General features: G+C 46.7%; 1 protein-coding gene across 3 annotated transcripts; it reads right to left on the bottom strand.

The window, feature by feature from the left end:
• Positions 1-44,780: 44,780 nt before the first annotated feature.
• FAM163A (family with sequence similarity 163 member A) lies at positions 44,781-142,975 on the bottom strand. Of its 3 annotated transcripts, none has more exons than XM_030303087.1 (5): positions 142,781-142,975; positions 53,156-53,247; positions 49,506-49,527; positions 48,447-48,561; positions 44,781-47,873 (listed from the first exon to the last, which is right to left on the bottom strand). In XM_030303087.1, the coding sequence occupies exons 4-5, from the start codon at positions 48,537-48,539 to the stop codon at positions 47,466-47,468; spliced, it is 501 nt and encodes a 166-aa protein (XP_030158947.1). In that variant the 5' UTR covers positions 48,540-48,561; positions 49,506-49,527; positions 53,156-53,247; positions 142,781-142,975; the 3' UTR covers positions 44,781-47,465. The 3 variants fall into 3 exon arrangements, with proteins under 3 accessions (XP_030158947.1, XP_032447708.1, XP_032447709.1); XM_032591817.1 differs by lacking the exon at positions 142,781-142,975 and adding an exon at positions 142,693-142,767; XM_032591818.1 differs by lacking the exon at positions 49,506-49,527.
• Between the last annotated feature and the right edge of the window lie 1,204 nt (positions 142,976-144,179).

The following is a 144,179-nucleotide window of genomic DNA, read 5'->3' as shown; positions in this document are numbered from 1 at the left end:
ATAGTAAATATATGCGCATTCAAAGACTTAAATTCAAATGTTCATAAATAGCTCAATCATAATTGCCAAAACCTGGAAACACTCCAAAAATCCATCAATATTGGAATGGATAAACACATTTTATATCCATATAATGCTACACAACTCTATTATGAAAACAAATGAGCTACTGATGCAAGAAACCACACAGAAGAATGTCACAGACATTATGCTAAAATAAAGCAGCCAGATAGGAGAATCCATTTCTATAAAGCCATTGATATGCAACTGTGGAAAGGAAACACTATAGTAACAAAAAGAATATTGGTTGCCTGGTGTGGTGTTGCTGGGGGAAGCTGAATGGCAAGAGAAGAACAGAACTGGCTCAGAAGATGAAAACTGTCTCTAGCTTGACTTGGTTTGTGATTACATAGATGTTCACATTTGTCAAAGCACTGGCCTACTCACTAAGATGTATGAATTTTATTGTATATAATTCACACCTATATGGAGATGATTTTTTAAATAGACACTTTGCCAAAGAAGACATCCAGATGGCAAAAACACACGTGAAAAATGCTCAATACCGCTCAGCATCAGGGAATTACAAATCAAAACCACACTGAGATACCAACTCACGCCCACCAGAATGGCTAAAATTAACAACTCAGGAAACAACATGTTGGTGAGGATGTGGAGAAAGGGGAACCCTATTGCAATGTTGGTGGGAATGCCACTCTAGAAAACAGTTTGGAGGTTCCTCAAAAAATTAAAAATAGAACTGATCTACGACCCAGCAAGTACACTACTAGGAATTTATCCAAAGGATACAAAAATGCTGATTCGAAGGGGCACATGCACCCCAATGTTTATAGGAGCACTATCAACAATAGCCAAATTATGGAAAGAGCCCAAATGTCCATCAACTGATGAATGGATTAAGAAGATGTGGTATATATATATATATACATACAATGGAATACTACTCAGCGATGCAAAAGAATGAAGTTTTGCCATTTGCAACAATGTGTATGGAACTGGAGGGTATTATGATAGGTGAAATAAGTCAGTCAAAGACAAATATCTATGATTTCACTCATATGTGGAATTTGAGAAAGTTAACAGATGAACATAGGAGAAGGGAAGGAAAAATAAGATAAAAACAGAGAGGGAGGCAAACCATAAGAGATTCCTAAACAGAGAACAAACCATAAGAGACTCTTAAATACAGAGAACAAGCTGAGGGTTGATGGTGGGGATGGGGGGGGGGTGTTATATGAGTGATGGACATTAAGGAGGGCACTTGTTGGGATGAGCACTGGGTATTATATGGAAGGGGTGAGTCATTGGGTCCTACCCCTGAAGCCAAGATTACACTGCATGTTAACTAATTTGAGAATATAATAATAATAATAATAATAATAATAATAAATAAATGAGCACTTGGAAACTAAACATACAGTCGTCAAAAAATTTTCAAGTGATTAAGTTACTAGGAAAAAAAACAATCTGCCTAAATAAAAAATAAAAAGTGAAAATAAATGGAATTACGAGAAAAATACTATGTTTCAAAGAAAATCAAGCTGAATAATAAGAAACTCCAGACAGAAAGAACAGAAAATACTAAGAAATAAAAACAAAACTAGTGAGACAGGGAAACTGAAGAACTGCATAAAAATCTGCTCTTTTTTCCTTTTCCTGTTTCTATTCTTGGCAGGACCTGCACCCCCACTCCGCTTTACACATACCTTGTAATGCAAACAGTATATGTCCTCCTTGTAAGAGACAAGGAATTAATGATTTCTCTAGAATAGATAACATCTAAGGAAAGACCAGGTGAGAATGACCTGATGAAGCTATCATATGCATATTCAAGACCACTGGTGCCAGATATCTCCAAGGCCCTCTGGCTGCAAGGAATAATGCCTTCCTCCCCACCCCACCCCCATCTTCCCCCATCTTTGTACTAGCCAGTTCCTGGATGCATGAGGGGACACTTCACCAGACCACCATCCTCAATAAAAAACCCTAGACCCCAAAGACGAGATTCATGCTCCTTTCCTTTCTGACTCTCCCAGATGCTGTCTGTATCTGCTCTCTCTGTATCTTCAGTAAACTCTGCTTTCACCTCCTGCTGGCTTGTGTTTGATTTCCATCCTACACAAAGCCAAAGATCTTGACTGGTCCTGCAGGACCCCCTCTGGGTCAACGGACCTGGCCTGCCAGCATCAATAGCACAAGGAATGAGTGACATCAGCAAGATGGTGGATAAAATATTTCTCACAATATCCTCCCCTAACCACTAGCTGGCATCTAGTTACAGACAAAAGTGCCTTTGGGGGAGATGTGGGATCCAGGCAGGACATTGTGAAACCCCAGAGAAGTCCAAGAACAAGAGGGCTGTTTTGAGAAAACAGGTCTGCACCCAGGGGCTGACTTGCCAATTGTGGTCCTGGCTAGAAACACAGAAACAGCTGCACAATCCTAAGGACTGGGCTACAGCCCCATCTGGCTTTGACTCTGTAACCAGCACCACCTGCCAAGGGACCTGGAAGGAGTCTCACCCACCCATGTGCATAGTAACAGGCACACAGACCTCAGCCCTGGCTCTGGACCCTGAAGCAGCCTGTGAACCAGCACCAGCCCCTCTCAGTCACAGTCTAGAAGCCACTGGAGAACGCCAATTTAAACAATCACGCATAGATAAGAGAGCCTTTGCAGAAGTCCAGCAGTCCAGCAGAGAATTTCCAGTACATCGATGCAGCAAAAGATCCAAGACTAGTCGCTTTGAAGAGGGTCAGTTTGGCTTTACAACTGATACCTCTCCCTCAGGGGTCTAGAGAGAGCTTCTTGGTGCATGATTCTTCTCCCCCCCCCCCCCCGCCTCCCCGCAGGTTAAAGTGAGGGTATGTGAATGAGTCCAAGGCTTCCCAGCTGTGTGAGAGACTGCCAAGGAGGCCCATTTCTCTCTTGCTGCATCCAGAGTACTGATCCATGAGCTTTGCGGTTTGGAGCAGTGAGCAGCTGAGAGGACAGCAGCCAGTGCTTGGAATGAAATATGTCAAAGGCACCTAGTGATTTTTTTTCTATTGTTTTACTTTGAGCCAAACTATCTTTTCACGTTTGAAGTCAATTTCCTGTAGATGGCATATAGCCGGATGTTGTTTACGTGTCCACCCTGCCATTGTCAGTCTTTTAATTAAAGTATTTACACCATTGACATTTAAAGTCATTATTTTTATATTAAATGGCTACATCAGCCATTTTCTTATTTGGTGTGTGTGTGTGTGTGTGTGTCCTGTTTCTCATTCCTATTTCCTTTTTTGTCTTCCCTGTGGATTTCTTCAACATTTTAAAATAATTTTGGTATATCTATATTGTTGACTATATCTCTTCGTATGTTTTAGCAGTAGTAATCTAAGCATTAATATATACATATAAAGCTTATCACTCCCTGGTACTAGTTCACGTAAAACGTGGAAATCTTACTTCCTTTTGGCTTTCCCCACATCTTCAACTTTGCATACAACAAATATGTCTTTTTTCTATATGACTTATTGCATTAGTCATATTCAGTCAGGGAACAGAAACCAATCCATCTATTTCTACAAGTGAAAATTAAATACAGATAATTAGTTGCAAAGGTGTAGAAAGGTCTACAAGACCAAATGGGAAAACGAAGAAGCCGGGGGACATGAACAGCAATAAGTATAATATCAAAAAGCAAAAGATACCATTGCTTTCAAGATGGCATCTAAAGCTTGCACCTGTTGCTTTGTTGTTGGAAAGAGTTTTATGGTTACTTCTGGCTCTAGTGAAGAAGGAACAAATTAGCAGGACTTCCGAAAACGGCATTCCCTCTGGATCACCCAATTGCTACTTGAATTATATTGTACAAATACCTTGTCTCTAACTACTGTTGGGAACTGCCAGTCTGGGAGAGCCAGAATGTTCTTCCTTGTTTCTGATGTCCCACTACTACTTCTATGGGCAAAACTCATTGAAAACCGACAAACAAAGAAGAGTGGGAAATGTACTTTATGCTCTAAGTCTTAAGAATACGCAGCTTTGTATAGAAATTTGGGTGTGGTGCTAAATGACATCAATTAAATAACCAACACAGTCCACCACAATAACGATAATGATAGTTCCACATGACAAGATTACCTTTGCTTTCCTATAACGAAGATGACTTCGTTCTCTTCTATAAATGGGAATCAAAACTTCCAAGAGTCATCCTATTGATACTTGGTGATGTTGTTACCTTACTTTAGTCACAATCCCACAGAGGTATTCTGTATCTTAAAAGCTAAATCATTTCCTTTCACAAAGGCATAAGGTCAAGGAAGAGAAAACAGTTAAAAAATATACAAATTCACCTAGAAGAATCAAAACAGAAAGTATAGTGCTGCAGTCCTCATTTAAGTTATTGATCATTAGGCTGTGGTTGATATTATAAATGTTTTTCTACACCCCATGTTTCCTTCCTCTGCAGCCAGCATCTAAACTAGTCCAGATCCTCTACCTGATGGGGCTAACCAAAACTTCATTTCCAAATTGTCAGAGACCATAGCAACCTCACATTTAGTAGGTTGCGGATGTCTTCCATTAACCTTTATTGATGCACAGAGAAGTGTAAAGAAGAAGCCTCAGTGTTTTCCGCATTCAAATATAATTTCCCTGTTCTCATCACGTAGTGGTCAACAATAACCCTGTCACAATTCAACTCAATATCCCCGGCCTGTGTACATAATCCACTTCTATGCCTGTTAGTTCAGTGACTTGAGAGGCCCAAGATAACGGATTTACCATCAACTTCCAGTAAAAGGAAATATTGATCTGTCCCTAGTGAAAGCATTGTCTCTTACAACCTGCCTTCTAAACCAGCAGAGTACCAAGTTGTAAGCTTGGAGAATGTTATTAGTGATTAAACATCTTAACAGATGCAGATAAAGTGATAATCGAATACAATTCAACACAAACTCTTGGTCAAAAAAGAAAATACAATAAAATTCTTGCAACACAAATAGAAGGAAATGTCCTTAAGCAAACAAAACAGAGCTGTTGAGATACCGTGCTGCCAATATGCTACAATCCCAATTTACTCACAACAGTGTTAACAGTTGTGATATTGTGAAATACATATTTAGTCTTTTTTTCCCATTTCTGGTACAGAGCTCCTAAAATGCTTGGAATTTCCTAAGTGATGAGTGTGATAAAAAGTGTCTTTAGTTATGCTAATGAGGTGACTTTTAGAAAACACCAAGATAGGGGCTGGTTGCCAGAGGAACCAGCCCTGATTTTAGAGAGTTGGACTGTTCAGTCCCCTGACCTCCAGAGGTTGGATCTATTGCCAACGGCCAATGACTTAAGCCTTACAAGAAATGATGAAAGGAGTTCCTCAACTTAAAACAAAGTGTCGTTCACGTTAACATGAAAACATAAAAATAAAACACACTACTAGGTAAGTATACTCAGATTCAAAATACTCTAAACTGTAATATGGTGGTGTGTTAACCACTTAATTCTAATGTAAAGCTGAAGGACCAAAGAAATAAAAATAGGTATACCTGCAATACTTAATGATACAGAATATAAAAAGAAATTTTGACATGAAAAACATATAATATTGGGATGAGTAAAGGGTAGAATTTTTATACACAATAGAAGCTAAATTGTCATTAGTATAAAATACAGTGTTATATCTATAAGATATTTGAAGCAGGCCTCATGGTAACCACAAAGCAAAAACCTACAGTAGATATACAAAAGATAGAGAGAAGGGATTCAAAAGATACCAAGATGAAAATTATTAATCCACAGAGGAAGACAGTAAGAGAGGAAGAAAGGAATAAGGGAACTGCAAACCACCCCAAAACAATTAATAAGATGACATTAGTAAATCCTTACCTATAAATAATTATTTTAACTATAAATGGATTAATTTTCCAATGAAAAGGCATAGAGTGGCCTATATGTATATGCTATAGAAAAGGCAGTGGAATATACTGCCTACAGGACACCCACTTCAACTTTATCAATACACATAGAATCAAGGTGTAGGAATGGAAGAAGATATTCTATGCAAGTAAAATCCAAAAACAAGCAAGGGTATCTATACTTATATCAGATAATACAGACTTTAACTTAAAAATAGTACAAGAGGGGTGCCTGACTTCAGCTTAGGTCATGATTTCATAGTTCGTGAGTTCAAGCCCTGCATCAGGCTTTCTGCTGTCAGCACAGACCCTGCCTTGGATCCTCTGTCCCCCTCTTTCTCTGCCCCTCCCCTGCTCATTCTCTCTCTCTCTCTCCCTCTTTCTCTCTGTCTCTCTCAAAATAAATAAACTTTAAAAAAAAAAAGTATAAGAAACAAAGCAGGTGATCATGTAATAAGAATGATTAAGAATGAGTTTTATCATCAATGATAAGAATGAGTCTTCAACTCATCAAGAAGATATATAATAGTAAATATATATGCACCCAACATTGTAGCACCTAAATACACTAAGCATTACAAATAAATCTGAAGGGAGATATAATCCACACACTAATAGCAGGGAACATCAGTATTGCATTATCAACAATGGATAGATAATCTAGACTGAAAGCCAATAAGGAAACATTGGACTTAAACTACATTTTAGACCAGATGGAATTTATAAACAAACAGGGAGCATTTTATCCAACAGAAACAGAATACACATCCTTCTCAGCTCACATGCACATTCTACAGGATAGATCACAGGATAGAATGTAAGCTATTATTTATCATAAGTATAGAAAACTGCTCATGGGCTTTCATCTGAATCTTTTTTCCTTATTTGTCTCTTGGGAAGGGGGTAAGTCTTTGATCTTCCATATACCTTTTAAATCAACTTATCAAGTTCCTTTTAATAGCCTTATTTATTTTCATTTAGAATTACCTTTAAACTTCATAATTTATAAAAAAATTCATAGCTTTATAATGTTGTGCCTTTTCCTGAATGTGGTATATTCCTAAATGTAATAGGTCTTTTTCAATGCTCACTATTTGTCTTCTATTGTATATGTTAGGGAAGTTTTTAGTTTTTGTGAGCTGTTTTTTGTAGATAACATGGTTATTTGAGTTCTAAGAATGTTCTTTTTACCTTTGGTGATTTGAAACGTCACAAAACTATATTAGCTTAAAATTTAGAATTAACTTTATTGATGATCTTTGACTTCCTTTGTGCTATTTTTTAAATAATTTAATGTTAAGATTTCTTTTTTGAGCTCTATTGAGATATAATAGATATATAACATTGTGTAAGTGTTTTTCTGAGAAATACCTTTTATATCAACAACTAATTTTTTTTTTTTGGCTTTAGAAGTGCATTGCTTTGTAGATGATATACAGACAAACAACTCCTGTAATGCTGCATTAAAATGCAGGTGATACTTCGGAATGTAACAAATATCACTTGTAAAAACTGATGCTCCAAAGTGTGCATACTGGATGAACCCACCTTGATAAAATTAAAAAGAATTAAAATAAAATACACTTTCTAGGAATATATGCAGAGGCAAGCATGGTGTATAGAGAGAAAGCAAGGAAATAATGACTAGGAAATACCGGGTGGTGTTTACTCCAAGTGAAGGGGGGAGAAGGTGATTCATGAGTCACCATATAATTAACAATAGGGGAATTTTTGTAGGGGTTCTAGCTTTCACTTTGGCTAATTTGTTTAAGGGAGTTTACACATTATTAATAGTTATTAACTTCATATTTTTGAAAATTGAAAATCAGCCACACAAATGACACAAACATGATGAGAATGAGTCACGAAGCACAAATGACTAATCTCTATGAAATTTTAATTTAAAGCTCTGTGAATTTTAATTTTTTAAAAGAGGTATGGTTTTCTATATCTATCAGATGGAAGACTAGGCTGTCCTAAGAAATCTGCAATTGTGAAGCACCTACCAGCCAGGAAGAATAGTACTCGCATTATCTCAAATGTATAGTTGTTCTCATAAGAAAGTTAAATCTCTAGACACCAAATAAAAAAAGGAAGGTGAAAACTCTTACCTCACATAGATTTACTCCTTATTAAATGTTTTTCTTTTTTAAGTAAAGTGCTGTGGGGCATGGTTGTGGATTTCTTTCCCTTTCCAACCTCTTTACTGGAACACCTATGCAAACATAGGTGCAGCATAAATGTGTAGGACATTTAGCTCAAAGACCCCTTTTAGAAAGAATTCACTAGCTCCTAAAACAAGATTAGTTTTCAACTGGAATGTGGGGTAAAGGTTTGTTCAAGTTTTACATTTAACTTTCATGTCTGCATATTCCCTTTCCTCTGCTATTTCTCTTGTCTAGAAATATCCTCTTTTAAGAAATGTTTATTTATTTATTTTGAGAGAGAGAGAGAGTGCACGCACATGAGCTGGCAAGTGAGGAAAGGACAGACGAAGAGAGAGAATCCCAAGCAGGCTCTTCACTGTCAGTGCAGACCCCAACATGGGGTTCGATCCCACAACCCTGGGATTGTGACCCGAGCCGAATCAAGAGTCAGACGCTCAACCGACTGAGCCACTCAGGCAACCCTAGAAATATCCTTTTAATGCCAATTCTAATATGATCTAGGGGATCAGAGCATTTAACATACAGTTGGGAGTCAGGAGGAAAAGACCATCAAATGACACATCTTCCCAGCTGGTCAGCAAGCACATTGATGATAGAGCCCTCCCTACTGGTGAACTGGGGTACTTTTCATTGAAACACTTAGGACTGGACAGGAAGCTTTATTGTGTTGTTTTTCATTGTTGTTGATAATGAAGGAAATTTCCCAAATATAGATTTAACTAACATACAAAACCCAGCATGCAACAAATTATGAAATGAAGAATGCTCAGTGATGCATAGTCTGCTTGTACCTGGTATTTAATGAGGTACCATAAGCTCATTAGAGGTTTCATTTACAGTAGCTTGGAAATAGAAGACTGGATAACAAAAGAAAATGACAGACTTTTAAAAAAAACACATGAAGAATTTATCATTTTAGTAATAGAAATGATTTTAAATTTTCTTTTATTTTCAACAGTTGCCAATGGTCTCAGAAAACGAATTAAAATGTGTGGGCATTACACTGGGAATTAAGAATACACTCTACATTTTATTAAAAGAGATACGCCTACTACACATAGCTAACTTTACTAAAATATTAAACTGATGGTAATATTCTTGAGTTTTAGCAGATGAATTGAGGTATAATTGAAATAGAATAATATTTTCAATTACTGTATGTATTTAAAATGCACGACTTGATGAGGTTTGACATATAAAACCATCATCACATATGAGATTATGAGGGTATCTGTCGCTCCCCAAAGTTTCCTTGTATTATATATAAGAATCCCAGATACATTTTGAATTTAGAATCCAGCTTTTTTTTTTTTTTTTTTTTTTTTTTTTTTTTTTTTTTTTTTTTTTTTTTTATTTTTTTTTTATTTTTTTTATTTTTAAATTTTTTTTTTTTTCAACGTTTATTTATTTTGGGACAGAGAGAGACAGAGCATGAACGGGGGAGGGACAGAGAGAGAGGGAGACACAGAATCTGAAACAGGCTCCAGGCTCCGAGCCATCAGCCCAGAGCCTGACGTGGGGCTCGAACTCACGGACCGCGAGATCGTGACCTGGCTGAAGTCGGACGCTTAACCGACTGCGCCACCCAGGCGCCCCTTTGTGTCTTATTTTCTAGTTAAGTTTCCATGAACATATCTACAGATCTCCATAATCAATGTTAACTGGCCTTTCACACTGTAGAACTCAGAAAACAGAAAACATATTTTTTACGTTACCCTTAGGTGAATATGTAACAATTTTTACACAAACGTATTCTTTAGTACTAACTAACAATACAGACTATTCTTGCCTGTCAATCCAATCAAAAATATACCCACATGAAAGCAGACAGTTATATTTAAGAAGGAAGCTGAATGTCGAAAACTGTTTCAACTTACCTCATCCATGAGAGCAAGAAACCCACAAGATGAGAATGACATTGACCAGTAATCACATATTACATATTCTCAATGCTAAGTTAATACAGTTTTCCAGTTGAGTTGTTTGGGGTTGTAAATCTGCTTCATTAGCAGTTAGCAGGTGAGACCCTGAATGTAAGTGCATTACAGTGAAACTAGTTCATTGTTGCCATCCAGTTAAATAACAAAGTTCAAAGAGTTATACACAATCCCTAAATAATTCCCCTCCGTAGTTTCACAATACTTCATTGCATTCACTACTCAGTATCTAGTAAAAGGGTTAAAGCAAATTCTTAGTATTTATATATTCTATAACTAATGTGCCTCGAGCCACCCTTACTTATGGCCCGATTTACTCCGAAACGTATAATGATTTCCCCTCTTAGGAAAAATACCACATAAATTTCTGCCTGGTTATATTTGTCATTTTTTAGGATATGATCCTATGCTATAAAAAAATTGTTTTCAAACACATAATTATAATCTAAAATATGATATTACTAGAAAAGAGAAAACTAATGAGGAAACAAGGCATCTGCTCAATTCTAAGCACTAACCTACCCAATATCCTCCATTTCTCCTGACAACAGATCTAGAAGGAACTCAACTGACTTGCCAGGGCTGGGTAAGGTGGGCTGGTCAGAATGTTGACCAGTAAGAAACCACTGGAAGGCCTGGCTGCTGGAGAAGCCTAGATCTACATCAGGCAGCAAGTCCAAATGGGGACAGACTGTCATCATTTTGTAGCTGCCACCTCAAGGTGATTTTCAGGGGATGGGCCCCTCCACTCTGGAGATCATGAGGTGGTTGGGCCTAGAAAGCCCCACTGCCTAAGGCAGGATTTAAGGTTGCACACTGTGCATGCATGTGCCCAGTAGTTCAGGGTAGCTCAGGACCGGGAACAGGGCGCTGCTCAGCACAGGCTGGTCTTGCTAGCATGGGGCCACAAGGACTGGCCAGGGTGTCATCTAAAAAGAGACACCAGGGAGAGCCAGTTACTGGAAAAGCTGGAGACTCTATTAGGCTGCAAGTTCAAATGGGCACTGACTATAGCAAATTAGCAGAAGCAGTCTCAGGGTGATTTTTAAGGGATGGGGACCAGCTACAATGGCAAATACACAGGTGGTTGTGGGTCACCCCAGGCCTAAAGTGCTAGAGGCCCCAATCCCTAAGGCAAGCTGAAGGGGTACATACTGCCATGGGTGTTCAGAGCAGATCAGTAATCACTTGGGATGTGGAACAGACAATAGATCAGAAAGATCAGTCACAGGAGCGGAATCATGGAGACTCAAGGCATTTGTCTTGCTCAAAACCCTAACCTGCAAAATGGGCATATGCCTATGAAGGCAGGGCTCAAGGTTACAGGATTGCCTTTGCAGGACTGTGTTGGGAGGGCTGACTAGGGTATCATATAATCAGGGATACCTGTGTGACCTAGTTTTGGGAGAAGACCAGCACTGACTTTTTAGCTCCCATTTGAGAGACAGCTAGTCCTCAAGGACAGGGTATCAGTCCATTAGGAGACACCTAGGAGTCCTTATTCCCTGTTGAGTCCATGAGCCCATCAGGCTACAGGTCCACAAGAGTCTCATTTTTGGAGCTGGCCTCTCAAAGTGATTTGGGGAAGCAGGTCTTCCCTCCATGCCTTCAGATCTGCAGGTGGTTGGGACTGGCCAGGGTTCCACAGGTTTGAAGGGATGGGTCTGCCCCTGGCCAGCTTTCCAGTGTGTTCCCTGTTACTGTGCCCATGCCATGGCACAGATCAAGGGAGCCAAGGACCTGACCAGGAAGGGCACCAAGAGCCTGGGTCACGGGAGCAGGGTCTTGGTCTTACTCGCATCTACTTGATCCTAAGACTTAACCTATACAAAGGGGCATATTCCTACTGAGGCCCTTCAGTAGTCATCTGGGCTGCTTCCCCTGAGCTGGTTTGAGCAAGCTGGCCATGGAAACCTCCAGCCGATAAAGGGACACCTGGGAGCCTTGCTCACCTGGCCACTGATGCCCAGGAATGCAGCTGATGATGATAAGTGTATGTGAGCACTGACCACGGCCAGTTAAAGGTCAGACCTCTAGAAGGACTTTCTAGAAATAGGATTATTTGTTCTAGCTCTGTGAAGAATGCTCGTGTTACTTTGATAGGGATTGCATTGAATATGTAGATTGCTTTGGGTAGTATCGACATTTTAACAATATTTGTTCTTCCTATCCAAGAGCATGGGATCTTTTTCCATTTTCTTGTGTTTTCTTCAATTTCTTTCATAAGCTTTCTATAGTTCTCAGTGTATAGATTTTTCACCTCTTTGGTTAGATTTATTCCTAGGTATTTTATGGTTTTTGGTGCAATTGTAAATGGAATCAACTCCTTGATTTCTCTTTCTGTTGCTTCATTGTTGGTGTATATGAATGCAACCGATTTCTGTGCGTTGATTCTATACCCTGCAACTTTGCTGAATTCATGAATCAGTTCTAGCAGGTTTTTAGTGGAATCTTTTAGGTTTTCCATATAGAGTATCATGTTATCTGCAAAGAGTGAAATTTGACCTCCTCCTGGCCAATTTGGATGCCTTTTACTTCCTTGTGTTGTCTGACTGCAGAGGCTAAGATTTCCAATACTATGTTGAATAACAGTGGTGAGAGTGGACATCCCTGTCTTGTTCCTGACCTTAGGGGGAAAGCTCTCAGTTTTTCTCCATTGAGGATGATATTAGCATTGGGTCATTCATATACGGCTTTTATGATCCCAACGTATGCTCCTGCTATCCCTACTTTCTTGAGAGTTTTTATCAAGAAAGGATGCTGTATTTTGTCAAATTCTTTCTCTGCATCTATTGAGAGGATCATATGGTTCTTGCCCTTTCTTTTATCGATGTGGTGAATCACATTGATTGTTTTCCAGGTATTGAACAAGCCTGGCATCCCAGGTATAAATCCCACTTGGTCATGGTGAATAATTGTTGTAATGTATTGTTGGATCCGGTTGGCTAATATCTTGTTGAGGATTTTTGCATCCATGTTCATCAGGGAAATTGGTCTATAGTTCTCCTTTTTAGTGGGGTCTCTGTCTGGTTTTGGAATCGAGGTAATGCTGGCTTCATAGAAAGAGTCTGGAAGTTTTCCTTCCATTTCTATTTTTTGGAACAGCTTCAAGAGAATAAGTGTTAACTCTTCCTTAAATGTTTGGTAGAATTCCCCCTGGAAAGCCATCTGGCCCTGGACTCTTGTTTGTTGGGAGATTTTTTATTACTAATTCGATTTCTTTACTGGTTATGGGTCTGTTCAAATTTTTTGTTTCTTCCTGTTTCAGTTTTGGTGGTGTATGTTTCTAGGAATTTGTCCATTTCTTCCAGATTGCCCATTTTATTGGCATATAATTGCTCATAATATTCTCTTATTATTGCTGCTGTGTTGGTTGTGATCTCTCTTCTTTCATTCTTGATTTTATTTATTTGGGTCCTTTCCTTTTTCTTTTTGATCAAACTGGCTAGTGGTTTATCAATTTTGTTAATTCTTTCAAAGAACCAGCTCCTGGTTTCATTGATCTGTTCTACTGTTTGGGGTTTTTTTTGTTTCGATAGCATTAATTTCTGCTCTAATCTTTATTATTTCCTGTCTTCTGCTGGTTTTGAGTTTTATTTGCTGTTCTTTTTCCAGCTCTTTAAGACGTAAGGTTAGGTTGTGTATCTGAGATCTTACTTCCTTTTTTAGGAAGGCCTGGATTGCTATATACTTTCCTCTTACGACCACTTTTCCTGCATCCCAGAGGTTTTGGGTTGTGGTGTTATCATTTTCATTGGCTTCCATGAACTTTTTAATTTCCTCTTTAACTTCTTCGTTAGCCCATTCATTCTTTAGTAGGATGTTCTTTAGTCTCCAAGTATTTGTTATCTTTCCAAATTTTTTCTTGTGGATGATTTCGAGTTTCATAGCATTGTGGTCTGAAAATATGCACGGTATGATCTCGATCTTTTTGTACTTGTTGAGGGCTGATTTGTGTCCCAGTATGTGGTCTATTCTGGAGGACAGTCCATGTGCACTGGAGAAGAATGTATATTCCACTGCTTTAGGATGAAATGCTCTGAATATACCTGTTAAGTCCATCTGATCTGGTGTGTCATTCAAAGCCATTGTTTCCTTGTTGATTTTTTGATTAGATGATCTGTCCATTGTTGTGAGTGGGGTGTTGAAGTTCCTACCATTGTGGTATTACTATCAATGAGTTTCTTTATGTTTGTGATTAGTTGATTTATATATTTGGGTGTTTCACATTTGGTGCATAAATGTTTACAATTGTTAGGCCTTCTTGGTGGATAGACCCCTTGATTATGATATAATTCCCTTCTTCATCTCTTGATACAGTCTTTATTTAAAGTCTAGATTGTCTGATATAAGTATGGCTACTCTGGCTTTCTTTTGTTGACCATTAGCATGATAGATGGTTCTCTATCCCCTATTTTCAATCTGAAGGTGTCTTTGGGTCTATAGTGGGTCTCTTGTAAACAGCACACAGATGGATTTGTTTTTTTATCCATTCTGTTACCCTATGTCTTTTGATTGGAGCATTGAGTCCATTGATGTTTAGAGTGAGTAGTGAAAGATATGAATTTACTGCCATTATGTTTCTTGTAGAGTTGGAGTTTCTGGTGGTGGACCAGTTTCTCTGGTCCTTTCTAGTCTTTGTTGCTTTTGGTCTTTGTTTGTTTGTTTGTTTTTCATCTTTTTTCCTCTCAGAGAGTCCCCCTTAATATTTCTTGCAGGGCTGGTTTAGTGGTCACAAACTCCTTTAATTTTTGTTTGTCTGGAAAACTTTTTCTCTCTCCTATTTTGAATGACAGCCTTGCTGGATAAAGAATTCTTGGCTCCATATTTTTCTGATTCAGCACACTGAATATATCCTGCCACTCCTTTCTGGCCTGCCAAGTTTCTGTGGATAGGTCTGCTCCAAACCTGATCTGTCTTCCCTTGTAGGTTAGGGACTTTTTTTCCCTTGCCGCTCTCATGATTCTCTCCTTGCCTGAGTATTTTGTGAATTTGACTCTGATAGCCTTGTTGATGGTCGGTTTTTGTTGAATCTAGTGGGAGTCCTCTGTGCTTCCTGAATTTTGATGTCTGTGTCTTTCCCCCGGTTAGGAAAGTTTTCTGCTATGATTTGCTCACATAACCCTTCTACCCCTATTTCTCTCTGTTCCTCTTCTGGGACCCCTATGATTCTCATGTTGTTCCTTTTTAATTAGTCACTGATTTCTCTAATTCTTAAATCGTGCTCTTTTGCCTTAGCCTCCCTCTTTTTTTCTGCTTCATTATTCTCCGTAAGTTTGTCCTCTATATCACTGATTCTCCTCTGCCTCATCCATCCTTGCCGCCATAGACTTCATTCAAGATTGGAGCTCAGTTATGGCATTTTTATTCCATCCTGAGTAGCTTTTACTTCTTTTATCTCCACAGAAAGGGATTCTAACCTATTTTTGACTCCAGCTGGTATTCTTATTATTGTGATTCTAAATTCTAGTTCAGACATCTTGCCTGTATCTGTTGGTTAAGTCCCTGGCTGTCGTTTCTTCCTGCTCTTTCTTTTGGGGCGAATTCCTTCGTTTAGTCATTTTGAAGGGAGAAAGGAATTAATGAGGTAGAAAAAATTAAAATTTAAAAAATATTAAAATTAAAAAATTAAAAAATTAAAAAATTAAAAACAAACCCACTTACCAAAAAAAAATCAAATAAATGATGTTAGATGCTAGGTGTGTTTTGGTCTGGGTGTTGAAAGTGGCTTCATGGATTAGAGAAAAAATGGGGAGAAAAAAAGGAAATCATTTGAAAATTTGAAAAAATGAATACACTGAAGTAGACTAAAATGAAATGATGGAAGTAAAATAGAATTCGAAAAAATTACACAAAAGAAAAAAATATAGTAGAAAAAATTTAAAGAAAAATATTTTTAATAAAAATTGAAAATAAAAATGATTTTTTCCTTTCTGTATTCAAGAAAAAGAAACGAAAAAGAGAAGAAAGAGAAAGAAAATTGAATAGATGAACCAGCTAACAGACTGAAATACGACTGAAATTACTTCATTTTCCACTAGAAGTCAAATGATGAAGCGCTTTATAGTCCATAAACTAAGCAAGTGGTGAGACTTGTGTTCTTGAACATTGAGGTTGGCCCAGTTGGGCGGGGCTTAGTGTAACGGCTCCCTTTTCCACTAGATGGTGCTGCTTAGCTTACTGGGGTGGATTGTTGTGGCACTTGTAGGCGTGTGCGCGCGCATGTGCGGGAGCAGTGAAAATGGCATCACCCAGCTACCCAATCTCTAGTATAAGAACTCTGTTCTCCCCAATCAGCAATCACACACCCATCCTTTGTCTACAGCTTCCATCCATGCCCCGCTTTTACACAGTCCGTGACCAAGTCCCAGGCAGCACCTCCCTCCCTAATTTTGTCTCAGATGTGGCTGTTTCTCCCGGCCCCTTATTTCTGAGGGACTGTGGCTTTGACCCATTCTGCCCCTCTGCAGACAGTCTCACCGAGCAATGGCCGAATGCCGGCTGCACCCAGGAAAGGTCACAGCACCGTGATGCTGCCAATGCCCGGAGACTGTGGCTGGGTGCCAGCCTGCCCCAGAAAAAGTTCGCGAGATGGTGTAGCAGCAGCATTTCAGGGATTCTGGCAAATCACAACACACATCACCAGGCTTCACCCTTAACAACCTTGTTCCAGCACCAGCAGCTGTTGTTCTCTGGGGTCTGCTGGGGCCAGGTGGCCTCACAGCCTCTACCAAATGTCCTTCCAGCAGTGGAACCCCTTCTCCCCATGTGGCCCGAGAACCTCCCAGACCCCACTCTGCTCCTGGGGATTCACCCTTCGCACCAGAGCACCTCCAGGTATCGAGCTGCAGAGTTTCAGACTCTGCGCTCCCCCTGTTTATTGTCTTAATGGAATTTAAACCCTCTCCTTTCTCCTTTCTCCCTTTTTAATTCAGTCCCTGCGGCTGTTTCCAATTTTCCAGTTTCTCTCCAGCTGCTTTTGGCAGGGGGGTGATTTTCCCATATTCTGCCCCCCACCCCACCCACGCGTCCATCCTCTCTCCACATTTAAAAGCAGCTCCCTGCCGTCCACAGCTTCTCTCTCCCCAAGTTCACCTCTCCACACTGCGTGCCTGCTGAATTCTGTGGTTCAGGTTGTGCATATTGTTGTGTTAATCCTCAGATCAGTTCTAGGTGTACAGGATGGTTTAGTGTTGGTCTGGCTGTATTTCATGGACGCAAGACACAAAAAACTTCCATGCTGTTCTGCCATCTTGGCTCCTCCCCCCTAGCTGTTTGTACTTTAAAAGGCCTCTCTCTTTTTGTGTTCTTCAGTCTCAGATTATTGTGTGCTGTGTTTACATTTCAAAGGTATGATAACATTTATAACCTTAAGGGATAGAGAATGGAAGTTTTTTTAGTTTTGGAGTAATTATTATTTACCTTTTTAAATTTCAGAGCAACTTGTTCTAATATTCTGGTGTTTTGTTAGTGTCTACAAACATTTTGACAGGAATAGGCAAGGTTTTAGGATTGGTAAAGATAGGTGGGTTTTGACTTGTTTCTAGAGTTACATTTCTGGTTTTGTAGAGATCTACAAGACAAAAACAGTTGTTTCTAATCCCCAAAGAACTGGATTACAGCCTGAATATTAAGAGACTGACCTACCTTTTTAACTAAACTTGCATCTTTATATCTGGAAGATTTTTAACTAAAATGAGAATCAAAAGATTTATATCTTTATAAAGTCTGTATAAAGCATTTTGACAAAGGCCTTATTTCTGAGTATACAATTCAACTTTCACTTTTACCAGTCCATGAACATCGTCCTTCCACTGATCATGTGTAGGAAGGCCTAGGAGAAATTTTGGTCATCTGTTTTCTCTGTGAGGAAGTGCCATGAATGGCCACTAATCTTTCTAATTCTTCTCTAAATTTGACAGGCTTTTCTGAAACAGAGGTAAAAGGACTTTATAACTTAAAAGATCTCTGCTTTTTAATGGACAGGAATTTCTTTCTGGAGGAGAAGGGGAAAAGAGACAGACAGGGGTAGGGGGATCCTTGGGTGGCTCAGTAGGTTAAGCGTCTGACTTCAGCTCAGGTCATGATCTCATGGTTCGTGGGTTCGAGCCCCGTGTTGGGCTCTGTGCTGATAGTTCTGTGTTGGAGCCTGCTTCAGATTGTCTCCCTCTCTCTCTGCCCCTCCCCTGCTCAAGCTCGCTCTCTTTCTCTCTCTCTCTCTCTCTCAAAAATAAATAAACGTTGAAAAAATATTTTTAAATAGGCAGACAGGGCCAAATTTTGAGAAGGGGAACTTACAGATGTGGATATTAATTTTCATCTTAAGTCTAATTTCTGTTTTTTTCATCTTGCCAAGGGAGTCCTTAAGGCCAGCTGTTACACTAATAAGGACAATTGAAAACATTCTATAAAGAATTTTTTCTTCTTTCAAATACACCCAATTTAAAGGAGCCATCATCTGGCTCTGATGAGTAGGATCATATTAATCTCAATAGTGACTCAAACCAGGGGCGCCTGGGTGGCGCAGTCGGTTAAGCGTCCGACTTCAGCCAGGTCACGATCTCGCGGTCCGTGAGTTCGAGCCCCGCGTCGGGCTCTGGGCTGATGGCTCAGAGCCTGGAGCCTGTTTCCGGTTCTGTGTCTCCCTCTCTCTCTGCCCCTCCCCCGTTCATGCTCTGTCTCTCTCTGTCCCAAAAATAAATAAACGTTGAAAAAAAAAAATTTTAATAGTGACTCAAACCAAAAAGTCTTTTTATGAAACGACCCAGAGGTAACTTTCCAGGCTTTGTCCTTGGGCGCAAGAGGCATCCCTGGATACCACAGAGATGATGCAGTCCCCATGATCCACAAGTTTGTGCCCCAAAATAGCACAATAAAACAAAGGCCTTTGTTGCACTAGTAATAACAATGGTGTAGTGAAAATGAGGTCTCTGGTCTCCCACAAGTGTGAGATGCCTCCAGTCGGTCATGCTAATCTGTGACACTAGGCCGACACTTCTGCAATGGGACTTTTCCATCACTACAAAGCAATAAAGGCTAAGATGACAAAGGTCCCTTATGGGCAGGGACCTCTTATGACAAACTCCCCAGAGGGTTGGCACAGCCAAAGAGACAGCTGCTTGTAACTGCGTGTCTCTGAACCCAGTCTATTCAACTGGCTATCAAGTTGTACCCAGGTAAGCCACCCTCCAGATGGCGGAGACCAGACAGAATATTCTCACTGGTCACACAGTAAAGGTTTCAAGACATAAAACAAGACAGAAGGAAAAAGCTGGTCTGGTTTTCATATATGGGCCCACAGCAAAGTTTGTCTAGCCACTGGTCTGATGAGAACTGTGAACTCACCAGGCTGTGAGGCTAGGTCAAACAGCAGGCTGATAAGACCAATGCCTGTGTCCCTTCTGTAACATAATTCCTTTTGTGACAAATGACACAGAAGACAAAGACAAACAGTGATCATCTCTCAGAGGAAATGGGCCAAGCAAAGAGTACTTTACCAAATTTACCAGAGATGCTAAGCCCAAGCAACTAGTTCCACAAATATTTTCTCCTGCTAATCTACCTTCAGAAAGAGATTAAAAGGAGTCTCTTCATTCTTATTCCATTAGACCCTACAGTTAGATAACCAGGTAAGGATTCTTACCTTACATCTGCTGTTTACCACCTGTCCCAGGATCTCTCAACGGTAGCAGTTTCCAGCCAGGGAAGTTCATCCTTCTGCGTATGCCAGCTGTTGGTGAGGAAAAATACTCTTCTATCATTCAAGGTTCTTCTAGCTGGTCTAAGAATTAAATTGACATGAGAGAGATTAACAGGAGAAAAAAATGTTTAATTAACTGTGCATGAAGGTCCAATATTAAAATTGAGACCCAAAGGAATGACCAAGGCAGCCAACTTTTATGCTTTTTGGGCAAAGAAACAACAAACCTGTGAATAATAGTAAAAAGAAAATTTATGTTTGATGGCTTCAGTTAGTAAGGAAGTGTAAAAAGAATTTGTTCTGAGGTAGTAAATTATTAAAAGAAACAAGATTTGTTTATATAGCCTTCTTTGCTCTGAATTCCCTAAATCTGATGATAAAAATGTCTCTTCATATCCTGGTACAGGGAAATGTATCCCCAGCCTCTCACATGGGCAATTTATCTCCTGTTTTGAGGAAATAAAGTGGGGGTCTGGGTGTTCTCTTTGCACTAGCTGTTTCTTACATAACTTTAATTCAAAATAATGAATATACCAAAGGAGCATGTTAGGGCAGACTTTCATTGACCCCCACATGCACATTTGTGTAGGTTAGGGCTTAGGATAAGGCAGATACTTTGGATTCTCCAAGAGACCACTTGTGAGAACTAGATTCTCCAAATGTGGCTCCGTTCAGGTCACTGAGTTTCCAGATCTACAGTGGCCCATGAGTGTCCAGTATATACCCTGACAGCCATCTGTGGGCTACCTGAGTACTCCAGGGTTGGGCAACTCAGATGGGTCCCCAAACAAATGCATAATCTCCAGTGTAGAGGGAGCCCAACCCCCAAAATCCATTGTGAGGTGGCAGCTTCAAACTGGCCACACTCCGTCCCCATTTGGACTGGTTGCCTGATGAGGTATAGGGCTCACCAGTAATCAAGGTTCCTAGGTGTCTGTTAGGAAAGGCAATGCCAGCCAACCCACCCACTCCAACTCTGGCAAGGAAGTCCAGATTCCTCCAGCTCTTCTTTCAGAGCCGAGCTATCCAACCAGCCTGATGGCGGGGCCCGGGCGGTGGACGGATCGGGACTGCAGGGCGGCGGCCCACCGACAGTGAAGCTTCTTGTATTCCCGCTTTTATGTAATTTGGCCTTAATAAAAGTACCTGAGGAATTGCCCTCGACAGGCCCCCTGGGAAAAGAACCACTGGGAAAGAAATAAGGCTCCGCAAGGACATTGTGCGGCCCTACATTTAGCCCTTGCCGCGGCCTATAAAGACTCCTCCACCTAAAGGAAGGCTAGCCTCATACATTTCCCAACCAAGGAGGGACAAATGGATTTAAAAGCCCCACTCCAGCGACAAAGGAGTGTATCTATGGGCACAGGTTACTCCAACCCCTGGGCCTACTTGACCCCCAGGAGGCATTCCAGATGATGATTGAACCTAGTCGGTTAGAGTACAGAATGGCTCATTAGTTCCTAGGTGCATTGTCTCTCTGAGAATGTATAAGGCGTGCGTTCCTAAGGCCCTCTTGGCCCCCTCCTGGCACCTCGGACCGAGGCGAACACTTTTGTTCCTCAAACCACAAATGGTTCGGGGAAACAACTAAGAGGTCACGTCCCTGTAACTGTTCCACTTGAAGTGTTGAGAGATAGATGACCTTTCACGAAAACAGCAGAGCAAATGCTTTATAGATAAACGTAGATACATAATGAAAATAATGTAAGAAATTAATCAAGAAGCAAAAGGCAGGAGGGAACGTTATGAGAAAATAACCATGTTATTCCTTAAAGGGTGATTACGCATAGGAACATTTTTGGAATTAGGTAATGCTAGAAAACATAGATGACGCACGCTACAAGGAAATTGCTAACAAATATAATGCCACGTTTGCCACAATAAAGCGGCCAGTCCAACACACTGCTGTTGTCTGTGTCCACTTTTATTTTTGTTTTATTTTATTTTCATTTTTTCGCCGACGCCGTTCATCCTTCGGGAACACCAGGACCTGCTGGAGCTGGACTCCGGCAGAGCACGGGCATTTGTGGAGACTAATGCTTGGAATGGACAGATGCCAGGTATTCCCAAGAGCCCTACCTTCTGGGACCCAGCCTCGCCCAGCATCGCCCTGCTGTATGCCCCTGGCTACCCAGACTTGCATGGCTCACATGTGCCAGGTACAGACCCATAGGCCAGCCTTGGGAAGACTCAGCCCTGTAAGCCTGGGGAACCCTAGCTCCCTTCAAACTCACGCATAATCTCTGGCATGGAGCCCACCTCCTGAAAACTGCTCTGACGTGGCAGCTGCAGACGGGCAACGGTCCTCACGTGCATTTGATGCTTGTTGGGGTTCCAGGCTTCTCTAGGAACCAGCACTCCCACGTGTCTTCCAATGGAGGATACCCTGTCCTCCTGCCCAATCCCTCCCTGGCGGGGAAGCTGACAAATCTCCAGCAATGCCTGCAGGGGGAATGTTCCCCAGTGGGTCAGTAGGCCTTGAGATCAGGCCAATGTTTTATTCTCCTAAGAGCCTGCTCTTGTGAACCAACCTCTCCAGACACTTGCCCTATCCTAGGTCCCTAGCTACTCTGAACCCTGCAGTCTGTTCATGCATAGTCCACACTTCACCACCCGCCCTTGGTCAGCCAGGGCCCTTCAGGCCTGTGGAGCTGGGACCCATCCCCAAGCTAATGCCTTGCCTCAGTGTGGAGGAGGCCAACACCCCAAAAATCACTCTGAGACATAGCCGACATGGCCAAGAGTCAGTCCTTTGTGGAATGGCTACCTGATGGGCTCCCAGGCATCTCCTACTGGAGCCCACTGAAACCAGTTCACCCAAACCAGCCCTGGCAAGGCAGTCTAGATTCACTCAGTTCTGCCTTCAGGGGGAATATTCACATATGTGGAGATCAGTGCTTCTAATTAGGGCGATGTCAGGTACTCTCAAAAGTCCCCTCCAGTGACCCGGCCTTGCCTGGCATTGCTTCACACCAGGTTCCTGGCTACCCTGCTCTGTGAGGCCCACACGTGCACAGTTTGCCCTCTGCCAGAAGGCCTTGGCCTGCAGGGGTCACTTCTGCCCTGTGGAGCTCTGGCCTGACCCCAATCACCTAAATGGCCTCAGAGTGGAAAGAGCCCTTCCTCTGATATACTTTTAAGGCAGCAGCTTTAAACTGGCCACATCAATCCCCAAACTAGAACGGCTGTCTGATGGGGTCCTGGGCTTCTCCAACAGTTGAGGCTTTCAGGTGTTTGCTGTTGAAGGGTACCCTGGCCGTCCCACGCTGCCCCACAAAGGCAAGACAGTCCAGGTTCCTCCAGCTCTGCCTTTAAGGGGAATATACACATTTGTGCACGTAAAGGTTACGAATGAGGCAGATGCCAAGTTATCACCACTAGGCTGCTCCTGTGACTGGGTTACTTCTGACTCAGTTCCAGGTTCCTGGCTATTCTGACCTGCCTCCCCAGCAAACGGGCAGTCCCACCTCGTCAGCCTTTTACTGCCGGGGCTGCCAAGCCCGTGGAGCTCAGGCTGGTCCCCAAACACCTGCATAGCCTTGTGAAAGAAGATTCCAAAGTGAGGTAAGCATTGCTAAGAGAGTGATTCAAAATAGAGGCAGGAGGCTATTGAGGAAGCAGAGCCTAGGCACTCTCCTGTTTCAACTCTTGGAACACCGTGAACTTGTGACTTTTGTCAGTTACAACTGCATGCCCTCCCCAAACACATCCTTCTACTTTGGACTGAGATAGAGGTAATGAACACTTGTTAGCTAAATTGAAGATTATTCACACACACAAAATTCATTGTCCCCTGTACTAGTCTCTGTAACACCCCCCTTTTCCCTGTTCACAAGCCATATGGAAGGGGATGGAGATTTGTTCTGGATCTTAGGGAAAGTAATAATATTTTATTTTCTAAATAAGATATCAAAACATTAATTACTGAACAGAGATTTGCCCACATTGGGCTTTTTATTATAGAGAAACTAAAGATATTCAGGTCTATTAGTAAACATGTTTTATGTCACATTGAGAAAATACATGTTTTCTCATGTGTTTATGAACATGTTTATAAACACGTTTATTAAATGTATTTATAAATCTGCCAGTCCATAATTGGTTACCTCTTTGTTTTTGCTGGAAATTAAGGATTCTAAGGTCTGAGAATTCTAATTAATGTATGTGAACTTAAAACTGCTAAAAGCAATAAGGATGAGAGAAAACAACTGTATATGAAAAGTATGCAAAAAGGAAATAGAATGTGTGCTTTTTGTTCTGTAGAAAAGAACAATTTGAGAAGTGGAAAGAACAAGGGACAAACAAATGGGATGCAGAACGTTGTAGAAAGTTTGTAGAAAAGGAGTTTTATGTTGTATGGTCAAAGCTGGCTAAGACTGAATGTTATTTATAGATCTTTTAAAATGAGCTCAATAGTGTAGTGATATCAAACTAGAGTTTGGTTTTCTCTCTGTTAAAACAACAAAATTTTCGGGGCGCCTGGGTGGCTCAGTCGGTTAAGCGGCCGACTTCGGCTCAGGTCATGATCTCGCGGTCCGTGAGTTCGAGCCCCGTGTCGGGCTCTGTGCTGACAGCTGACAGCTCGGAGCCTGGAGCCTGTTTCAGATTCTGTGTCTCCTTCTCTCTCTGACCCTCCCCCGTTCATGCTCTGTCTCTCTGTCTCAAAAATAAATAAACGTTAAAAAAAAATTAAAAAAAAAAAATTTCTTATTTCTTATTTTGTTTACTTTCAGATACTAGCCTGTTCTTAGTAAGAAATTATAAACAAAGTTTCTTTACCATTAATGTAATCTGCCTGGGAAACAATGATTCTGGGTTTTTGTCTTTATCATTATCTTCTTTTACTTAGCAAAACTGAGTCTTCTCTATTCAAAAAGAGCTAAGACTTTTGCAGATATGTAATCTTCTATATTTATACTTGAAATATTTTTTGCCACTTTGGTTCAGTAGATAATTAGGTACTTTCATAATTTTCTGTGATCCTATTTAGCTAAGTGTCCAAACCTGTTATTTTTAACAAACTTCCCCAGATCAAATTCTAAATAAAGTCTCTCTGACCTGGAAGAAATTTGGGTGTTTTTTAACCCCAGAGGGTCCCTGGAACATTCCAAAGTATCTATTAAACTAATTAAACTATTATATCATTTGATATAATAAGTCAGAGGAACAATAGCTCAAAGACTCAAAACCATTCACCAGATCTACCCTTTGACTAAAATAAATGAGAACCTAACTGATATCTAGACCTTATTTCCTCAAACCTCCTTATTACTTAAATGTGGGCCATAAGACTCTCACCTAGCATGCTTGTTGAATATACTAAATCTCAACCAAGTATGAAATGTGCTCTCTTCCGAGGGATATGATGGACCAAGAGCAGGCTGCCAACGGCTCCAGCAACGAAAGGGAATTCCTGCATCATGAAATCAATCACTGATTCTCTGCTGCTATACAGATCTTGATCAAAAGGGAGAAATGTGAAAGAAAATTCCAAAACGAAGTAAGCATTGTTAAGAGAGTCATTCAAAATAGAGTCTGGAAGACAGTGAGGAAGCAGAACCTATGCCCGTCTCCGGTTCAAGTCTTGGAACACCATGAACTTTTGACTTTTGTCAATTGCACCTGGTTCACTTCCTGCAATGTATTCTTCTACTTTGGGTTGAAATAGACATAATGTAATACCTGCTAGCTAAATATCCAATCCTATATTAGATAGTCAGTTTAACTCCACCAGCACCAATCATAATTCTTTCAAAACAAGTCATGTAACCTTGTGGGTTTTGCCTCTACAAGCCTGTACTCCTGGGCTCACAATTTGTAATTCACGCGTTGATCAACTGCATGTCTCCCGTGTTGTAATCCCTGAGGCCCCAAAGAAACACTTTAGGCTTTACAGCCTCATGGTTTTCTCGGTCCACAGCCTCATGGTTTTCTTGGTCCACAGCCTTCAGGGTTGAGAGTGCCTTACCCACCCAAAATCTTTCCAAGACTGCCTCTTAAATTGGCCACTTTCAGTTCCCATTTGGACTGACTGCCTGATAGAATCCCAAGCTTTTCCAGCAATCAATGCTCCCAAGGATTGCTTAAGAGACGGTACCCCAGTAGTCTTATCCGGCACTGCCCTAGCAAGGCAGGTCAGATTCCTCCAGCTCTACCTTCAGAGGGAATATGTACATTTGTGTAGGTTAATGCTTAGAATTAGAAAGATGCCAGGGACCCCAGGAGTTCCCTCCTGTGACTGGCCTCAACTGATACTGTCCTTTTTCAGGACCCTGGCCACCCTGACCTGTCTCCCCAGTCCCCAACCTGTGCATGCACAGTCCAAACCCTGTTAGCAGGACTTGGGCAGCAAGGGGCACTCCAGGACCAGTGAGCTCTGGCAGTGAGCTCTGGTACCCCAATCACCAGAATGGCCTCAGGATACAGAGAGCCCATACCATGAAAATAGGAGTCTCCACTCGAAACTGGGGATTACCAATCCCTAGCTGGCCTGGCTACCTGATGGTGTCCCAGGCATCTCCAGCAATCAGGGCTTCTGAGTGTCTCTTATTGGAGGGGACCCTGACCATCCTGTGGCCCACCCTAGCTAGACAGGTCCAGATTCCTCCAGCTGTGCCCTCAGGGAGAATATATGAATTAGCCAGATGAATTAGAATTAGCCAGATGTCTTGTGCCACCAACAGCCCACCTCTGGGACCTGGCTTCTCCAGACACTTGCCCTATTGCAGGTCTCTGACTACCCGGATCTGCATGGCTTGTGCATGCACAGTATGCACCACGTCCACCTGCTAAGTGTAGCTGGGGCCCTCCAGGCCCGTGGGGCTCGTGCTGGTCCCAAACCACCAGTAAAGCCTCCTGGGTGGAAGGATCCAACTCCCCGAAATCTTGCTGAGGCCGTGAGGACTGGCTGCCTGATGACCCTCTGGCTTCCCCAGCCATCGAGGCTCCCAAGTGTCTCTTACCAAAGGATACTCTGGCTGGCCTGCCAGGCCGGATGCTGGCAGAGCGGTGCAGTTTCCTCCAACTCCATCTTCAGGGTGGATTTGGACATCTGTACAGTGCTCGAGACTAGGCAGACACTTGTACCCTGAATGGCCTGCTCCTGTGACCAGACCTGTGTCTACAACTGCCCTGTGTCCGGTTTCCTGCCTACCCCGACCTGCGCAGCTTGCGTATGTGCACCTTGCCAGCCACCTGGGGGCTTGTAGGGGGCGCTCCAGGCGCGTGGAGCGACGCATGTGAGGACTGAACCTCCCGAATGGCCTCAGGGAGGAAGCCCACACCAGGAAAACATTTCTGAGGCGGCAGATTTAACTGGCCACAGTCAGTCCCCATTTGGACTGGCCGCCTGAGGGAGTCCAGAGGCCTTCCAGCAATCAAAGCTCCCAGGGGTCTCTTATAGGAGGGTACCAAAGCAGTCCAATTTGCTCCAGATCTGCCTTCAGCGGGAATATGGACATTCGTGTAGGTTAGGGCTTGGATTAGGCAGATGCCCTGTACTCTCACAGCCCACTTCCCTGACCCAGCCTCCCCAGACATTTGTCCCATTCTAGATCCCCCATTACCCTTACCTGCCGGCTTGTACACATTCAGGAACATGCTGTTAGGCCACGGAGGCCCGCTGGGGATGGAGCTCAGGTGCGTCCTGAATCACCGGTGACAGCTTTAAACCGGCAACGGTCAGTCCACATTTGGGCTGGCAGCGTGTTGGGGCCCCCAGCTTCTCCAGAAATCGAGGCTCCCAGGTGCGTCTTATTGGCGTGTACCCCGGCCAGTCTGCTGGGTCAGATGCTGGCAAGACAGTGCAATTTCCTCCCGCTCTACCTTCGGGGGGAATATGCGCCTTTGTGTAGGATGAGGCTTGAAATGAGGCAGGTGCCATCACTTCAAATCACCTGCTCCTGTGATTCAGCCTCTCCCTACATCCCTTTTTCCAGGTTCCTGGCTCCTTTCACCTGCGCTGCTCCAGCATGAGCAGTCTACATTCTGCCAGCCAGCCTTTGGCTGCTGGGGCATGTTAGGACTTTTGGGCTCAGGCTGGTCCCCAAAACCTGCATAGCCTCCAGGGTGGAGAGTTGCCCACTCCCCAAAAATCCTGCTGAGGCATCAGCATTAAACTGCTATCAGTCCCAGTGGACAGGCTCCCCTGGTGAGGTCCCAAGCTTCTCCATCAGGCAAGGCTCCCATGTGTCTGTTATTAAAGAGTATTTTTGAGACAGGGAAGCCAAGGGACCCCATGAAAGAAAACGGTGCTTTTCACCCTTTGCTTTTTTTTTCTGCCTGCTCCTATTCTTGCTAGGATCTGCATCCCCACCACACACAGGCTTTAACGCGTGGAACAAATATTTTCCTTGTATGGGACAAAGCGTTAATGTTATCTTTGGAGTCTTCCAGCACAATAATTTCTAACCCACTGGCACTAGACATCTCAACACCGAGACCCCTGGCTTCAAGGAATAAGTGGCCTTGTCCTTGTTCTAACCTTGTCCTAACTGGATGCTTGAAACAACACATACACCAGACCCCAAAGATGAAACTCATGCTCCTTCCTTTTCCAAGGCTCCTGGATGGTCCATCTGTATCTGCCCTCCCTGTATCTTCAATAAACTCTGCCTTCACCTCCTACTGGCTCATGTTTGATTTCCATCCTGCAGGACCCCCTCTGGGTCCTCAGACCAGCCTGTCAGCATCACTCTGACCATCCCACGCTGGTAACGTAGTTTTCTGTAGTTCTGTCATCAGGGGAGTATGCTTATTTGTGTAGGTAAGGCTTGGAACTAGGCAAATCCCAAGTACCCCCTCGAGGCCTTTCCTGTGAGCTGACCTCACCCAGCATTGCCCTACTCTAGGTCCCTGGCTACGCTGAGCTGCCCAGCCCGCTCATGTACACTATGCACCAATAAGCTGGCCTTGGGCAGGCCCAGTCCTCCAAGCCTTGCCACCTACGGATCCCACCTTCTGAAAACTGCTCTGAGGCAGCAGCTGCAAAGGGTGACTATCAGTCATGAGAACAGAATGCCTGATGGGCCACTGTGCAATCAAGGCCTGCAGGTGTCTCTTTACTGAGTACACCCTGGCCAGCCCTCCCATCCGGCCTTGGCAAGGCAGTCCAGATTCTTCCCCTGTGCCTTCTACGGGAGTATGCGCATTTATATAGGTTAAGGCTTGCAATTAGATACCACATAGCCCCAAAAGCTCACTCCTGTGAGCTCACCTCCCCAGACACTTGCCCTGTTCCAGGTCCCTGGCTACTTTGATCCCCATGGCTCAGCGTGTACCCCTTCAGCTGCCTTCGAGCAGTCAGGGGCCTTCCAGGCCTGTGCAGCCAGGGTCTATCCCTAAATACTGCACTGACTTAAGAATGGAGGGAGCCACCCATTGAAAATTGCTCTGAGCCATCAGTTGAAATGGGCAACAGTCAGTCCCCAGTAGACCGGCTACCTGATGAGGTCCCAGGTTTTTCTTGTAGAGGATACCACAACCAGCTTGCCCAGTTTAGCCCTATCTGTAAACCAATGGTATCCTCTAATCTTTAATCCGTAAAAATAGAGTCAATGCCTTGCTTTCCAGTATTACCTGCCGTGTCTATTTTAGCTTGTTTTGATATCTTGAAAAATTCATACATTGGTTCCTGTACTAGGAGATGATCTCCCACTTTTCTCATTGAAGCTCATAAACTAAATTTACCCTTGGCTAAGGAGCGCGTACCTGAACCAAAAAGCGTATTTTGGACTTGGGAAGCAGGAGCCTGAGTAACACTGCAATAAGGCAGAGCTGGCAAGAAGACGTAATGCTTGCCACCATTGGTCCATTGCAATGGCAGCCTTCTTTCCCCTGCACCCAAACTGGGCCTCAGCATTATCAACACAAAGCTCCAGGCAGATCAGATTATAAGCCACTTAAATGTATGTCCCATCGGGTCATAAAAGAAAGAAGCAGCACCCTGACTTCCAAACACAGGTATTTTGCTTTGTTTCTACTAAAAAATTAAATGAGGCCGCCTGGGTGGTTCTGTCGGTTAAGTGTCCTGCACCTGGTTTCGGCTCAGGTCATGATCTCATGGTTTCATGGGTTGTAGCTCCACATGAGGCTCCATGCTGGCAGGGCAGAGCCTGCTTGGGATTCATTCTCTCTCTCTCTCTCTCTCTCTCTCTCTCTCTCTCTCTCTCTCTGCTCCTCCTCTGCTCACACTCTGTCTCTCTCAGAGTAATTAAATAAACTTTAAAAAAATGAAATAAATGGGCTTGGCCAATATTCATGTCAAATTTCTTGGCATTCCCCTTCTCCTTTATGCGGCCATGATTGCTTCTCCGTTTGCTTCTTATGGATGTCAACGAATGTGCCTTATTCCAATTAGCTGTCTTGTGTTACCAAAACTAAATCTTTTTAATTTTTCTCAGTCGACTGATGCCTGGTCAGTTCCAAAAAGAGCAAGTGTATAGAAGTGGCCTGTGTCATTAATGATGGGACAGGAAACTGCCCTCATTTAACAATACATTCAAGAGCCAAAGAGCTAAAAGCAAAGAACATAGAATTGAATAGTCATTCCCAAGATCTGCAATAGGTTTGCAGCAACATGATTTTTTAATACATAAATTCACCACTAGAGGATGTTACATACTTCAAATAAATTGCAACCCACTGAAGCCTCCCTACTGTGAAAACTGGCTGATGAGGAAGAGAGGCTATGAATGATTTACTTACTGTGGGAATTACACTTTCAAATAGTATATAATAAAAATGATGTCAAGTCTGAAATTGCAATCTGGGTAACTGAATGGTTGATACAGAAGCTGACAAAGATTCTTGACCAAACTTTAGTCAGGCTCCTCAGCCTTTTCGTAGGCTCATCTATGCACTTTCTTATAAAATACAGCTTTAGCAAGAAACTTTCTAAGTCAGTTTAATCTGGAACCCCCACCCTCATATCTGATCTGGCTCCCTCCAGGGGATGTCTGATCACCCCAGCCTGTCTTCGGCAAGAATCCTGTTAGGACAGTTTAACCAGAACCACCCCCCCTCCAACCCTGATGTTTCCTCTTAGTAGTTATGCATCCACCGACCCCTACCCTGCCCCTTGCCTATAAATTCCTCCCTGCCCGTGCTGTATTCAGAGTTGAGCTCTCCCCGCCCCACCCCCCCACTGTAAAATCCCACTGCAATGTTCCCTACACCTATCAGGAGGGTCCTGAATAAAGTCTGCCTTACCATCCTTAACAAGTGTCACTGAATATTTTTTTCTTTAACAAAGTACCTTCATCAAGCTACATGAAGAAAGGATATAAGCTACTGAATGACCCTTCGCTACTTCATGAAAAGGAAACAGAGTGGACAGATCCCGTTTTGTACAGGTGCTGGGCACTCCTTACTGAGAAATCCACCCACATGGGATAGGACTTCAGGGCCTGGCGAAGCCTGCATACCTACAAACACTAAAATCGAGACACTGTCTTTTTTGACCTGTAGTCTGACACTTTGCAGGTTCCCTAATTTTCTAATATCAATACAGATCAATATTTGAGATGAACCATCAATGTAGTAATGTCTTGTATTGTCGTGTTAACCTAAGATGCCATTTTAGGTTCTCATTTTGAGTTAACATCCCTCTGTAACTCCAAACACATAAGAATAATAGATAAAATATTTCAAGGGAACTTTAAAAATACAGAGCCAGGCTCAAAAACAAAAAAAGCATCTTTGAGGATCAGAAACAGAATAAAAACCAGGTGGTGAGATGGGCTGAAACCACATGGATGTTGCATCCAGTCAGGCAGGGGCTGCTGGACACTTGAACACGAGTGTTCCCGACAAGGCACCCAAGTTCAGTTACATAAGCAAGACGGCTTATTGGCAACCCCTGCCAAATTGGTGGCGTTACACTGCAAATATTCAGTAATTATTTCGTTTCCAGGAGCCTTTTAAAAAACGTCTAGTTTGAATGCTAGTACAGAAGTATGCTACAAGTCAGTTTCATAATCTCTTCTATTTTTTCCACATTTTTATTTGAATTCTAGTTAGTTAACACGTTTGGTTTGTGTAGAGTTTACTGATTCATCACGTCCATATAACACACGGCGCCCATCCCAAGTGCCCTCCTTAATCCCCATCACCCATTTAGCCCAGCCCCCACCCACCTCCCTCCAGCAACCCTCGGTTCGTTCTCTATAGTGAAGAGACTCTTCTGGTTTGCTTCCCTCTCTTTTTTTCCCCCTTCCCCTATGTTCATCTGTTTTAGTTCTTAAATTCCACATAGTTTAATAATCTCTTCTGTGTCACGTAGTTTGTCTTTGGCTGAACAAGGTCAATATGAATGTGCCCCACTAGCTTTCTGCTTATCGACGGTAATTTTATTACATGATGTGGGGCTATAATTACTCACCAGACACATTACTAAATAATGTGAACAGTAATCATATGCTTCTGGTTACTGAATTCCCATGTTGGTTCTATTGTCAATGATAATGGCATGACACTTTACCCAAAAATCTCTCTTGGGGTGCCTGGGTTGCTCAGTCGGTTGAGCAACCTACTCTTGATTTTGGCTCAGGTCATGATCCCAGGGTCACGGAATCGAACCCCATGTCAGGCTCTGTGCTGAGTGTAGTGCCTGCTTAAGATTTTCTCTGTCTCTGTCCCTCTCCCCTGCTTGCACACGATTGTGCTCATTCTCTCTTTCTCTCTCTCTATCTTAAAAAAAAATAGTGGGATGACTTGTTCAGGTCCATATATAGAGGAAGGATGAGAACTTGCAGATTTATGTTGCTTAGTGTTTCAATTAGCTCTCCATACACCAACCCCACCTGTAAGCATCAACTCAAAGGAATCTTCAGTCATCCAGAGAAAACATACCATACTAAAAAGCAAAAGCAAACAACTTTATTTTACAGGAGGGAAGAGTGTGCAGCTGTATTGGGGGAAAATTAGCACATAACCTTTTGCTTACCATTTTCACTCTATTTTCTTTTTCATCCTCTGATGCCCAGTGATCTTGGAATCACAGGCTCTATCGAATGCATACAGCAGATGCCTACGGGAGGAGTAGAAATGCCCTTGTGGAAAACACACATGCACACGCCAACACAGACACAACTACGCATTGTCATTTGCAATTTGCTCTAACTTGACATTTTTTAAATATTGAAAAGTGGAGTGAGCACTGGTTGCTTTGGTCTGGAGTGATGCAGATGAATGAAAATGGCCTGGTGGGCTGTGGCTACGTGGTGAGGGAATCAGTCTCGCCGCATACGCCTGCCCGGATTGGTTAGGTTATCCCACTGCAGTGCTGTCCGTGGCCACCCTGCCCAGGCATACCAAGTCCACATTCTTCTCCTCCTCAAAGAGGTCACGGGCTGGCCATGTTCTGGCCCCCTGGCCACAGCCAAGGCAATGCAGTGCCAGGGCTTTGGCTGTCAGCTGTGCGGGGTACAGACACAAATGCCTGCGTGACCGAGGTGTGCTACATACGGTCCAGCACCTGTACACGCAATTATTTTTGTAGACGCACAAAGCCATGGCAAGACCTGCATCTTGTCCTCCCGGTGGCCACTCCTGGGGTTTCTTCATTTAGTCCAGTTAGTGCCTGTGGGTCCAGTGTCTAAGAAACTGACATTCAAGTGGGAATTATACTCCTCCTTTTTAAAAAAATATTTACTTATTTTTGAGATAGACAGTACAAGAGGAGGAGGGGCAGAGAGAGAGGGAGAGAGAGAATCCTGAGCGAGCTCCACACTGTCAGCACAAAGTCCGACACGGGGCCAGAACCCACCAACCATGAGATCATGACCTGAGCCAGTTGGCCCAACCCCTTTTATTTTTGAAGTGCCTTCTGCCTACATGTTTTCTGTAGCTCAGACGTCTTCCTTTTGCAGAGAAGCAGCAGGGGCTTGGCTTTTCTGAAAGGACTGAGAAGACAAAGGCCCTTGCCCTTGAACCTGTGCAGGTGATTGACTCCGTAACAGTTGCCAAACACTAGCGGGGTAGGCGGGGTCTGCCAAGGCTGGCTCCGCTGTGTGATGAACACCTCCGACTCCAGGACTGTCTGGTTATTCTTCAAAACTGGGCATTTTTGTTTCCTGTCAGATAGTTTCTGTGAAGTGCACTGAGGTGGGAATAGATGTGACGGCCTCTGACAGTCTTCTAGAGCCTAGGACTCCATGATCCTAATGGCCAGGATCAAGTCTTATCGCCTATCTTCTTTCTCCTCTTGGCTCTTTAATTCACCACACTGTCTATGTCTGCTTTCCCAAGGTTCTCGCCTTTCACCTGGCACGTCCTCAGAGTATCTGCACCCATCCCTGGCTGAATTTCAATCTGTCTTCACTGCCTACAAATCACCTTGATCAATGGTTTCTTGCCCCCACTGACCTAGAACTCATGTGTTACAAACCTAATGCCTGTGTCCCCCCAAAATTCATATGTTGGAATTCTAACCCCCAATGAGATGGTTTCAGAAGGTGGAGCCTTTGGGAAGTAATTAGGTCATGAGGGTGGACCTCTCATGAATGGGATAGTTTCCTTATAAAAGACACTTTGGAGATCTCTCTTGTCCCTTCCACCATGTGAGGACACAGTGAAGAGATGGCTCTCTATGACCTGGGAAGCAGGGCCTCAGCAGACACGAAATCTGCTGGTGTCGTGACCTTGGACTTCCCAGCCTCCAGAACTGTGAAAAAGAATTGTTGTTTAAGCCACGCATCCTATGGTAATTTGTTACAGCTGCCTGAACTGACCTAGACACCGTGCTTGGTAATCTCACTCTTCCTCTCTAAGCTGAGGACAGAATCCGGCCGGAGAGAAGTGCCGAGGCTAGTATCAACTTCCTAAAGTCATTGTGCCACACTTCATGGGCTGATGAACCCTTGTCTCTGCCCCTGCCAGTCTGAGACCACCAGACTTACTCTCCTATTACATGTTTTAGTCCAGGACAAGCAAATCCCTGGAAGGTTTTTACTTGTGAAAATGTGCATTCATTCTCTGTCCCAGAGTAGAAACCCCTTGAGGGCAGGTGGGCACTTTTCATTTCTATTTCTCTAACACCTAGAACAATGTTTATCCCCTGGTGTCAGGTTCCCCAACAAATGTTAGTTGAATGAACAGTTGTGCCTGCGTTAGCCCTACTCACTAATGGCTATTTTTCAAAATCTGTGCCCTTTTGGCTTTTCCGCACATGTCAGCTCACAAGCACTTTGGCTCACCCTTGGAATCGGAGTTGGGTCACACGGTTGAAGTTGTGGACACAGCCGCAGAGGGAACCAAGGGAATGACAGTTTCTGACCACTTACCTGAATATGTAACAAATGCAACATACAGAAAGTTACACCTGAGTCAGATTTCTGACAACCGAGTTATTTTTTCTTTACCGAAATGTTCTCACTTCTGTCCCTGGGACAATCTCTGAGAGCTGGAAAGGCAAGTGGAACCCAGATTCCAGGGACGAGGATAGAAGTGAGGAGCCTCCAGGTGCCCAGGTCCAGCTCATGGGTCAACCAGTGGTCACATCCTCTCAATGACCTCCTACAACACTTGAATAACCAATAGGTTCTTTACACTTTGACTGTAAGATTCTTTGCCTAGAAGCCTCTAAGTCAAGAGGCTGTAGGGAAAGGAGGGCATGAAATACTACAAAGAAATGACTGAAGTGGTCATATAGTCAAAACCCTTCACTTTACAGATGGGAAAACTGAGGGACTAAGTGAGGGACTAAGTGAAGACCATGTGGTTGTCACTGCAAAACTGAGACCAGGGGGTGTCTGGGTGGCTTAGATCAACTTCAGCTCAAGTCATGATCTCACAGCTTGTGAGTTCAAGCCCCGCATTGGGTTCTGTGTTGACAGCTCAGAGCCTGGAGCCTGCTTCAGATTCTATGTCTCCCTCCCTCTCTCTCTCTCTCTCTCTCTGCCCCTGCCCTGCTTGCACTCCGTCTCTCTCTCAAAAATAAACATTTAAAAAATGGTTAAAACAAAGCAAAACAAACAAACAAACAAACTGAGGCCAGAACCGAAATCCTGAGCCTTAGGCCACTGTTCATTCTGTTGTGGAGAAACCTAGCAAGTGAACTAGAGAAGCCCAGTATTGCACAGAACCTACTGTGATATCACAGACATAGATTGGGGGTGGGGGGGCAAGAGGAGGGTAAAAATGTAGAGCTTTGGGGCGCCTGGGTGGCTCAGTCGGTTAAGCGTCAGACTCGATATCGGCTCAGGTCATGATCTCACAGTTCGTGAGATCCTGCTTAAAGATTCTCTGTCTCCCTCTCTCCCTCCTCTCTCTCCCTCTCCCAAAATAAATAAATAATTTTTTTTAAAGTAGAGCTTTGGATTCAGAGTTAAATTGCCATTGACTTTCAAAAGGGAAAACCTCCAGTTACAAGATAAATAAGTCATGAGGATCTGATGTACAGCATGGTAACAACACCATGTTATGTATCAGAAAGTTGCCAGGAGAAAGCAGATCTTAAAAAGCTCATCACAACACAACACTAACAAATTTATAACTGTATGTGGTGATGGACGTTAATTAAATGTATTGCGGTGATCATATTGCAATATATACAGATGTCCAATCATTAGATGGTACACCTAAAACGAATACAATGCTCTAGGTCATTTATATATCTACTTTTTTTAAGTTAAATAAGTAAAAGAAACTACTGTTGAACTCTCCTGTGATATGAAAGAGTGCTGTTTGCCTCAGTTTGCACCTTTACCAGCATTCTGCACTTGTCTCAGAGTACGCCCCATCCGCACCCCCAAATTTGTCATGCTTATTGTCTAAAGCACTGAGAGGGGCAGGACCAGCAGCCTGGCAGAGGCCTGAAGGAGGAGGGGCTGAAGGACACCCTGGAAGGGAGGCTTCCCTCTGGTGTTCGCTTGGTCCTCCTACCCACGAGATTCGCAGTACTATCCTCCTCCGTCACCAGCTCACTCTTCTGCTCCCCGTGTCCCCAGAGCCACAACAGCCCTCCAGGCGCCAGCCAAGGTGTGTGGGCAGCAGGTAGGGCCGCTTCAGCGCTTCCAGAAGCCCGAGGGCCTCTGTGGGGTCGGGAGCAGATGAGGCCGGCTGGGCAGGGGAGGCACAGGAGCAGGGCCTGAGGTGGAGCCGGACAAGGAGGGAGGCACCGTGCAGTCTCTACGAGGTAGGCTCTAGTTTGTACACGTGCTTGCTTGTTCCCCACGCTCCTGCCTAAGGGCAAAGCCACTGTGGCCACTGCTGTGGCAGGAGACTGCCAAGTCCTGAGAAATGGCCATGGCTCTGTGCGTCTGCAGCCTTGCCCAGACCACTCAGAGAACTTCAAGGAGCAGCAGGCTCCCGTTTCAACGCCAAGGCCTTTAAGAGGCTACGGTGGGCGCCACTCCATCCAGGTCAGTCTGGGACTCTTGAAAAATGTGCATCTGAGAAAAGCCAAGCCTTGAGCTGCACATGGGAGCCTTTAGGGTCCTACTTGTTCACAGCTGGCTATCAAAGCAAGAGGCATGGGGGCAGGGGAGTTGCATGAGCTGATTTCGGGAATCGTCACACTGGAGGAACCAATAAATGACCAGCTCCTTTCGTCAGGGTTGGTCCTGGCTGCTGAGTAAATCCCAAAATAGATGGAGCTTAGCGAGGAGGTGATGGAGAAACCGGAAGACTCGGATGTTCCCAAAGAAGCGCAGCCTCGAATGGTCCAGACTTTGTGCTCTGGATCCAGGAGCAGATGAGGAAGACTGTCGCAGCTCTGAGAATGGTCCAAGGGGTGCTCCCCACCAGGAAGCCTAGGACCTTGCTCAGATTCCCCAGCTACCTACTTTGTTGCAAACTGGCGGTGGGATCATGTTTTCCAGGGAGGCAGACTATAACCTCATTAAATCCCTGCCATCATCATGTGCTTTGGGCTAAATAAAGCCCAATATTTCATCTTCTCAAGTGTTGGAACTAAATAAATGCCACTTAAAAGACACATATAAAGGGGAAGGGGGGGCATTCTTCTCTCCCTGAACTCGGATTGTCTATTCCTCTTGTATTTATGTATTATTCTATTTCTTTCTCTCCCCTTCTGAATACACCTGACTTTTTAAAAATATTAAGAACGGCCTAATGAAAGGGAGAAACGCATCCTGCTTCCTTTAGCAGACTCTGGCGGACTGCAAAGCGTGTGCACAACACTGCACCAGGTGCCGGGGCTCATGCGGTGGTGAATCCAGCCCTCCAGGAACATTCTGTCTGCCAAGGAAATAGAGGGCACCTCAAGTATCAATGCTCCAACCTAGAATGCTCTTCTGGCTATCCAGAAAACAGGACAGCTTACTGCAAGTGTCGACAGAGGAGTAAAACACTGAATCATGGAAAAGGTTGGAAGGACAGGGGAAATTTGCACTGGTGGAGATGGGAGTGTGGGGCGGGAGTTGCAACTGAAAAGTCGTTCCAGGTGGGATGAACAGGATCTAGAAAATTCCTGGTGTTGTTGTTTTACCTTTTTGGTGGGGAAGGCACGGACCCTTTTTGGATACCCAATACACACACACTTATGTTGAATCCCAGTGGGTTCATAAACCCCGTGCGCATTCAAACGTGCGCATGGTTGGGTCCTGGGGGAAGTCTGGCAATGCTAGTGTGCTCCCTTTCCCTCCCCTCTCCGTGGCTAGCGCTCCACCCGCTGTGGACCATGAGACACATGAAGGGGACAGGTGGCTGCTCAGCGGAGCAGGCCCCCAAGGTCTGCTGCCAGGAAGGATGTGAGGCTGCCCTCGTGCACGGCTACTGCCTGGGGACTCCCCAGTGGTCCACATGAGGCCCCTGCCGTCCATCCAGTTGGCTGGCACAGCCCAGGACCTGAGCGTGCTGGCAGCCACCCACTGCACCTACTCTTACAGCTGGTTCATTCTCTCCACTGTCCAAAGTCTCTTCCTTTTCTTCTTAAAATATGCTGCCTGCCCAGGCCTCCCCCACTTTTCCCGCCGGATATGCTGAAAAACTACTTTCCAACACATTTATCTTTGGAGTTTCCTTGAAGACACGTTTTGTTTAGGAGATTCCATAGTGGGGGCAGGGAGGTGAGGATCCCTCATCACCCTGCCTTCCTACGGCTTTATTTAGCCTCAGACTTCCGGCAGGAAGGGCACCGGGAGGGCCCCCTGAAAGCATCGTTTTCATGCAGAGATAAAATATAGCTGTTAAAAATAATTGAATCATGCATGATTACAGAGTTTCTGTTTGGGGTGACGGAAAGCTTCATAAACAGTGGTGATGGTCGCACAAGCTTGGGAAAGTAATTAATGCCGCTGAATCGTCCACCTCAAAATGGTTAAAATTGTAAATCTTATGTTATATATATATATATATATATATATATATATATATATATATATATATATAATGATACGAACCGCTGTTGGCTGACATTGTTTTCCCTGTCGTCTTCCCGTCGTTGGCCTGGTGGAGAGAAAACTGCTTCCCACTCAAAGCCGAGAAGGCCCTTTGCCTGTGGAGGGTCCCGTGGGAGGCCCCACGGCAGCCAGCCGTGTTCCAGCCCCAAGAGTGAAGGGATTCAAACGTGGCAGCATCTTACAAGGCTCACGACGGGCCCGGGAGGCCAGACAACCCAGCGTCTCTTCCGGTGGAGACCAGAGCACAGACTTCCCCCGGGGCCCCGCCCACAGCCGCTGCGCGCGCACCTGCATGCAACTACCCAGCATGCACTATTCTCGGACACGGTCCTGGTGTACTCTAACTCGGGGGAAAAAGTTCGTTTCAAAATGCGGAGTCACAAAATTCACAATAATACAACCAGGCAGACCCTGAAGTTGCGTGTCTGCTCCCATCTCATCGATTCCCCACTCCCTCCCGAAGGAAACCAGGTTTATTAGTTTTTGATGTATCCTTCCAATGCCTATCTCAGGCACATCTATTACCATTTTCTCCCTTATTTAAAGTGTTGAATTCTTAATTTTTCTCTCTTGAGTTCCTCCTCATTTATTGTCACTTGTACCTAACTCCTCCTGGGACGGGTGTACTGGGGGGGCGGGAGGGGTGAGAGGGAGGTAGAGGCAGGAGAAGGGTGAGGGTGCCGGTAAGACCCTTGGAATGCAGGGACCTGGGGTTTGCAGACCTCTGATTGTCGTGGATCCTTTCGGTCAGGTTCTATACCTAAGGAAAAAGAATCCAGAGGACGTTGTAAAGAGGGTCAGGCCTCTGCTAGAATTCCAAGATGGTTAATTAGACTCAGCACACAAGTCCTCTAAGGTCAGAGGTCTTTTTTTTTTTTTTTTTTTTTTTTTTTAGAAATAAGGATGTTGTGGGCAGAAAACTGTGGCCCAAGGCAAAACCCAACCCAGGAGGATAGGTAGATATCAGATGGGTTGAAGTGGATACAGGAGCTGGCAGGCCAGCACTGGAGCACAGCGTTCCTCCAGGTGCTCGGGGGCCTGGGGCCAGGGCCCGATGAGCCACGTCATCTTCTGCGGAGACCTAGAAGGGAAGGTGATGTCAAATGTCCAGTGTGATCCAGCCACCAAGTCTCTGGACTTTTACCCCTGTGAAGACCGGAACTGTTCTGCCCACTGGGTGGGAGCCAGTCAGTCAGGGGGAGAGGGCTGCCTCACCTCCCCTCCTCTCTTAGCTGTGGCTGGGTTCCTTGGTGGTGGTGGTGATGTGTGTGTATGTAGAACAGGGGTGGGCATTGATAACAGAATACAGAGGAAGTGGGATAGCCAAGGGCTTTCCTGGAGGCCTGGGCAAAGCCTCCCACAGGGACCGGCCACCCTTGGTAAAGGACTTCGTGGGAAGTGACCTCACCTGGGGTTGTGGGGGCAGTCCTCTGGAATAAGGGGTGACTTCTGCCTTGGTTGGAACATCCTGGCTGGATGTTTGTATCCTAAGCTTTAGGCAGACTTCAGGGCTGCCCAACAAGTGGGCTAAGAAGCAGAACATACTATCTATAAGAACATACATGACAAGTGGGTTTATCCTGAATGTATCTGAATATGCTTGTTGGACAATAATTTCACTTATGTGGAGAATGTTGACCTTTTCATAGCCTGTATGTGGCTACTTTCAATGATCTTGCCTTTTGGAGATTGGGAACAGGAAGGTGGAAAGGCCATCCTCCACTCCGCTTCTGTCCCTCTACCCAGGACTCTGTCCTACCTGAGGATTCCTGCCTGAGGAAGAGTTAAAGAGACTCCTCCCTGGGTTTGAGTTACGGCCTCCTCAACTATACATTTACTGTGGGTAACAGTACAAACTGGTCACCTGGAGAAGGCCTCTCCCTTTGCTTGGGCCTGTATGTTTGAGGGAGAGTACAGAGGGCTTTGTGAGGAGGGTCAGGCGTCTGTTTAACCTTGACTTGCTTACTTAGATCCAGAACACAAATCATTGGGGCACCTGGGTGGCTCAGTTGGCTAAGCATCCAACTCTTAATTTCGGCTCAGGTCATGATCCCAGGGTTCTGGGATCAAGTCCCACATGGGTCTCCACACTGAGCCTAGAGCCCGCTTAAAATTCTTTCTCTCCCTCTGCCTCTCTGCCCCACTCATGCTCTCTCTCTTTCTTAAATAAAAACAAATTTAAAAAGATGTCTTAAACCTCCATGACCAAAGTGTCCAGGAGTATAGGTATGGGTTTTATTTCCTCCCATGTAAAAGTACCCACTAAGCCCCGTAAGAAAAGGGGAAAGGCAGAGGCACCAGGAGCTGCCCCAGTGAAGCCCGGTACCACCTGCACCCACGGCAGGCACAGGACAGAGATGAAGGCAAGTGGTGCAGAAGGTTGGTTGGTGGCGCTTGGCAGGCTGTCTGAATCCTGCCGGCCACCCTCCTCCAGGGGGCTAAGTGCAGGGGGCCTGGCAAGTGCACTGCCTGGCAACTCTCTCACAGAATGGGCAGGATTGGGCCTCAGGGTCTTACTGTCCCAGAGTTCAATCTCCCGGCACCAGTCAAGTTGCCTTAACTCGTCCTGAAGTGGGAACAAGTCCAGAGACACGACATTCCCTCTGACAACTTAGGATTATACAGAAAACTTGTCCAGAGTCATACATGGGAACAGAGGAACAGGAGCATAGCAGGTGCAGCGTCAGTCTAACCATTCTGTAAGGTGAAGAGAGGTTTTATTTCAGAGGAACGACAGCCCCAGAAGGAGGGGATGTAAGTGGCCATACGATGTCTGGTCAGGGAAGCCGAGGCCCCCCCATGGCCTGTGGGTGAGGGTTACAGCCATGCCATCGTCTCTCCTTGTCCTCCGTGGATCCAGGCAGTACGTGAGGAAAAGGGTTCGGGGCAGAGCGAAGGTGGGTCCCACAGAGCCAGCACTGGGAGAGGCAACGGGGGTGTGAACCAGATGGTTCTCCTTGGTTTCCTAGCTCTGTGAAGATGCAGATGGTGTCCTGCAAAAGCACATTTCTGTCCCTTCCTGCCAGACATCAAGACACCCTTCCTCCCCGCACTCACCTCCCCACTATCACCCAGAGTCCCTTATCCACTTCTGGTGGCAGGGAAGCCAGCTGGTTCTGGGTGAGGCCCAGCAGGGCCAGAGATGAGCGGGTCGGGGAGTCCCGGCTTAAGAGGAGGGGCTGGAGCTCCTCTGGATCCCTTCTGACTTGACTTTCAAACGTTGAACTTGGGGGAAGCCAGTGAAATAAGCAGCACAGAGGCGAGCCGAGAGTTGTGTCTTGAGTTGGAATATGATTACCCTCCTTCATTTGTCCAGTTCATTGGAGCAATGTGGGTCAAAAAATGCAGTCCTGGGTTGATGGGAGCTTTGGTCTCTCAAAGGGTCATAGGTAGCTATCGGGGAGGGGGGCTCCAAATGAAGAGAGAGGCTGTGGTGAGCAGAGAGGTGATCCCGACAATGCCTGGAACAGGCAGGGAGAGGTGGTGAGGGAGGAGGGGTTTAGGAAAGGCTCAGGGGAGAGTAGAAGCAAGAAGATGAAATGCAGCCCAGAGCAGCCCTCCACCCTGGGGCCTGAGCAATCGCAACTTGGGGTCCTGCTGCCTCCTGAACTCAGGTTTGGGCCCACCTACAAATCCTACTAATGACAATGGCGACCACGTGTGCCAGTCTCACTCAGTCCTCCAATAACGTAAGTGTTCTGATTTCAATTTTATACAGGAGGAAACAGAATCAGAGAGAAGCAAAAAGCTGCCTGAAAAGTCACACGGCAAGTGGTAAAGCCAGGGTTCCAAGCGAAGTCTGACACAAAACTCCACCCTCTGACCGCCATTACTCCATTACTGCACCTGCTGGGATGTTAGGTCACAGGGAGAAAGGAGCCCTTCCTGATGGCTGCTTGCCTAGCACACACAGCTGTGGCTGGGGGATGGTCGGGAGGGTGCTGTGTGCTGGGCACCCTGAGACACGCTATGGGGACTCTCAGAAGCCTGAGGTGCAGGGGCATTTTTTAAGAGCTTGTGTGCTACTGGGTTCTCCACAAAAGGAGACGTTAGGCAGTGGAAGGCGGATGGCCACTGGGGCCGGGGGTCTCGGGTGGAGAAGGTGGCCAAACAGGGAGGAGAGAGGAGCAGCCTGGACCAGGCTGACGAAGGAGGAAGAGGTGCTGGCTGGCTTTGTCACTGTTGTCTGGGACATGCCTAGGTCAATGCCTGAGGTTCAAGGACTAGGGGCCATTTCCATTCAAATAGGGCTGGGCGGGGGTGGGGGGGTGGGGGTGGGTTGGGGTTGGGCACCTTATGCTTTTTCTTGATTTTGTGCTGTCAGGAGCTCCTGGCCTCAGATACTTATGGTTTGGTCCTCTTTTCCCGGAAATGATCAGTGATCTCTGAGCAGTACTTGTAAACTTGAGTATAGAAAATGGGATGAGAAGCTTTGACAGTGGAAGAAGCTTCTCTCTGGAGAAACCTCAGGGATCCGGACTGGCATGATGCAGCTTAGGGGGCTGACAGTGTCTAGGGTGCCAAGGGCTGTGACGGTCACAGAAGCTCATGGGTACTGAGTTGATGGACCTGTGATCTTGACCACTGCTCCTGTCCTCCCGTCCCTGCCCATCTGGACATAGAAGGTGTAGTAAGACCCGAGGCCTGGGGCTGAGGCTGAGGTCACTCAGGTGCCACCAGGGAGAAGAACTGGGCCAGGGCTGTGACCCTCACGTTGCCTGGGGCTGCACAAAGATGTGGGGCAGCCCAACCTCCCAGAGGAGCCATCTGAGAGGCAGGGATAGAGTGGGCCTGAGCCACTTTGCAAGGGAGGAGATGGCTTGAGGTTGGGGTGGGTGTGGTGACGAGACAGAAGAGCTTCAGGTTTCTGTTCCCAGAGGACGACTGGTGGCCGCGCTGTGGCCAATGGCCCCCAGGGCTGAGGTTGAAGCTGTGCCCCACGGCACTACCAGAGGCCTGCAGGAGCAGAGTGTCTGAGCTCTGCAGGCCAGGCTGCCCACTGCCCACCCAGCTGTAGTCACACTGGCCCCGAGAAGGGGAGGGGGTGTCTCCCTCTCTCTCTCTCAGACACACGCAGAGTCCCGCACACAGATCCATCCTCATCCTCACCCTCCCCGGACGCTCCTTTCACGCACAAAGCTATTTCCGGGTTCTCTGGTCCACACTCCATTCCTCTCCTGGTTTTGCGGCATCTGCCAGGTTCTGATCCCCAAACTCTCTCCTCTTCTGTCTCTTCCCAATGTGCAAGGGCTGGCAGTGTGTTCAGGTCTCCTCAGACTTTGGAGGGTTGGTGATGTAACCCAGAACTACAGGTGGGAACACCAGGGGCCTGGACAGTAAGGGGGTGGGGTGGCAGGGAGCAGGGCGGAAGCCTGGGTTGCTCCCTGTGAGGCTCCCTGTAAGCAGGCTGGGCCACTTCCGCCTCAGGGGCAGCAGCAGCTACTATCTTCACATCCCCTCTCCCAACAAACAACACATCCTCCCTGGGTGCGAGTTCTGACTGAGGTAGCAGGGCGGGCGGGGGACAGCAGGCGACATGGCAGAGGAGACCTATTAGTGCGGAAGCAGGAAGGGAGAAGCAGCTGGTACATCTTGGCGTTGAAAATGGACATTCTGGGAAATAAAAAGGAGCGTTCACTCTTAAATCCGTGCCCAGCTGCCCCCTCCTCAGGTGAATAACAGAGCATTCTGTGGGATTTCTATTTCAAATTCCTCATTTATTTTGACATTCACTTGGTTGTGACTCCAAGTTATCAAAGATGCAGGACAGGAAATGTGCAGCAGGAGCAGTGACATGGCGGTGGAGACAAGATGGCGGAGAGGACAGGGTGCTCCCAGCCTCTCCTTTTCTTCCTGTTAGGGAACAATTTGAAAGGTGTCCAAAGAGTGTCCCATAGCACAGACTCCATAGCTAAAAAGTGCAGCACAATTGAATGGGTGGGCTTCCTCTTCCATAGGTTAGACCGTCACAGCTACAGGGAGACAGACAGGCAATCTGGAGACTGTGTCCTGTGCACTGTGGGGCTGTGTGGGGGAGGGCCATGGCCCATCATCCCTCCAGTGCCCAAAACCCAGATTTTGGTGTGTAGATTGATAAGATTTAGGCTAAGAAAGCTATAGGAGGAGAGGGGACTGTCTACGATGCTTTTCACTGAGGGACCCCAATAGATCGATGCAAGAAGCAGGTGATAGTTGACTGGGCTGTCTTGATTTCTCCAAAGGCAGGAGGTACAAAGGAGGGACAGCCCTTGCTGTGGCTGATTGGCTGTGAAATTCCCAGGCGGGGAGGCACTGGGGCTGGTCATCGGGAAGCCACGATGGCTGCTAGACCCAGAAGCTCATGTCAAGGGGGTGCACCTCGGCCCAATGAGGACTGCTCATGGGATGGAGCAGGTTAAAGTTGCTGTCCTAGGCTGGTCCCTCTGGTCTGGGAGAGAGAGCTCATCACCCCCACCCAGAGCTGCCTCCCGATGTTAGGAAATGCTACTATTTGAAATCACTCAGTAGGATCAGACATGGTTGCTTTTCCCTGACCGTGAAAATCATTTTGCCTGCTAAACCTGTGTTTCACCGTGGTCCTTCAGCCCTCAACACACATCCTTGCACACTGGATCAGGCCGTCGGTAAGTACATCCAGCCCCTGCCAGGGTGAGGGCAAGGAAAGCAGCATAGCGGGCAGGTCTCTTCAGGAAGTCCTGTTTGGAGTACTAGCGGGCTCTTAGGTCTATCTGGGCAGGTCTCATTTTCCTGGAGAAAACGGGGTCTCGGAGACGACAAATGACTGGCCCTAGAGCTAATGAGGGACCAGAGTGTGTGTGCCAGACCCCCAGGTCCTCTGATTCTTCAGCCAGTGTGCACTAATTACAGAGGAGATGCAAGGTGACAAGTGTGTCCAGACAGAGTGGAGCAAGAAGTGTGGTGAATTCTCTCCCTGCCCCGCTCTCTCCCAGCTGCACCTGGCCCTTTCTCAAATGCAAAATTGGGATCCCAGCAAAGGGGCCAGCTCTTCCCCTGCCCCACCCTCTGCAGCATTCTGTGATGCCACAGTGGTGGGGAGGGGGGTAGGTATGCCCTTAGAAGCGGGGAGCAGCCACCCCTTACTGTAGAGGAAACCAGAAAACCCATCAGGTGCTTTCCTTCAAACGGCATAAGGCCACAGCCTAGTTCTAAGTGGGGACTGAGGGCGGGGCTTGGACAATTAACAGCACCCCCCCCCCACTGGAGACTGGCGTGGGGTTGGGGGGAGCAGCGGTGGGAGGGAAGCAAGCCCGGAATCCATGGAATCCAGCTACCAGGGAATGTCCCCTGGGAGACTCTGCAGGCTCTCCCCGCACCAGCCAGCTGGTTGCCGTGGGGACCGGCCACCTTAATCACCTTTCACTCCTGCTGTCTGTGGGTCAGTTCTTCCTTTCTAGCTGGAACATCAGAGACCCTTCCCTCTGCAGCTCCCAAAGGTGGCAAAGCCCCTGGTGTGTGTGTGTGTGTGTGTGTGTGTTCTCCACCAGCTGGTGGAGAACACACACACACACACACACACCCTCACAACACTGCTCCCGCACGCTGCGCTCAGGGAGGTGGGCCAGGACCCCAGAGACCATCAGCAAGTAGACCTCCTTCGCTAAGCTGCTCAAACTCAGCAGCAAAACTTTGAACAAGGTTCTCCGGCAGGGCCGAGAACGGGGATCTGCGGGGAGACAAGGCTAGACATGACCCTTTTGGTGCATCCCCCACAAAAAACCTTATGCCGTGACCTTGAAAGTCAACTCAACGTGTCCCACGAGGAAGGGGGCCGGTACAGCTGTTGTGTGTTCTGGAATCAATGCCCGTTATTGGAGCAGATGCAGAGGCTGCGGCCCTCGTGATGACCAAATATGAAACTAGACCGCAAACTACTTCTTGGATTCCTTGTAGCTCACGGGTCCTGGGGAGGTCCCCGGAGCACCTCCTTCTCCCTCCTCAGATTCTCACGTCTCCCCTGGCCCTGGGCCCCTTTCTCGTCCATCCCCCAAGGAGTCTGGAGGGCTCTGGGGCCTTTGCGTAGCTTTCCTGGTGCGCCTCCTCCCGCCGTCCACCAAAGCTGGGGGAGCGAGGGGAGCGAGAGCGGTTATGACGGGGCCAGAGCCGGCAGAGGACCGTCCCAGCACGGAAGCCTGCAAAGCCACCCGCTCCACCTGCCAGCCCCCACCTCTGAGCCCCGGGGCCGGGCCCTGCCCTGGTCCTCACTGCACTCGATAGCTTGGATTCCACCGTGGGGCAAGAAAAGCCAAAAAAAAAAGAAACTGAGACAGTCCTCGTGGGCTGTTGGAGGGGATCACCTGCTGCCCCCATGGCTCCTGCTGGGAGAGCAGCATCGTACGCGGAGGGGTCAGGGGTGAACGGGGTTACACGTCTGTACTAATAGCCCTTGGATTGGTGAAGGCCTCACGCCCGGAGCCTGGCCACGTCACCGGGTAACTCTGGGGTACTGCCAGCTTGAGGGTCGGGGGTCCCCCTTCCTTGTAGTATGTAGGAGCAAAGGAGAGCCTCTCGCCTCCGCCCCCGTTGGGTACCATGTCAGCCGTCCGTATGTAGAAGGGGGAGCTGTACGGGGAGCAGGTGGTGCAGTGGCCGGCTGCCGCCCCACACGGCTGGCCGCAGGGCTCGCTGGTGAGAGGCACCAGGCTGCCTCGGCCGTCCGGGGCTTGGGAGCTACAGGCATTGCAGGTGGGGCCTCTGGGGTGTGTGGGCAGGTCGTGCTCTTCCTCCTCCTCGTCTGCATCCTCGGCCCTGCTCTTCTTGCAGCAGTAATACTGAGGGGAGAGCGGGGAGGGATGCCTGAGGGCTGGATACTCCCCTTCCAGCACACAAAGGCACCCGCGCCCCTGTCCACGGGGGACCCTGTGCAGAGAGCTTCCCGGTGTCGAGACTAAAATGCAACACCAGACGCCCACGTTCCACCAATACACAGTCCCAGCCTTGCGAGACCAGTACCTTCCCTCTTCCTTCCCCCCGCTTCCCGGCACGTTAGCTCCCGGCTGTGGTTGAGAGAGGCGGGGCGGCAGAGAGGAGGGGCATGTATGTCCTACCGAGGACAGAACGGGGGCAGCTGGGAGCAGTTTTCCGTCTCCCCAGAAGGATGCCCTTCCCACCACTCCTGAAAGCTCAGATACGCAGGACACATAACACCGTGACCCAGCATCTTCCCAGCACACTGCCTTTGGGGACCCCAAAGTGTACAGGGTTGTGGGGGCTGCGTGGCTCCCTCCGGCCACCCCCAATTCCCAGCCCCCTTAACTTATGCCTCCCACATTCCATGGCTTTGGGCTTTGTCACCCTCCAAGTGGGCCCCCCGTTTCTGCCCCCGGTGCCCCCTGGGGACTGACCTGGAGTCTACAGTAGCACAGGACGGCGATGATGCAGAGGAGAATGACCGTAGCTAGGATTCCGCCAGTGATCACAACTGTTCCCGCTGTCATCCGCCCGATGCCCCATCAAACTCTGCAAAGATGGGCGCGGAGAGGTGAGGGGCGGCCACACTGGCCGTGGGGCGGGGAGGCCTCCTGGAACTTTCTACACAGTTGGAGGCTGGGCGGACCCGAGGGCAGCTGGAATAGGAGGGGCCCCAGGGACTTCCTGTGCCTGGGCCAGCCGGACCTGAAGGCCTACGGCTGCAGGAGGGAAGAGAGGAGGCAGAGTGCTCACTGAGGACATAATTCTGCTCTCTGCTTCTGTTCAAAGGATCTTGCTGTCTTTCTCTAATTCTCTTCTCCTTCTCCACACACTCACCCCATGACTCCAAGACACAAAGACAGCGGCTTCCTCTCCTGAGGGCTTAGTCTGTGGCACTGCCCTAAATTTTCCCTGGCTGTCTCCGTTAATCCTCAAAATACCTCTTGGGATACTTATCCATTATCCCCGTTTCACACACGGTGAACCGAGGCTTCGATTGGTTTGGCTGAGATCCTGTCCAGCCTGGTTCACCCCTGACACCATGCTCTTAATCCCTGCCCTCCAGAACACAAACAGCAGACTCCTGAGCCTTTGACCCAGGTGGAGGGGACAGGGACCGAATGTGAAAAGTTCTGCCCGGTTCTGCCCTGGCTCAAACCCACACTCCTTTTGGGGGCATCTCTCCCCTCTTTCCAACTCTTACGGAAAACAAGGGCAAGGTAAGCCCAGGGGGAGTGGGCAACGGGCAGCATTCTGGCTCCCGGAAGCTGGCGGCGAGGCCGGAGGACGGGTCCTGCTAGTGCGGATAATGGGCCAGGGGTGAGCTCTGGACGTGAGGCTGTGTGGCCTCAGGCAGACTCCCTTTCAGGCACTGAAGGGGGACTTCCCGCCCTCACGGGCACTTGGGGACCACGGCTGGCCCTGCTAATGGAGCGGGACGGTGGGAGGAGACTCGGCATCTTGAGGAAGGAAGAGTGACCATGAGCACTTACGTTCAGTAAAGGGAACAGTGACCTGCAAGACAATAAAAGGGACAGAGATGTTGGAAGAAGTGTTACCCCTGAAAAAGGCCCCAAGGGTTAGATCAGTCCCTAAGGCCCTCACCTTGCTTTCTCCTCTGTGTGGTCCACCACAGAGAAACCCACACGTCCCCAGCCCGGTCTCCAGCTATGCCTCCCGCTACTGATAGGTAGACGCTTCACTCGCACGTCCCTCTGGTATCTCACACTCAACTGTGACGGCCTAAGTCATCACCCTCTTTCCAGAGGGGTGCTCCCACCTCCAGCCTCTCACCAGGGCTGCCACGAGGGGCCTGGCGGGATGTTCGTCACTCAAAGGGCAAGTGGGGCCGGAACGCAAGCTGCGGTCCCCTGAGGAAGGTGTAGGCCCTGCCGTGTTCACCTGGTGGAAGGAGTGATTCTTCCTCACCCAGGTCCCTCCTGCCCCCCACCGTCATGCACCCTGACATGCTTTGCCCTGCCCCAGTTCCCTGCGTGCTCACCACCAATTTATCTTCCCTCCCCACCTCCCACTGCCCCCCTACGTGAATCTTCCGTCCACCAGGAAGGCCCAGTTCCTAAGAAGCTTAGAGCCTCGTGATGAAAAGACACTTCACATACCGGATGATATGGTGTAAGACACACAGACCAGGGGCTGTGGGGACACAGAGGAGGGAGCGGCTAACTACTCGGGGAAGGTTCCCTGGAAGATGTTACACTTGAGCTGAGTCCTAGAAGCGGACAGGGAGCTTGTCCAGTAGACAAGTGCAGAGGGCTGGATGAACAGCCCAGGCATGTGAACGACCACAGGGGGTTCCAGGACCTGTAGCGAATCTGCAAAGGCTCGGGCAGGGTAGGCAGGAAGTGGGAGAGGCTGTGAGCCAGGCAGGGAATTGGCATTTAACTTTCTTCAAGTCGAGGGGGTTTCCTGAAGAACTCTGGGTAGAGGAGTGCATGAACCCGCTTTCTCCACCTGTTTAGATCCTACCCACCATCCAGGGCTCTGAGAGACCTCCCTGACCTCCCCATAGTGGTGTTCTCTCTCTAGACTCCTACTGCAAAGCCTTTCCATGGGCCACTTTTTTTTTTTAAGTTTATTTATTTATTCTGAGAGAGAGAGAGAGAGAGCAAGCAGGGGAGAGGTGGAGAAAGACGGAGAGAGAGAATCCCAAGCAGGCTCTGCACCAGCAGCACAAAGCCCAATGAAGGGCTCTAACTCACAAACCACGACATCATGACCTGAGCCAAAATCAAGAGTCAGATGCTTAACCGACTGAGCCACCCAGGCTCCCCTTCCATTCATTGGCCACTTTTCTTTTTCTTTTTTTTTTTTTTTTTTTAATGTTTATTTTTGAGAAAGAAAGAAAGAAAGCACGAGCAAGGGAGGGGCAGAGAGAGGGAGACACGGAATCTGGAAGCAGGCTCCAGGCTCTGAGCTGTCATCACAGTGCCTGACGCGGGCTTGAACCCAGGAAGCGTGAGATCACGACCTGAGCAGAAGTCAAGCTTAACCGAGCTAGCCGCCCAGGCTTCCCCATTGGCCGCTTTTCAAATCTTGTCCCGGTAAAATGCTTGTCAAGTTTCACATGGGAACATCTTAACTCCTCTAGTACTTTAGAAGTCCTTTGGGATCAGGAGCTGTGTCCCCTACTGCTTCCTACGCCTGCAACATTGTACACAGTGCTGGGTGCCAAGTGGGTACTTGATAATCACCTCTCGGTGCAGTGTTTCCTTCATGGGCCTGGCAGTTATGACTCGGACCCACCACCAGGGGGCAGCAAGTTGTATCTATCCGCTCGCTTCCCATTTTCAGACCTGAGCATCACTGTTCCAGACCAAGTTGACTTGGCCCAGATGCACGGTGGGCCATGCTTCAGGGCTTCACTGGGCATTCGCTGGGTTTGGGGGCGGGGGGCAGGTGAGGAGATGAACCTCAGCTTTAGGAGAATGTATGTGCCCTCATTACAACATCAGTCCACTTCCCCTGCTTCCCCTGCTTGCTCACCAGGGAGGGCTGTTGAAGAGACAGAGGCCCGTGGAGTGACCTGAAGTTGGAGGCAGCAGTGACCCACTCTACCTGAAAGTCTCGGCCTCGTCCCCTGGGATGAGCTGAGCCCGTTTTAGGATGCAGCGAATTATGAAGCTATATAAGAACAGTGCCCTCCCCTCCTTCTGACCTCCACGCCTGGCCTCCCCTCTCTCAGTACCCTGACGATGTACGGCACAAGTGACCTGGAAACGGGGAGCACGGCAGGGCAGGCAGAGGCGCACATCTGAAGACCCATCTGAGGTCCAGCTGTGCCATTTACCAGCCACCCCATCTTGGAAACTGACCTCCTTTCTCGCTTGTAAAAGAAAGATTAAAAAAAAAAAAAACTCAGCTTACAAGCATGACTGTGAGGAAAAAGTGAGATTCATGTGTGCAAGAGTCCCTTGGAAACTCCAAAAGATCCTGCAAACACAGCTATTTGCGGGGAAAAGGAAGGCCCAGACGTTGTCTGTGTCTGATTAAATCTGGCCTTAAAAATCATAAGCCAAGAAGGCACAGATAAAGGGCGGGCAGGGAACGAGCCAGGTCCCAGCCACTCTCCCTGCGGGCCCCCTACTAATGGTACAATTTGGCATTGAAATTCCCATAGCCGGTGGCTCCTGTTATTTCCGGTGGGTTCAGGTTCTCTCTGCAACTCGATGCAAAGGACAGCACTCTACAGTCTACAAGTGTGCTTCCATTTACGGCCCCTCCTGCAATAGGCAGGCTCTGAGATGGCCTCTGGCAGCCATGCCTCGGGTAGTCGCCTTCCCTAGAGGGTGGGTGCCCTCTGTGACTTACTTCTAACCAACAGAACACAGCAAAGATGACGGGATGTCGCTTCTGTGAATAGATTATGTGGCATTCTGACTACCTTCTTGCTAGCCAACTCCTTCCCTTGCTGGTTTGGACGCAGCAAGTCGCCATGCTGGGAGGCCCATGTGGCAAGGAACAGAGGGTGGCCTCTGGCCCTCAGTCCAATGACCTAAATGGAACTGGAAAATCGCACAAGTGAGAGTGGAAGCGGGTCCTTCCCCAGTTGAGCTTTGAGACGAAACTGTAGCCCCAAGACGCCTGAATGCAGCCTTATGACAGACCCAGAGACAGGAACCCGCTAGCCACGCCTGGATCCCTGACCCACAGAAACTGCAAGGTAATCAGTGTGTGTTGTTTCAGCTGCTAAGTTTGTAGTAGTCCCATTGTACAGTGAGAGATAACTAATACACCTCAGCACCACGCAAAAACCCCACATGCAGGAGAGGAAGCCAGACCATTAAATAAATGATGTGCCTAAAGTCAAGTGTCTGAGTCAGGACCCAAGGGCCAGTGCCATAAAGTCTCCATAATACCCAGCTGCCTTCTGAGGAGCTTCCAAAGGACAGGAGAAAGAGGTCCCCTTCTGGGGCCTAGTGGATCTGAACAGATGGGTTCAGTGGTGGCCAAGTCAGGGACCAAGGACGGCCAAAGAGGACAAACCTGTTGCCCGCTAAAGACTCCCGGGCCTGCCCTCTGTGACCAGGACTTTCTGGACTTCCTCCCCAGGAACACCCCTCGCTACCCAGGGCCCGGACACCTTCTCCTGGGGACAGAGGGTTGGCCTGAGCCACACACTCACGTGAAACAGCTGGGGCAGCAATGGCTCGGTCACACAGGCTGTGCCTGAGCAGACAGCGGTTGGGGGTGCGTCATGGCCAAGGACATCAGTTCCTGCCAGAGGAGAGAGGGGAAGATCAGTGAGAGCTGGAGAGAGAGGTCAAGAGGACGAACTAACCCCAAGATTCTGAATGGACACCCCCCAGAGGGCCTTGGCTCTCGACCTCCATGGCTGCCTCAGTCTCTGAGGCTCCTAGCCCAGGAGCCCGAGGACAGACCTGTAAGGCCACATCCTATCCCGTCTTTGTTTGCTGCCCTCAGCGCTGCTGTCCGGACCCCGCTGGCCAACATAGGACACTGGGCACGAGTTCCTGCCTATTCTGGGAAGTGAGGCTCAATGGGGGGCAGGGAGTCGCTCACGCTCCTGGAGAATTCTGGGCTGTGCCCTGGCGAACGTGTCCTTGTTGCCTGCATGGCTGGTCCTTTTCTCCACGGCCCCACACACTCTTCCCCATACCCTTCCCCACTCTTCCCTGGGCCTGCCCGTATTCCCAGTGCCCAGAGCCACACACTCCTTCCTCTTACTCCAGTATCCTGACCACCCCCAGGACAACATACCAACTGGACGGTCGGATGAGCAAGTTCACGCTGGTGGGCTGATGGAGAAGGGGGAGGCAGGATCCTACCAGGACATTTAGGAATCCAGTCTAGGCTAATTACTGGGGCTCCCTTCAAACGAAAATTCTCTAATTTATGTACAGGGGAGTCTGGGACCGAGAGTACAGGAGTGGGGAGAGGAAGGATGCCCTCTGGGGAGGCTTAGCCCTGCGCATTATCCTGAGGGGGAAGGCCCCACTGGGTGTCTTTGTATTGGGAGGGAACCCAGCTGTTAAGTGGACCCACAGAATCACCTTCCACAGGGGATGGGCTGACCTCCTCAGGGTTCTCTGCCTCAGCCAGAAGCTGGGGGTCAAAGGGCAGACATTAGCATGCCTCCGGGCCCTGTGCTCATCTGAGTTCAGCTGGTCTCAGGAGCAGATTTCTGGGAGAAGTTGAGAAAGGCAGATGTTCACCTCCAGACTCAGCCCATCCCCTCCTTCACCTCCCTTCTAGGTCTAGGCCTTACTGCCTGGAATCTGCCTGGGATGTTTCAGGCAACCCGGCTTTCTTTTCTCAAAGATGCTCTCACTCTCACTAATACGGAAATCACAGGTAGCTGGATGTCAGAGTGGGACTCTTCTTAAAAATTTTTTTTTAATGTTTATTTGGTTTTGAGAGAGCGCAGTGGGGGAGGGGCAGAGAGAGGAGGACAGAGGATTCAAACGGGGCTCTGCACTGGCAGCAGTGAGACTGATGTGGGGCTTGAACTCAGGAACTGCGAGATCATGACCTGAGCCGAGGTCGACACTCAACTCACTGAGCCACCTAGGCGCCCCCTTATCTAAGTCTGATTGAGATGCCAATTGATAGAAATCAGAAGACTGAAGTAAGGTTGGGACAGGTCCCTCTTCCCTGGCCGAGAGCAGGGAAGTGTACATGGGAATGTCAAAACGTCTGTTTCAGGATCCAGGAAACTTTCTCCCACTTTGTAAAATACAGATGGGCCAAAAATTTGGAGAAGATTTGGTGCAGAAGATTTCCTTGACAAGAGCTGTTGCTGAGCCACGAAATCTTCACTCTAACCCCCAAGGGGCGGGGCCGAGGGGCAGGCAGAGGTTGGCTGTCCTGCGTCCTGTCCAGTAGGGCCACCTGGAGGCACGAGAAAAGCCCAGTCCACCAGGCTGGAGCTGGACATCCTGACACCCGGGGGCTGGGCAAGGAGTCGCAAGGGCCTCCTGGGACAGAGAGATGTGTTTGCCTGGGGCAAAGGGGCTGCCGGAGAGAGGGGCCCAGCAGGGACCCTCAAAAGTGCCCACAAAAAACATCCACAAAAGCAAGAGCCCAGGAGGCTTCCCCGGCTCTCTAACCAGTAAGAACTCCCCATTCAATCTGGCAGCTAGTGAAACAGCAGCTCTTGGGGGCAGCGGGAGGAAGGCAAGAGGTGGGGGAGTGTGACAGCAGAGGGACACGGCCCATCTCCCCAGTTGCTTCCAGCCCAAAGCAGATCCAAACTGGCAGAAAGGAGAAGCATAATACTGTCAATTGTTCAATGATTCCAATTTCTAAGTTGAGTCTGTAGCTACAGCTGAGAGGCACCACAGATTATCACCTAAGAGTGGGTGACCAGCAATGGGACTGGCCCAAGTTTTTATCTAGGGGCAGGGGGAGATTTCTTCCACTGAATACATTTTAACATGAAGGGATTCTCAAAGGAGAAAAAAAAAAGCCAAAGTTGTTCGTTGAGCACAAATCATGCAATATGCACGTTTAACCTATTAGTTACTGACAGAAAAACACATGGAAATGGAAGGACTCTAAGGGATCTGGCCCGGTTTTCTATTTTCTAGATGAAGAAACCAAGTTCAGAGAGGACAAGTGACTGGCTTAACCACACACAGCAAAATAGAGGTGGAGCAGGAGAGGCACTGGGAGTGGAGCCTCCTGGCCCCAGGCCAGGGCCCTGCCATTAGGCTGCTGTCTCTCCTTCCAGAAGATCTGCACTAACTACACCAGGAGCCACGGTGTCCTGAGGCAGGGTCTCTCAAATCAGCTTGACGGTAACAATCACCTGAGTCGGGTGTTAAAAGACGGAGAGTCCAGACCTACCGAGGCATCTCCAGAGGAGGGGCTCGGGGACCTGCCTTTTTTACAGGTTTGAGTCTTCCCATCTGGCCCTTTTAGGAAATGATGTAGGAACGAAGGTCTTTGGGAGGACTTCAGGCAGCAGGCAGCAAGGAGGCAGGTGACTTTGCAGAGTCTGTAGCATCATCTGACGCCCATAAGATTGGCTCCGGATTCTGTGTCCTTTGGGCAAGTGGGCCAGGAGGCAGGAGGAAGAGGGAGGCGCGGAAGAACCAGGGTACCTGGCAACCCTGGGTGGGGTGGGGCCAACAAAGACGCCAGGGTGGGGGATCTTAAAGGCCATTCTTCTGGTAGAGGCCGGTGGGGGGATTAACGGCCAACCTGATAGGACGTGTTGGGAAGTGAGTGTCCCACTCCTCACAAGGCCAAGTGCCTGTGCTGTGTCTGAAGGGCCCCTGCCCTGAGTGACTTCAGCTCACTGACGCAGGGTCACCTCCTCGCTGCCTGAGCGATGCTGGCAGGAGACGCGGCCACAGTTGGCAGCCGTACATGTAATTAACGACCGGCTGCCCCTGCTCCCCACTCAGCCCCCCTAGGAGCACAAGTTAATTGAGTGGGGCCTAAGCACCACTGATCTCAGTTTCTTCTGAGGCAAGTAAGCCTTCTCCAATCATTTATTAACTCATGAAATTGACACAGCAGGTTAGCAGCCCTGGAGAAAAGGAACAGGTTTTTTGCCTTGTTACCAGACTTCCTAGACTGCAATCCTCACACGAGGTTGGCAGAGGGGATCGGAGGAAGGGTTTCCTTTTACCCTGACTGTGCTTGTGGCCATTGGTAGGCCCATATCCCCAGGATGAAGGTGTGAAGAACGACGGCCAGATGGGTTCCTCCGTGCCCAATACATAGGTAACGACGGCCCCACAGAGGTGTGTGCTATTTGAGAAGAGGCCTCTGTAGGAGATACAAAGAACCCTTGCAGGGGTGCCTGGGTGGCTCAGTTTGTTAAGCATCCGATTCTTGAGTTCAGCTCAGGTCATGATCTCAGGGTTCTTGAGATCCAGCCCTGCACCGGGCTCTATGCTTACAGCACAGAGCTCCCCTCCCTCCCCTGCTTGCAAGCACGTGTGCATGCATGTGGTCTCTCTATCTAAATAAATAATTTTTTTTAAAGGGACCCCTTGCTAATCATCAAGGGGATAAAGGGAACCTGGATGTAGTAACAGGCAATGGACAGGTGGTTTTCAAAAGAAGTAACCAAAAAGGCTAACAGGAAAGTGAAGAGATGCCCAAACTCATGACTATCTGAGAAAGACAAATTGAAACCACAGTACACTCTTACTTTACGCTGGTAGGACTGGCAAAAATTAGAGAGCTGGATAATGCCAAGGATCCGAGCATCTGCAGGAATGCAGGGACACTGCGGGAGGGGCGTAGCAAGAGCAGCCACTGACCTGGTGTTACTTCGTCATATTAAGTTCACAGATACCCCACGAGAAGCAATTCCGCGCCTGAGTCTATGTCCCCAAAATTTCTCAACACGTCCACAAGGGGGTCATGTGTGAAAGATGTTCATGGCTGTGTTGTTTATGGAGGCAGAAAACTGAAGCAAGCTCAGTGATCATCACTGGGGAGTGGAGAAGTAAAATCAGGGATGACGCCTCTGTGGAAGGCAACAGACCAGAGGGGCCATAGCAACAACCGTACATCTTAACACAGCGCTAAGTGAAAAACAGACAAAAAACCCCCAAACAAACAGTGAGATGTAAAATAGTGCCTACATAAACTTAAAATCCAAGCTTACAGATCAACAGTTCACATGTTCAAGAACACACACCAAAACAATGGATCTCATTAAGTGTTAGAATGGCCGCCGATGGAAGGAGTTGAACAGGACTGGAAGAAGAGACAAGCAAATAACGCAAGAGAGGGGCCTGGCACAGACCCATGGTAAGTGGTAATGTGCTATGATTGCACGCATCATAATTATCGTCACCGTCTGCATCTGAGGTCCAACTTGAACAAAGGGTAAGGAAAGAAAGGGGCTTTGACCACCTCCAGGAAGCCTTCCATGATGCACTTAATGTTGCACATTTTTGGTTAGCCTTCCTATTTGTCCCCAGACAACTATATTTGTTCATACACTCGTGTCCTGTGGGGGTGTACTTTGCTTCCTTCATTACATTACAGACCATTTGAGGGCACAGACTTGGAATCCCGTGTCTTCGTAAAGCTCCACTCCAACTGCTTGATGTTCTGTACATTCCAAACATGGAATGACCAGCTCTAATGGGGAAGCTGCTTTGTATGCAGAGTGCTATTCCAACACACAGCCGGGTGTTCTGGGCTCATCCGCCGCAGGTAGTTGTAGGAGCACCAGGCTACGAGGGCCAAGATTTGCGCTTAAGTTCTACTTTCTAGGCTCCCTGCGGTGACTTTGGATAATTGATGATCTCTTTGAGGTTCATCTGCAAAATGAAAGTAAATGACACACCTTCCCTCACAGAGTAAGGATTATGGGAAAGGGGGTGTTATTTTAAATTATGCCAGCTTAGGGGCGCCTGGGTGGCGCAGTCGGTTAAGCGTCCGACTTCAGCCAGGTCACGATCTCGCGTTCCGTGAGTTCGAGCCCCGCGTCAGGCTCTGGGCTGATGGCTCAGAGCCTGGAGCCTGTTTCCGATTCTGTGTCTCCCTCTCTCTCTGCCCCTCGCCCGTTCATGCTCTGTCTCTCTCTGTCCCAAAAATAAATAAACGTTGAAAAAAAAATTTTCAAAAAAAATAAATTATGCCAGCTTCGAAGGAGAGTGGATGTTGTTCCAAGGACTCAGGGTCCCTGTGGTCCTCTGCTGCCAACAGAAGAGATGGCCCTTCGCTCTCACTTGTCCCTCAATGAGTTGGCCATGTCAAGGTTTGGAAATCGACGTGGTAAGAGCTGGACCACTCGACATAACAGAGTTAAGAGAGTTTATTGAGGTGTAAGGTAGCAGGTAGGCCAGAGAGGGAGGGATGGGAAAGAAAGGAGATCCAGAAAAAATGACTGAGTCTGGGGGGCTTCTGTTGAGTCTCTTGGCCAGTTAAAAATCCCGGCAGTTGGTTAGTGCCAAAGGAGGTCTCTAAGTTTTTTGCAGTGTCTTCTCAAATTGTCGGTAACTCACAAATGTGAATGATATTCTTCTCATTAGTGGCAATAGTTTGAAGAGGCTGAGCTCAGGCTCGGATCGGTGGAATGCGGATGACGCAGTAAGGACCAATTCAGCAGACGGGGCTGAGCAAGGAGTATCTAGACCCTTACAACGCATGACCCCAGCTCCTATGTGAGTCCCGCCTCTCAGATCAAATGTGTCCTGAGGTTCCCGATCGTGACCTTGACTAGCATTCCAGCTGGGACCTCTGTGTCTCAGACTCATGGACACCCTCTGTCATTCTCCTCATTTATTCTCCACTTACTATTATTAGTAGTAGTTATTATTTGTAGTAGTAGTAGTAGTTATTAAGCACGGTGCCCGGCATTGAGTTTTACCTCAGGAACACAAACATGATTAGACAGAGCGCCCTCGAGGAGCTCACGGGGAGAGGGGGGTGTTGTAAACAGTGGGGGACATGGTCTCAGGCCCGGTGGTTGGAAGGCCCGGGCTGACTGCAGTGCCTATCAGACCACCACGGTGCTTGAGCCTGCAAACTCCCTGGAGCAGGCAGAGCTCCGGACCAGTGTCCGGGGGTATCAGTAAGCGTTTACTGCAGATAAATAGCAAAGATGGGGGGGAGGCGCTGCTCCTCTCAGCCCAGGGCTGACCCAAAGGACCCGTGGTCCCTCAGTTACGACTGTGCGGGTCATGGAAACCGGGCACAGAAGTGCAGAGCATCACATGGGCACCCCCAGTGCCCCCTGTCCCAGTCTATAGCCGTCCTGAGCTCTCCTCCCGCAAACCCCCATTGTGCTTATAGTCTGTACACACAAGTGGGACTTAATTACGTGTCACTTTGGATGGCTATTTTGGACAGATGACCCTTGTCTCTGCAGCTCTTGAAATCAGGGTCACCGATTGTGGTGGATCTGTTCTCTCTGCCACAGGGAGACGGGTGCAGAGGCCAGTAAACTTGTTAAGGGTGTGGCTTCCCTTAGACTTGGCTTTGTTTCCCTTTCTGCCTTTCAAAACAATGTTCATCACTGCTTACAGAATTTCCCTGGGCTTCGTCTTGTTTGATCTCCAGGCATGGCAGTTTTTTGACTTATTCTACAGAAAACAGTAAGTTCAGAAAAGCCATGGATGCAGCTAATTCCGGGAGCGCCGGGACACCCTGCTGGCACTGTTCTTCCACGACCAGCGTGGGTTTTGTGGGAACATGCAGAGTGGCCCGTGTCTGTGCTACCCCAGCTCTTCTGAGCCCACATTCCATACTCTTTCCCGGCCTGACCGTTTGCAGGAGGGAAGGAGGCTCCATTGGCCTCCGTAAAGTGCGTGGTTCTGCATCATAGACTTGCGTTTCTCTCCATCTGTATTTGATGTCTACCATTGTTCAGAAGGTGTTCTGAGATCCCCAGGCACCAGGCCTCCGGCCTGATGACTGCTAAACAGGCTTGTTAGGAAAGGCAGAAGTGTCTGTGGGGTTTGTTTCTCCTCTCTAGCAAGATGTCAGCTGGCTGGAAGAGATCCAAATAAGAACACAGGCCATGCGAGGGACGGAGAGCTTGTTTTTTGAGGCCAGATGGCGATAAGGAGAGCATGGCATTAGGACTGAAAAGGCAGCCAGAGGGAGCTAGACTGTAAGAGACTGGTCATTGACCCACAGTCGTCAAAGCAGGGGAAGAAGAAGTGGGAGGCTTTCCAGGGGAGGCGGGATTTGAAATAGGGATAAAATTGGACTGAGGGAAATTTAGACCAAATCCAAGACAAATCTCACAGGACATAAGCAAGTGTAACAGAGGTTTGGAAACTGTTAACTCATGTCGCACAGAGAGGCTTGGGAGCATCACAGAGCTGGTCTCCTCTCCTGACCCCCAGTCCAGAGGACAGGGCCTATTTCTGCACCTGTCGGGTGTGACTGGGCCAGACTGAGGGCAGGACGGGGGTGGGACATCCAGGGCGGAATGGGGCAGCTTCTGGGTTTGGGGACCTTAAAAAAATGCAGCAGAATTTATGCAGAATCCTTGAATCATTTTAAAGAAAACATTCTAAAATGGGCAAGAGCACCCGGGGAGGACTCTCAGAAGTCCAGGCACAGGAGATCAGGTGAGGGAGACGGCAGGCCTCTGCTGCCACGGGTGTGGCCCTCTATGGAAGCCACGGAAGCCCAAACCCAGGGCTTCAGCAAGGGCTCTGGGCAGAACCCCACCGGCAAGCCGGGCACAGACACAGCAGGTCTGTGAGAGGGCCAGCAGAATCTGCAAGGAAGGCATGTGACTGCATCAGAACAAAACCATCCCCTTGGCCACACGGGCTGGAGCTCCCACCCTTAGTGAGCAGGAAGGGGGAGCTCACCTCCAGACATGTCTCATCGTCTTAACAGTGGATGTGCACATCCTCAAGGCCACTGCACCCCACAATATACAGGGTTCCTGCTCCATATTCTGGGTCTAGTAATTCTCAACTAACGCTTTGCATGTCTTTGTGAACTGCCAAGGTAAACTCTTCCGCCAAGTGACCTGCTTGACTAGTCCAGTCAACATCCTAGCACATAGAGGGAGCAAAACTCAGCAAGCAGCGTCTGGATCTCAGTGAATCGTATTTCTGGCTGAGCTACATACTCTGACTTATCCGGCACTGGTCGTCTTGTGATGGTTCCTTCAGCTGAATCTTGATCCCTTTGCACCTTGTGGATGGGGTCGAGGGTGGGGGGTTTACAGATTCTAAACTGCAGGTTTCTAACTCTTCCCCCAGAAATAGAGATTAAGGAGGGGGCGCAGGGGGACTGAAGGTGGCCAGTTTACCCTTCAGGGAAGCCTCCAGGATAGGTTGATCCAGAGAAGCCAGAAAACAGGTTAGGAAGATTAGAAAGAGCAACTTCATGCTTTTTTTGTGTAACGGGAAAACAGGTTAAGGTAAAATATTTATAGGCTTTCTCCTCCTCTACTTTCTGCTAAGCTATGTCTACTGGCTCACCTCTTGGAGTGGGCAGAGTTGGGGTAAAAGAGAGGCTGGGAGGTCCCATGCTATTTGAATTCATGGGAGCTAGACAGGTCAGAGTACTGACCTGAATACACTTGGACGATGAGAGGACAGGAAGAGAGATCCAGGAGCCAGTGTGAAAGGCATTTGAAAAGCATGTTGGAAGGACAGACAGAACAGGAGGCTCAAGGTGGCCATCATATGTGTGAGATACAGGGAGAGCAGGAGACGGGGGAAGATGAAATTTTGAAGTTTTTTTTTAATATATATTATGAATACAATTTCTCCCATTGGGATCTTCCCAAAATGTGCATTAAAGGTTTAAATTGCTCTCCAATTTTTTTTTTTTGCATATTGGATTTGAATTTCCTGGAATGAGACACCTCGAAGAGACTGAGACAATGTGATAATTTTTTTCTTTCCTTTTGTGGGTTATAATCATAAAGAAAGACTACTTGGTCTGAAGAAAAATAATCAGTAGCAATTTAGTTACATCAGCACCACTTTGGGTAAAGTTAGAAAGAAAGAGACAGCTAGATTAGCATTTATGAACTTCCAAAACTTTAAGCTTGTGTGTGTGTGTGTGTGTGTGTGTGTCTGTGTGTGTGTTTCTAGTTTCCAGAGAGGCAGTGTATAGCTTTTGTCAGATATCAGAGAGCACTGTGACCTCAGAGAGGTTAAGGACTACCAAGTGAGATGAGGTACAGGGAGAATGTATAAGAAGGGGATGGCTAAGAAGACAGCAGCTGCAAAAATAAAAATAAAAATAGAACGGAAGCAAGGAAGGAAGGGAGGGACGGACGGAGAGAGGGAGGGGGGTTTCTGTCCAGGAAGACTCCTGTCTTCCTCTACGGGTCGAGGAAGGAAGAATAATTACATTTAAATCAGGTATGAACGGTCAAGACAGGAGGTCATTTCCACAAGCAAAAACAAGCCAAACGGAAGAAAAAACTAAAAAGACACAAAGACAGGGATTTGGTAGGAATCATGAAGGATACACAATTCCTCAAAATGTTCCTGGCAGGTGACCCCTCTGGGACAAGGCAGCAGAGCACATCTGAGTCTCTGACATTTTTTTAAGCCCCAAATGGATTAAACGTCCTTTAAAAAGACCTCCTTCTATGTCAATGATCACTTCTTAATTTCATTCATTTTTCCTACTTGTTATTTTGTGCTTTTCTTATCAATTTCTCTTTTTTCTCCCAGTTCTTTATGTACCTCTCAAGATACATTGCACAGGCACGTTTATCTTTATGCCAATGGGAAGATATTATAAACTCTGTTCTACACATTTTTTTCTGTGTGCCAATATATCATATATATCTTGAATATCATTTCGTATCAGTAGAAGGCAGTCTCCCTTCTTACTTTAACAGCTGCATTGTAGTCTATTAAAATGTAGCCCTGTAATTTATTTAACCTGCCCTTTACGCATGGATTCCTATGTCATTTCCAGTCTTTTGCTACTACAAACAATTTTGCAAAGGACATCTTTGTACGACTGTCTCTACATCACACATGAGTATACCTGCAGGATGACGCTTAGAAATGACACGCCTGGGTCAGGTGTGTGTCTGTATTGCTCATTCTGGCAGGCATTGTCAAAACTGCCCTTCAAAGAGACCGCACCGCATTTATACTCTTACTGGGAATGTATGCTGGTGCATTTTCTCACATCCTCGCAAACAATCTATGGAGGTATAATTCACAACTCTTAACCACGTTCTTTGAAAAACTACTGACTAGGCATATTAACACTTGCAGTGTCATAAATACTGTAAGTATTTTTCTACTCTGGGAAAGTTTTCCTACTAGGAAGTTTTCTTGCACACAAGTTTATGTAAGGCATTTTTCATTTTTTCAATGTAAGTCTTCACCCAGCATAGATCTGTTTCATACTCCTAGGATTTCAGTTTTAGTATATTTTTTTAGATAGAGAACCAATTCTGCCAGTTGAGCCTAATTTTCTTAAACTAAATTATCATCTTATGTACATATTATGCACACATTATATTAATTTCAGCCTTATTCATATACAGGTCTATTTCTGAATTTGCTACTCAGAAATTAATTAATTTAATAATTAATTATTAATAAACCCCACTATTTTATTAAGCTGCTTCGTAATACATCTTAACAGTCGGTAAAACTATATTTTAACTTTTTATTGAAATGCAACATACGGAAAGTATGCAAATCATAAATAAGCATCCTGATGAATCTTCTCACGTGGAACACACCTGTGTAAGCTGCACCCTAGAAGCTTCCCTTGGAGCTTTGGTTCATGGGCCTGCTTTAACTCTGCTGGGTGGCACGAGAGTCCAGACTTTCTCGTGGCCACCAACTCCTTTGCTGCTAACTCTTAGGCTATAGCTTCTTACACGATGGCTCAGGGCCTCATAACAAGAAGCCACGGGAGAGAAGATTGTTGTGGCTGGACTATGATAAGAAAGAAATCTGGGCTCTGCTCTAAGGCTTTTCCACCAGAAAGGGCACTGAACCATCATCAATGAACAGAAGGGAAAAGTGACTGAAGCCTTTACCCTCAGTTTCTTCTCATCAACAGCAAGAAGAGCTGTTCCACTCCCTTTTCAAACGTCGCCATCCGGGCCAGTGCGATGGGGAGTATCTGGGACACAGACCCCTTGAGTGGGCTGGGGGCTGTGGGTGAGTCCAGGGGCTCCTTACAGAGAGCTGTCAGGGGAGGACATCCAGCCCCAAATCAGAGCTGGCCTGGGTAACACTGTAAAATCATTTCTCTACTGCGGACAGGGGAATCCTTATGGGTGATGCTGTATTTCAGAAGATATTTTTCCTTCTTGAGTTTAGACTGAACTGTGAGAATTATTTGACCTTGGAAGGTATGTTATATGAGTGTGGGTGTGCATGCGCATGTTTGAGCCAATACTAGTGCTCTGGAGAACTACAGTAGGCATCTCTGCACATCACGTTGCCTGAGAGAGACAGAGAGAGAGAGACAGATGTGGGGTGCCAAAGCCCAACTCTGACCGCCCCGCCCCAAGTGCCCACCGTAACTCTACACTGACTGGCTCAGACTCTGTAAAAAGGACTGCTGGCAAACCGTGTCCTTGCATTGCCGTGGAGGGACAGGGGGACAGATCCTAAGGAAAGATCAAACCTTGTGAGTCACAGATGGGAAGGATGGTCCCTTCTGAGAAAGAGAGACAGAGGAGGACGAAGGGGGAAATAACTTGCTTTCTATCCCTTTAGATTATAGTATCTGACTGGCCAGGCTCCGTATCCATTTAAATCCCCCTCTGCCCTACAGAAGTCACCCTTCTAATTATTCCCTACCTGCCAATCAAATCTGTTACGCACCAGAGCCTCGGGGGCAGGAGGGTGGAAGGCTGGGCCACCAAAGGAGAGGTTGCCTTCTCCACTCCACTGTTTCGTGGAGGCTAATGCAGCAGACGCAGCACAGCATCAGAAGGACAGAGACCCTGGAGTCCCCGGGGAAGAGCCACCACAGTGCAGCAGCCGAGCATGGCAGCGAGAGGAAGAGAAGGAGCATACCATGAGGAAGAGAAGACAGCTAGTGGCCGTCTTGTGACCAGATGTGACCAGGTTCCCTGTTTTCTTCAATTTCCGAGAGGAGGTGTGAGGCCAGGAGAGAGGGGTGAGGGTAACAGATGAAAGAAGATGAGCTGAACACTTCCTGTCTGTTTGCTCAAGCTGGTTTGCCCCCAAGGGTCAGTTATGACAGATTTGTCTCTCTTCTAAAGACATTTTCTCAAGTCTCAAGATAGCATAGCATCCAAGGCCCTTCTTGCTCAGCTACCTGCCGGGACAGAGAAGCCTCCAAATCTGGGACCTGGGCCTTCCATGTGGTAATGTAGGGACCCAGGGTCCTCCCGTTTAGTGACTCTGCCTGCAGCCATCCGGACAGAGAAGGGTGGGGGAATCACGGCAGGAAGGGTTTTGTGGGCCAGACCAGGAAGCCATGCACGATACTCCCGCCCACATGCTGTTCACAGGCCCTGCCCAACTGCACGGGAGGCTGGGAGGCATAAAGGGGGGTATGTGCCCAGGAGTAAGGAGGAACACAGTCCCTAACTTCTAATCCATCTTTATTTCTTGGCATTATCTCTTTGCACTTTTGCTCCAAAAATACCGAAATGCATCCTAGGTAAGCCAATCTCTCTCAGTGCTTCTCCATCCTTCTATATACTGTTCTGTCTTCCTAGGCCACCTTCTCCACCATGATCTATTTGGCAAATTTCAATTTCTCCTTGAGGAATCAGCTCAGGAACCCCTCCTGTTCCTTTTAGGTGTTCCTTGACTCGTCTAGGCAGACGTAATCACTTCTTATTCTCGACCTTATGGAAACCTCCTTCATAGCGCTGGCATAATTTATAATTGTTTTTAATCGTCAAAAAAACCTGCCTCCTTTGCTAAACTGCAAGTCTAGTGCAAGCAGGAATGTTTTTTAATGTTTATTTATTTTTGAGGGGGTGGGGGGATGGAGAGAGCACACAAGTGGTAGGGGGCAGAGAGTGAGGGGGACAGAGGATCCAAAGCAGGCTCTGCGCTGACAGCAGAGAGCCTCATGTGGGGTTCAAACTCACAGACCACGAGATCATGACCTAAGCCAAAGTCAGATGCTTAACCGACTGAGCCACCCAGGAGCCCCTAGGAATGATGTTTTTATCCTGTACCTGTTTAGGGGAGTGCCTCGAACGAAAACGACTCAGTAAACACTCACTGACTGAATGAACAAAAGAGCATCTCCCCCTAGTTTTCTTTTTCTTCAGGCTAAGTGCTCTCATTTCCTTCTACCTTTCCCCAAGCAGCACGGCTTCCAGTTTCTCACCATCCTTGTCTCCATCTTCAGAGTGAGCCCCAAGTTGCCTACATCCATCAGAAGATGTGGAGCCACAGATGTGAACAGGGCCCTCTGGCCTTGAACTGATTGGCGCTGATTCACTGGGCCGACTTTGCCCCCTTGCTTGACAGTAAAGTCCACAGCAGATGTGGGACAGGGCCTCAGCTCTGGCCACAGACCCTTCTTTCCTCTTGGAATACTTCCCCCCCCACCCCGCCCCCATCCAGGCACATCTACGATCTCATCCAACAATCGTCCATTCTAATAGAACATTTTAAAGACCTTGGAGGAGGGATGTTAAGTTTAGATGCATAAGGTATTGCTGGGTAATGTGGGGCTTTGGAAATTACGCCAGATGCTTCTAGGTCCATAGATAGGGACAGTCACTTTGCAGCAGATTTTCTCGCCTAATGTGGGAATCACTTGAGCAGCCTCTTCTTGTCACATAAATACAAATGACTGGTATGGTGGATGGAGTGCAATGTCTATTCCATCCTCCTTCTTGCCTGTCTTACTGCAAGGCCACGGCTAGAATGCTAAAAGTGATGTTTTCCAGACTCTCTTGTATCGAGGGTTCTGGACAACTTAAAGTGTAGCCAACCAGATGCACTTGTGTGAGATTTGGAAAGTGGAAGTGAGGCAGACGCTGCTTTTCTGCTGCTTCTGCTGGCAAGTTAAGACATGGAGTTTTCTGGAGCAGGGTTATCAGACATCTCAGGGTCCCTCAAGAGGCAGGGCGAGTGGCGTCTATTTTCTGCACTAGTGGATCCGGCAGGATCCACGCGGTTCTGGAGCCAACAGTTGTGGTGGTAGCTTCCTGATCTCTGGATTATAGCTCAGGCCATGTGCAGCTATGGCCAGCAGCTACAGTGTCCGCTTCATGATCCCTCAGCTTCCCGACGTGGTGCTATTATTCCAGGAGTCACCTGTAGGGGCTCAGCCCAGATCCTGCCCCTTAGATCTGCCAATGATTTGTAAGCACCTAATCCCCTGTATTAAATACATCTTTCTTGAAATGGATGGAATGAAATAAAACAAAAATAAAGACAACGAGAAAAAGGAAAATAATTCTAAAAAACGGGTAGAGTGATTTCTGGTTTTTGCAGCCTCATCCAATGAGTAGGCATCCACTGACCTCCAGGAAAGGTCACCCAAACATTCTGCGGCTTGAAGAAAACTGTACCTCTCTTCTGGAGACCGTTTAGTATGCACCAAGCTGAAAACTCATCGGAGTATGAATTTGTAGAACGATCCCAAGATCCTTCTGAGAGGGCAGAAACCAAGACTTTAACTCCTTCTTCCCAAGATTTGAAGTTAGAGAATCCTGTGGAGTCGCCCTGACCAAGGTCTGCTGGAAATAAAGCACTGCGGGGAGGAAGTGGATATCTGTGAAGGGCACACAGTTGTGGGCGAACTGCTGGCTCTGACATGTCACCTGGCTCAAGCCAGAAGCCTCTCCTCATCCAGCTGCCTTAGAATAGCATGGCGCCATGGGGAACAATGGCTGGATGGGAACCAAGAGCTATTTAACTTGGGACCTTGGCCTGTTCAGGGACCACATCAGCAGGAGGACTTTGCTACAGCGGACATACATGTCCATGGGACAGCACAGAGCTAGCATTCAGCAGTACGCCACAGAGCATCAATCAATGCAAGCAGACTCACCAGAATTTCTAGTTTCTTTCCCAGTCTTCTACCTAGAAACAGAAGCCGTCTCCTCTGGGTTGAATGAGACCCTTAAGGTTTTGGGGAAGATGGTAGAGAAGCCTCAAGAGGGAGATACTGAACTTTCTGCCAATAAAAACACTTTAGGGTTGGACAATGAATTAGAGAAATAAGAGCTATGAATTGACTTGTGACCCAGGCTAGTGAAGTGGGTTACCCAAATTATAGGCACAGAATAAAAACCTAAATACATTCAAAATTCAAACTTAGGTATGAAAGAACTCAGAGCAAAAAATTAATGAAAAGGTAAATAATAAATTGAGAAAGTAACTACGTAAATATGAAAGCAATCTTGATGATAAAGCAATATATTAAGATCAAACAGGTAAATGAGCAAGTACAGAAATGGAGAGTTTACAAAGGATGAAATGAATTAATAAACATGTGTAGAAATATCCAAGCTTACTAATAGTCAAAGAAGTGCAAATTGACATATCTCTTCCTTCTACTAAATTAGGGGAACTTACAATAGCTAGTGCTGATCAGATTGGGGTTTGATACCCTATTTTGTTAGACGAAAATTTGTAAAACTCCATGGGAAAATACTTGGCAACATTTGTTTTACACAGGTACATAACAAAGGCTTCTAGTTCTAAACGGCTGATCAGAAGGCTGTATTTATCTTTCCTACCTCCCAATGTCTCACTGAAATAATAGAAGACATATGGAAAAATAACCTTAATAGCAGTACTGGAAAATCAGGACAGTGTGCCTCCAATTGGGAATTTCTGTAGGAGGTGAAACCGATGAGAGCAGATTGATGGTGAACCCCAACAACCCATGACCGCATAACAGATGGCCAAGAGGACATCCAACCCAAGTAGCTTTCCTACCAGAATTCTGGCATAATCCCAATATCAGAGGCATTGGACCTTAGGAAGAAAGAAGACCTTAGGCCTCAAACTTGGGCCTTCAGACAAACTAGCTGAGCCAGCCTCTTCCCCTACTGTCTGAGCTGATGGGGATGTAGGATAAGGCTCAAGTTCAAGGTTCTCTGAAGGAGGAATTTCACCACAAGAAACTCCTAGAATGGACACTAAAGTTAGATAAACAAAGCAGTATCCCAGGGTGCCTGGGTGGCTTATTTGGTTAAGCATCTGACTTCGGCTCAGGTCATAATCTCATGGTTCATGAGTTCGAGCTCCACATCGGGCTCTGTGCTGTCAGTTCAGAGCCTGGAGCCTGCTTCGGATTCTGTGTCTCCCTCTCTCTCTGCCCCTCCCCTACTTGTGCGTTCTCTCTCTCTCTCTCTCTCTCTCTCTCTCTCTCAAAAATAAACATTAATTAAAAAAAAAAAAAGCAGTATCCCAGTGATCAGGAGGGGTGGACAGGGCCCCAAACTTGAAAGTCAAAAAATTTATTGTTCATCTTCCTAGTAATAAGGAAATATAAGTTGAAACAATAATGAAACAGCATCACACCTGACCGGCTAAAATGTAAAAGGCCAGATAATATCCAGCGCTGTTGAAAGTGGGGGGGGGGGGGGGGGAGGGTACTGGCCTTTACATGCCCTTGTTGGTGGGATGTAAACTAGCAGAACCGATATGAGGGCAATTTGATAATATGTACCAAAATTTGAAAGGTCCGTGTACTTTGTCCCAGCCAATTCTACTTCTAAAGAGCTCATCCAATAGAAATGCACATGAGCACGATGCAAGTACAAGTATATTCCTTGTAGTTTTATTTGTAATTGCAAAAATGTGATAAATATCCATCAGTAGAAGTTAAATGAGTTAAAGTTCTTCCATGGAGAACATGTTAAAGAGATCAAGGGAAAGTAAGACTCTATTTGAATTAAAAGTTGGTGAATGAGAGTAACATCAAAACATGTTCATGTTGTTTGACCCAACTTCTAATTTCTAGAAATATAGCCAGAATGAAATGATCCAAAATAAGGAAAAAGCTAGAATCAGAGAAAAAGTTAACTGTAGTGTTATTTATAACTGAGAAAAAATTGGGGGTGCCTGAGTGGCTCAGTCTTTTGAGCCTCCAACTCTTGATTTCAGCTCAGGTCATGATCCCAGGGTCATGGGATTAAACCCTGCTTTGGGCTCTGTGCTGAGCATGGACCCTGCCTAAGATTCTCTCTCTCTCTCTCTCTCTCTCTCTCTCTCTCTCCTTCTGCCCTATCCCCCACTTGCATGTGCTCTCTCTCTCTAAAATAAAATTTTTAAAAATAACTGAGAAAAAATTGGAAACAAGCTAAATATTTAGTGATAAGGAAGCTATTTGTTTATGCATTATACAGGTACTCAATGAAACATTATATAGTTACTGAGTTATAATTACAAACACCTTATCCTAACATGGAACAATGTTTAAGAGGACAAATTTGGACACAAATTCATGTAAAATAGGATCATAACCAGGCAAAACATGGAATATAAGTGAAGAAAAGAATGGACTATGTGGCACTGGGCTGGGGGTGGAAGTGATGCGAAAGGACTGTAGATGATTTTTTCCCTTTATTTTTATCGCTTTCTGTAATGCTGTTTTAAAATAGTTTTATGAAACTCTTTTTTGGCTCTATAAATCCTCGTTAGATTAATTCTTGTTTTTCAGTTATTCTAGTCACTCTGGTGACCTTCTCCCATGCCCCCTTCCCACTACCTCTCATGTGCAGGCCTCTCTTCGAGGTCGCTGGATGATGTCTGTGGTTACAAGTTTCCGTGCTGAGTGTGTGGGGAAGAAGCCCAGGCCTTGGAGCTAGAGGGCCAGGTTAGATTCCTGGTCAGTGGAACTTTAGATAAGTCATTCAGCCTCTTTCCGTTTCCTTATGGTAATTTTCCTACTTACATACTTACACTGTTGTGTAAATGTCCCCCTTTGACATTTACCTGAGTTCACCCTCCTGTATTATCTGTCTCCCATTCCTTTTTAACATAAACTTCTCTGGTGCAGGGACCTTATTTATCTTCTGTCTCCTACAGCATCTAGCAAAGGGCTCTGTACATCAGGGGTACTCACACTTGTTAAAATCAAAGTCTCACATATAAAGCTACCATATAAGCCCTTCACAAAAGCAAAGGATTACTGTTTCTTAATTTTTTTTTGCAGAATATGCCTTTTATTATATTCAATTTATTTAAACTAACAAAAAAATGCACCCATTTCTCCCACCACCCCCCCCCATGACCCATCTCTGGCCACTGCTAATCTATTTCCCTTATCTACACACTGGTATTGGGGGGGTTATTTGTGAAGATTTCACACTTAAGACAGATTATACAGTATTTGTCTTTCTCTGTCTGACTTACTTTACTTAGCATAATACCCTTAAGGTCCATGTTGTTGCAAATAACAAGATTTCATGCTTTTTACGGCTAAATAATATTTCATTAAAAATATATACCACTATTTCTTCATGCATTCATCCCTCAATGGACAGTTAGGTTGTTCCCATGCTTTGGCTATTGTAAATATGCTACAACGAACATGGGAGCGCCGATATCTCTTCAAGTCAGTGTTTTCGTTTTCTTTTTTTTTTTTTACTTTTCTTAAAATGTTTATTTTTGAGAAACAGAGAGAGGCAGAGCACGAGTCGGGAGAGGCAGCGAGAGAGGGAGACACAGAATCCAAAGCAGGCTCTGGGCTCTGAGCTGTCAGCACAGGGCCCCATGAGGGGCTTGAGCTCACGAGCTGTGAGATCCTGACCTGAGCCGAAGTCGGACACCCAACCAACTGAGCCACCCGGGCGCCCCTCATTTTCTTCAGATAAACACCCAGAAGTGGAATTGCTGGATTATATGGTCGTTATATTTTTAACCTTCTGAGGAACCACTGTATTGTGTTCCCTAATGGCTGCACCAATTTACATTCCCACCAACAGTGTTACACGGGCTCCCTTTTCTCCACATCCTCACCAACACTCATTATTTTTTATCTTTTTGATAATAGCCTTTCTAAATTGGTGTGAAATGATATCTCATTGTGGTTTGATTTGCAGTTCCCTGATGATTAATGATGTCAAGCATCTTTTCATGTACCTATTGGCCATGTGTGTGTCTTTTTCTTTAGAAAAATGTCCGTTTAGAGCCTCTGCCCATTTTTTAATTGGATTGTCTTTTTGCTATTGAGTTGTGTGAGTTCCTTATATAATTTGGATATTAGCCCCTTATCAGACATATGATTTGGTAAATATTTTCTCCTATTCAGCCGGTTTCCTTCTCATTTTGTTGATGGTTTCCTATGCTGTAAGTCAACTTTTTCGTTTGATATAGTCTCATTTGTTTACTTTTGCCTTTGTCGCTTGTGCTTTCAGGGTCGTATTAAAAAACTCATTGCCAAGACCTGTGCCAAAGATCTTATGGCCTATGTTTTCTTCTAGGAGTTTCATGATTTTAGGTCTTAAGTTCAAATCTTTAATACATTTTGAGTTAATTTTTGTGCATATTATAAGATAGTGGTCCAGTTCCATTCTTTTGCGTATAGCCGCCCAGTTTTCCCAGAACCATTTATGGAACAGACTCTTCTGTCCCTATTGTGCATTCTTGGCTCCTTTGTCATGTATTAATTGACCATATGTGTGGGTTTATTTCTGGACTCTCTATTCTATTCCATTGATCCATGTGTCTGTTTTTATGCCAATGCAATACTGTTTTAATTACTACAGTTTTGGAATATGGCTTGAAATCAGGGAGCATAATGCCTCCTGCTTTTTCTTTCTCAAGATTGTTCTAACTATTTAAGGTCTACAAATTTTAAGATTATTTGTTCTATTTCTGTGAAAAATGTCATTGATATTTTGATAGGGATTGCATTGAATCTGTATATTTCTTTGAGTAGTATGAATATTTAACGATATTAATTCTTCCAATCCATGAGCATAGAGTATCTTTCCATCTGTTTGTGTCTTCTTCAATTTTTTTCATTAATGTCTGATTATTTTAAATATACAGGTCTTTCACCTCCTTAGTTAAATTTGTTCCTAGATATTTTATTCTTTTTAATGCTATTGTAAATGGAATTGTTTTCTTAATTTCTCTTTCTGATAGTTCACTATTAACATATTGATTTTTGTGTATTGATTTTGTACCCTGCAAATTTACTGAATTTAGTTATTAGTTCTAATGGTTTTCCTATGAATTCTTCAAGGTTTTATATATATATAATATCATGTCATCTGCAAATAGTGACAGTTTTACTTCTTCCTTTCCAATTTGGATGATTTCTATTTCTTTTTCTTGCCTACTTGCTCTGGCTAGGACTTCCAATATGATGTTGAATAAAAATGGCAAGAGTGGATATCCTTGTCTTGTTCCTGATCTTTGAGAAAAAGATCTTTTTCCTGATCTTTGAGAAAAAAACATACAGTTGAGTATGATGTTAGCTATAGGCTTTTCATATATTGTCTTTACTATGTTGAGGTATGTTCCCTCTATTCCTGCATTCTTGACAGGTTTTATCACAAATGTATGTTGAATTTTGTCAAATGCTTTTTCTGTGTTTATTGAGATGATCTTATGATTTTTATTCTTCATTTTGTTAGTGGATATATCAAATTGATTAACATGCACATGTTGAACCATCCTTGCATCCCTGGAATAAATCCCACTTGATCATGGTATATGATCCTTTTAATGACTTATTGAATTTGGTTTGCTAATATTTTGTTAGGAATTTTTGCAACTAGGTTCATCAGGGATATCAGCCTGTAATTTTTCTCCTGGTGTCTTTGTCTGGTTTTGGTATCAGGGTAATCTGCCCCATAAAATGAGCTGGGAAGAGCTCCCTCCTCTTCTATTTTTTGGCAGTTTAAAAGGAATTGGTCTTAAGTCTTCTTTGAATATTTTGTAGAATTTACCAATGAAGGTATCTGGTCCTAGACTTTTGTTTGGGGGGAAATTTTGATTACTGATTCAATCTCCTTACTTGTAATCAGTCTGTTCAGATTTTTAATCTCATCATGATTCAGTTTCGACAGGTCATACATTTCTAGAAATTCACTCATTTCTTGTAGGTTGTCCAATTTATCAGTCTCTTATGATCCTTTGCATTTCGGTGGTATTTGTTGTAATAGCTCTTTCATTTCTGATTTTTTAAATTTGAGTCCTCTTTTCTTCTTGGTGACTCTAGCTAAAGGTGTGTCAGTTTCATTTATTCTTTCAAAGATTCAGCTCTTAGTTTCATCTTTTCTATTGTCTTTTTAGTCTCTGTTTCATTTGCTTGTACTATAATCTTTGTTCCTTCTACTAACCTTGGGCTTTGTTTTTCTCTTTCTAGTTCCTTGAGGAACTAGAAGTTAGGTTGTTTATTTGACACTTTTCTTGTTCCTTGAGGTAGGCATTTATCACTATGAACTTTTCCCTTACAACCGCTTTTGCTGCATGCCAAAGATTTTGTTATGTTACACTTCAATTTTCATTTGTATCAAGGTGTTTTTTATTTCTCTTTGATTTCTATTTTTACCTGTTGTTGTTTGGTAGCATGTTGTTTAATCTCAAAATATTTGTGAATTTTCCAGTTTTGTTTATGTAATTAATTTCTAGTTTCATAACACTGTGGTTGGAAAAGGTGCTTGATATGATTTCAATCGTCCTAAATTTATTGACTTGTTTTTGGCCTAATTTATGATCTATCTTGGGAAATGTTCCACATGCACTTGAGGCAAATGTATATTCTGTTGCTTTTGGATAGAATGTTCTGTATTTCTGTACTAAATACATCTAGTTTAATGTATAATTTAAGGCCAATGTTTCCTTCTTGATTTTCTGTCTAGATGATCTATCCATTGATGGAAGTGATATTAAAGTCCCCTACTATTATTGTATTGCTGCCTAGTTCTCTCTTTAGATCTGTTAATATTTGCTTTATACATTTAGGTGCTCTTATGTTGGATGCATTAATATTTGCAAATGTTGTATCCTCCTGCTGGATTGACCCTTTTATCATATGTCATGCCCTTCTTTGTCTCTTGTTACAGTCTTTGTTTTAAAGTCTATTTTGTTAGACATAAGAATAGCTACTCCAGCTTTCTTTTAGTTTCTAGTTGCATGGAATATCTTTTCCCATCCCTTCAGTTTCATTCTGTGTGTATCCTTGTTTTAATCTAAACTGTCTTTTATAGGCAGCATATAGATGGGTCTTATTTCTTAAATATATTTAGCCACTCTGTCTTTTGATTGGAGAATTTAGTCCATTTACATTTAAAGTAAGTATTGTTAGGTATGTGTTTATTGACACTTTGTTAATTGCCTTCTGGCTGTTTTTGTAGTCCCTCTCTGTTTTTTAAAATTAGAATTATTATTAATGATTTTTGGTCTAGAAGGTTTTACCTCACCATTAGAATTTCTTAAAGCATGCCTATCCACCACCTGCAACAAAAATGCCCCATATGCTAGTTTAAAATCCAGATTCCTAAGAGCCCCTAAACTTAGTAAACCAGACTCTATGAACGGAGCTTGGAAATATGAATTTTAAGTAGGGCAATTACATAATTTATTGCCCAAACTGTGACATTTTTGAGGAAAAGGGGGCACTATTAATTATGTTGGAAAAATTGTCATAAACCTAGAAGAGTCATAAATTGTATTTATTTACTGTGATGTGTGAGAACCACTGACCAAGGTTCTAATCCTTTCATGGTGAGATCCAGGTGTCTTCCCTTCTTTAATTCTCTCATAGGCCACAAGAAGGACAAGACCCTGAGATGATGGGCTGACCCAGGAGCTACAGTGCTGCCATTAGGGTGAGCAGAAGTAGAAGTCGGCCAAGAGTGTGAGAACAAGGACAGCTGGTGTCCTAGGTAGGTCCTGGCCCACAATGGCCTCCTGATACCTTAAGAGATGCTGACTGTGGTCACCACAAATGAAGCTGACAGGACTAGTCCTGGTGTCCCCTTGAAGGACCAGTCTCTTCTCACCCAGAGATGGGACTTTCCGGTGACTGCAGTTACACAAATTATGCCCCACATAAAATGGTGGGAAAGAACACGTGTGTTAAGTGAGACAGCCCAGAGACAACAATAGCCACCTAGGGAGGGGTGACACCCTGCCATCTGCCACATGTCTAGTGTGGCATTGCAGCCTCTAGCTCCTGTGGCTGGACTATTGTATTCTTCCAGGGGAACTTCTCTTATGTTCATTTTGCCTTTCCTTTTCATCTGCAATCATGGAAAAGCACCCAGTTTTATCAAAGCCAGTTCTGAGAACTTTGAGCCTAAGAGACTACTAAAATACTAGTCTCTGACCTAGCTCACTAGAATCCCTTGAGATTTAATAAGAAACCATCCAAAGCTGATGTTTTCATTGTCTCCTAGTTGCATTAAGCCAGCAATCCACAGAATCTCTGCATGTGTGTATACATGTTCTTTTTCTCTTCCCTATGCCCCACACTTTCTTCACGCTGATATTTTTTCTGTGTCCATGAGACAAGCCCATATATCACTATGTGAATGCCTAATGAGTCTCCCAATTTGTACTATAGCTTATAGACTCTGGAATTTTGCAAATAAAGCATAAACAGCTTTAAAATAAGGTTTCAATTATGCTATAGCTAACAAACTGGTTATGGTAATGTACATGGCATATGTAGACCTTTGAATATTTCCTGCTATTGGGGCATATCTGGACCATGTCCAGAGAGGGGCTCGGGAAACTCACAGCCAATCAGGTGAGCAATAGTTGGAGAAATCAGTCTTGTTGGGTCTGCCCAGAGAAGTTGTTGGAGAAAGAATAGAAGGAGAGGCTATGATAACTTCTGTCTAATATGTGAATACCTGTCACTTGAAAGAAAGATTTGTTTTATTCTGCATTTCTGTTCCATAAACTATGTAACTCCATGCTTTCTTTTTCATGATATTCCCTTCCCCACTGTCTCCACCTCTCAAGTTTCACTTCTCCCGTGAAGCCTTCCTGAGGCAAAGCCAGTTGTCTCCACCTTCAGGCTGCCAGCACCTATCACGCTGTTCTTTTTAAAAAATATTATCTCTTTGGGGTGCCTGGGTGGCACAGTCAGTTAGACATCCAACTCTTGATTTCAGCTCAGATCGTGATTTCACAGTTTGCGAGTTCGAGCCCTGCATCAGCCCTACAGGAGCCTGCTTGGGATTCTCTTTCCCTCTCTCTCTGCTCCCCCACCTCACTCATGCTCACACGCTCTCTCTCTCAAAATAAATAAACTTAAAAAAAATAATAAAACACATTATCTCTTTGTCTCGTCCACTAGAGTCTGAGGCCCTGCAGGGAGGAGCTGGAACACATTTTTTTTTTTAAACGTTTATTTATTTTTGAGACAGAGAGAGAGCATGAACGGGGGAGGAGCAGAGAGAAAGGGAGACACAGAATCGGAACCAGGCTCCAGGCTCCGAGCCATCAACCCAGAGCCCGACGCGGGGCTCGAACTCATGGACCGCGAGATCGTGACCTGAGCTGAAGTCGGACGCTTAACCGACTGAGCCACCCAGGCGCCCCTGGAACACATTTTTGTTTTTCAGCACCTAATATAGAGTAGACCTTTCATGCATGTTTACATGAATAAATTACATGAATAAATGAGTAAATGAGTTTTTGGAAGGCGCTTTTTCATATAAAGCTCTGCGAGGTGATGAGGATCGTCATCACCTCCGTTGCACTGATGAGGTCACTGAGGCCCCAAGACAACAGGCGACTTGTCTAAGGCCACATGACTTGACAGCAGTGTCACAGACTGGTTCTCAGGTCTTCCTGTGTTAAGTGCTAACTTCTTTCTGCCCTGAGAAGAAAGTATGAAAACACCCAGGCAATCACAAACAAGCCAGTAGTGGTTGCACTGATTACATCCCTCCTTGCTGGGACTGGGCCTTCTGTTTAAAACATCAGTAATGAATAATGTCCTCAGAGATACAGAGAGAAGACTGGGGGTTGCCAGCAAGGCGGTAGGGAGTGGGCGAAATGGGTGAAAGGGGTCAAAAGGCACAAACTTCCAGTTATGAAATAAATAAGTCACAGGCATGCAATGTACAGCGTGGTGACTACAGTTAATTATACTGTATAGCATATTTGAAAGTTGCTAAAAGAGTAGATTTGAAAAGTTCTCATCACAGGAGTACCTGGGCACCTCAGTCGGTTAAGCATCCGACTTGGGCTCAGCTCACGATCTTGCGGTTCATGAATTTGAGCCCTGAGTTGGGCTCTGTGCTGACAACTCGGAGCCTGGAGCCTGCTTCGGATTCTGTTTCTCCCTCTCTTTCTGCCCCTCCCTCTGCTTGCTCTCTCTCAAAAATAAATAAGCATTAAGAAATAAAAATAAAAGTACTCGTCACAAGAGTTTTCTACAGTAATGCTTTCAGGAGAATCATGGCCAAGCCTTGCTGGAGTCCTATTTTAAGATATCCTACCTAAACAAGAACATTAAAGTCATTGTTATTTATTTTTTAAAATATAACTATGTACAGTGATAGGGGTTGACTAGACTTAGTGTGGCGATTGTATAGATCATTTCATAATATTTACAGATTTCAAATCACTATGTTGTGCACCTGACACTAATACAATGTTACATGTCAATTACACCTCAATTAGAGAATGAATAATGTCTACCAGAGCTATTTATTACTCAAAACAATGCTTTGAAGAGGAACTTGCTATTTTCCATTTTACAAAAGAGGAAACTGAAGGTCAAAAGACTAAGAAATGTTCCCAGAGTCACACATCTAGTAAGTGGCAGAGTCAGGATTTGGACCCTGGTCTTCATGAGGCCAAAGTGCATTAACGCCTGCGTATTATTGCTCGATTCAATATTCAATTATTACTACTGAATGCTGTTTCTGGAACAGGAGGATTGACCTCGCCTCAAAATAAAGGAGCACGTTTTAATAGTGAGGAACTACAGAGAAAAAGGAGAGGACGAGTGGGGAGGAGGCAGTGAGACCAGTGCCAACCATAATTGGAGGTGTTTAAGCATTTGGTGGGATGGATGGAGTAGACGACTTTTATGGTTCCTTTTGTCCGAGGTCTTGCTCCCAACACTTGTGGGGCCCAGGGCAAGACGACAAATGGAGGCTGCAGACTATGTGTCTAAATATTTAAAAGTTAAAAGTCAAGCTAGCACCTGTGAAACAAAAATAAATTGTATCTTCCTCCCTTGATAAATATCCTTTTACAACACCTGGGTGGCCAGGCTCCATTTTAGAATTCTTTGGAGCTCCATGTTGAAATGCGGCAGCATGGTGATGGCTGGCCCAGTTGGCAACCTCATACCCAGCCCCCCCCCTTCACCACAGACTTGGTTCTATACCCATGAGAGGCCGCATGTGCATGGAGTGTGGACACTCCAGTCTGAGTGTCCAGGCCCCATCCACTGTCCCCAAGATCTGCCTCTTGGCCACCCTACACATGCATACTCATGGAAGAATAGATCTGGAAGAGGCCTGCACGGGTTCTGGAAGCAGCTTGGGGCTGTATGGACCGGCAAGGCGGGCACAGATGCATCCTCTCAACCCCACAGACTTGTCCTCACACATGAGTGGCATGGCCCAAGGAGAGGGAGGACAGGGGCTTCTCCTGCAGGGATCTCAGAACTATTTCCAACATGGAAGTTCCATGATGTTAAATTCCTTGGGTTTTTCCCTTCTTTTGAGTATTTACATTATCTGAGTTTAAGAACAAAATCCTCCATCTGGGACAAAGACCTCTAGGTTGGATGATTCTGAGCTGGGCTCGGGGAAGCTTTGCTGGACTGTTAGATTTTGGGTGCAGTGGCCTAAAAAGGAATATTTGCTGCAGAAACCCAGACCAAATTACTGATGGGGACTCAAATTCATTTCCCTTTATTTTCTGCTCATTTTTTTTTTTTAACGTTTATTTATCTTTGAGACAGAGGGAGACAGAGCGCAAGTGGGGGTGGGGCAGAGAGAGAGGGAGACACAGAATTCTGAAACAGGCTCCAGGCTCTGAGCTGTCAGCACAGAGCCCGACGAGGGGCTCGAACCCACGAACCATGAGGTCATGACCTAAGCCGAAGTCGGACGCTTAACCGGCTGAGCCACCCAGGCGCCCCATGTTTTCTGCTCATTTCTTCCTGGCCAGAAGCCCACACAACGTCGTTTACTTAAGAACGTTCTGGGATTTGGGGAACTTCTGTCCTTTATCCCACAACTTTCTTCCCCTCCTCTCTCTCCTCATTCTCTGATGTCCCAAAGGCCACCACCATCTTCCCAGATCTGCTCAGAATCTGAACTGGAGCTGCCTTCTCCCACCCCTACAGTAGGCTTTTTCTACAGCAAATGTCTTCAAGTAGAAATCCCAATCTCAGTGAGGACGGACCGCTACCTGCCCAGATCACTGGAAGGGTGAATTTGGTCTCTGAAGGGTGACAGCAGCTACAGAGGCTAGGTCTGCCGTGCTCACCAAACCAACTCTCCCTTTATCCCAGCTTATACCTGCAGGTGGGTTGGAACAGCTCTTCAGTGCTGACTTAAGAGTCTGAGAGCCAGACCTTGGTCGAAATACTGGCTCCACTGCTTGGTACCTTTGTAATCTTGGATAAATCATTGAATCACTTTGGGCCTCAGTTTTCCATTTCTAAAATCTCTAAAATGCGGGGACGAGGGGTGCCCATGACCCGTGAGATCATGACCTCAGCTGAAACCAAGAGTTGGACGCTTAACGGGCTGAGACACCCAGGTGCCCCCAGAGTAGACTTTCTTAATGAGGCAAATGGGCTCTGAATGGTTAACAAGCACAGTCTGGCAGTTATGGTCTTACTTAAAACCAGAGGATTATCATCTGGATTTACCAAATATAGGAACAGGTGAGTGGGCAGTGGGACAGAGGGAGGATTATTCACTTTCAAAATGGTTCCCTTTTTGTCTTCTGAGAAGAATTCTTTTTTTGTCTTGACTGGTTAGAAGCTGGAGGACCAAGAAAACAGACGCAGAAGTGTTAGAGTGAAGGTCAAACCTACCACTGATTGCACGCTGAGAGAAGTAGTCAGGTGGTGTTTGGCAAAATTACCTTTGCAGAGAAAATCCTGAGAAACACATCACTCATATTTGCGTAGCGTTTTACAGCCTACGAAGCCTATATATTAACCCATTGTCTCCCGGAGTCTCTGAGCTGGAGCACACACCAGGAGTAGTCCCCAAACTGGCAGCAGCAGGGACTTTAGTCACCAGGCAGGTCCCCAGATGCCCCCCAGACCAACGAATCAGAATTTCTGCAGGTGGGAAGCTGTATGGTTAAGTGCCCTCCACAGGGTTCCCCATGGGGCGTGGGATTGGGGCACCTGCCCTCAGCTGGGTCAATTGCCACCGCCTCCCATCATCCTATCGTCTCTCCCCTGGGCCCTGCCACGGGTTCCTTGTTGGACTCCTGTCCTCTGTCCTGCCCCACTCGGCCCCTTCTCCACTCTGCCACGAGACTAAGTTCCCTGAAACACACCTGATCAGGCCCCTCCCTGGCGCCCCCCCAAACTCCCTCAGGCTGCTGCCTGGCACTTGGAAGAAGTGGTGCAGTGGGGTGTCTAGACCTTGCTCGCATCACCCCCCACTCCGACCCCACTCCTTGTGCAAAGCTCCTCTGCGGAATGTTTCCCGATTTCGCCCCAGGCCTGTAGCAGGTGCTGTGTATCTTCTATCAGCACCTCTGTCAGGCTTATGTGGTTGTGGATTACAGATCCATTTAACTACCCAAGAACGCAGGGAAGGGAGCCTTCGGGGCAGGGGCTATGTCTTGCTCATTCCTGTATCCCTCCTACCTAGTCAGGGACCAGCACAAGGTAGGGGCTCTATAAACGCCAGCTGAAGGAATGAGTGCATGCACGCAGGTACCCTGAGCTATCATTTCTTCGCTTTAGATCGGGCAAGTCCCAAGAACAGATGTGTTTAAGGTGAGCTCCCCTTGCTCACGGGGCTAACTGCACAGCCAAATATCTCACTGTATTTACTACAAATTAAGTAGCCTTGGACTAAAGAGATTGTTTAGGAACTGGAAGACTGCTTTGGGTTTGATATCTCTTGTTCCATGACCACTTAATATTTTAAAATAATCTCATTTCAAACCATTATTAATAATACTGCTTTGTAAGTCAAAGGATGTCAGGGTTCGCCTAATGGACTTTATCTAATTCATCCTCCCACATCCCTGATGTTCCCTTTTCCTGGCAGCAAGCCTGAGGTGGCCAGGACGAAGAAAACGCTGGTGGGAGTGCCCGCCCATTCCACCACTGGGCCCTTGAGAAAGGGCCCTGCATCTGGGTCCTGAAACACACACAAACGCATAAGGACACGGACAGGGATGCTGGGCTGAGAAATGCCAGGGGCCAGAGAGGTCGTGGGTCACATAGGAAATGCTCAGCATTTGGGATCTGAAGTCTGAATTTAAATGCTGGTTCTCCTTGACCTTGAGAAAGTTACTCGATCTCTCCGAACCTGGACGCTTTCCTTTGTCAATGCGGATAATACTTGCATCTTCCTTATTGGGTTGTCTTCAGGATTAAATGACCCAATTACGTCAGAGGGCTCGGCAGGCAGGGACCTCACAAATGTGGCTGGTGAGACTGGGCCCGGAGACCCCTCTCCGCTGCTCAGCCACGGAAACAGAACAGCCCGGCCCCTGCACCTGAGCCCACATTCTAGCCCAGGCTCCCGTTCAGATGTGCGTTTCACTTCATTCATGACTTCTCGAGCATGATGGCTTGTCCTGAAGGGTCCTTTCTCTTTTGGGCTGATCAGGACAGGGACCTTTCAACCAACTTCTGCCTGGCTCTGGATCAACCTAGGGGGAAACTGGGACCACAGCGCCGTGACTGCTGCCCTCCTGTGGGCGAGGATCTCAGAAAGGCCTATCCGAAGTAGGGGCAGGGCTGCTCCCACTTCAGGTTGAGTTCCTGGTGGTCCTGGGAGCCTTCTGTGATGTGTTAGTAGGGGTTTAGTGGCCGTTTTTTGTTGTTGTTGTCTTTTAACTTTATGTACTTATTTTGAGAGAGGAGAGAGAAAGAGCAGGGGAGGGGCAGAGAGAGAGAGAGGGACAGAGGGTACGAATTGGGCTCTGTGCTGACAGCAGAGAGCCCAGTATGGGACTCAAACTCACCAACCTCGAGATCATGACCTGAGCCAAAGTTGGAAGCTTAATCGACTGAGCCACCCACGCGCCTCTAAGTGGCTGTTTAGACTAAAACAACATGACGGCTTTTTTTTAACCCAACAAACCAGTCAATATTTAAAGATGTGTATTAATGAGTCCATTTTTGACAAGGGTGTGGGGTAATATGCACAAGCATACACTAGTGAATCGTAAATACGTTTAACCTTTTCAGAAGGCAATTTGGCAACATGTACCACTCTTTTTTTTTTAATTTTTTTTTTAACGTTTATTTATTTTTGAGACAGAGAGAGACAGAGCATGAATGGGGGAGGATCAGAGAGAGGGAGACACAGAATCCGAAACAGGCTCCAGGCTCTGAGCTGTCAGCACAGAGCCCCACGCGGGGCTCGAACTCACGGACCGCGAGATCATGACCTGAGCCGAAGTCGGCCGCCTAACCAACTGAGCCACCCAGGCGCCCCATGTACCACTCTTAAAAATCAAGGGTCCAGCAATTCTACTTCACACATTTGCTCCAAATAAGGAATTATGGCTACATGCAAACTTTAAGTCAATAATGATCACTGAAGCATTCTATATGAGTGACAATTTGGAAGCAATCAAAATGTTTAACAGCAGGGGGAAGTTAAATACATTATGGTACCTACAGAATACCATTAAAAAAATAATATTAACATAAATACTGCTGAGCAAGCAGGCTACAAACCAGTATTACGAGTGACACTCTTTATACACGTTTTCATAAAGAAAAACAAATATGTACACATACAGCCTAGAATAATAGGGCAGCCTAGAATAATATACACTAAAATGTCAATAGGGGCGCCTGGGTGCCTGAGTTGGTTAAGCCTCCCACTTCAGCTCAGGTCACGCTTTCGTGGTTTGTGAGTTCGAGCCCCGTGTCAGGCTCTGTGCTGACAGCTCAGATTCTGGGTCTCCCTCTCTCTCTGCCCCTCCCCTGCTCACACTCTGTCTCTCTTGCTCTCTCAAAATTAAATAAACGTAAAAAAAATTAAAAAATAAAATGTTCACAGATCTTTTTTTAAGAAATAGGATTATGGGTTATTATTCCCCCCGCCCCATGTACTTTTCAGTGTTTTCCAAGTTTTTTGCTTTGAACTCATACACCTTTTATACATTGGGAAGAACAGTTGTTACGTGGAAAAACAAAACCTGGAGTGTGGGTTGGGGTAGCTAAGGTATACGGTCCCACCAGAGGCTGAGAATTCCCTGGAACATGCCATATGACAGGATGCAGAACGAAAACCCAGGGAATGCCTTTTTGATTCCTGGCTGGCTGTTCTCTCATTTTATCCGAGGGAGAGGTCTGCTGGAAGACATGGGTGTGGCTTCCGACTTACGCTCACAGTTTAGAATCGCCTGTATTTATAGCCTGTGCAGTGACCTTTCTAGTCGACCGCAATTTGTGGTTTCTTAATTGGTTTTCTTGAAACAAGCAGCGGTAAGTTATATCCCTAGCAAGGGAGAAACAAATCCCATCAGAGGCCAGGGTGAGGGCTGGGGGTGGGTGGGGAGGGGATGTGGACCCAGGGGGCGGGGGGGGGGGGGGCGGGGGGGGGGGGAGGTTGGAGCTGTTCTCTTCACAACCTCCCCCATGCACTGAATTACAGTGCCTTTAATTGATCTGGTGCATCACAGCGAGGAGATGTTGGAGAAGCTGGGCTCTAAGTGAATAATCTCTTGATGTTCTATATTTATTTGTCCTCCCGCAGTGACGTCCATGGCCAATTTCTAAGGATGGACAGCTTTTTTTTTCCACATTTGGGACCACCCGCCTGGTAGCCAAGCAACAGAAGAATCAGGCTTGCCTCACAGAGCCGAAGGGACAGGAATGGGGAGGATTCAAATCACTCATTAAGTCAGTGAAATAAAAATAATCACAAGGAAGGAGCCTGGAAGGAATGCCCTAAAGCCCCAGCATCTAGCTTTCATGCACTGAGATGTCTCAATCTTGGGCTATCCTTCTATGGAAAAGCAATGAGATGCAGTATTTTTTTTTCTTTCTCTGGCATAAAACAGGAATTCAGCAAATGCCAGTCTATTTTTCTAACTTTGTGTTGCAGAGATGAAGGATTTTTGCCTTCACAAGATGATTAAGCCCCTCCAAGGATGATACCACATCATGTTTTTTCTGGGTTTGGGGATACAGGTTTTTAAGGCAATGTCGAACAGAGCTGGAAGGGAATTATAGAAGGTTACACCAGAGGTACGCTTTCGATGTTCCAAATTCAGTTCATCCTCACAACAAATTCTATAATGCAGAATTGTCTTTATTTTCAGATGAGACCAGAGTTTCAGAGAGATTTAAGTAACTTGCCCACGTCACCCCACCGGAAAGCGGCACAGCAGGGATGGAAACTTAAGCAGTGTGGCTTTACTGGCCCAAGGTGGGGACAAGGACAAATGTGGCTCCGGCTAGGTCATTCTTGGAGGGCACAGGAGGTTCTGGAAGGCCCAAGGTGCTGGTGGGTATGGGGCAGGCTTATCTTCAAATACAACCAACACAGAATCGCCTTTCCAGCAATTCTCCAGCCCGGTCACTGCAGACCAGAGCCAGCCTCTGGCTCCGTGCGGATGGGCCAGGGGAGGCAGGAATGTCATCTGCCCATTTCTCCTTAGGGACTTCTCTTCCAAACGTGTCTCCAAGAGTGAAGATGGCCAGCATTTGAGCAAACTCCGGAGCTAGCAGGTAAAACCGGGGAAATGTTCCTTAGAGCCACCTAGCCTAGCCCATCAGGAAGTACATGAGTTTTTTACGTGCTCGATTGCAGGAAAAAAATGGGGAGTATAAAAAAGTGCAAAGCATGTGGCCATCCCGCATAGTGGCTGAGACTTATGATTTGCTACTTAATGTCTATGTGACCGTAGGCAAATTTTGCAACCTTTCCACGGCCTGTTTTTCTCATATATGAAATTGGATTATCTTTTCCTATTTCTTCTATTGTGTCAGTGGAATGTTCCGGGGAGAGACAGACGTAGGGAGGCCTGAATTACACCCCTGCCACTGCCTCTCATGAGCTGGGTGGTCTCAGGTGAGTTCCTCAACTTCTCTAGAAAACAGTTTGCTCAGGGGCGCCCGGGTGGCTCAGTCGGTTAAGCGTCCGACTTCAGCTCAGGTCACGATCTCGCGGTCCATGGGTTCGAGCCCCGCGTCGGGCTCTGAGCTGATGGCTCAGAGCCTGGAGCCTGCTTCTGATTCTGTGTCTCCCTCTCTCTCTGACCCCTCCTCTGTTCATGCTCTGTCTCTGTCTCAAAAATAAATAAACGTTAAAGGAAAAAAAGAAAAAAGAAAACAGTTTGCTCCCCTGCAAAAGGAACTGTGTCCTTGCTGACCGACCCCTTTCCGGGCCCTCTTCGCCCCCTCCTCGCCTCTGTCCCCACATTAGGGCCCTCCTCACCCCCTCCACGTTTGCTAATTCAATGAGTCCGGGTCTGTCGAATTAAGCCCACTGCAGCCCCTGCCAGAATCCTCTAACAGCCCTAATTGGAAAAACAGCCTCAGCCTCTGCCCATCAAAGCTGATTACATCTGCGAGCAGAGGGGCCTGGTCCCTGTCCGGGCACTCGCTCCACCCAGGCCCGTGAGATCATTCCCCGGCTCCCTGGGGCTGTCTCCGGCCAGCCGGCAGGCGCCTCCTCACTTCAAGGAGAGCAGCTGGCCTCCCAAGCTTCGCCCCTGCCGGCATAAACAAATTTGTGCTCTTCACAGAGAACTGGAAACAACTCTCTCTCAAAGCAAAGAGTCATTTTTCTCAAACCCGCATTCACTTTTCCCCTCCACGATCCCAGGGGAATCTCGGGACCAGAGGTGAGGACTGACTCCAAGAAAAGATACGCTTGCCCCCGGGAGCCGTCCTGAGGGGCCACAGTCCAGCCTCCTGAATTCCCATTGGAATTCTCATGGGAACCCCTTCCTCAGGGGTCGGATCTGTCAACCAGCCAACAGAGAACATTCTGAGCATCTGTTGTGTGTCCCCCACTGTGCGGCCGCTGGGTGTGGGAGGAAGGGAATGAAGAGAAGTATAATTGTTTCTCCCCATTAAATCACAGGCTTTTAAAAGTATTTTTTGAGGGGAACCTGGGTGAACCAGTCGGTTGAGCGTCTGACCCTTGGTTTCGGCTCAAGGCACGATCCTGGGGTCATGACATGGAGCCTTGAGTCAGGCTCCGTGCTAAGCAGTGAGCCTGCTTAAAATTTTCTCTCTCTCTCTCTCTCTCTCCCTCTCTCTCTCTCTCTCTCTCTCTCTCTCTCTCTCTCTCCTTTGCCCCTCCTCCTGCTCTCTCTCTCAAATAAACAAAATTAAAAAATAAAAAGCACTTTTTGAGATAAAATTCACATAACATAAAATTCAAATATTGACCATTTTAAAGTGTGCAGTCCCGTGGTATTCTAGAATACCCACAGTGTTGTGCAACCATCACTCCTAACTCCAAAACATTTTCATTGTACCCTAAAAGAAACCCTATACCTATCAGGCAGTTACTGCCCTCTTCCCAAGGGCCTGGAAAACCACTCATCTACTTTCTATCTCTATTAAACCACTGGGTCTAAGACTCATCATGCACACCTGCTTTCCCCACTTTCCATCTCTATACTTTGTCATGTCTGGGTGCCAAGGGACTTTGCACGGAGCACATAAGATACTTCCATTTCCAAGACCGCAAAGCACTCAAATGCTACGGGTTCCTCGGTCCTTGCCACACAACGTGACTGTCAAGTGCCCTCTGTCACCACGCCACCCAGATGCTGGGAAGAACACTCTTGGTTCTTTGGTGTTAAGTCCGGAACATCTCTGCTCAAACTTACATAATCAGGTAGTGTTCAACATTTAACTAATGTTTTTAACTCATGTTGGCATCAAGAATGAAGCATTTTAAGCAAACACAGGAAACTAAACAGAGATGGTTAATGCAAACTGTTCTGGGGTGGGTACCTGTAAAGCAATCACACTACCTTTGGGACGCATCAGAATCCCCTGGAGGGGCTTGTTCAAATGCATTGCTGGCCCCATCCCCAGAGTCTCTGATTCCGCAGGTCTGGGTGGGGCTTGAGGATGTGCATTTCTTCTTCTTTTTTTTTTTAATGTTTATTTTTGAGAGATAGTGTGAGAGCAAGGGAGCAGGCAGAGAGAGAGGGAGACACAGAATCAGAAGCGGGTTCCAGCTGAGCTGTCAGCACACAGCCCGACGCGGGGCTCCAACTCACAAACTGCAAGATCATGACCTGAGCTGAAGTCAGATGCTTAACCGACTGAGCCACCCAGGCGCCCTGAGAACGTGCGTTTCTACCAAGTTCCCAGGGGATGCTGATGCTGCTGGTCCCGGACCACATTTAGAGAACCAGTGACATAGTATATGCATGGTTACCACCCCGTATTGACTAAGGGCCACAGCAAGGAAGAATGAGCACCGATCCCATGCATCTGGTTTTGTCTATACATCACTTCTTCAAGCTAATTAAGTTGAAGTCTTGTCTTGACGGTAGTCGTTGGTAAATAACACTGTTTATACTTTCTTAAGTGTGTTTTATGTTCAAAAATTTCCATTTCACACTAGGGAGCCCAGATCAGAAATCCTTAATGTGCTTGCAAAGGGCATAATCAGGTAGTAAATAATTTCCTTTCTGAATAGAAGGGTGACTGTGAATTTACAGACTATATCCTGGTACTAGTTATGGTCATCTTTGAGATCTTTACCCATAACATAAACACACATTTGCATAGTCCTAGGCCCTCTGGGCCCATCATCTTAAAGGGCTACCCTCCGAACATGTGGGTCATGGCTTGTATCATAATATCCACACGAACCTGCATGGCCCTAGCTCCCCACATGCTTTGCTCCCGGGACGGAGCCAGCAGCAGACTTTGAGTTATGGCCAGGCATTCTTCAGGGCACATGCTCTTTGCAAAAACAACCACTCCTCTTCCATAAAGAAATAGTAATATTCATGACAGTAAATACACACACAGTTTTATATGGCTCTGTATAGTTTATGTAGTATTTTCACATCATCTCATATAAAGCTCAAAGAGATCCTACGACGTAAGTAAGGTGGTATGGCATTATTATTCTATTTAACCCATAAATAATCTGAGACTCGGTTTACCAAGGTGATTTTCCAAAGATCCTGCAGCCAGTAGTGAATCCAGGCCTCTAACCAAGGCCATGGCCACATATCAGCACTTTATCATTCACATGGATTCCCAGAGGTAAAGCCCCATCTGTCAATATGAAGGTCTTGGGACCTCCACTTGAAAACAACATAAATCTATCTGTTTATTTACGGTAGAATAGCAGAAACCAATGGGTGCACGTAAGCAGAAAATGTGAATGCACATTCGTATTCCATTTTGTCTCAAATGTGCCCAATGCAAGACCATGTTCCCTGGAACGTCTCAGTCTGTTCATTTAGCTGAAACATCGTCTTGTCATTGTCCATCTCTGAGACCCACTAACCAAGTCCCACTGGGGCTTTTAAGGCCTTTGGGAGGAAGCATCTGTCTGTCTCAGCAAAGAGCCACCCACAGTCCCCAATCTTATTAGTTCTCATTAAAGTACCAGAGGATCAGGAACACCGATGGGCCAAGGAGGCACTTGGGCCCTTCAGGGGTGCCTTACCACAAAGTAAAGGTGTGACCCTGACCCTGACCACTCCAGCCCATCCACCCATCCACCCATGCATCCATCCAACTTCTCTTTCTCTCCCTCCCTTCTTCCCTGTCACTTTCTCTTTCTTTCTCTCTCCTCTGCCCCTAGGCTAACTTCCTCCTCAAAATATTCAAATCCAACCCCTTCTTTCTACTCCTGTTTCCAATACCCTCATTCAGAGCCTGTGACTCCTCGCAGACTATTGCCAGTATAAAATATTTTAAGTGTTTATTTTGATATAACTTTTACTGACTCCTTTTCTAATAATATAAACATTGGTAAAGATAAAGAAAAGTATAAGGAAAAGAAAAACCACCCAGATTCTTATTACCTAGGATAACTGCTGTTCATATTTTATATTCTTTTTTAATACATAAGTATATATTGACAGCATTCAGTTTTGAAAGCTACTTTCCAAAATGCAACCGCGTGGCTCTCCCGCCTAAACCCTGTAAAGGTTCTTCCCACCTCTGGGATAAAACGTTAACACTCGCTGCCCTCTTGGGTCTAACAACTGCTCTTGAGCCTCGTCCCCAAGCCCTGGGACTCTAGCTCAGAGCCTGAGATGCACAGCCATCAAGCATGCGCCTGGCTGGCTGGTCTGTTATGCCTCACGATGTTGAAAACAATTTTTTTTAGTTTTTACTTATTTTTGAGAGCGAGAGAGACTGAGTGCAAGCAGGGGAGGAGCAGAGAAACAGGGGAGACACAGGATCCGAAGCAGGCTCCTGGCTCCGATCTGTCAGCACAGAGCCCCGTGTGTGAGATCGTGACCTGAGCCGTGAGATCATGACCTCGGCTCAAGTCAGAGGCTTAACCGACTGAGCCACCCAGGTGGCCCACAGTGTTTAAAAGGGCAGTGTTACCAGCTGGTGCTGGCAGTATCTGACCCCCCTACAAACTGCTTGACACTGAGTACCTTACATGCACACACACACACACACACACACACACACACACGTAAACAGCCTTGCACACGTGTGTTAACTGCATACCCCTGAGTTTACAGTGTGTGTCTAGATACACTGATCTATATACCTTCCCCTAAAACTGTCAATTTCCCCTGCCTGGAATGCTATTATCCTTCCTGTCACCACTCGTCAGAAAACCCAGATAATATCTTCATTTTTTTCACATCCCACGGTCAGAAAATTCTCTTCCTCCCCTTCGTTCCTGGGGCACGTGATACTCCACTTCTATGTCCTAACCACAGTCTTTTACCTGCGTGCTATCCCACCCTCTGGAATTCCTAGTGGCCTGAGACCGTCCTTATGTGGTATTTTATTCCACAAATGCTGTTCACAGTAGGTGTGGAGGGTCGGTTGAAACTGATCAGGAATGGGTAAGGCCCTGGGACCACCTTCACCTGATCTGTCCTGGGTGGTGTCTCCTGTTTGGGAACCAGGGCCAGCAGAATGTCAGGAGGCTGCTCTGGCCTCCTCATGATCTTACCTGGACCAGCTGGGATTCTGTACTCAGAGTTGATGGTGTGAGGCCATGTATACTCAAGACTGCCAAGACGAGAACATGATTCTTCATATCTTAGCTGAACCCAAAAAGAATTGCGGATGCTTCAGAAACGCATACCATACAGTAGAATAAAAATTAAGTAGATAAAGACAGCAAGGAGGGTCTCATAGCAGCATGTGTCCAGCCAGCAGTGGGTATTCAGAATTGCTGGAAGTGGGCTACAAATTTACCTCTGAGCTTCTCAGCGATCAAAGCCAAAGGGGAAATAGGGTCAGTTAAAACAAATCCCAGCTGAAGAGGGGCTCAGTTCTTTGTCGCACTAAGTTGAGAGGAATTCTCTTAAAGGGGAGACTGACATCTACCAGGGAAAGCTGTCACTATATCGTCCCATATATTCTAAAAAGCAGCTTCTTATTGTATCTTCCAGGGCAGTGTGAGGGCCTAACACCCAAGACAAATCTCTGAAAGAAAGCATGCTGGGGGCAGGGGGGGGGGGGGGGGGGGGGGGGGGGGGGGAGCCTGGGAGGCTCAGTCGGTTGGGTCTCCAACTTCGGCTCAGGTCATGATCTCACAGCTTGTGAGTTCGAGCCCCCTGTCGGGCTCTGTGCTGACGGCTCAGAGCCTGGAGCCTGCTTCGGATTCTGTGTCTCCCTCTCTCTCTGCCTCTCCCTGCTTGTGCTCTGTCTCTCTCTCTCTCCCCGAAAAATAAATACACATTAAAAAAATAAAAAAATAAAAAGCAAGCATACTGGAAGGTGACAGTGTTCACATCCTCAGTTCTGACAGGCCAGCCTGACCTGGAGTTCGGGGCATCTGGAGCAGTGGCTCTGACGGCTGCCACCCAGAGCCTGGGAGGTCTGGGGACCCGCCTCAGGTCTTCAGGGGCACATGGGGGAGAGGGGAGGTGTGTGGAGGCTGATCTCCCGGTGCTTCTGGCCTCCTCGTCTGCCTCACCCGGAGCACATCTGCGTCTCTGTTTCCTATCTTAGAGTTTGGGGTCAGCTGTTTGACACAAGGGCTTTGCATCAAGAAACTGAAGTTTAAAAACCTGTCATGAGTAATATTTCTCCTCACTGAGCTTCGGGTAAGCATTTGCCAGCAAAATTTAAATTCATGGTTAAATTTTGGGGCGACAACTTAGAGGGTTTCCATTATTAGGTATGTACCCAGAAGAACGAAAACCAGGTACCCACATAAATACACGTGCACCCATGTTCTCTGAATCACCGTTCACAGGAGCCAAAAAATGAAGGCAGCCCAAATGTTCATCAATGGATGAATGGGTAAAAAACTGTGGCACATTCATATAATGGAATACTATTCAGCCATAAAAAGGAATTACATTCTGATACATGCTGCAACACAGATAAACCTCAAAAACATTACGTTAAGTGAAAAAAGCCAGATACAAAAGTTTGCATATTACATGATTATTTCCAGAATAGGCAAATCCATAGACACAGGACCCAGATTGGGGAGAAACTGCTTAATGAGTATGGGGTTTTAGTTTGGACTAATGGAAACTGAACAGGAATGGTTATCGCACAACAATGTGAATACATTAAACGCCTTTGACTTTATCACTTCAACAAAATGGTTATTTTAGGGGCACCCGGGTGGCTCAGTCAGTTAAGCGGATGACTCTTGATCTCGGCTCAGGTCATGATCTCACAGTGAGATCGAGCCCTGCGTTGGGCTCTGTGCTTGTGGTAGGTCCCCTCCCTAAGGGAGAAAAAAAAAAAACCCTCAAGGCAACCTGGTTATATGCGTATGTAACATCCCTCAGGACCTTATAACATAAGACCACTTAATCAGACTACATATTTGTGTGTGACCATATATGGGGAATAAAAAAGTAAAAAACATATGAAAAACTATGCCATGTGGCATTCGGGGCTCAGTTCTTCGGGTACAAACTCAACTGAGCAGTGCCAGCATAAATAAAGTTGCTTCCTAAAAAGAAAAACCTCTGGGGGGGCGCCTGAGTGCCTCAGTCGGTTGAGGGTCCGACTTCGGCTCGGGTCATGATCTCACGATTCGTGGGTTCGAGCCCCGCGTCAGGCTCTGTGCTGACAGCTCGCAGCCTGAAGCCTGCTTCATATCCTGTGTCTCCTTCTCTCTCTGCCCCTCCCCTGCTAGTGCTCTGCCTCTCTCTCTCAAAAATAAACACTGAAAAAACAATTAAAAAAAAAAAAGAAAAAGAAAAGCCTCTGAGTCATGACTCTCTGTGCGAGAATCCTGCTACATGCTGACAGTGTGCAGCCTGCCTGGGATTCTCTCTCCCTCTCTCTCTGCCCTTCTCCTGTGCGCACATGTGCCCCCCCCCCCCCAAAATAAATAAATAAACTTAAAAAACATATATTAAGGGGCGCCTGGGTGGCTCAGTCGGTTAAGCATCTGACTCTTAATTTCAGCTCAGGTCATGATCTCACAGCTTGTGAGTTTGAGCCCTGCGTAAGGCTCCGCACTGACAGTGCTTGGGGTTCGCTCTCTTTCTCTCTCTGTCTCAAAATGAATAAAATGGAAAAAAATTAATATATATATTTTAAAAATGTTTATGTTATGTGAACTTCAATAAATTAAACAGAAAAACTTGGAGGTTAGATCAACAGTGTGGCCAATTAAAGGCCAAGTCACAGCTTGGCAATCAACACAGCAGAGGGGAGGGCTGACATTCTCCCGGAAGCGGAAGAGCTTCGCCAGGGCCCACACGCACACGCGGACTTCCTTAGAGAGCAGAGCGGAGGGGTGAGTGGCCCGTAAGATGGCCCTATGCATACCATTAGGTTAGGGCCCTCGTAGGTCATTTCTCTTTCTTGCGATTCTTGCATAGGGTTGGCGCTGGTTTAATGCCTTCAGTCCACAATAAGTGCTCCTAAGATGTGGACTGGTTGACTAGGCCACAAACAAGTGTAGGCTTCTGTATTTTGAATCTATGACTCACCTGTTTCACCTATTACCCTCGCACTTAATTATTTCCCTAATGAACCCCCACCCCCATCAATCCATTCAGCCTCATCTGCTCTTGAACTCGTAGCAAAGAATGATGAGAATAAAACTTACGGGGCCAGGACCCCACAGGTATATCCACTGTGGGTAGAATTAAGATGAACCTCTATATAGGGTTACTTCACAAAGTCAGGCTCACCTTGTTTTCCGGTTCTTTCCCTCTGGCTTAAAGATCCACTTCAGCTATTTTTCTAAGGGCCCTCAAACTATTCCCAGGGTGTCGTGTCCTCACCCAGAAGACAAGACATTCTTTTATAGATTTATCTATCGATCCATTGAATTAGTATTTATTGAATATAGAGTCTCTATCATGGGTCAGGCACTGGGCCAGGGGACTGGGGGGTGGGGTGGGGGGGCTACACTGTGGGCAGGACAGGCAGGGATCCCCTGAAGAGGGAACCAGCCACAATTACAAGTGTGCAGGCTCTGACAGGAAGTGCAGGGGGCTATGGGAACAGACAGGTCTAGGGCCTCAGGGAAGTCTCCCTGAACTTGAGGTTAAGAGCCAACATGGAGAAGGGCTCCTCCAGGACCTGGGCATGGAAATAGGCTCCTGGCTGCCCTGGCCATGACTTCCTCCCAGACTGAGAGCAGGGCAGGCCCGCTAACCCCACGGGGAATGGGGGACGGGGAGGGGGGAGCAGTGAGCATTACTTGCACCCGCTCAGCCTATAAGCCACAGCTAAGTACTTCCTCGCCAGCTTTTCTACTCTGGCTACTTGTCTGCTTCACCTGGCCCTTACCGACACACCCTCCCTTACTCCTCCTCCTCCAAATCTCCCTTTCTTGATGTTATTGGGTATCATTCTCAGCATTCAGGGGTTTATGGATCCCTTTGAGAATCTGACATAAGCCATGGATGCCCTTCCTGAAGAAAAAAAGCACATACGGAATTTTGCCGACAAGTTCAGGCAATTCATGGAACCTCCCAAAGCCCACCGCTGGACCCTCCCCCACCCACAGCGAGTCCATGGGTTCAGGAGGCCCAGGAGGCCTGGCCAGCAGCCCCCGCAGCCAGCAGCCCCTGCCCTGCAATGTGCTTGCCCTCAGGGCCAAGGAGAGCCGTGCTGGGCCGGCATCCCTGTTCTCGGTCCACACTCGCTCTCTGATGCCCGCTCTGCCTGACTCTGCCCTCCTTCTCCGGCTCCCGGTCTGTGCCTCACCCCTTTATTCTTGCCCCAGATGCCCATCCCTGTCTCTCTTCAGCCACCTAGACACCCATTCCTGGGGGGCAGCCCTCCTTCCCCAGCCCACCTCAGCCCTCCCTCTGCCCCTCTTGGGGCAGAGCAAAGACCTGCCAGGAGAAGCCTCTGGGCAGGATTCTGGTTGAGCAGAAGCTCCTGACAGGCAGTTTAATTCCTTCCCATAGGGGCACAGTCAAGTTCAGCAAAGCCGCACTGGGGCGAGGAAGCAGCTGGTGCTGGGCAATGCCTTAAGCAAGGAGCACCAGAACATGGTGGAAGATGACAGGACAGAATTCTTTAAAGTCATGCTAAAATATGCTTCAGTCCTTCCTTCCCCCTCACTGCAGTCACCGCAGCAACATACGGATCTAAACAGCCCCTCTCTGCTCACTGCCCCTTTCCTCCAGAAAAGGCCATTTTCATTCTCGTCCATTTCATTCTCTTCCATTTTCATATGGCGCCATACCTAAGGATCTTGGTGCTTTCTCAGAATGGAAACTTCTGGAAGGATAGGAAAATCTGTCTCACTCGCTCTATTCGGGACCATACAGGTGAAGAGGTAAATGCTTCACAAATCTGTGCACACCTTTGGGGCCTGCCCTCTAGAGGCTAACGCTTTAAGGCACACGACACTGACCTGGTGAAGGAGTTCAGCAGACACCAACCCAAAATATGCCACTTTAGTATATGGATTCTTTTGAGCTGAAGGCACTTGGAGAATAGCAGGTGCACACAGGGGCCTTCTCTGAACTCCTGCCTAAAGACAGATCATCCAACAAGAACTAAGTGGTCGTAAATCCCCTTCCTGGAGTCTCCCCAACCAGGAAAGACTGACTCATCCCAGGAACGAGAAGTTCACACCACATGCAAACTATCACAAACTCTCATAGCTTCCATCTATTTTCTAAGGGCCCATTTCTCTTTCCCAAAAATCATTTACTCTCCCCTCAGTTCCCCATTCCTCTTTTCCCTATTAAGATAGTATATAAACTCTGAGCCCCTGGGTGGTGGCTCAGCCTGTTGAACATCAGACTTCAGCTCGGGTCACCATCTCACCATTTGTGAGTTCAAGCCCGGCATCAGGCTCTCTGCTGTCAGCACGGAGCCAGCTTCAGATCCTGTCTCCCTCTCTCGTTGCCCCTCCCCCACTCGTGCTCTCTGCCTCTCTCCAAAAAAAAAAAAAAAAAAACCTTAAAAAAAAAAAAAGACTGTATATAAGCTCTTAAAGCTCACAGACTTTCGGTGTATTCACTTTTTTCCCCCCTGTGAATTAATATTTGGGTCCCCGTGCACAAAATATTAAAAATTAATAAATTTGTATGCCTTTTGGTAATCTGCCTGTTGTCTATCTGTTTCCTAGACCCAGCTACTGAACTAAGGAGTGTAAGAGGAGAGTCTTTCCTCCCCCACACGGGCAAGGTATGGGCTGCTCAGGAGGCACCCTACTGTGGGATCTTAAAGGTCCTCATTATGCTAATAAGCTGGTACTGTTTACAGCGGGACGCTGGGTTCGGTTTAAGGCAGAGACCACTTGTTGCTTTTAACATCTCTCCTTCCTCATCAGTAATAGAACCTCAATTTGTTCTTAAATTTTTTGAGAAAACCATAAATTTATAAGATATAGAAATAGTAAGTACTTATAGTTCGAAATTTTCATAGAGATCCCTTCCCCCACTTTTCCAGAAGGGTAACATCTTGCAAAAACGATAGTGCAACATCACACCAGGAAACTGACATTGATACAATCCAGTGCCGTGCAGGTTTCACGGGTTTTATTTGAACGCACGCATGTTTGCGTATGTATATTTAGTTCTATGCAAATTTATCACATGTCTAGAAACAGGTGACCACCGCCACAGTCAGGATACAGAACAGTAACATGACAAGGATCCCTGGTTCTACCGTTTGACAGCCCAAATCACCTCCCTCCCTCCCCATTCTCCAACTCCTAGAGACTCTTAATCTGTTACCTTTTGCTGTAAATTTGCTGTTTCGAAGATGTTATATAAATTGAATCATACAGGAGGTAATCTTTTGAAAGAACCTCAATTTTTAGCCGGGCATTCTGCCACCCACAACAAAAACTGCATTTCCCAGCCTCCCTTGAATCTCGTGTGGCTTTGGGACAAAAGTCTGACCAACTGGACTTAAGTGACAGTGTTATCTGGGTCTCACGGGAAGGTTGCTTAAAGCTTGGAAGGGGACTCAGCTGGAAAAGTCCTCTGGCTCCTCTGCTATTCCTCCTGGTCTGTATTAGGATGCGGGATAGTGTGATTTATGACAAGAAATGTAAATTTGGTCTTCATCCAGTTCCTGGCACAGAGCTCCTAAACCCTTGGGATTTCCTAAGAAAGCAATAGAAGTGTCTTTTGTTATGTTAATAGAGTAACTTCTAGAAAGCCCCTAGGCAACCAAAGGATGGGGCTGGCTGCCTGGGGAACCAACCCTGTGATCAAAGGGCTGGACTTTCAGTCCAACTTCTTGGGAGAGGGATTCAAGGGCTTCCAGGCTGATGAACAGATTGGGGAGAGGTGGGCTCAGAGGGGCCAAGGAAGCTCTGAGCCCTTTCCCCCACACCTTGCCTACGTATCTCTACATCTGGCTGGCGATTTGTATCCTTTAATATCCTTTGTAATAAACCAGTAATCTAGCGAGTAAAATATTCTTCTGAGTTCTGTAAGCTGCTCTAGCAAATTGATGGACCCACAAGGAGAGGGTCGATGGAACCTCCAACCTATAGAATCACAGGTGACAACGTGGACTTGAACATGGCATCTGAATTTTGGGGGAAGCTTAGTCTTGTGACTAAGCCTTAACCTGTGGGATCTGATGCTATCTCTGGGAAGATGTGATAGCTGGTGCACTAGCAGCCATCTTGAATCATGAGGAAGCTTGATGACAAGAGGGCCATGTTCCAGGAGTTGAAACAGAAAGCTAGGACTCTGGGTTCTCGATGACACCATGGAGCTGCTATAGCAGGCCTGCACTGCCGATGGCCAGATTTCTCTTAGGTCAGAAATAGATTTCTATCTTGGTTAAGCCACTGCTTTTGTTGTTACATCCAGCTGAATCGAATCCTAAGTAAACAAAGCATTTTAGGTTTTTAGGCAGAGGAGAAACTTGTTTAGTGCTGTGTTTTAGGACAGTAGTTTTCCAGCTTTAGTGGACATCAGAATCACCCCACAGAAACTGCTGGGCCCCGCCCCGAGCTCCTGAAGCAGTGGGTCTGGAATGAGACCTCAGAGTATGCGCTCCCAGGTGATGCTGAAGCTGCTGGTCCAGGGGCCTGGAGAGTGAACAGTGCGCTGGAAACATGAAGACTGGAAACAGGATGGAGGGCAGGAGAGAGGGGAGCCTGGCTTCCACTAACCCAAGAGGAACTCAGGGACGGCGGAAGTGCGGGCCCTGCAGGCTGACAGACGTGAGCCGAGGACGGTGCCGAAGGAGGGAGGGCCCAGAGAATGGCGGCCCTGCTATCGGAAGGAGAAACTCCGGAGGAGCCGCCATTCAGAGGGGAGCCGTGGAGTTCAGCCCATTTGACAACACTGAAATCCCAAATAAGAGCACAGAAGGGTCTTTTGGAGCATCTGTGTAGACAGGACAGGCAGAGGACGGAGTCTCACAGAAACTTACCCTCAGAGGTTGGGAAGACGGGGACGTGCCAGCAGATGAGTCAGGAAGTGTGGACAGGGACAGAAGCAGGCTGACGTGGAGCCAGGGAGCCTGAGGAGAACATCCGAGAGAAGAGGATGGGATCAGGGTCCGGGCGGCACAGAGGTCAAGGAGACTCCTGAGGACCCGGGGTTCGATATGGGGAGTGCCAAGGTGACAGGGAGTGAGGAGTGGACAGCGGATGACACGGGGGTGGGGACACTCCCCTGGGGAGGAAAGGGGGCAGAGAGCCAGGGTGTGAGCTTACGGGGTCACAAGGGCAGGGAGAGCTTTACAAGGGAAAACATCCAAACACAGGCATAGACAGGAGAGAACACGAACACGGGGAAGAGGGGGGCAGACCAAAGATACCAGGAAAATGGGGGCAGGGAGGGCACAGGGTCCCGAACGAGGGAGGAGAGGGTGAGGTAGACACACAGGCCAGAGGGACACTTCAGAGACACGACAAGAGAATGCGGGAAGGACAGAAACCCTGCAAAGGGGAGACCACAGGGGCTGCGCTCTCAGAGAAGGACCGCGGTAAGGCCCAGAGGGCAGGAAGTCAAGGCAGCTGGATTTTGAGCATCTGAGGGGCAGGTGGGGCCCCTGGTGTTGGGTGAGCCTTGTGCGCAGAGGCGACCACAGGGCTGCAAGCACAGGACACGCACCAGGTCAGGAAGCTCCACCAGGCCTGGGACTGTGGGACCACCCAGGGGACCAGCTCCCCGCGCAGGGGGCACGGTGTGAGGTCCCGCGCGTGGTGGGGCCAGAGCCAGGGGTGGGGGGTGGGGGGATGCTGCGAAGATGGGGAGCTGAGATCACAAGAGACACAGCAGGCCCACCAGCAGCAACTGGAATCCGCCTCTGATCAGCAGACCGGGGAATGTGTGCGGCCTGACAGAGCACGAGGGGATCTGCGGGCGGAGATACTGCAACCCGCTTGTTGCAATGTACTCTGCTTCCTTTCTCCTTGCTTTCAAGTCAAATGCATTCTGTCAATTCAAAAAATACGGACAGCGGACAGCGCAGCTCCAGTAAGTGGGGCTGAAAGCACTGGGGGAGGGGGGGCAGTTACAGGAGGTGCTCCCGGCAGGATCACCAACAACTGGGCAAGTCTTCTGGTGGGGGGAGGGGGAGACAGCAAGAACGTTTTGGGGGGGGGGGGGGGGTGAGGTTAACTGAGCCCCTCCCATGGCGAGTCACTGAGAAGGAGGCAGTGGTGGAAGAGAGAGTAGCCGGGGCAGAGGGAACAGCATGTACGAAGGCCCGGATGTGAGAAAGAGCATGGTGTCCCGAGGAACTGAAAGAACTCAGAACTCAGGGAGGCTGGGGCACAGGGAAAGAGGGGTGGGGGTGCAGACAGACTGGAGAGTCACGTCCCCAACAACTCTGTGAAGCACCACTGCAGTCTGGACTACATCTGAGGGCAGAGGGAAGACTTTTCTGGGTTGGGGCTTTTTTTTTTTTTTTAAGTCTATTTTTTGAGAGAGAAGGAGAGGGATTGCGCAAGCAGGGGAGGGTCAGAGAGGGAGAGAGAGGTGGAGGGGGAGAGAAAGAGAGAGAGAGAGAGAGAGAGAGAGAGAGAGAGAATCCCAAGCAGGCTCTGCACTGTCAGCGTGGAGCCCCACGCAGGACCTGAACCCACAAACTGTGAGATCATGACATGAGCCAAAGTTGGACACTTAACCAACTGAGCCACCCAGGCACCCGCAAGACTTTCTGGGTTTTTCTGGAGCAGGGTTGGGTGACGAGATCTAACCCAAGAATGGAAGGGAAGGGGCAGAGTGTGGAGAAGGAGGGCAATTAGGAGGTGTTGCACTACCTAGCTAAGCGATGCTGATGCAGGGACTTGGCTAGGGGCCACGGGTTAAAGTGGGCAGGTTCGAGGTATTCAGGAGGTAAATTCAGCCATAGCTGGTGATGCTTGGACGTAGGTGGTTAGAAAAGGAAGTAACTAGGGATGGGCGAATGAACGCGTATATAAATGGACAAACAAACATATTTACTTCCTACTGTGGCCAAACGTCTTTAAGTTAGGAAGCTGGTGACTGCTGAGGGGAAGGTCTGGTGGAGAAGCCCCCCGGGTTCAAGGACGCCAGAGCCCAGGGCCTGTGCTGTTCCAGTAAAGAAATCTGATGAGCCCCTCGTGCACTCACAGCTCTGTCCCGTGACTACACACAGAAGCCACCCCCACAGCCAGCAGGGTTTCTCTTTGTTCTCACATTGCCCAATGGTGGCGGTATTTTATTCTCTACAGCATACAATCGATAATGGCCCGAACCGCTCCTGTTTCAGCAATAATCTGCTAAGTTCCCGGAGAGTGGGTACATGTGGCCCTATCCAAATGTAAGATTTTAAAAAATGTTTTTAAGATTAAAAACATTTTATTATAGAAAACTGAAAACATATACAAAAGTAGAGAGAGTAATATAATGAGCCCCAGCCTGGTTTCATCTATGCCTTCTACTGATTATTCTGAAGCATATTATCTTAGACACCATACATTTAATTTCACAAATGCCGCAGTATGCATTTTTTAAAGTACTGTAGTTTTTTTAATTATTTTTATAATTATTTTCTAATGTTTATTTTTGAGAGAGAGTGAGCAAATGCAAGCAGGGGAGGGGCAGAGAGAGAGGGAGACAGAGGATCTGAAGCAGACTCTGTGCTGTCAGCACGGAGCCCAGTGCGGGGCTTAAACTCACGAACCTTGAAACCACGACCTGAGCCAAAGTCAGACGCTTATCCAACCGAGCCACCCAGGCGGCCCCCTAAAAGTAGCTCTTTTTAAAACCTGTAATAACACAGTATCATTAGCATACCTAACAAATTAATAACAGTTGCATAATTTGATTAAAAACTCCAGTATCCATACACACAGAGCCTTTGGCCACGTCAAACCAAAGCCAGATGTCACACAGGCACACAGTCATCAGGACCTGCTGCCTGGATGTCATCACATGACTCTGTGGCCTGTAAAATTCTTGGAGATCCTATTTTAGCCAACTCGGGTTGGACCAGAGCCTCCCACATGCTGATGCCAAAACCAAGGAGACAACATAAAATCCTGAGCAAGCACACATCTCATTGGCTGCGTGGCCTTAGGTAAGTCTAAATGTTTATGCGGTGACTAGCTACAAAATAAGGGGTTAAAAAAACTGAGGAAGCAACCCAAATGTCCACAGAAAGATGAACGGATAAAGACTGTGTGGTGTGTGTGCACAGTGGAATATTACACAACCCTCAAAAAGGAAATCCTTCACATACCACAACACGGATGAACTTCAAGGACATCATGCTCAGCAAAAGAAGTCAGGTGCAAAAGGGCAGATACTGCATGATTCATTCCATTCATGTGAAGTATCTGAGGTGGTCAAAAGTCACAGAAAGTAGAAAGGTGGTTGGTCAAGGGCTGGGGGAAGGGAGGAGGTGAATCCGTGTTTAGTGGGTATAGAATTTAAGTGCTGCTTGATGAAAAAGGTCTAGAGATCTGTTGCACAACAGCGCGGATACACTGAACACTACGCACTCAGCAGAGGTAGGAGAGTAAAGTTTATGCTCTGGTTTTCACCACAATAAAAAACATAAAACACTTCTGCAGCCCGTCCTAGTAGGAGTTGGTGGGGTGTGATAAATCCTGAGCTGTTGCTTTCAGCCGGGTTGGGAGGCACATCAGAACACCGCTACGCTCCTTCAGAGAGTGAGGCAGGAGGGAAGCTGTCTGGAAACTCCTCTACTTCGGCCTCATCCGGGACGAAACAGGAGGCTGCGGGTCGGGGCGCCAGCGCACCGGGCAGGCTCTGTAAGGTACTTGTTGGGGCCAAGGGGTGGGGGGTTCAGCAAGTAAGAGAAACAAAAGAAAGTGGAATCCCTTATCCGGGGCCGGGCTGTCCTCGGGGAACATTCTGGGAAGAAAGGAGAAAGCCCAGCTGGCCGGGAGCAGCCATGCGGGGGGATCCGAAGTGACAGATACAAATGTGTACCACACTTGGCAGACGTGTGGGAGATTAAAAGTGCGTAGATGCTGACAGCGGTTGTGGGGGCGGGGGGGCAGGGAGCTGGCAATACTGAGTCCCCGAATCTCCTCCCAGGGCACCAGGGTCTGCAGAGTGCTTTTAGTGTGCATTATCCTAAAGCTATTTTTCAGATTAGCACAAGCCTGGCCTAAGGGAATCCAGGCAACAGCAGGCAGAATTGCCTGTCTGGTTCCATCTCTCCTACCTCTACCTTTTTTTTTTTTTTTTTTTTATGTTTTATTATTTATTTTTGAGAAAAAGAGAGAGCGTGAGTGGGGGAGGGGCAGAGAGAGAGGGAGACACAGAATCCGCAGCAGGCTCCAGGCCCTGAGCCATCAGCACAGAGCCTGACGCGGGGCTTGAACTCACGAACCACAAGATCGTGACCTGAGCCGAAGTCGGACGCTTAACCGACTGAGCCACCCGGCGCCCCTCTCCTACCTCTTCTGAAAAGGCTCGTCTGGAATCTGCGCGGGCCAGAGAGCAGAGAACAAAATGACCGCGGCCGGGTGATAACATTGTGTCGGTGTCTGACGGGGACTCTGAGGGAAGACAGCTGGGAGGAGAATGGCAGAGAGGATCCTGTTCAAGGCTTTGAAAAAGGAATAAAGGTGTCTCAAACGCGAAGGTCACTGGTTATGTTCATTTGGGTACTCAGATTATTTGGGAGAGTTGGGTCGATCCATCCCAACTGGAGGTAGAAGTGCCAGGTGGCTCTCACAGGTCAGGTTCAAGATGCCTGAGGGAGTATTAGATCCCTCCCAGGCAATGTCACTGTGAAGGAGTGTTGGGTCAGGGCCTGGGGGCCCAACTTCGTTTGGGGGCTTGGGTCCCTTCAGGCAGTAGTTCTGAACCTTCTTGTAGTCACACCCTGGGTCCCTGACACTGACCACGTGTGACTCCTGGGCACTGGGGGGGAGGGGAGTACAGCCTTCTGTCCAGCATTCAAGAGTGCAAATCCAGGGACACAAATGAGAAAGGTATGATTAAAGCTATAGCCTCGAACCAGCTCTGATATTTAAAATAAGCAAAAGAATTCCCAAAGCTCATTTCCTTACCCAGTGTTATTAACTACCTGCAACCACTGCTCACGACAGGTGTCCAGGCCCGCCTAGGGCACTGGCAGCCTCCTGGCTTCCCCGCTCCCTGAGCTGCTCTCCTCAAACGCTCTGAGCACATCTAAGCAACAACCCCCCACCCCATACTAACGCTCTCATCTTAGGAACTTCACATGAGCATGAACTTCATAGGCTTTTGCCCAGACTCACACAGGCTGTGGCCTTGCTCTCACAGCGTGGTCCCCGGGCCAGCAGCTTCACCCCGGAGCTTGTTAGAAATGCGGGATCTCCGGTCGGATGCATCAGCACCCACGCTGAACAAGACTTAACAAGATCCCCAGATGATTCATGTGCGTGAGCAAGTCTGAGGTCCTGCACTTACACATCACGCCCCACCTCCCCTGCCCCAGGTGAAGCGGGGAAGAACCCACTCCAATCCAAACAACTTTAACCAGCTGCAGCTGTCCCCATAGTTGGGACGGGGGAAGCAGAGAGAGGGGAGGTGGACACAGCAGGACCTTGCTACAGTGCACAAAGTGCATTTAAACTTGGGGACCCTGGGGCGCCTGGGTGGCTCGGTCAGTTAAGCCTCCGAGTCTGGATTTCTGCTCAGGCCATGGTCTCACGGTTCATGAGTCTGAGCCCTGCACTGAGCTCTGCAATGGTGCACAGTCTGTTTGGGATTCTCTCCCTCCCTCTCTCTCTGCCCGTCTCCCTCCCTCTCTCTCTCAAAAATAAATGAACTTAAAAAAATAAATAAATAAATGTGGGGACACTGAGATGAAATCTAAGAAGGCATCCCATCAATTCTGAGGGCCTGTGATCTCAGGCAGATGCTGACTGAATAATAACCATGGCTAACATTTACTGGACCCTTACTATGAGACAGGCACTATTTCAAAATACATGTGTTGATTTACATGATTTCATATAGCAACCTCTCCAGGTGCAGACTATCATTATCCCCCTTTTACAGATGAGGCAACTGAGGCACAGAGAGGTCAAGTGATCTGCTCCTTACCAGGCACGGATGATTGCCATGTGAGACCGCCCCCAGAAGGGAGCTGGGAAACACTCCCCACCCCAGGAGTTTCTTTCGAAGCAGTGACGTACCTTCAGGGAAATCAACAGTCTTGGTTTGCCCAGGACTGAGAGGGTTCCCTGGATGTGAGACCTTCAGGGCTAAAATTGGGAGCGTCTTGGGCAAGTTAATTGCCTCAGAGGTACAGGCTGATGCTTTGTCTCCCACAGAGGAAAGACAGAAGAGAAATAAAGGGAAAAGAAATGAAATGTAATAGGAAATCCTTGAGATTATAGAATTCGAGCTGCCGGAGCACTGCATCAGAAGAAACAGGGGCCTGTTGCTAGTGCATGTGACAATACCAATGTCCTGAGAAAAGAAAGGCAGATAAAAATACTGGCTAGTGTTTCCCTTGTCAAGGTCAACCGACACCCACATGGGTGTCTCCATCAGCTCTATTTTCTGCAGGACTGGCAGCCGGTTCTGTGAATCTTGTTTCTTTTGAGCCCCTGGGAAAGTTGTTTGATTGGTTCAGGTTTCATTTAGCCCGAGAGCCATTTATGATTTCCCACAAAGAGCTCACTCAGCGTGTGTGTGTGTGTGTGTGTGTGTGTGTGTGTGTGTGTCTGTGTGTGATCTTTTAGAAATAATTTTTAAAAAATTTTTTTTTTCAACGTTTATTTATTTTTGGGACAGAGAGAGACAGAGCATGAACGGGGGAGGGGCAGAGAGAGAGGGAGACATAGAATCGGAAACAGGCTCCAGGCTCCGAGCCATCAGCCCAGAGCCCGACGCGGGGCTCGAACTCACGGACCGCGAGATCGTGACCTGGCTGAAGTCGGACGCTTAACCGACTGCGCCACCCAGGCGCCCCAGAAATAATTTTTTAAAGCAGTTCCCCAACCCCAACTGGATGGGGCTGGTGAGGAAGCACGGCGCGGGGGGCAAAGTCTGAGGGAGGGTCAGAGAGAGGAATTCAGACTGCTCCACACACCCGGCTGAGGCCTCTGGGGGGAAGCCCCTCTTCTCAGACCAGGGAAAGCAGCTGTCTGCAGCCTTTGCAGGGGTCCACGCATTGGGATTTCCCTGCTTTTGGTGGGGGGGGGGGAGGGGGGTAGGTCTGGCTCTCAGTTTCTACATCTGTGAAATGGGTCTTGTCACAGCCTCCCACCAGAGACCGTGTGTCCCCTCTGGGGCTGGGATGCAGCTCTCCCAAGTGCTGCGCCCTAAGTCAGTTCCTTCAGATCTTTCCTGATCAACCTTAGTAGACGTATTAGACTGGAGAATCACACATTCTTAGAGCAGACGGGGAACCGGAAAAAGCAGAAGCCATCCCAACTGCCTCATCTTTCAGAAGAAGAAACTAGCCAGCCCGGCGTCCCGAGGCCACCTTGCTCACGGGATTTTCATGATTCAACAGTGTGGCACTGTAACCCCACGGGTAGCGTGTATTCTCGAGAGGAAACTGAGCTCCCGGAAGACAAAGACCAACATGCTGCCCGAACCATTTCTCTTCCAGGCTCCCACAGTAGTCTGGACGCCGTGGCCTTCCCTCCCGTTGCCAAGCTGGAACAAGGAACACTCGAGCTTCTATGCACAGCAGGGAAGATGAATGAGGAGATAAGGGATGCGAACCAAGGTTTTCCTCAATCTCTACTTGCTGGCCCAGTAACCAATCTCTGAGCGGCACATGTGGAGAAAAACAGCTCTTCGATGGAGCCAAGGAAGGCCGTCAGTTTGCTGCAACCTTGAAAAAAATAAAGAAATAAAGCCTTGCTCTTCCCAAGCAGCCCAAGAAGCTTCCCTGTTTGAGGCCTCCTTGCTCCTCTGTCCGTAGGCCCTGAGAACCGAGCAGGCCCAGGCAAACTGCTAGGACCCGGTAGGACCCTGGTAACCAATTTGCAAATGAGAACAGCAGACATCTAGCTTTGTGCACGGGAACTCGGCCAGGCTAGCCCCTCCCCACCCTGAACCATGACAGCACTGACCTGACCCACATACCCACACGACCCCAATTCTCTCCAGCCCTCGAAAAATGACTCTCCTGACGTTTACTCCCATTACAGCCATCTCTTGTAACTCTTGGGTAAGCAACAGAAAGTACTATTGAATCCTGGCCACATTCATTTGTGGCAACTATCTTGGTGATAGCTTTCTGATGTGATTATCTCTCTCTGTCTTTATGTGATTATATGACATTTTCAAAACTCATGCTTTCTTTTGTTCATTCATCCATCCCTTCCTCTATCCCTCCGTCCATTCAACAAGAGCATTTGGCATCTACTGCACGCTGAGTAACTTCTAAGCCCAAATCAATGGGGCATTTTCCAAGCTTTAAAATTCCCCGCCTTTAAGCAGAATTCTTCAAGCAGGGAGGTGTAGGCAGGGGTAGTGTTCGGTGAAAAAACAGCTACGTTAAAACCTAAGCTGCTGTTAACTAGTTATTTATTCTCCCTGAGCCTGTTTCAACAGGGGAATCATTCCTCATAGAAGTGTCATGGAGTTTAGGGGCGTCTGGGTGGCTCAGTCGGTTAAGCATCCGACTTCAGCTCAGGTCATGGTCTCACGGTTCGTGGGTTTGAGCCCCGTGTCGGGCTCTACGCTGACAGCTCGGAGCCTGGAGCCTGCTTCAGATTCTGCGTCTCCATGTCTCTCTGGTCCTCCCCCACTTGCTCTCAGTCTCTCTCCCTCTCAAAAATAAATAAACATTAAAAAAAATTAAAAATAAAGAACTGTCGGGAAGTTTAAACGGGAGAAAGTGTAGACAGAAACAGACTCCATGCTTGGCACGGAAAAGGCATTCAATAATTGACAGGTTAAGAAAAGTGACCGAAGAACCCAGCTTGTTCCCCCACACTCTCTTCTCCTAACGCCGTGCCCCAGTCAATACTCCTTCCAGTTCATTTTGCTTCCTAGGACAGTGTTCTTTTTGTGTTAATCCTCTGGTGAGCCAGCCCTGTCTTTATGCTGACTGATGGGCTGTACCATTTTCAGAATATGATCTGTATCAGAGTCAGCTGGGGAGCTCCTGGAGCTTGTGGAGGATGGATACATAAAGTCCCGTTAATAAATAAACACACAGACATCAAGGCTACCGGCTGGGCTGTTGGCTGGCTGTCGTCGTAACAAGACTTTATGCCTTCCTGGCTCCTGTCATCTTCGGGACGGAAAGCATGTAACGAATTAGTCTTGCTTGCAGCCCTCCTGGAGAAAAATACTGCCGTGTCTACAACGAGCAGTCAGGGTAACGAGCTAGAGGTCAAGGACTCTTGGGAGCACTGCCAACCAGACCCCCGGAGCAGCTTTGTATGTTGTTTATGTCTTACCATAAAATAATCTTATACTAGAAAATTTTAAAAATAGGTGAGTCGAACGCCCACAGCGAAAATCCCCTGTGCTTCTGTCCACTTGGAGATAAGCACAGTTAACACTTTGTCATCCTCTCCTCCACACACCCGCACACGCTTCCGCTCCCTGGGATTCCGTACTCGCTCCACCTTATGATCGAACAATATGTCATGAATATCTTTTCAGGTAAAATACGTTCCGACATCATTTTAAGCGGCTGCCAGTTTACTGGAGAAATTCCTTCTTATTTTAAACAGGTCCGTTGCTACTCATCACTTTCACTGTGAGAAAAAAATCTTGTGTTTTCTCTTTTTGGGATTTTTGGGAGCAGCGTGAGTGAAGGGGTTTAGAGGGTGGCAGTCGATGAAAGTACATGTCGCTGGGTGCGCCAGGCTCCGGTGGGATGATGACACTCGGGAGCCATTGTGGGGAGCCTCGGGGGACACAGGAGATGAGAGGGACACCGGCAGACCTTCTGCAGTTCTAGATTTTGACAGGACCCTCTGGTGGCAAGAGCGGGTGTCCTGCAAGAGACTAGACTGGAACCCCCGCACTTGCATCGGCTCCTGTCTTCACCGCACTGTCAGTTGGCCCTTGAGGCCCAAAGGTTGGGTTTGTTGTCATGGTCTGGCCCTTGCCGACCCCTCCAGCCTCTTCTCCCACCTGTCCCTGCCCTGGGTCTTCTGCCTCTGCCCCGCCATGCTGTTTGCACCCTCCGGGTCTCTGCCAGGTTGTGCGAAGCCTGGCATGTGCGTTCTCCTTCCCTTCACTCGATTCACTGATTTTTTTCTTATCAACTGGTGCAGGTGTCACCTCTTCCAGTTTTCCCTGGCCCTCCCCGCTCCCAGGTCAGACCAGCGCCACCTCCACAGACTTCCGTGGCACCTCACGCTTATAGGGTCTCGCACCTCTGCACCCAGATCGCATTGTGTCCGTGTCCCTACTAGACTTGGAGCTGACGGGGCCAGTGTCTTACATGCTGGGCATACAGTGGGCGCTCAATAAATGTTACTGAATAAAGGCGGTCCCAGAACCAGTACTGCCAACCCTTGGGTATGGCCAAAATATGTGAGACATCACGAACAGGTGGGGCAAATCTCAAGTCCATCTATATCTCTCTGTCTCCAGTGCCAGGCTTCAGGCCACCCCCCACCGTCTCCTGCCTCGGCCACTTAGTCCTTTAACGACTGACTGCCACTCAGCAGACAGATGATCTTCAGACATCAGCCTGGGTGTGTCTCATTCCTACTTAAAACACTGTACAGGGGCGTCGGTTGAGCATCCGACTTCGGATCAGGTCATGATCTCACAGTTTGTGAGTTCAAGCCCCGCATCAGGCTCTGTGCTGACAGCTCAGAGCCTGGAGCCTACTTCAGATTCTGTGTCTCCCTCTCTCTCTCCCCCTCTCCCCACTCATGCTCTGTCTCTCTCTCAAAATAATAAACATTTAAAAAAATTAAAAACACCGCACAAATATTTGAATTACTCTTAAAACACACAGTTTATGAGGCCCAGCATAATCTAGTCCCTACTAATTTTTCCAGTCTCATCTCGCACCGCTCTCCCCTTTTGTCCCTAAGCCCCAGCCAACGAGCTTTCCTCCTGTTCTTCAAACAGCCAAGGCCCTTTCTTGTATTGGGGTCTTCTCCCACCAGGGACGTTCAGTCCCTCATTCCTCGTGTGACTGGCTCCTTCTCAGCCCCCAGGCTTCTGCCTCAGGGTTACTTCATTCAGGAAGCCTTGCTTTATAAGTGAACCTAAAATAAGTCTCCTTTCTTCCTCTGTCATGGCACACGCTTATGTTTTGTCAGGGTATCTTTATACTTAGTAATTGTGTTTTTATTTTTGTGATCAGCTGTTTGATAATACTTTTCATTCTCTCAATGGGGGAGGGGGTATTCTGTCCCTCAACAGGACATTCAGCAATGTCTGGACATACTTCCGGCCGTCGCAACTGGGGGAGGGTGCAGCTAGCATCTAGGCGCACAGAAGCCAGAGATCCTGCCTAACACCCTACGATGCACAGGACAGTCCCCCCACAGCAAAGAACTGTCAGTGGTGATTCGACTGAGACATACCGCTCATGGGGGCGCCTGGGGGGCTCAGCTGGTTAAGCATCGGACTCTTGATTTTGGCTCAGGTCATGATCTCATGGTTTGTGGGACTGAGCCCCACATCTGGCTCTGTGCTCACCGTGTGGAGCCTGCTTGGGATTCTCTCTCTCCCTCTCTCTCTGCCCATTCCCCACTCGTGATCTTTCTCTCTATCTCAAAATAAATAAATCAACATTTTAAAAAAAGAAAAGAAAACAAAAGAGAAGAGAAGAAGAGAAGAGAAGAGAAGAGAAAAGAAAAGAAAAAAGAAAATACTGCTCAAGACTGTAGTTTCCACAAAGGCAGAAACCTTGCCTGCGTTCTTCACCATTCTATCTCCAGCACCTGGCTCAGTGTCTGTGGCGAGCCTCCCTCCATAGGGAGCTGGGTGGAAAAACTGACAGGTGATGAAGGGGTGTTATTAAACCTATTTCATAACCGGCAGGGCACGTCAGGACCGATCAGAACTGATGCCCACCATAGCACTGGAGCTGGGGAGAGGAGGCATTTTCCCTTTGGTCGCTGGACTGTGGGGCGTCTGGATGCCCTAAGGGAGGGCGCGGGAGCAGCCCCAGGGGTGGGGGACTCAAGGAACTCCGGGAAGTGGCCATTTGCCACCTCATAAGAAAGTATATAAAAACTGTAACACCCTGCACGGCCCTACCAATTCATACCTCCTCCAAGTCAGTCCTGGACAGATGGATGGATGTGCAGAAGGCCAGGAATTCCGATGAACTGGCTAATGAGGTGAAGAGAGGTAAGGGGCAAGAAAGAACTCTTTCTAGTGTCTACGGAGACATAGAATCTCCATGTCCTTCACACTTACTCAAACTTACCTCGTAAGGGTAGGTCTGAGAGACAGTGGGAGCATGAGCAGACACACAGGTGGGGTTGGGGGGGGAGGCTGATGGGGTGGGAGGGGAGCAGGTTTTTTCTTTCTATTGTTCTTCTCCTAAACCACGAAAAGCCTGTTTCCAAGAAACTGCAGCTTTCTCCCTCTCAAACACCCACCTCCCCCTCTCCTTCCAGTCCAGGCTTCCCACTTCCTCTCTTATCTCTAAACCCTCGGCCCGTGGACATGATCGAGTTCCTTCCACTCGGAAAACAACCCATCGCTTCACCTCACATCCCCCTGTAGCTACTTTCCCAACTGTCTCTCTTCTCTTTCCCAACAAAGCCACTAGGAATAAAAGCCTTGGGGCGCCTGGGTAGCTCAGTTCGTTAAGTGCCTGACTTCGGCTCAGGTCATGATCTCACAGTTTGTGAGTTCGAGCCCCCCCATCAGGCTCTTTGCTGTCAGTGCAGAGCCTGCTTTGGATCTCTGTCCCTCTCTCTCTCTACCCCTTCCTCTGCTTGTGCTCTCTGTCTCTCAAAAATAAACATTTTTTGGGGCGCCTGGGTGGCGCAGTCGGTTAAGCGTCCGACTTCGGCTCAGGTCACGATCTCACGGTCCGTGAGTTCGAGCCCCGCGTCGGGCTCTGGGCTGATGGCTCAGAGCCTGGAGCCTGTTTCCGATTCTGTGTCTCCCTCTCTCTCTGCCCCTCCCCCGTTCATGCTCTGTCTCTCTCTGTCCCAAAAATAAATAAACGTTGAAAAAAAAATTAAAAAAAAAATAAATAAAAAATAAACATTTTTTAAAAAGCCTAAACTCGGTGTCTCCACATCTGGATGACAATCATCCAGATACTGCTGCATTTCGCTGCCTCTTCACAGCAAAACTCCTCAAATGTTTCTGTACACTTGTTTCTCTATTTTCTCATAACTCATTCATTGCGAACTCACTGAAATCCACCTCCAGCTCCCACCCGCTACTCTGAAATCACTTCTGACAAAGATCTCCAATGACCCGCGTGTTGTCCTCCCAAACAGTCTACGTTGACTACCCACTCCTACTTGAAACTCTTTATCCCTTAACTTTTCTCCTCATCAACCACTCATCACACTACCTCTCCTGGTTCAACTCACGCCATCCCGACTATTCCCTCTTAGACGGTCCCCTCTACACCACTCCCCTCCTATACGTGAATCCTTCCCAAGGCTCCATTCTTGCCCTCCCATGCCTTCCATACGCCCTCGCCTGTCCATGGGCAATTCACAGAGCTATGAGCTCGGCTGGCCTGGTTTTCAGACTTGCACCACCAACTGGCGCTTGGACACAGTCTACTTAGCTATCCTACAGGAATCTTACATTCGAATGGCCTCCAACAGACGCCATCATCTCACCCGCTCTTCCCCCTCAAAGTGCTTGCCTTCCTGCCTTTCTGCCCCTAATTAATGGGACCACCATCCCCCCAGTCCCCAAGCCCAGCGGTGTGTGAATCACTGCAGTCTCCCCCCTCCATCTCTCCCCTCAAATCCACTCAGCCACCAAATCTTACTCACTTTATCCCTTAAATGTTTCCAAAGTACATCCGTTCTCCATCCTTTTATTACCATTGTCTTCATCTGCCTCCTCATTAACTTTTTTCCCTTTGTTAAAACACTTACTCTTTTATTATTCTTTTTTTTTTTTTTTTTTTTGGGACAGAGAGAGACAGAGCATGAACGGGGGAGGGGCAGAGAGAGAGGGAGACACAGAATGGGAAACAGGCTCCAGGCTCTGAGCCATCAGCCCAGAGCCCGACGCGGGGCTCGAACTCACGGACCGCGAGATCGTGACCTGGCTGAAGTCGGACGCTTAACCGACTGCGCCACCCAGGCGCCCCAAAACACTTACTCTTAATACAGTCACATCAACAAAGGCAACCGAGCTCCACATCTACTTGTGTCATTTATAAATGAGCCTGCAAACTGTCCATTTTTTTTTAATTTTTTTCTTAATGTTTATTTATTTTGGGGACAGAGAGAGACAGAGCATGAATGGGGGAGGGGCAGAGAGAGAGGGAGACACAGAATCAGAAGCAGGCTCCAGGCTCTGAGCCATCAGCCCAGAGCCTGACGCGGGGCTTGAACTCACGGACCACGAGATCGTGACCTGAGCCGAAGTCGGACGCTCAACCGACTGAGCCACCCAGGCGCCCCAAACTGTCCATTTTCAAGTCAGAGCTCTTCACCGCCCTTCCAAGTGTCTCCTCTGTTGTACTTCCTGTCTCTCAGAACGGCACCCCCACTTGCTAGGCCTACTCCCCACATTCAAAAATCTGCAGGTCATTTTAGGTTCCTTACTCTGTCTTTTCCATCTGTCTCAACTCTTGACTAGACAGTTGCAGTACATCTACCTTATTTCCTTCCTGCACCCAACCACCTCTCCCTTAAGCCAAACAACAAAGGGCATCGCTGTTCCAGGTGTGCCAGTCCGGCTTTTCTATTTAGACCCTGAGATCTTTGAGGGCACGGACCATGTCTGGGATTTTTCTGATTCCTCCAATGTCCCCAGCACAACACTGGGTAGAGAGTATGCCCAGCAGAGAAGAAAGCGGGCAATGAGACCCATCTGCTAAGAGAAATCTGGTGTTGAGCTGTCAGCCCCCTGAGGTGAAGGGTGCTGGGTGCCTAACTCCTCTGCCACAACGAGAGGACATGCTTGGTATCAGCAAGACCTCAGCAAAGATGTTGGAAATGATTCTCTGAGGGGCCTGGGAAATGGACTCCAGCAAGGACAGCATCATGGATTGTGGTGCCATCACGAGGACTCAGCTGATTTCTGAGATCTCGAACTGGTGGGCACCCATCTGTGATGTTGTATGGTGTCTTTGAGCGGTACTCAGTGGTCCAGCAGCTTGGAAATACATTCCACCTGTTTTTTGGTGGCCCCCTCGCCTTGGAAATAAACAACGGTTCAGTCCTTTCAGGAGTTTATTCTGTTTTCCAGAATTAGAGTCTAGAGTGTTTCATTTCTGTTATCTTGTCAAAATCCTTATCCCTTTGAGGGCCATGATATTTGATTATTCTTCACTCTATCCTTCACCACACCACTGCCTCTCCCTCACTCATTGAGGACGTTAGCAATTGTCCCCCTTCATTTAAGGTTCTGTCATCATCCTAGAAAGTTTCAATACACACAAAGATGGCCTCTCCAAACGCCCTAGCATCGTATTTCCACACTTCCTTAATGCCACTGGCTTTTAGTTTCATTTCACTCATTCACTAGCAATGACCATACCTTGGACCCATATCACTGAAACTGTCCTGCGGTCAACCCTCGCCTAGACTACCGCCACTGACCCTTGACCAATCACTCTGCCGTTGTTCAGAAACCTCCAGTGGCTCTACCACTCCCACAGGTTCAAGTCCAGGTCCTTAGGCCAGGAGGCAGAACACCAGCCTGCCGTCCTGTGTCTCACCCCCTCCCCATCGCCTGTCATTTCCTGCTCTGACATTGCTGGACCAAATTCAGTCTCTGCTTCCCCCCACCGTCTCCTGAGCTTCCCGGGCCTAACTGCGCCTTGAAGGACCCAAAGACTTCCCTTCTTACCTGCAAAGATGTTCCCTCCTTGTCTGTTTCCCTTTTCTGCTCTACAAAGAATGTTGATCTTCACATTCCAGCTCAAACACTACCTCCTCTGGGAAGCCCTCCCTGCCTAGCCCGGGCACAGCCAAGGGCTCCTTCTTCTATGCTCCCCAGCATGGGATGCAGCCATTACAATGTGTATCTGATCACATTAATATCACAAGGGCAGGAACCATTTCTATTCATCTCTGTATCTCAGACCCGGGTACAGGCCTGGTTCAGAGTTGGCTTCACTGGATATTAGGAAAGTGATGAAGGCGTGAGTCCCACAGATGCCCTGTCCTCTGTGTATCAATGAGGCCAGAGGAGATTGGGCTCTTGAATTAATTGAACCTTGTCTCTTCTCACCCTGGCCCAGTGCCCTGTCCATATGCTTAACTCCCCTAATAGAATCTGCCCTGGCTGAGCACCACATATAAATGAATCCCTAAGCATTAAGTAGCAGAAAAGCTTCCAATTGCTTAGAGAAGAAAAGAGGCTGGTGCTTTACAGATGGAAGGGAGACAAGTGGTGTAAGGAGAGACGTCCGTCTAAATTTTAGGTACTAAGTACCTGGAAGTGTTGACGACTCTTTCATACTAAACGCAGTTATGTGTTCAGCACTAGCCTAGCCATGATGGTGAGAAGAAAAGTCAAAACAGCAGCAGGCATTTGTTGATGGTGTTCTACGTGCCAGGCACAACTCTGTAGGGTAAGCATCGTGGGTATCATTCCCATTTTACAGGTAAGAAAATGGACTCAATGTCACCCGGCTAATACATGCTCGACTAGTATCACCTTTGACTAGTGTCTTCACCCCTTCTCTCTTCACTGTCCTCACCACCCCCATTCTAAAGTAAACGTCCTCCGTCCTTTCTCCCCTCTAGCCATCCTTCCTTCTCTTCATCAGATGGAAACATCCTCATCTTCCACCATCTCATAAAAACAAACAGGCATGAACCTTCTCCTCCCCTCCTTCTCTCCAGTTATCCCAGAGCATGGCCCCTCTCCATCCTAAGGCCTATTCCCTCCACCTGCTTGGTTGACGCTGTCCACCCATTTTTCTCAGGGACCTCACATTATGAATTATCCTTCCTTGAACCTATAGCTTTTCCATTCAACTGGATCCTTCACACTGCCATGTAAAGGTGCTCAACTGTCCCCCATTAAAACAGAACAAAACCACCCCACCTCTCCAAACCTCTGGAAAGACTTATTTGCACATTCAGTGTCTACTTCCCCCTCCGCCAACTACAGTCTGACTTTTGCCCATCACATCCCTGAAACTGTTGTTTAATCACCTGTGATCTCTGTTTCTGAAGCCAATGGACTTTCATTGGTCCTCATCATAATGGACTATGCTTCCTCTTCTCTTATTCAAGAAACACTCTGCCCTTGGTTTTCGTGACATTTCCCACTCCTGGCTTTTCTCCCATCTCTCTAGATCATCCTTCTCTGCTTCCTTTCTAGGCCCATCCTAACTCGAAGTTAACCCCAGGCCTTCTCTTCTAAGCCTGTCCTTCCTCCCTCGGCAGCCTCCTCCATGCCATGGTTTCACTTACCCCTGGATGTTGACAGCTTATGGGGGCATAGATCCTGCCCAGACCTCTCCTTCAAACTCCTGCCCATATATCCCCTTGGCCGCTCTCCCTCCACCCAGATGGTTCAAAGGCTCCTCAAGCACAACATGCTGAGACTGAACTCATGTCATTTGTCTCAGGAAATGGTACCCCTATCCACTGCTACATAGCTGGCAGCCCAGGGCTCATCCCCAAAACTCCCCTCTGACCAAACCATCACTTCTTGTCCATTTCACTTCTAAACCTCTCAGCTCTGTCTTCTTTCTCTCTCCACTACAAATGTCCCAGCGTAAACAACCATCTCTCGAGATGTCTCCCCGGATCTTCCCTTGGCCACCTCAAATATACTGTCCACACCCTACAGCCACAGAGATCTTCCTAAAGTAGGAAATCTGACTATATCACCCTCCTGCTTAAGTACTTCTGTGATTACCTGTTCCTGTAGAATCAACATCAGAATCCCTACCGTGGCTGATAAGACTGAGGGTTCTAACTCCCTCCTGCCTCTCCTGTTCATCTCACATGCTTCTCCCTCTCCCTCTAGGCACCCCAGGCCACTGGCCTTTGGCACCTCAAAATGCTATGCCTGCTCTAGCCAAGACCCTCCCCCATTCCCGGAATACCCTCTCTCAGGTCCAAAACCCCACTCACCTCCTTCTCTCCTACTCACTCTCCAGGACTACTGAACTATCATTTCCCCAGAATGACTTCCCAGATACTCCCTGAGTGGCCCAGACCTCCTATGAAACACCCTGACAATGCCATGGACCTCCACTTTATTGCTTGTATAAGTGGCGCTTTACATTTACTTTGTGACAAGTTTGTTTCCCTGAATGACTTCAAGCTCCATGAAGGCTGGGGCTTTGACAGTTCTGGTTTCCCCAACACACACACACAGACACTGTATCCCCTGTGACATTCAATAAATACTTGGTTGACATCATGAAAATGCAACCCAATTCTATCGGGCTTCTGGCCTCATTACTCTCCTGAAATTGCCCTTGCTAGAGTCATCAACAACCTTCAAACTGCCAAAACTATGCGCCTGTGGATCCCTGGTGTTCTACCAGCTGGACTGAGGGTTTCCTGCACTAAAATAGAATCTTGGCAGGCTTTCCCCGATTCATAGAAAAAAAAAAAAAAACAGCTCACAGAATATCCTCAATTTAAGGCTTTTGTTTCATAAAGTTTTCTTTCTTAAAACTTGGTGTCTGCTATTCTATGCCTGTAGTAGAATCTAGCATAAGATGCTCTCTGATTTAGCTCAAAATTATATATTCAGCCCTTTCAAAATTCTATGGTATTCTCCAGCAAGCACCATAATTTCCATGGGTTTCATGACATGAACAAGTGTTTTGAGACCCACTGGCCAAATCCAAAGAAATATTTTTAGCCCTCTGATTTGTTCTCTTGGTGATATCTGGTACTGCCGATCGTGATGTTTATGTGTTTTAGCAACATGCATTTATTGAGCACATATTACGTTTTCCCACAGCCTTTTGTTGCTATTTTTACTATGGCATTTATCACCTTCTCCTGTGATATCTCCCATGTACTACAAGCTCCTGGAGGCTACAGGGCCCTTGACTTTCCCTTCTCTCTGTCTCTCTGTCTCTCTCTCTCTCCCCCTCTCCCTCTCTCTCTCTCTCTGTTTCCACTTGCCCCTGCCCCCAGCCAGCCCAGCACTTGGCTCGGGCACATGGATCATCTTCATTGCCCATAGGAATAAATGAACGAGTGAATACATGAGTGAACACAGAATAAAATGCTGAAGCAGAACTGCCCCATTCCTGGCACCCCACTGCCTCCCCACTGGAAAGCTCATGGTCGTCCAGTGGTTTGACAGGACAGACATGTCGAGTTCACATACGTCCGATATCACCTGTTGTTATTTTAACAAGTAAAATGAATCTGATAGAAGCCTAATATGGTTTTAGAGCCTTGTGCCTCCGAGAAGCCCTTCTAATATCTAATCCGTCATCAAGCCCTGTTGATTTACCACCAAAAAAAAAAAAAAAAAAATCATTGTGATTGCCTATCTTATGGGGACATAAACAGTTTTACTCTGTAAGCACCTGAAAATGCCATGTATTATGTCTGTGGCAGAAGTTGAGTAAATAATGACATTACTGATATGAATGTATCTTGAAATGCTCCACATTCTACCGAAACCGTTCTCTTGGCCTCTTCTGCCCTTTCTTCTGAGCCTGTCTATCAAAATCATACTTAACCTTCAAAGCCCAGCTCAAAAATCACCTCCTCCAAAAAAGACCTTAACAATCTACCAAATTACTGGGGCCAGCCTCTGGCTCACTGTCACCCCTCAACACCTGACCACATGCCATTTGTACCTCTACTTAGCACGTGCTTCTTCAGTCTGCAGGATCCTGCTGCTGACGCGAATGTCCCTCTCCCACACTGCCTTGTGGGCAACTCGAGCCCAGGAACCACGGCTTGCTCATCTTTCGGTCTTCCCAGTGCCTTGAGCAATACTCACTTTCTGGCATGTATTACGCTGATCATCCACTACTATTTTGCTCTGCTGTGCAAACATCATTTTTGGGGTATCATAAGAGGACTTTTTAAAAACAAACCGTTCAGGTATCTGGCTTTCTCCCTCATGGCTAGGTTCTGGCAGACTTAGCTGAGAGCCTAGCCCAGCTTCTTGCTCTCAACCCCATGAGCCACAGCAGTGGCTGCCTTTGCGCTAGAATTCATGTGGGGGAAAATTCGAGCGGTTTCTTTTTGAAGTGGAGTGGGAGTCAGAGGCGAGCCCTGGCCAGAGGCTGTGTGGGAGGAGAAAGGTGTGCAATGAGCCAGGCCCTTGGCTCTCAGGCTGTTTCTGCCAAACAGCAGACAGACCCCCAGCACAGACCTGGGGGGTTCAGGGGCCACCCTGCCCACCTCCTTCCTTGGGTGTAGACACCGACCCTCACAAGCACTCCCTTTCCTCCTTCCGTCTCTGGGGAACATCACACTCACAGTCCACTCGGCCTGGCCCTAATGCACACACAGAGACAGAAGCAGTTAAGATGGGACCCTGAATCAAGAATGCTGACTGCTTTGTCCCTGAACTGTGCCCTGTACAAACCTACCCAGACTGCAAATATTCCAGCTCATCCATCAAAGTATGTAATGCTCAGCTACACACTGTTATAACCCAAACCAAGTCTCTGAGCACCTGGGATGCTCTTGTGTCTCTGGTGCAGGTTACTATGCAGGAAAGAAAATCATCGAAGAAAGAGCAAAAAAGGTGCTGCTTGATGGCAAAGAGCCTGGGCTCTCACACATACCCGATCAGGAGATTAAATGAGATGATGTAGGCAGAGTGCTTAGCAGAGTACCTGCACACAGCAAGTTCCTAATGAAGGCTTCCCACCTACTGGAAGGTCCCTTCTCGTGTGGCTGGAACAAAGTCTTTCTTCTGCTTCTGCTATTCAACAGCCTGTTTACCTGAAGGAGGGAAGGCAGTTCCTAATACTTGCTCCCATCCCCTTCATGCATCCAGCAGCTTCCACAGTAGGTGATCAGCAGAAGGGAATTCTTGGCTGGGGAGCAGGGCAGGGGCTGGACATCTGTCCTGATGGGAGACACCCAAAGGGGCATTCCAGAACATACCAACTGATGCCATTACAGCTGCATCAATAACCTTCTTCCTTCCTCTGGGAGAAAACAGCCCAAGACCCCAGAATAATTTTCAAAACTTTTCATTCAAGTATATCTCTCTCCCTCTCCTTTCTGAAGTCCAAATACAACACCAGAAATAGACTTACTGCCCTCACTGATGACGAGGCACAGTGCTCCCCCTACTCCCACCTACCCCCGGCCCCACTGAGGCTACCCCAGTGCTGGCAGTTTCTCTTGTATAAGGGAATAGTAGGGCAAAAAAGTTTCTACTTCTTCATATTGTTTTCAAGGCCAGAGGGTCATAACTTGCCTACCCAGCTCAGAAAGATGTCTAAAGGCAACTCTCCCTCCAGCTTTCCAAGCACAACCTACGTATTTAAAGGAATTCTGGATGGCCCAGAGCTGAGGGACCCTGTGTGTTCTCAGGGACCTTTGTCTTTTGCCCCAAAGGGAACCCCTCAAGCAACCTGAGGGTGGGGGTGCCACCTCCACACCGTTCACCCGGAGAAGAGCTTGAGGGAATGTATCAGGCACAGGACAAGGAAAGAAGATTTTTTAAAATAGTTAATGCATCTGGGGCGCCTGGGTGGCTTGGTCAGTTAAGCGTCCGACTTCGGCTCAGGTCATGATCTCACGGTCCGTGGGTTCGAGCCCCGCGTCGGGCTCTGTGCTGACAGCTCAGAGCCTGGAGCTGTTTCAGATTCTGTGTCTCCCTCTCTCTCTGCTCCTCCCCTGTTCATGCTCTGTCTCTGTCTCAAAAATGAATAAACGTTAAAAAAAATTTTTTTAAATAGTTCATGCATCCCTATGGTTCCGAATTGAAAGGGTACAAAAGGCTTTAAAGGTCTGCTCTTCCTGAAGGCAACAGATCTTACCAGGTTTTTTGGACATACCTATGCATACACAAGCAAACATCTTGGAGTTCTCCTTCTTCCTCCTCTTTTATAACATAAACAGCATCATAGAGACACTCTATGCATGTTTTCCACTTAGCCATATATGTTGGAAATCATTCCGTGTCAGTTACAGAGAAATTCCCAAGTCTCTTTTTATGAATGAATAGCACAGTATCCAACTGCCTGGAGGTGCCACAAGATATTCAACAAGTTCATCTTTGATGAGCACGTGGATTGTTCTTTCAGTGCTACACTGTACATATGTCTTTGTGCCCATGGGCAAGTGTAAGGACAAGTTCAACCCCTAAAAATGGAATCGCTGGGTCCGACGGCATGGGCATTTCTAATTTTGGTAGATGGCTCTAAAACACCCTCCAAAGAAGTTGTACCCATTTACTCTTCCAACAGCAACGTATGGAGGGGCTGTTTTTCTAGAACCTCATTAGCAGTTTATCCATCTTTTTGATGTTTGCTAACTGAAAGGGAAATAAGTAGGCCATTGCCCCACTGCCGCCAGTTTGCAGTCTACATGTTAAAGGATCAATCCCTTGTGTACGATTAAACCCGTGGGTCCTAGAGGGAATGAAGAGCAAGCAGTTTTACCTGGCCAGCACTTTCCCTAAAGCCTAACGGGGTCACAAACATCTCTTGCGCCTCCAAATCGTGTTTATTCACAACGGTTCTGGATTTTCAGCTACCACATGTGTCCGTTCCTAATGGGAGAAGAACGGCCGTGTGGAGGGAGCAGGGGGCTTTGGAACTGAGACACCTGGCTTCACAGAACAGCTCTGCCACAGACTCATTTTAGGGTCTTAGCAAGTTATTTAACCTCTCCCAAACTCAGCCTCCTCGTGTGAAATACAGGGATAATAATATTGATTTAGCAGAGCCTTGTGTCTGACACATAGAAAGTACTCAATACGTGGTGGCAGTTTTCCTTAGTGCTAACGATCATCAGGCCAGATTCTAAACCTCGGGGCGCTTTCCACAACTGATGAGACCAGCTAGGGCCATTCTGACGATAAAGGGGCCACCAAGACGATTCCCAGTTTCTGCTACGATCTCCCCCCCCCCCCCGCCCCCTGCCACCAGCCTCCTTTCCAAGGTTATCGGGAGACATCACTAAAATCCTACCCTGGGTCTCTGGGTGAGGGTGGGTCGTTTCCGTGCCAACACAGGCCCCCCTGTTGCCGGATGATGTTTGCGCTCAGACTGAAGCCGCTCTGAGCTAAGCAGAGCTCATTTCCAATTACAGATGGGCACACTGGAGACAAAGCAGAGATCCTTGAGCAAAATGTGAGGCACTTGCTCTCATCAGCACTGGAGCCCATTCTGCCTTTCCTGAGCACTGGTTTTGATAAGGTCACTAAATGCAAATTTCTGGTTCTGGCAGGAATGCCAGTGAAACCCACCACCAGGGTTTCTACCCATGCATGTGACACACACACCCTACCCCCACCCCCAGAGGACTTCAGAGGCTTCTCCCATTCACACATGGTCCTCTCTCATTCACTCATGGTCATCTCCCCAGGAGAGCAGAAATCCTGCCCCCCGCTCTGCTTGTGAGTAGGGGGAACTGTGAGGAGGGTGCAGCTGATTTGCCTAAGACCACAGCTGAGCCACCCCGAGTGCCAACACGACCCCTGTCTCTACATACTGGTTTAGATCCCTACAGACACGGGAGCTGGAACCTCTGGAGAGGGGTCTGAGAAATTATCATTGCTCCCAGAGAATATGCCTTTGCTCCTTCTCCCCTTTGATCCACCTCTGCCAGTATAAAGGGAAGGGGCAGGGGCCAAATGTACCTCCAAGCACTTTATTAGCACAGAAAGGAAGTTGCCTTCCACCCCCCACTCTACCCCCCTAAGAACACCCCAAATCGCAGCAAATCTCAGGCAAAGTGCACTTTTCCAGATCTGAAGTCCCCCCATCATTGTTTCTCACGCGGTATAAAACGTGAGTCTGGCTCAACCACTGGAGGACGCGGGACAGGGCACAGAGATCCGACTACGTAGACGTCACCCTTGCCAGTTGCACTGAACCCCCAGCTCCAACCCGGGTCCTCCAGCCCCGGGCCAGGAGTGTGGCCTCCTCAAGGAGGGTCCCGGGCTGGGCAGACTGGAAAGGACGGGAGAAAGTGCCTCAACTGACTGCAGGGGGGAGTGGGGGCTGCCTGCGGTTGCACACCTGCCCCCCACCACCTTCCCGCCGCGGCCAACTTGCTAGGAAGAGCGAACTTCTGGGGCCCCACAGTTCCACCCAGAGAAAAGGAATGCCCAAGTGTGACAGAAAAGCACGGGTGGTGTATGCAGCCCAAGGGCACCGACAGAGAAGACCGAGCTCCATCCCTGCCCTCCCTCGCGGCCTCGGGAAGCGCAGAGACCGGACGAAGCCACCCGGGCAGGAGGTCTCCGGGGCGCCGCGCTGGGCACTCTACCCAAGCCACCCCAGCCAGCTAGGGTGAAGAGGACGGGAGCAGGGGGACGCCGGGCCTAGCCCGACACTGCTCTCCGCTCCTGCCCTGCTCTATTTGAGCCAAACCCTCCTCCGGCCGCTGAGCGAAGCTTCGATGTGGCCGGCGCCCCCAGCCCAGCCCGCCGCGCACGGCCCTGGGGATAGGGGTGCGGGACGCAAGCTCCCTCCTCGGGAGGAAACGGACAGCGGCCCGGGTGCCAGTCCGGTTTCTCTGTCCCTTAGGCAGACGTCGGCGCCGGCTGTCTTGGACCCGGACGGCCTGGCGGAGATGGCGACCCCGCACCGCGAACGCACCTCCGCCCTCCTAGCGTGGTCAAACTTGAGCAGGATCACCAGGGTGCAGGGCTGGCGCAGAGGCGCCCGCGCGCTCGGAGGAACCCGCACGCACAGACCGACGGCGGCGGAGCGTCCCGCCCGCGCACCCCGCACCCACCCACCGCGGTGCTCAGCCCCGGCCCGGCTCACTCACGCGCGCCCCGCGGTCCCGCCGAGCGTGCAGCGTCGCGGGCCCCGGCCGCCGCATGCTCCCGGGTGCTGGCGGGCGCCGAGGCGCGGCTGCGGGGTCCGTGTGCGCTCCGGCCGGCGGAAGGCGCTCGCGGAGCAGGAGCGCGCGGCAGCGGCGCAGGCGGGGACGGGGACTCGGCAAGTCCGGCCCCGAGGCGGGGACAGCGCGACCGGCGGCCTGGCCACGAGGCCGGAGACGTCCACCCCCACCCCCTCGGAGCGCGCGGCCCGCGGTGCGGAGCGGGAGAGCCAAGCGGCGACCCAGACCCAGTCCGGCACGGCCGCGGTCAAGATAGGGGCGCGCGGGGGAGGTGGCCCCGGGGCGCGCTTACCCCGGTGCTAAGGCGCCCTCGGAAGTACGCCCCGGCCCGGCACCTCCCCGCGCGGAGCCGGGCGCCCGGGTGGGGGGCGGGGAAGGAATCCTCGGCCCGCCCCGCTCCGCCCCGTCCCTCCTTTTCTTCCTTCGGGGAACCTCGCTCGAGGAGCACCCTAACCCGTTACCGCCGCTGAGCAGCTCCTTTCCGGCGTCCACTCGCGCGTTGGGCTGGCACCCGGTCTGCGCGCGTCCTGCTGAGCGCCTGGGCCTGGGGCTGCCCACGTGAGGCTCCTGTGCATTCCCCGGCGCTCCGAGAACTGCCCCTGCACGGAGCCGACAGCCTCATCGCCCCTCCAGGTGGCCCGGGCTGGGGGCAGGTACCGAGCCACCTGATTGGCGCTGGCCCCAGTCCTGGGAGAATCCCCCACGAGAGAGGCTGCTTGCACGAGGGCGGAGGGAAGGGACCAAGCAGAGCAGGCTGGCGTCTTCCAAAGAACCTTCCCGTAGCTCCACTGCCTTTTCGCCTAAGAAATGTAAGCTCAGGAGTCGGGCCCCCTAGGAACGCCTTATACAGGGAACTCTATGTGCCACAGCTCAAGTCCAGCACTGAAAATCCCGTGGGAATGATAGTTTTAAGGACCAGGGTGTGTCGCTATCCACCGGACTTTGCCTGGAAAGCCGCCTGAAAGGCTCATCTGCTTCCCTATTTCTGGCCAGCACTGTTCCCTGGAAGTCCGGTCACACCTGGGTGCCCCCGCCGTTGAGGGGTACCCCGTCCTTGTAGCGGGCAGAGAGGGAGTCAATCTGTAATTAGAAGTGTGACGGCGAGATCTAGCAGGAAAAGGCAGGGAAGGGGACGCAATGTCTTCCCCATCCCCCAGCAGGAGGAGAAAACGTTAACGGTGCTCTAGATTTCTTTTAAATTACCCTCCTTTAGTGTTTTAAAACTCTACAAGTAGCTTATGTGCTGTACCCCCAGACAATAAGTTCTGACATCAGTCTGCCTGGAGAACATGGTAGGTGGGGTGAGATGGAAGGAAACTCACTTTTTAGCGTCTCCAAAGCATCTCAGTGTGGAACTTTTGCCTGTTCCGATCTGTTCATGTTTCTCCTGACCCTGCTCTCCAGTCTTGGACTGAAGACAGGGGAGGAGGAAAGGGGGTCACCCAAATTAATGCTGGGGGGGGGGCGGTGTTCCCCACATCAAATATATTTTCCTCTTCATACTCTGGACAGTCTGGAGGATTCAAAGCAAACGCGAACACTGTATCAATTTCTCAAACAGGAAGAAAGAAAAACGTTGGTCCCTCAGCCCAGGTCCAACTTGTAACCAAGAGCAGTAAGAAATTTAGCACTTGGAGCAACCTTTATTATTCCTAAACCACTATTTAAATATATATATATATTTCTTATATTTATTTATGATATATAATATTTATATATAAAACATATCATATCCAAAGGAACGCTACCCACCTGCTCATTCCAGAAGATTTACTGTTGCTTCAACACTCCACATTTTTCCTCCTCTTCGCAGGTTTTAAATTTTGACCTCAGATCTTGACGTGCTGCCTTTTCTCACCCAGTCAAACCTCACACCTACATTCCTTCCTGGCCTCACTTCTTCTCAGAGACAAAAGTGAAATATGAAGAGACGTGTTATTTTGTTGTACACGATGACACAAGAGAGAAAAGTGAAAATGAAGTATATGTACAGCCTAACCAATCATCATAAAGCAAACTGGTGTATTCACCCAGGTCATTGACATCACCCTACAAACGCCCCCATTTGTTTTCCTGAGCCCTTCCCTTCCCCCCCAAGCAACAGCCATCCTGACTTTATAGTAATCACTTCCTTATATATCTTTTTGGTTTTATTAGCTTGTTATGCATCCCTAAACACTGTAGTTTAGTTTGCTTGTTTTTGTAATCTCTGTAAATGGAATAATATAGCATGGATTTTTCATGTGTAGCTGGCTTGTTCTTTCACTTGGTCATGTTTGTGGGGTTGTTTTTGTTGCATATAGTTGTGGTTGGGGCTGCTAATGTAATACTGCTAATAACATTCTTGTGTATATCTCCTGGTGTCTAAATGCAAACTTTTCTTGGGGCGCCTGGGTGGCTCAGTCAGTTGAGCGTCCAACTTCGGCTCAGGTCATGATCTCATGGTTTGTGGGTTCAAGCCCAGCGTCAGGCTCTGTGCGGACAGCTCAGAGCCTGGAGCCTGCTTCAGAGTCTGCGTCTCCCTCTCTCTCTGCCCTTTCCCCGCTCATACTCTGTCTCTGTCTCTCAAAAATTAATAAACGTTAAAAAAAAATTTTTAATGCAAACTTTTCTTTAGGGTATACCTTGGGGTGGAATTGCTGGGCTATAAGGTATGTTTCTATTTAACTTTATTAGATAATACCAAGTTGTCTACCGAGACGGTCATGAAATGTACACTCCCACGAGCTATGTTCCAATTGCTCCACATCTTTGCCAAGACAATATTATTAGGCTTCTTGATTTTTGTCAATCTGGTGGACATGTAATGACACCAAAGTTGTGATCTTCATTTCATATCCCTAGTTAACAATAAGATTGTGGACCTTTACATGTGCTTATAGCCTATTTGAATTTTCAGTTTTGTGAAGTGCCTATTCAAATCTTTACCCATTTTTCTATTGAGTTATCTGATTTTTTTTTCTTGTTGATCCATAAAGGTTCTTTGTATTTTCTAGCTAAATGCCTTTGTTGGTTATAGATTGCAAGTATCTTCTCCACTCATTAACCTTCATCTTATGATCAGGAATAATTTTTTAAAGCGGAATTTTCATTTTGAGATACTTGTAGATTCAAATGCAGTTGTAAGAAATAATACAGGGATCTCAGGTACCCTTTATCCAATTTCCCCCATCTTTAACATCTTGCAAAACTATAGTACAATATACAACCAGGAGATTGGCATTGCCACGGTCAAAATACAGAACAATTTCTATCAGCACAAGAGTCCCTCATATTTCCTTCTTATAGCCACACCCACTTCCCTTCTGATCCCTAACCCTTAGAAACCACTTATCTGTTTACCATTTCTAAAACAGTGTGATTTTGGGGCGCCTGGGTGGCGCAGTCGGTTAAGCGTCCGACTTCAGCCAGGTCACGATCTCGCGGTCCGTGAGTTCGAGCCCCGCGTCAGGCTCTGGGCTGATGGCTCGGAGCCTGGAGCCTGTTTCCGATTCTGTGTCTCCCTCTCTCTCTGCCCCTCGCCCGTTCATGCTCTGTCTCTCTCTGTCCCAAAAATAAATAAACGTTGAAAAAAAAAAATTTAAAAAAAAATAAATAAATAAAACAGTGTGATTTTAAGAATATTATATAAATGAAATAATACAGTATGTAAACTTTTGTATTTTTTTTTCACCGCTCAGCGTAATTCCTTGGGGATTCATCCAGGTTTATCCACTGGATGGTATGGATGTTCCATGGCTTGTGTAACCATTAATTCACTCATAAGAAGAAAGACATCCGGGTTTTTTTCCAGTTTTGAGCTATTTTGATTAAAGCTGCTATAAACACTCGTGTGAAGGTTTATGTGCGAACATAAGCTTTCATGTCTCTGGGATGAACGCCCAGAAGTGCCGTGCTGGATCATGTGCTAGTTGCACGCTTCGTTTTTAAGAGAGATTGCCAGTCTGTGTTCCAGACTTGCTGTACCTTTTTGCATTCACACCAGCAGTGTATGAATTAACCAGTTTCTCCACATCCTTGCCAGCAATTTAGAGTTGTCACTTTTTAAAAAATTTTACCCATTTTGATAAATGTATGGTGATATCTCATTGTGCTTTTTAATTACCATTCCCCTTAGTGGCGAATGATGTTGAATATCATGGCACCTGTATTTCCATCTAAATGCCCTCTTTGGCGAAATACCTGTTTATGCCTTTTGGACATTTTCTAGTTAGAGGGTTTGTTTTTTTACTGTTGAGTTTTGATAATTCTTCACACATTCTGGATCTTAGTTCTTTTGAGATACATCGTTTGCAAATATTTTCTCCCAGTCTGTAGATCATCTTTTCATCCTCTTTGCGTGGATTTTGCAGATGAATTTTTAAGTTTTGATAAGGTCCAATTTTTCACTTTTCCCTACTGTGGGTCATGCAGTTTCTGTCAAGCCTAAGAACTCTTTGCATGGCCCTAGATCCTAAAGATTTTCTCCTAGATTTTTTTTGTTTCGCATTTTAACCTTTAAGTCTATGAAACATTATGAGTTAATTTTTACATAAGATGTAAACTTCTGGTTGAGATCTTTTTTCTTGCCTAAGTATGTCCAATTGCTTTAGCACCATGTGTTGCTTTTACACCTTTGTCCGGAACCTATTGCGCGTATTTGCATGGGTCTATTTCTGGATGCTCTATCTGTTGCGTTGATCTCTTCCTCCACAAGTACCACCACACAGACTGATTCTGCCCATGTTATTCTTCCTATTCAAAATTGTTTTAGGGGCACCTGGGTGGCTCAGTCGGTTGGGCGTCCGACTTCAGCTCAGGTCATGACCTCACGATTCGTGAGTTTGAGCCCCGCGTCAGGCTCTGCACTGACAGCTCAGAGCCTAGAACCTGCTTCAGATTCTGTGTCTTGCTCTCTCTGCCCTTCCCCTGCTTGTTCTCTCTCTGCACTCTGCTTCTCTCTCTCAAAAATAAATAAACATTAAAATAAATAGTTCAAAATTGTTGTGGGTCTTCTAGGTCCTCTGCCTTTCCATTTACACATTAGAATAATCTTCTCTATATCTACCAAGAACCTTGCTAGCATTTTGATATTAAGGAGAAACATTCAGGGGCGCCGGGGTGGCTCAGTCAAACATCTGACTTCGGTTCAGGTCATGACCTCACAGTTCATGAGTTTGAGCCCTGAGTCGAGCTCTGTGCTGACAGCTCGGAGCCTGGAGCCTGCTTTGGATTCTGTGTGTGTGTGTCTCTCTCTGACTCTCCCCTGCTTGTACTCTGTCTCTCTCTCTCTCTGTCTCTCTCTCTCTCTCTCTCTCAAAAATAAACATTAATTTTTTTTTTTTTACAAAGGAGAAACATTCAGCCTTTCATCATTAAGTATAAACCAGCTGTAGCTAACAAAATTTCTATTTCTATTTTTTGTGGAAATGTTTGTGATAAATGGATAGTAAATGTTGTTGAATGCTTTTACATTGGGTTATGTAATCATGTGATTTTTCTTTTTTAGCCTGTTAATATGGTGGATTATGTTGATGATTGCTTTTTGAAAATTAAAGCAGCCTTGCAGCCCTGGAATAAAGCCTACTTGGTCATGGTATAGAATTCTTTTTATGTATTGCTAAATTCTATTTGCTAATATTTTGTTGAGCATTTCTTGCATCTATATTCACAAGAGGATTATTGGTCAGTAGTCTTCTTTATTTGTGCTGTCTTTGTCTGGTTTTGCTATTGGAGTGATACTAACTTCATAAAACGAATTGGAGAATGTTCCCATCTCTACTATTTTCTGGAAGAGACCATGTAGATTTGGTGTTAAGTCTTGTTAGAATGTTTGCTGGAATTCTCTGGTGAATCTCTCTGGGCCTGGGCCTTTTAGAAGATTTGAAATTATAAGACACATATCACATGATTTCACTCATTTGTGGAATTTGAGAAACTTAACAGATGGTCATAGGGGAAGGGTAGGAAAAATAAGATAAAAACAGAGATGGAGGCAAACCATAAGAGAGTCTTAAATACAGAGAACAAATTGGAGGTTGATGGGAGTGGGGTGGGGAAAATGGGTGACGGGCATTAAGGAGGGCATTGTTGGGATGAGCCCTGGGTGTTATATGTAAGTGATGAATCACTGGATTCTACTCCTAAAGTATGTTAACTTACTTGAGAATAAATAAAATAAAATGAAGATTTGAAATTATAAATTTAATTATCTTAGTAGTTATAGGGTGATTAAAATTGCCTATTTCATATTGGGTGAGATGTGTTGTACTTTGTATTTTCCAAAGAACTGACACTTCATCTAAGTTGTCACATTTATGTGTGTAGAGTTGTTTATTTTATTCCTTTTTTTCCTTGCTGATATCTGCAGACTGTATAATGACCCTGTTTCATTCCAGAAACATTGGTAATTTGTGTTGTGCCCTCCTTTTTTTTCCTTTGCCAGTCTTGCCCAAGTTTCATTAATTTTATCGAAACTTTCAAAGAAACAGCTCTTTGTTGATTTTCTTCTATTTTCAGTTTTATTGGTTTCTGGTTTTGTCTTAATTATATCCTTTCTTCTTCTTGCTTTAGGTTTATTTTGCTCTTTTTTCCCCTAGATTCTTTAAAAAAAATTTTTTTTTAACATTTATTTATTATTGAGAGACAGAGAGAAACGGAGCGTGAGCAGGGGAGGGGCAGAGAGAGAGGGAGACACAGAATCTGAAGCAGGTTCCAGGATCTGAGCTGTCAGCACAGAGCCTGACGTGGGGCTCGAACTCAAAAACTGCAAGATCATGACCTGAGCCGAAGTCGGACGCTTAGCCGACTGAGCCACCCAGGTGTCCCTCCCCTAGATTCTTGAGGTGGAAGCTTAAGATTACTGACTAAAGACTTTCTTCTTTTCTAATATATGCGTTTAGTGCTATAAATTTCCCTCTTAGCACTGCTTTAGCAGGGTCCCACAGATGTTGACATTTGTATTTTCATTTTCATTCAGTTCAACGTATTTTTTTATTCCCCTAAAACTTCCTTCTTGATCAATGGGGTTATTTGCAAGTGTGTTGTTTGGTTTCCAAGTGTTTGGAGATTTTCTGTTATCTTTCAGTTGTTGATTTCTACTTTGATTCCATGCGGTCAGCCTTCTTCTCTCCACTTTTCCTGTCTTGTCTAGGACCTCCAGTGAAATTGTGAATTGCAGTGGAAAGAGCAGACGTCCTTGTCTTGTTCTTGACCTTAGGAGGAAAACATCCAGCCTTTCACCATTAAGTAAATTATTAGCTGTAGGTTTTTCATAAATATCCTTTATCAGGCTGAAGAAAATCCCTTCTATTCCTAGTTTGTTGAGGGTGTTTTGTAATAACAGGATGGAGGATTTTGTTAAATGTTTTCTGCATCTGTTACTGTCATCAAATGGTTTTGGTCCTTATTCTGTTCAAATGGTGCATTATATTCATTGATTTTTGGATGTTAAAAACAACCATGAGTTCCTCGATTAACTCTCACTTGGTCCTGTGTATAATCCTTTTTATATGTTGCTGATTTGGTTTACTAGTATTTTGTTGTGCTGTTTGGCACCTGTATTCATAAGGGATATTTGTTTTCTTTTCTCGTATGTCCTTCTCTGGTTTGGGCATCAGGGTTATACAGAACTCATAGAATGAATTGGGAATTATTCCCTCTTGTATTGTTTGGAGGAGTTTGTGAAGGTTGATGTTAATTCATCTTGAAATAGTATAATCCATCAGCTCCCTGGGTCTAGGCTTTCTTTGAGAGTAATTTTTTTAATACTAATTCAATCTGCCTTCAGTGTATTCAGACTTTTGTATCTCTTCTCGAGTTAGTTTCTATAGTTTGTGTCTCTCTTGGAGTTTCTCCATTTCAGTTAGGTCATCCAGTTTGTTGGCATACAGCTGTCTGTGGTGTTCCTTTAACATCCTGATGCTTGTGTAAGGTGATTACTTCTCATTCTCGAGTTTTCTTCTCTCTTTTTTCTTGATCAATCTACTTAAAGGTCTGTTCACTTTGTTGATCTTTTCCAAGTTGCAGTTTTACTTTCATTGATTCCCTATTGTTTTTCTATTTTCTATGGCACTTATGTCCACCCTAATCTTTATTATTTCCTTCTCTCTTCTTGCTTTGGGTTCAGTGTGCTCTTTTTTCTAGTTTCCTAAGGTAGAAGTTTAGGCCGTTGATTTGAGATCCTTTTTCCTTTTTAATATAGGTGTTTCTAGGCGTCAACTTCTCCCTAAGTGCTGCTTTCACTGCATTCCATGAGTTTGGGTGCATTCTGGTTTCATTTTCAGTCATCTCAAATTTTCTGACTTTCCATGTGATTTCTTCCTAGAACCATTGGTTATGTGGGAGTGGTTATTTGCTGTTTAATTTCTTCCTATTTGTGAATAACTTTCTTAAAGTTTCTCAAAGTCTGCTATTTCCTGGTAGATCTTCTGTCTAGTTGTTCTATTCATTTTCAGAAGTGAGATATTAAGGTCTCCAACTTTCGGGGTGCCTGGCTGGCTCTGTCAGTAGAGCATGTAACTCTTGATCCCAGGGTTGTGAGTTTGAGCACCACACTGGATGTAGAGCTTGCTTTAAGAAAAAAAGTTTTCTAAAATTACAGTCTCCAACTTTCGTTGTAGAATAGTCTATTTTTCATTTCAATTCTATCACTTTTTGTTTCATGTAATTTGGAACTATGATATTTTTCACATATGAATGTGCAAGCAAAACTAATAAATTTTCACAAGTATGATATGGAGCCCTGAACCCACCATGGTGTAAAGAAAGCCAGGATGAAAGACCATGGGCAAAAAAAGTCACTTTTGACAGACAATATGCATTGGAAGTGAGTCACTGAATCCAGTCCCCACTCAGGTACAAGTGCCTCCCATTCACCCCACCCTAGAGTGTAACTCCTTTAGGATCCCAACCCAAAGCAGGGCGTGGTTCTACAGCACCCATACCTCTGGCGAACCATGGGCTCTAACTTTTGACTTCCAACCAGGATTACCAGATGCCCCCCAGTGGCCCCACGTGTAAGACTCATCTGTTTGAATGTCTACCCTCTCTTGAGACTTAAAGCTAGTAATTCCTTATGAATTAGTTGGCTCTTTGATGCTTTTAAGATGATTTAAAACATTTTATCAAATATCTGAGTTCTTTTCAGCTTACCCTGCAGGACGATGGGTCTGCCATCGTCATCAGAAGCACAAGTTCTCCGGTTGCATATATGAATGTGCTGTTGTTTTAATCTGGAAGGATTTATTTTGGGTGAAAATACTGCCTTTTTGCTAAACATCAATAGCACTACATCAAGGAAAAAAGTAATTACCCAGACCTTTTGCACTTTTAGGTGCATTCTAGTAAAGTATTATTTTTCTACCAACTTTCATTATAAAATCAAAGGACCATCCAAGGGGTGCCTGGGTGGCTCAGTTGGTTGAGTGTCTGACTTTGGCCCAGGTCATGATCTCGCAGTTCATGAGTTCAAGCCCTGCATTGGGCTCTGTGCTGATAGCTCAGAGCCTGGAGGCTGCTTCAGATTCTGTGTCTCCCTCTCTGTCCCTCCCCTGCTCGTGCTCTATCTCTCAAAAATAAGTAAAAACATTAAACAAATATCAACCAATCAATCAATCAAAGGACCATTCCGACAGGGGCCACATCACTTAATAGGAGTGAGACAAAACCCTGCCTCCCACCCCCCCTTTCCCAGGGCCACTGGAAGCCTCTCCTCCTGCCTTATCTGAGGAGGCCATCCTCTCTTCCCAAAGCAGTTTTGGTGTTGTCGGTATCATTGGGGGGAAAAATTACTTTTTGTCTAAACACAAGTTCTTCTGGTGGAAGCTTCCTGACATATCAGAAAGGAATATTAGTTTAATTTCTTCTGTGTGACCAACTCTGCCATCTGATATTCAAACTACACATTAGGATTCAAGTTTTTCTTTTTAAAGCGATTAAGATCACAGCTCTCTCTAGAGAGGACTGGATTATAAGGCCCAGCTCAGTGGTTTTCTCTCATATAGATCTACGATGGCTTATCCACAATTTGAAATTCACAACTCTCTGAAAGTCAGCTTAGAAAAGATCTCATTTGAGAACAAAACCAGAGCTGACCTGATCTGATGTAGGGGCAAAACTTAAGCTCTAGGGAGGATGTTTAAAATCTTTATCTCATTTGGTGCCAATATTTATTCATTTTGCTGCAAAAACATTGATGCATTTGCCCCTCAGGTCTCTGTTAGGGGTGTGTTACACTAATGGACAGGAAGTGCACCAAATTACCTTTCTAAATTTGGGAGGGGTGATTGATTTTTCAAAAACCTGTTTTCTGTGAGGCAAGGGGAAGACGCGGTTGCTCCTGGGATGTAAGGGACAAGGAGGAAGAGAGGAGGAAAGTGGACACGGGCATATGGCTGAAGACTGCGCTTTCTCGCTGCACCCCGTTCCGTGACCTTCTCCCCCCAGATCTTCAGCGGTGTTTCCAAACTGACACTATGTGTTTCTGTGAGTGAATTTGCAGGTGTGTGGGAACGGGGGCAAGTGGTTGGCTTTGTGCCTGTTTCAATGTATGTAGGTCAGAAAAGAGGCAGCAAGTAGGGATGGATATGTGAGCACAGAGACAGAGAGGAATGTGAGACAGTTCTGAGTACTCCCAGAAGTTATTGGGGGGAGGGATTTGTCCTCTCTCACAAGGTCTTGGAATTAGGATTGTGGTAGGGTATAGTTAAATATCTAAGGAAAAGGTAATAACAGGGCGTGCGACCGCTGTGAAAGTCTGGATGTCATCTTGCGTTTTCTTCTGTCTCTGTTTCCTGGTCTCTCTTATAGAAGTGAAACATCCATCCTCTCTGGAGACAAAGTCTTTTATTTTATGGTCATTTTGTGGGACTCGGGGATTATTGAATTCCCCTTACCTGCCCTGGTGTCCTGGCTGATGCATGAGACCGTCTGCACCACCGTTTCACAGCCAGAACAGCTGCTTTCAAGAGTGACTGGTCAGCCTCTTCTCTTAGGAAGATACAAATAGGACTCATGAAAACAATGTGCTGAAAAGCACTCTCAGCATAGTGAAGTACTTTCTCATGATTGAATTAAAGTAACTGGTAGAGCAAAATGGGAATTAAAAAAAGTATGTGTGGCTATATGGGGACAGAGTACCAGCATCCACGCCCTAAATGTTGCACCAGCACCAAAGAGCTGAAGGGCATTTGTGTTTCAGCATAAAGAAAAGTTGACATGTTTGCATGGGCCACCAGAAGATACTTGAGGGTGAATCAGTTCTTTAATAGAAATTCGCAAAAGAGCTATAGGATAATTCAGTAAATGAGTAAGGAGCAATTTCCTATTCAGATTTGTAGCCTCTGCAAGTGGTTCCTGAGACTTCTGTAAAATCTTAAACAACAGGAGAATGAATTAAAGAAATGGAATTAGTTGGCCTTGGGTCTGCTTTTAGCCACCTAAAGCATGAGAAAGATATTAACTTATTTATCTTTCCCAACACAATCATACATGTAGCAAAGAATTCACATCTTTGGGAGCTTCTCCAAGGGCCACAAGAACTGGGATTATTCGCCCATTTTACATGTGGGGATAGAGTATATAAGTGACTTACTCAAGTTATGCAGAAGATCTGCATAGACCTAGGAACTCATTGTTGGCACTTAAATATCTCTTTGCCTTCAAAGATGTGATATTAGTCTTGTTCCTGACCTTAGGAGGAACTTAGAGCTTTTCACCATTGAGTATGATATTAGCTGTGGCCTTGTCATAAATGCCCTTATTATGCTGAGGTGCATTTCTTCCATAACTAATTTGCTGAGAGTTTTCATCAGGAAGGGATGTTGATTTTGTCAATTTATATTAAAATAATCAAGTGATTTTTGTCTTTCATTTTATTAATGTGATGTTCGCATTTATTGCTTTAGTGTATGTTGAACCATCCTTACATCCCACAGACCAATTCAACTTAATCATGGTGTTTGGTGCTTTTAACATGCTGTTGAATTCTGCTTCTACTATTTTGTTGAAGATTTTTGCATCTATGTTCATCAGGGATATTGGCCTATAGTTTTCTTATCTTGTAGTGTCCTTGTCTGGCTTTAGTATCAGAGTAATGCTGGCCCCAGGAACAAAACAAGGATGCCTACTCTCCCCACTTCTGTTCAACACAGTACTAGCAGTCCCGGCCAGAGCAATTAGACTCCAAAAAGAGATAAAGAAATCTAAATTAGAAAGGAAGAAGCAAAACTGTCTCCATTTGCAGATGACATGATATTATATAGAAAAACCTAAAGACTCCATCAAAAAATTGTTAGAACTAATACATTTAGTAAAGTTGCAAGATACAAAATCCGCATGCAAATATCAGTTGCATTTCCATACACTAACAACAAACCATCAGAAAGAGAAGTCAAGAAAACAGTCCTGGCTACAATAGCATCAAAAACAATAAAATACTTAGAATTAAATTTAACAAGGAGGAAAAGACCTATACACTGAAATCTACAAGACACTGAAGAAATAAATTGAAGAAGACACCAATAAATGGAAAGATACGTTTACTGACTGGAAGAATTAATATTGTTAAAATGTCAACACTACCCAAAGTGATCTACAGATTCAATGCTATCTCTAAAATAAATTCCAGTGGCATTTTCCACAGAAACAGTAGAAAGAAAACACTAAATTCCAAAATTTGTATGGAACCACAAAAGGCCCAATAGCTAAAAGCAATCTGGAAAAAGAACAAGCCCAGAAGTATCACACGAACTACCGTAATCAAAACAGTATGGTACTGGCGTAAAAACAAAGACCTAAGCCAATAGAACAAATTTTAGAGCCCAGAAATAAATCCATGCATATGTAGTCAATTAATCTTTGACAAGGGCTCCAAGAACATGCAATTGGGGGGGGGGGGCGGGGTGAGGGGAAGAACAGTCCCTTTAATAAATGGTGCTGGGAAAACTGTAAATTCACATGCAAAAGAATGAAATTGAACCCCTATCTTACACTACTCAGGAAAAAATTAACCAGAAATGGATTAAAGACTAAAAGGTAAGACCGAAAACTAAAAAACTTCTAGAAGAAAACACTTAGGGAAAAAGCTTCTTGACGTTGGTCTTGCCAGTGATTTATTGGAATGTCACCAAAAGCACAAGGAACAAAAGCAAAATTAAGTGGAACTACATCAAATTAAAAAGTTTCTGCACTGCAAGGGAAACCATCAACAAAATGAAAGGCGGCCTACAGAATGGCAAAATATATTTACAAACCATAGATCTGATAAGGGGTTATTATCCAAACTATATAAAGAAATTATACAATTCAAGAGCAAAACAAAACAAAATAAAATCCAATTAAAAATGAGCAAGGGGTGTCTAGGTGGCCCAGTAGGTTAAGTGTCTGACTCTTAGTTTTGGCTCAGATCACGATCTCACGGTTTTGTAAGTTCAAGCCTCATGGCAGCACAGAGCCTGCTTGGGGTTCTCTCTTTCCCTCTCTCTCTCTGCCCCTTCCCTGCTAGCGCTGTCTCTGTCTCTCTCAAAATAAGTCAATAAACTTTTTAAAAAATGAGCAAAAGACTTGAATAGACACTTTTCCAAAGACACAGAAATGGACAACAAGTATATGAAAAGGTGCTCAATGTCACTCATCATCAGGAGAACGGAAATCAAAACCACACTGAGGTATCATTTCATACCTGTCATGGTGGCTTTTATCAAAAAGACAAGCGAACACATGTGGAAAAAAAGGAATCCTTGTATATTGTTAGTGGGAATGTAAACTGGTGTAGCAATTGTGGAAAACAGCATGGAGGTTCTGCAAAAAACTGAAGATAGAACTATCATACAGTCAGTGACCCTACTTCTGAGTATATATCCAAGAGAAACAAAGTCATTATCTTAAAATTTTCTACACTCGCATGTTCACTGCAGCATTATTCACAATATCCAAGATATGGAAACAATCTAAGTGTCCACCAACAGATGAGTGGATGAAGAAGATGTGATATATACATATATCATATAATTATGACTATTCAGCCATGAGAAAGAAGGAAATCCTGACATTTGTAAAAACACAGATGGGCCTATGCTAAGTGAAACAAGCCAGACAAAGAAAGACAAAGACAGCATGATATCCCTTATAGTGAAATCTAAAAAACTGAACTTATAGAAACAGAGTAAAATGGTGGTTACCAGTGGCTGAGGGGTAGGGGAAATGGGGAGATGCTGGTCAAAGAGTACTTGCCTTCAGCTATAAGAAGAATAAATTTCGGCAGCTAACATACAGCATGGTCTCTGTAATACTGTAATAATCCTGTGTTGTATACTTGAAATTTGCTAAGAGAGTAGACCTTACACATTCTCACTACACACACACACACATACAGGTAACTTCATGAACTGATGGAGATGTTCATTAACCTGATTGTGGTAATCATCTCACAAAGTATGTCAAGTCACCACATCATACATTTTTAAATACATGTATTTGTCATTTACACCTCAATGAAGCTGGAAAAGAAGAAAAAATAAAGGACAGAAATGCCACAACAAAAAAAGGATGCAATATTTGCTCCCTAAAAAAAGACTTTTTATAGCATATTTGTAAGCAGGTAGATGAGCACAAGGGAAAAGACGGTGTTCTGGCAATCTGCAAACTGCACGAAGACACAGGAGGATTGTGATGGGCCGTTAATACCGCCGTGGGGGCAACACTTAGTCTTGCTGCAGTGATGCAAGGGCCGAGCATTGTTTATTTGGCCCAAGGTGGGCACCACCAGTCAGTATTTCTTTCTTATTCCAGAAGTTCTAGTTTAAAATCTGCCATATAAATGTACTGTTGTCTCCTATGTCTTGTCTTGTAGAGCCAACTGCCTTATTTCCTCTGAAAATTTGAGACTGCTCTCCTACTGTTACCATTGCTGCCCGGAGGAGAGCCCCAAATCTCTGTGCTTAGCTCAGTATTGCTCTCCGAGGCTCTCCCATTGGAATTTGCTCATTGTCATCTGGACATTTCCTGTTGCTTCAGTCCCTCCTCCACTGCTTCACATCCAAGCTTGCGTGTGTAGCTCTTCAGGGCATATTACCTCCGAAGTCTGTATCCCCTCTCCTCCCAGTCCATTCTGTCTCAGCTTGTCTCAGACCTTCAGTGCTGCATGGATTTGTCCACTGACTGTACACACAATACCGGGAGAAGCTGTTTGTTTGTTTTAGTTTATTTATTTAGTTTAGTTTAGTTATTTATTTTGAGAGAGACAGAGACAGTGTGAGTTGCTCATAGCACGGAGCCTGATGTGGGGTTTGAGCTCACAAACCGTGAGATCATGACCTGAGCAGAAATCAAGAGTCAGCCGCTTAACCGACTGAGCCACCCAGGTGCCCCAACACTGGCAGAAGTTTTGCTCCAACTTAATGAAGGAAGCACAACTTAACCATTTCAAAAACTAAGTGTGTTGGATTTGTATCACTAAACCCAATCATAGGCATTACAATACACCTTCTTTTGCAAATTCATTTTAATGCCACGTTACATAAAAAATATATTAAAATTTTAAAGGGTGCCTATTGGTCCCAACTTCAGTTCAGGTCATGATCTCACGGGTTCATGAGTGTGAGCCCCATGTCGGGCTCTGTGCCGACAGCTCAGAGCCTGAAGCCTGCTTTGAATTCTGTGTCTCCCTCTCTCTCTGCCCCTCCCTTACTCACGCTCTGTCTCTCTCTCTCAAAATTAAACATTTAAAAAATATGTATATATATTAAAATTTTGAATTAAATGGAAAATAAATTAAATTTACAAACTAAATACCTGATTCAGCAAGCCTTGAGCTTTCTTTCTAAACCTTGAGCTTTCTTCAATGAAGCATTTACTGTAATAATTAATAGTGGTAACAACACAGGGATAAACACATACTCTCCATTTGTTCTTCCTAATAACAATGATTTGAGCTTTATGGTCCATCTATTTTTTTTTTCCATATAATTTTCAAGATTTGCTGAATGCAAACCACTGCTTTTTTACACTAAGTTTCACCAAAACAAACAAACAAACAAACCATACATAGACTCTGGTTTTAGATCCAGCACAATGATTTACAGAGTCAGGCACTTAATATTTTCTGCTGATGCCAACAAAAGTGTTAATTTCAGCTTGAGAAACAAACACCCTCATAGATTCTTTCTGCAGGACTGGTTTCTATTTCTTATCAAATGCAAAGAAAGAGAATGTCACCAGGGGACTTTTCCTTCCCAGAAACCTGCTGCCAGGCCCCCGAGGCAAGAGTCCAAATGTTGCTTCGACCCACCAAAGCCACAGCAGAGGCCAGAGGTGGAAGGCTGTCTGGCTATAACATCTGTCGCCCTGTGGTCCCAGGACCGTTTTGAGTGACGTTTACCACTTTGGTGGGAGTGGAGGCTCTAATCCTCCTCCAACACTGTTCGGCGTTCCTGAAGGAGGAAATCTGCTTCTTTTCAAAGGTAGACAGGGGTTACAGGGGCCTGGCCTTGCTTCCTGTTCTACAGTTTTCGAATCACCTTGCAGATGCCAGCATGTGGCAATCTGATGGCTTCCCTGTAGTGGTCAGTGCTTGCACGTGGGAGCATGAAGGCCGCCATATGGAACGAAAGGTGACTGGGCTGTGAGGATGGTGAGGAAGGGCTCTTTGCAACACTCAACCTGTCTTTCGTCTTCAAACGCCGTCCTCCTTCCAGCCAGGGCTGATGGGAGGCGAGGCCCCAAAGGCAAGAGGCTGATGTTCAAATCTCCTAATGGAGCTTGACAGCAGCCGGATTAAAAAGCACAAGTGCAGCACCCAGAAAGCAGTGCCAGAAAGCGTATGCATCCTCTGTCTGCTGCTTCTCCTGCTATCGGCTCTTTTTTTTTTTCAGAGAGCTGAACCATAAGATAAAACTTTTCAAAGAAACAGAGGCTTAAAAAAAAAAAAAAAAAAGACTAGCGATGAAAGGGCTTTGGTGAGTGGGAAAGGAGGACAGAAGTCAACTTTGTTGTGAGATTTCTAGGGGTCAGGAGCTTGGCTTGTCTGCAGGACAAATGCCTTTGAGGAAGCAGAGAGACCAGTGTGCAAAGGACATGATGACAGTCGCAGAAATACTGTTATGCTAGCTACATTCATTTGTAAAACCAGGCCAAGTTGGAAAGCAACTACGGACTTATTTTCTCTCTGCAGGCGACCGCTGTTACAAGCAAGAGCCTTCTCGGACTGGCCCTGCCTCCAGACTTTTCTCCCCCCACTTCCTCAGCACAGAACCTCCGGGGTCTACATTTCCGCTTGGGCACTGACCTATTGCCTTGCCCTGTTAGTGAACTATTTCACCTGGCTACCCCTTGCCTTCCCAGTGAAACTCCGAGATCCTTGAGGGTAAAGCAATGCATTAAAACGAATTCAAAAATATTTGCAGACTGTCTACACTGCATACTCAGCTGAATGGAATTCAAAGACATTTAAACGGCTCACAAAAATAAGACAGACACGAAGCAACTCTCTGTCAATGCAAGGCAATGATTGAGTGAAGTCACAAATATGTGGTGTTATATGAAGAATGGACATCAGATTTCCTTGGAAAGGGAGATTCTGCTAGAGAGACCCCAAGGGAGGGCATTAAGAAGCAACAACTCCCAGAAGAGTAGCTTCAGGATCTGCTGTTCAGCTGGGAGGAGAAGCAGGGAGTCCAGTCTGACTCTGGCACCTTGAATATGACAAGGAATGTTCTTCTTCTCCCATAATGATAGCTACCCAGCTGGGTACAAATAGGTGCACTTACTGAGAATCTGGGATTAACTGATTCTTTAACAGGGCTGACATGCTGTGCACCTAGGCCCACGTTCGGGAACAAATATGGGTCTGGTGCTTGGGACATGAGCTGGTGCCCTGAGGAACAGGATCACAGTGACTTAAGGTTGAACACAACCATCCCTAGGGTAGGTGGTGCTGATTGTAGGCTATCCAGATTGCTTTGTCTTTTAACCCCTGTGACGAATCTCTGGCCATATAAGTGATCATGAATAGTGACAACTGGGGACATATGTCCTTTTGGCAGACATTTAGCAAACAAAAGACCAGAAGCCATCCAACCACAAACATGCCAACACCACCTCTCCCAAATCGTCATAGGAAAATATGGAAATACCAGAAAACCTGTCTGGAGACCACGAATTCCCTGGGTGCTCTCGCATCTGTGCTGCGGCGCCACAGAGAGAAGCAGGAAGATCACTCACGGCCTGAAATCTGGTAGTTGCTGGCACCTCCAAAGCACCCTGTCAGGCTGACGTGAGCGGACATGCAGCTTCATCCTGCCGGCACCAAATGCACTCTGACGGGCCGCTGAAGACACAAAGCCCTTCCATTTACGATTCCTGGAAGCGTAACTTTCGTCTAGAAAGGCCAGAGATACAATCATTCATAACTATGGATAATTCTCTGAGTGACTGTACATTCCTGGGACTCGCATAAGACAGTCACAGACCGGAAACACTTTCAGGAGAAAAATGAACTCTGAAGAGACACAGGAAAGACAGGGGGCAGGAGATATAACACTAAGAATAGCTATGTGCTCATTCCAGGCCGGGCCCTGGGCTCAGGACTTGAATGCGCACGGTTTCGTTTAGCCTGTGTCACAACGTTCCAGCTGTGTCACAACGTCCCATTTGCTGCCTACTCACAGAAAGTCTCTAGGGTGAGCCGACATTGTCTCCACGGTCTCACTTCCCATTCATTCTTCCTCCTACCTTCGAGGTCACCAACCATCTTCGTGGTTGAAGACTACTTCCCATCTAGTAGTAGACACATGACTACATCTTACTCCATTCTTTACCTTTTGGTAACATTTGAAAGAGCTGACCATACTCTCCTTCAGAGCCTCAAAGGCTGATTTTTGTCAGGTTCTTTTATTTTTCGTGTAGGATCTATCAGTACCCAAAGCTGTTTTGTGTCTCTCTACACTAGAATGCAGCTCATGAAGGATGGGAACTCTGTTTCATTCACTGCTCTCTCCCCAGGACCTAGGGCAGTGTCTAATGCCACTGTGGCTGAGATACTAAACAGATTAAGGGAAATGGATGAGGGGAGACTGTGGAACCTTTTCAATTCTCTTAAGTTTTGTACAATGTGTATGTTTTGGGCTATAAAAACAATAATTGCGCAAAATTTCCCCAATACTGGAATATACGGTGTGGGAAGTGAAAGAATATGGAGAAGTCATTCATTCCTCTCCCCTACCTTTTACAGGGCCCCACCAAACGCCCCACCATATTGTTTTAGAGGACAAGGAATGGAGACAGATGGGAAGTAATTTTTATAGGTCACCTTGATAGTGAATTTTGGTTTTCTTGCCATCTCACTTAAACCCAGATGGATTAGCATTGTTTTACTGACACTGTCAGGAGCCATTTATGAATCTGAGAAAACATCATACCTGGGAAGACTGGCATTTTTCACCAACCCTACAGTCCTGGGAAAGCATGCAGTGGGATTCCTTGATGTTGACTGTCCTTGGAAACTGGGAGCCAGCTCAGGTTTTACTAAACCTGGCCCTGGTTTCTGGCCACAGATGCAAACTTCTCATCTATAATTAAGCAGCTGATAACTTTGCAGGGAAGAAAGGTGATTCGTGAGCCC

This window comes from Lynx canadensis, chromosome F1 (genome assembly GCF_007474595.2).
Source record: "Lynx canadensis isolate LIC74 chromosome F1, mLynCan4.pri.v2, whole genome shotgun sequence".
Taxonomy (NCBI): Eukaryota; Metazoa; Chordata; class Mammalia; order Carnivora; family Felidae; genus Lynx; species Lynx canadensis.
The sequence above is the reverse complement of the archived record's forward strand: the minus strand, read 5'-3'. Positions and strand labels throughout refer to the sequence as shown.

Bases quoted from the DNA above. Each gene is read 5' to 3' on its own strand.
- FAM163A (XM_030303087.1), bottom strand. From the start codon at position 48,539: ATGACAGCGGGAACAGTTGTGATCACTGGCGGAATCCTAGCTACGGTC. The intron at 47,874-48,446 runs GTCAGTCCCCAG...CTCTCCCCTCAG, and splicing joins TGTGCTACTGTAGACTCCAG to TATTACTGCTGCAAGAAGAG.